The sequence below is a fragment of the Leptodactylus fuscus genome, chromosome 4 (assembly GCF_031893055.1).
Source record: "Leptodactylus fuscus isolate aLepFus1 chromosome 4, aLepFus1.hap2, whole genome shotgun sequence".
In the NCBI taxonomy this organism is placed as follows: domain Eukaryota; kingdom Metazoa; phylum Chordata; class Amphibia; order Anura; family Leptodactylidae; genus Leptodactylus; species Leptodactylus fuscus.
In genome coordinates, this window is record NC_134268.1 from 185,252,946 (window position 1) to 185,359,147 (window position 106,202).

General features: G+C 42.1%; 2 protein-coding genes across 2 annotated transcripts; both read left to right on the forward strand.

Moving 5' to 3' along the window:
- The first annotated feature begins 2,555 nt into the window (after nt 1-2,555).
- Nucleotides 2,556-75,040, forward strand: OXSR1 (oxidative stress responsive kinase 1). Its single transcript, XM_075271480.1, has 18 exons — nt 2,556-2,882; nt 40,690-40,802; nt 50,955-51,063; nt 51,727-51,868; nt 55,680-55,735; nt 57,288-57,397; nt 58,403-58,504; nt 58,769-58,902; nt 60,512-60,560; nt 63,779-63,844; nt 67,617-67,739; nt 67,902-67,937; nt 69,117-69,245; nt 69,343-69,425; nt 70,226-70,278; nt 71,497-71,565; nt 72,049-72,113; nt 74,438-75,040. Exons 1-18 carry the CDS (start codon nt 2,810-2,812, stop codon nt 74,510-74,512), a joined length of 1,587 nt encoding a protein of 528 aa, XP_075127581.1. The 5' UTR covers nt 2,556-2,809; the 3' UTR covers nt 74,513-75,040.
- Nucleotides 75,041-78,066: 3,026 nt separating this feature from the next.
- On the forward strand, nt 78,067-104,205 carry LOC142199916 (solute carrier family 22 member 13-like). The gene is given in 10 exon segments (XM_075269843.1): nt 78,067-78,458; nt 81,570-81,673; nt 85,021-85,175; nt 85,634-85,808; nt 89,239-89,359; nt 91,779-91,873; nt 97,909-98,123; nt 101,037-101,145; nt 103,129-103,338; nt 103,870-104,205. Coding segments are annotated over 10 exon segments (1,653 nt in total). The 5' UTR covers nt 78,067-78,083; the 3' UTR covers nt 103,964-104,205.
- The last annotated feature ends 1,997 nt before the right edge of the window (nt 104,206-106,202 follow it).

Genomic DNA, 106,202 nt, shown 5'->3' on the forward strand with positions numbered 1-106,202 from the left:
GTGGCATTTTTGCTTACCTAAGCCAGTCCAGGACAAGCTGTCCTGGACTGGCTTAGCGTCACCGAGCGGTGGATTGGGGAGGCCGCTGGAGCAGCGCTCAGGCAGAGAGCAGGTCCTCTTCCTGCCTGCTAACGCCCCTCTGCCACGCCCCCTTCGCTCCGCCCCTCCTCCCCGGGGGAGGGGGGCGGCGGCGGCTTTCTGTCGTCTGTCTCGGGCGGCGACAAAGGTAGGTTCACCCCTGACACAGTGATGTCACAGTACAGGGATAATACACACAGTGATGTCACAGTACAGGGATAATACACACAGTGATGTCACAGTACAGGCATAATATACACAGTGTTGTCACAGTACAGGGATAAACATAATCATGTCACAGTACAGAGATAATACACACAGTGATGTCACAGTACAGGGATAAACATAATGATGTCACAGTACAGGGATGATAACACAACTGTGGAAATTATCCCTGTACTGTGACGTCACTGTAAGAATTATCCCTGTTCTGTGACATCACTTTGTACATGATCAATATACGGTACTCTGTCTGTGAAAATGATCCCTGAACTGAGACATGACTGTGTTCATTATCTATTTATGGTAGCATGACTATATGAATTATCCCTCGAGCTTCATTCCTGGACTTACATCACTGTAAGAAATATTTCTGTTCATCACTGGGAGCCATATTCTTGGACTGTGACATCATTGTGTACATGCTCCATATACTGGTACACAACTGTAAGGATTATTTTTGTACAGTTACATCAGTATGTTTATTCTTCCTGTACTGTGACATCACCGTGACCCTTATTTATGAACCATGACATCATTGTGAGCCATATTTTTAGACTCTGGCATCATTGTAATAATGATCTATGTACTGTGACATCACTGTATACATTCTCCATATTCTGTAACACAACCATAAGTATTTCTGCAGCGTGATATCACTTTGTACATTATCCCTGTACTGTGACATCACTGTGTGTATTATTCATATATTATAACACCACTGAATTATCCCTGTATCATGACATCACTGTGTGTATTATTCATATATTATAACACCACTGAATTATCCCTGTATCATGACATCACTGTGAGAATTATCTCTGTATTGTGACATCACTGTGTCCATTACCACTGTTTGTTGGTGATACCACAATATTTTCAGCATCTCTCCCAACATTTTGGACTATCACATAGAGACCCTTGGCTTATCTATAGGCTTGAATAGTTTTTTAAAATAAAATATTAGCACAAGTGATATTTTAATATAGACATTTTAATGTCTAAATTGCACCAAAGTTTGACATATTATATAGATAGGTGTGTCATATAAAGCTAGGGATCAGACAGTTTCTGGATCAATAAGTTTATTAATGCACATCAATTTCCAATTTAAAAAAATGGACATTTAAGGAGGAAATAGGGACAGAGGGCCATAGGTCAGAAATAGGGACAGGGGGCCATAGGTCAGAAATAGGGACAGGGGGCCATAGGTCAGAAATAGGGACAGGGGGCCATAGGTCAGAAATAGGGACAGGGGGCCATAGGTCAGAAATAGGGACAGGGGGCCATAGGTCAGAAATAGGGACAGGGGGCCATAGGTCAGAAATAGGGACAGGGGGCCATAGGTCAGAAATAGGGACAGGGGGCCATAGGTCAGAAATAGGGACAGGGGGCCATAGGTCAGAAATAGGGACAGAGGGCCATAAGTCAGAAATAGGGACAGGGGGCCATAGGTCAGAAATAGGGACAGGGGGCCATAGGTCAGAAATAGGGACAGGGGGCCATAGGTCAGAAATAGGGACAGGGGGCCATAGGTCAGAAATAGGGACAGGGGGCCATAGGTCAGAAATAGGGACAGGGGGCCATAGGTCAGAAATAGGGACAGGGGGGCATAGGTCAGAAATAGGGACAGGGGGCCATAGGTCAGAAATAGGGACAGGGGGCCATAGGTCAGAAATAGGGACAGGGGGCCATAGGTCAGAAATAGGGACAGAGGGCCATAAGTCAGAAATAGGGACAGGGGGCCATAGGTCAGAAATAGGGACAGGGGGCCATAGGTCAGAAATAGGGACAGGGGGCCATAGGTCAGAAATAGGGACAGGGGGCCATAGGTCAGAAATAGGGACAGGGGGCCATAGGTCAGAAATAGGGACAGGGGGCCATAGGTCAGAAATAGGGACAGGGGGACATAGGTCAGAAATAGGGACAGGGGGCCATAGGTCAGAAATAGGGACAGGGGGCTATAGGTCAGAAATAGGGGTAGTCCCTCCAAAAGAAGGACACTTGGAAGGAATTGTTTTTTGTCCATACAGCCCATAATGTTTCTTAGACATGAATAGGAAGCCTCAGCAGACTTGTGTGTGTGAATGAAAGTGACCCCACTCCGTATCTGCTGCTCTGGTTGCCAGCTATGACCAGTCTCTCGCAGGCTAATGCTTTGTACGACTCTGCCTGAGAGTTGAGCGCCCAAACCCAAATAAGTCTGCCAGATCTGCCACACTTAAGATGGCGGCCTGGCCTGGACGCCGGCGCGTAGTGACGTCATGCGGCCCTGGGCACGGCAGGCCGGGCAGGGGAAAGGCAAAGTTTGGCAATGTGAGGAGTGCAGAAGAAGAAGTGAGAGTGTGACACCGGGGAGGGGGCGAGCACCGAGCGGCGACCTCCGGGAATCACCGACTGCAGTGCATCTCCCCAGGAGGACTCCTGGATTATCCTCCCTCTGTGTCCGCAGACAGAGCTGCTGAGCCCGGTAATCAGCTCGGAATAATCCCCCTCTACGGAGGCAAGAGTCATGACAGAGCCGGACCCCAGCGCCCTGCCATGGTCCATCAACCGGGATGACTATGAGCTGAAGGAGGTGATCGGTGAGTAGGGGGCAGCTGTGTGCTGGAGGGCTGTGTGTACAGGCGGCTGCATGGCCTGCTCATCCCTGCAGTCTGCCCCTTCTAGGTGCCCTGTACCCCCAATATGTCACTGACCCTGCCCTGACTACCATCACACTGATCTCATGTCGCCTCCATACAATCACATGACCTGGCTAATTCATTGCAGTGATTTGGAGCTGGCTGTCTCTGCTGCATCGTGCCCATGCCATTCACGGGCATTGATCGATACGACGTGTCAGGCTGGCACCTACGTGCCAGGATAGAGATCAGCCCCCAATGCTGGCTACATGTGTCCGATTAATCGTCACAAACACTTATAGGATTGATTGGAATGGTTGTAATCAATTGTTACATAGAGGGGATTGTTACAATGTATCCGTATATGTCATGTCTGGTGTATCACAGGGCACAGAGACACTGCTCACTGTATTGGGATCAACAGAGGAGTATATTTTAGGAGTTGTCAGACAGTTTAGTTGTCGGCGTCACTGGGTATGACGGACCTGTCAAAATATCTGCTTTTGTATATGTCTGTTTTGCCATAATACAAAGTAACAATGAATGAGACTCATTTATCATCAGATCTATCTATCATCTATCTATCTCCTATCTATTTATCCATCTATCCTCCTTAGGTATGTACTTTGTATATTGTCAGGATTTTGTAGGGCACCATACATACATGTAAGCCCCTTGTAGAATAGAGGGTCAGTCCTCTGGTCTCCAGATGAGTATGGAGGTCCAGCATAGTCACCTGCTGAATCCAGCGCTTGTTGCTAGGCTCAGCTTTAAAGCCACCTCTGGTTCACAGCACACGTACAGTTAAGATTGCTGCTGCCTTCCTTAATAATTTGTCTTGTGTGAGATTCTCAGGTCCCTCTTTATTCCATTCCTGTAAGATATCTCCCAGACTCTCAGACTAGTCTCCCGCATAAATTGCTCGGAGCAAACCAGTTCAGGCACTCTTGACTTATCCCTTAAAGAGCAAACTTTTGTTCCTACAAAAAGTATGTAGAAGAGGGGGGATGGGTTTGTCCATTGGTTAAATGCCCCAGGAGGTGTAAAGTAAGTAAAATGTTCAAAAGTGGTTGTTTGTGATTGTTATTTATCTGATCCATGGGGGGGACAAATGTTCAGCCCCCGCCCCCCATGGATCAGCTGTTTGTAGACCCTTCAGTCTGTGTTCTATACAATGTATTTAGCCAGAGGCATTTGGCGCTGGTGCTGCAGCTTAACTACCTTCATTAACTTGAATGGGAACAGAGGTGCAGTGATGGCTCCGCTATACTGAGCAAAGAGTTAACTGTATATTGCACAGACTGACCACTGTCACCCCCAGATGTTTCCCTCTACTCTCAGATGGAATGGCCCAGTGCAGGGAAGGGGTGTCTCAGACTACTAGAACAAAGTCTGTGTAGAAGTCGGTGGTCATTTTACAGAAAGTAAAGAATTTATATAAACTGTAAGTCAAAAGCTTGTAAGACTGACCGTGATCAACCCATTCAAACACTCACACACTTTGCTTGGCTGAGTGTGCATGTATTTTTAATGGGGAGAGAGATAACACGGATGTCAGACACCTCCAGACTCGTTAGGGTTGGCTGATGCTTGCCTAATGTGTATGACCGCTTTGCCACGCTGCTGGTGACTCCTCCATTTCTTTGTTGGTTGACTCAGTAACCTGAACCGGTTAAGTGCAGCCTTTGTGTGCCAGCTGGCACTGTGCAGTTACTGGTGAAGGTGTGTGCCGGCACAATGAGAAGAGCGCACCCATGTGGTGTTCTGTAGTCTAGCACTTCATCGAATGAGTCACGTGTAGGTGCTTATACAGCGTTACCTGCATGTGGATATGACTTTATTAGTCTACATTCAATAACTAGAGACTGGACTTCTCAGGTACTACTACTTCACATATATTGTATATACTATCACATATATAACGTATGTATGTTTGGAGTTGGCATACACCGGGCATTATTTGGGTACTGAGATACCCCACTGACCTTCTTATAGTCAATGGGTTCCCTTGAGATCTGTTATTGTTAATGACGCAGGTGTGAACGCGCCATACAACAGTTCTTTCCTATCTATAATATACGTGTCTGGGAGTCCAACCACTGGGACCCCAATTTCTACAACTGGGGTCTCTTAGACCCCCCCTGGCTGAATGGGGTATTAGTGTATATAGATGGCAGCTCCATTCACTTCTGTAGGATTAAAAGGTTTCTGTGGTCAGCTATCTCTGTCAGTTCCATGAAAGTGAATGGGGGATTGGAGCAGTAGTTTATTTTTGCCCTATTTATACTTATTACTAGAATTTTGCAGGGTCCTCAGGAGCAAGAATAGTCATTGCAGGGTCTTTCTGCTCTGGGTAAAGTCACTTTCACACAGTCAGTATTTGGTCAGTATTTTACATCAGTGTTTGTAAGCCAAAACAAGTAGCAGGATATAAACCGTAAAAGATTTGTGCCTCTTCAATATCCCACAACCAGTCCTAGCAGTCTGTGTCCGTTCTTTTTATTCCCCCCTGGGGATCGATTCAGTGCCCGTTATTTCAAATTAAAACCGCCAGATGAAAAAGTGTGAGATGAGTTTGTTGAAGACTCCAACGCAAATCGTTGGAGGGACCAGTCGTGAATAGAGGACTTTTCTCTCCAGCGGTCTGCATTATAGTCTATGAGGTCCGCGGGTAAACCTTGTTTTGGCGGTCCGGCCATGCAGTAAGCACCGTGTTCCAGTAAAAAGAACGATTATTAACTACAGTGAACTAAGCCACTAATGAGAGAAAGATTATTCTGAGTTAATTGCCTTATGTTTAATGTGCCACATCACCCTGACGGAAGGGGGGGGGGGGGTCTGTTGATTCGCGGCGTAGTGGATGTATTCATGGTATCATTTGTACAAGTGCCTGTGAGGCCTACTCACAAAATGTCTATGACCAGGTAAATGGGTGTTTTACGGAAATGACCTTTCTTACAGATCACAGGGTGACGCTGTGCGATGACATTGCGTCCCATCATTCTTCAGATTACTGCGGGCCCTGCTGCTGTTTTTATGTTTGATTGACAGGGCACCTAGTCTAGTAAACCCCTTTTGAGTCTTGGCTTCATGGACTAAAGATCCTCTTTATCCTGCGTTCTGTATGAGGTAAGACCTGGCTACACAGAGACCTTTTGTAGCGCAACTGAATGACTTTCTCTCATTATGCAACTGTATTCTAAAGGAATATATTGATCTGCGTATTACATTGTGGACTGAGTCAGTCAATCAACAGTTAAAATCATTCCGTTGCGTTGCACAAAGTCTGTGTAAGGTCTGAGGCTCTGTTCACACTAGCAGCGGTGATTGCAGTTTATAATGAATACTAGTAAATGTTAACAGATCCCATTGACTTTAAATAGCCCCACTGTGCTTTGAGTTTTGTCCTACTTGAAAATCTAACAGATGCCCCAATGGACTCCAATAAGTGTGAATACAGTCTAGCATAAATCCATATCCTGTCTGCTAAATGCTTTGGGATTGAAGGAATGAGATGTCATATCATGTGGATAAATTCATAATAGTTTGCCTCCCGTATTTATAAGATTCCTTCAGAATAATTGTGGTCAGAATAAAGTCTTGGTTTCGTCACACAGTGAATTTTGAAGACTATTTTGAGCCTTAAAATCCTCTCAAAAGTGGCCACGTGGAACCCGTAACAGAAACTCAAAGCTGGGCCAACGCTTTCTGGTGACGTTTGATACGTGTCATTAGAGGCAGAATATGGAAAGTTTTTGGAGAGGATTTTGATGTGGAGGACCATCTTAAACTCCTATATGTGAACGTACCGCTAGACACTTTCAAAGCCTATAGAGAAGGTCAGACTACCACTTCCCCCATATCCTTGGAGGAGAAGTAGTCTAAAGCTATGGCATCATCCATTGTTGGATTTAACTCTTTAGACCCTGTTGTTATATGGAATCTCTATATTGTGGGTCCTTTATTTGTGTCCGCCTTGTGTAATCTAGACTCTGTCACCTTAACTCCCCCTACCCCCTTCCCTGTCTCCATATCAATGTGATCTCAGTCCTGGGGATTGATTTACAAATAGCCTGGATTTGTTTGTAGGTGCCTCGCCCTTTCCACCCCTCATTGTTACGGATTTTATTAGTGAATTGTGCGAAACCTTACGACTTTTTCCCTGAAGAGGCAAATCTTTTATACAATGATAAAATGAAGTCTTCGATCTGATAGGAAGAGGTTAATTAGTCCCTGGAATTTCCTCATACGCTGCCCCCTGTGGTTAGTTTTCATATCCTATCTTCTTATATTCTCTATCACATAAAGAGATCCAGCAGCCTCACTATTGTCACCGCTGTCAGTCATGAGAAATGTTTTCTAAGATCTTTTTCTCATGGCCGCGACCGGGAAGCCGACAAGCTCATTAAGACTGAAGCTCCGGCATCGCGGCACCATGTATTATGTATAAGGTGGAGCAAGAAGGAAAATCTACAAAGTCTAGGAATTGTATTTCCAGTAATTGTCTTATATACAGTTCGTTTTATCAGACCGAGATATATCCGTCTTTGTTTACTATGCTGCAGCTACAGATGGTACATTGCTGCAGCATGGTAAACCGAGACCAGCAGGGAGCACTGGAGTTTTTGCACTGGAATTGCAGGGGATGTAGCACATAATAGTTGTATTACTGTTTTATCAAATTATTTCCCCCTTGGCTCTCTTATGCAGATAATCTCTTCAAAGAACATCTGAGATGCCTGGAATAAAGTGCATGCTATATACGCCGATACACATGTCCGATTAATATAATCAAAGTATTAGAGATGAGCGAGTACTGTTCGGATCAGCCGATCCGAACAGCACGCTCGCATTGAAATGAATGGACGTAGCCGGCACGCGGGGGGGTTAAGCGGCTGGCCGACGTCAAAGCGGAAGTACCAGGTGCATCCATTCATTTCTATGGAGCGTGCTGTTCGGATCGGCTGATCCGAACAGTACTCGCTCATCTCTACAAAGTATCATTGTAATAAAAATCAGAAGTAACGTAGATGTGTGAACTAGTCCATGAGACCCATAAGCCACTAAGACTAGACCAGTAAGGGTGTGTTCACATCTGCATAGGCCTGGGCTATTATAACCTAAATAAAAATTGTGGTTAATCGGGCATTTTATGATTAATGGTGATTATTTAGGTCACGTCCTTAGTAAACCGTGCCCCTTTTACAGTATGACTAAGTTTTGGGCAAATCTTCTTTCACCAGGCTCGCCTGGTTGTTTCATTCGGACCAAATGCTGCCAAACCAGAACTTCTCTAATACTTTGGGTCTCTATAATAAGCGGAGGCTCAAGGAGGTTGAGCAAACCGAAAAAAATTGTGTTCCCCATTTCTCCTGAGCTCTCTGGCAGGCAGAAGCGCTGAAGACAGCAGGGAGTCGTGCAAGACCCCGGGAAAGTTGAATAAAACAGTTTTTTATGTTTGCTCACCCTCCCTGGCCTTCCGTTTGTTATACTTTGGGGTCTGAACATACCCTAGAGCAGGGGTCCCCGACCACCAATCCGTGGACCAGAACTGGACCGTTTGGGTTTTTTGCCGTTCCGTGAGGTGTCGGGCTGGCCTCAGTCTTAGCTGGATACTTCTCACTAGGCCATGTTGCTATGGTAAGGTGTAAATAATTGGGTAGTGTGGCGTCCTGTAGATGCTAAGGATGCTCAGCTACCCAATAGTTTACACATTACCATAGCAATGTGGCCAAGTGCAAAGTATCCAGCATTGGTATCTAGCGATTTGCAATGTCCGCTCCAGCTTGCCCTGCAGAGCATTCCCGTCCACGTGGTGGTGCCTGCCTATAACCCAGCCCCCCTATCACCAAAGCCCTGCCACTGCCCCACCCCACCTTACCGGGCCATGGAAACCTGGTCTTGCTTGAAGCCGATCCCTGGTGCAAAAAAGGTTGGGGACCACTGCCCTAAAGTGTAATAATAGTAGTTACGGTTTGGACGTGTTCGATCTGAACGAAACTTCAAATATCGTAATAACCAATGTAATTTTGTTGATCAGCCATCTTGGTTGTTCGGTTATTTTTTTGATTAATCACCCAGCCCTATATCCGCATCATAAGATCAGAAAAATGGATTCAACAATAAAATGGATCAGTCTAATGACGAATAACAGTTGAATATCAACCCCATTGCCTTTAATGGGATCCAACAGGTACCTGTTATTTTCTCACTGCCATCTCCAGACAAAAAAACTGACTTGCTTTGTCATCCGCGATTTCCTATGGACTCTGCACCTGGTGGCCCAAGACGTGAACATAGACTAAACCTTGTTTGTCTCACTCTATACAGTAAATGTGTAATCGTAAGTAGATGATGGTCTGTGAATTATTCATGTCGTGTAGCTCAGGTCCGCTCCACCTCTAGGCTTCTGGATTTGTTTGCCTTAGGCCTGGTTCACATCTGTGTTCAGTATTCCATTTGGGGAGTTCGGTTGGGGACCCCTGGAACGGAATACTGTACAAATGAAAAAGCGGTGAGCAATGAAAGCACACGGACCCCATAGACTATAATGGGGTCCCTGTGTTTTCCGCACGGTGTCCGCATGAATCATGCAGAGAGAAAAGTACTTTGGGAACTACTTTTCTCTCGGCATGATTGGTGCAGACACTGTGCGGAAAACACACGGACCCCATTATAGTCTATGGGGTCCGTGTGCTTTCATTGCTCACCACTTTTTAATTTGTACGGTATTCCGTTCCGGGTGTGCCCAAGCGAACTCCCCGAACAGAATACTGAACACAGATGGTGGTCTATGGGGTCCATACGCTTTCATTGCTCACTGCTTTTTAATGCGTTCGGTCCCCTAGCGGACTCCCCAAACGGAATACTGAACACAGATGTGAACCAGGTCTTAATAAAATTCCTTTTATTGTGTAGAAGCCAAATTGGTTCACAAGTAAATATTTACAGCTGATTGTGCACAATCGTGTGCGGTCTTGTCATTAGTAACACAAGAATCTAGCATTGAATGTGTTCACGGAAACTCGCTGTGTATAGCGCGTTTTATACATTTTAAGAAGAGGGAAAAGCTTTGCTATGTTTTTTTTTTTTAATTATTATTTTTGAAAATTTGTTGCTAAAATTTGAATAGCTAACCATTTTCTTAATGCAAATAAGATGTTTATACAGTAAGTGTTTGGTGAGGGAGAAATGTGGCTTATATAATCTAGCAGCAGTTATGGTTTGGCTTCAGTGTAAAGCATGGGGGACGAAACAGTACCCTAAGCTTGTGATAGGAGTAGAATTTCAAACGTCCTCAGATTCTCTTTAGGCATTCGACTGCTGTCATTCACAGAAATAATTTCGAAAATAGCATTACACAATGGGTTTACTATAATGTTGTTGTGCAAGATTAGAAAGATAATTATGTGTTATATAGTGCCACACTTGTCCATGGATGTGTGTGGTATTGCAGTTCAGTTTTATTGATTTGGATAATGACGTAGTAGTAGCTACAACTCATGAGTGGCGGTGTTTATGGGAGATATCTAAGTTAGTCCAGAGCCCTGTATGGCGCCAAAGGTGAAAACGCCGTGGCAAAAACCGCTGCGTTTTACAGTCTCTGCAAATTAGATGGGATTCTAGCAAATCCCATCCACACGTTGCAGAAAAATACATACAGCGGATATGTTGCGATTTCCAAAACCGTTGCAGTTTTGGAAATTGCAGCATGTCAATTATACTTACAGAAAAGCGGTGCGGGAAAAACTGCGATGCACTGACACTGAAGTTTTTCCCACAGCACTTTTTTGCTCTGGCTCCCTATGTGGATCTTTAGCCTTAAAGGGGTTGGCTAGGGTTAGAAAATAATGCCTGCCGTCTTCCAAAAGCAGCACCACACCTGTCTATGGGTTGTGGTTGATGTTTTGCTGAGCTCCATTGAAGTGAAGGAAACTGAGTTGTAATACTACATTAATCCTGTGGATAGATGTGGCACTATTTTTGGACGGAAGTGACCATGTGATTGTAAGCACTATATATCATTGGTGGCGCTGGGGTATTGCAGTTCTACTCTTACTACTTGTATAGGAGCTACATCTGGCACCCGCAGGCATCTGAGTCAGCTGATTGGTGCAGGATCCGGGTGTCCGAACGTCAGGTATTGATGGTGGACAGGTCATTAGTATGCAAAACACTGCGAAAGGCCTGGAAAACCCCTTTAATGGAAATAAAATACCTGTTGAAACGAAGTTCCTTCCATGGCATAGGCTGATACAATATGATAAAGGATATTTACAGTATAAGAAGCCCATCAAACAAATCCCCATATTAAATCTTCCTTGGTCTGGGTAACTCTGACATTCTGAACATTATCGTAAAAACTCCCTTGAGTTATTCTGAGCACTATTCCTCCATCATTGTATCAGGCAGTAATCTCAGTTCACGTACGGATGACTCACACTAATATACTCTGTAAATGGAGTCTACGATCGGATCTGTCTGCGATACCATGTGCAACAATCAAAATCCTCCTCTCGTGTTTTCATTATTGCAGTGTGTTTGGGGTTATGTTGTGCACACAAGGCTTCTGTCCTGTTGTAGTTACAGTGTGTGGATTGTGTTAGACTAAGGGCCCCTTCACACGGAGTATACGCTGGCTGATTCTGAACGTGTCAACGTTCCGAATCAGCGACGTTTAAAACAGATCCCATTGCTTTCTATGGGAGCCGGCATACGTGCGCTCCCCATAGAAATGAATGGGCTGCTTTTTTCCATTCATTTCTATGGGGAGCGCACGTATGCCGGCTCCCATAGAAAGTAATAGGATCTGTTTTAAACACCGCTGATTCGGAACATTTACACGTTAAGAATCAGCCAGCGTATCCTCCGTGTGAAAGGGCCCTAAGCCCGTCCTTTGCTATTTGTAAATGCAGATCCCACATACTCACCCTGCTATACTCTCCAAAATCTGCTTAAGGCATCCCGGACCTTTCAAGTAACTATCGATTTTATGACCGCATTTGTGAGATTAATAAATATTGTAATATATGTTATTAACGGATTTTGGCTCCTTTTTGTGAAATCCTGCACTGATATCCACTTTGTCTGTGGTACGAATAGACAAGCTCTTGTATAGCATATTGAAGCTGAGGCTGGAAGGGGTCACTTCAGTAATTCTAAAATCCCATTATAAAAACGTTGGGCAGTTTTGGTGTCATATGAAGAATTTGATCTAACTCTTTCATATGACACCAGGATTACAGTTCTGTATTATTTCCAGAGACAGATCACCAGTTAATAAATGCATTCGGATTGTTCTAGTTATATTCAGCTGTAGCTGTTTCAAATCCAGACTGTATTTTCAGCTGGAAATAATACAGGTAGAATGACAATCTTGGTGTCGTAAGATACAAGAGTCCGCTAATCGTTATTCCTCCTAGTGGACAGCAGTCCACAAGCTTCAAGTGGCCAGAGGAAGAAATAAAGAAGTGCAAGAAAGGCGCCAAATATAATTAAAGTGGACCCTCTATACCCTCTAACTTAGGGCATGCTATGTACCATTAGAAAGCTGTTCTAACTTTAAATTTATCACATTTTTTCTTTTGTTTGCATACCTCTCATCGAAAATTTATTATTGCTGCCCATTGATATCAGCCCATCATCATCAATGGGTGGTGGAGCTCTGCTGTACCCTGTTCCCTATAGAAGGGAGCTAGGGAAATGCTGTACAACAGATGAGCTAACCTGACGTTCTACATTATTTTTAGGTCCCATTTTCTTATATGGGGGTTGCTGGAACAGCATAAAACACTGCTGCTTAACCGGCTTAAGGGCAATTCTCAGTAGTAATTTGCAGAAATGAGAATAACCCTTTAAACTCCTGCGGAGAAAATTTCCACAATTCTGTGAATGTTACAGTATCCACTGCTGCCACTTATATGCATGACTGCAGCCTATACCTACATCACTGCAGCGATGGACTCCAGTTGTATTGTGCCTATAGACACTGTCTATTCTCTTCCCCAACTTTCACTCACTCTGAAGTAGCAGCACTGTATAGGAAATCACTGACTAAAGCACTTGGTAGTGATATAGAAAACTTACTATTAGCTGCAGCACTCTCTGTGCCTGTATTTGTTGCTCTTTTTTTTTTTCCTCCTTTGGAACTCCTCTATGTTCCCCTTTATATATACCATACTTCTATGGGGTTCTTGTAAATTGAGACTTCAATGAGTTGATGGTACCTCTTGGGAAACCAAGATGAAATTCAGCAGAAACTTCAGAGTGAATGTCAGTATAGGGAGGCAAAAGAGGCATATATTTCTTTCATAAGATGAGACTGATCTAGTTGTATACACTGTTCACTTATGTAAAGTTTGTGGAATGTTAGTGATCTATCATTGGGAAAAGTCATTTTTAACTAACCACATCTTTGCATAGGCTTTAGAAAGCCTATTCCACACCTACCTTTAGTATGTAGATTGCCTCAGTGGTTTCTGAATAAGTCCATGCTAATTAGACTGGTGCACGATACCTCGTGCAACCCCTTTGCTATTGTTTCCTATGGGAGGCTGCTGCTGATGACTCAGCTTCCTGTTTGCACACACACATAGGAGATAATAGGAGAGACGAGTGCTGCAGGGAACTTCCTGTGCTGGCTGGAAGCTCAGCAGCATGTGAATAAAAACCGACTTATTCAGAAACCACTGAGGCAATCTACATACTAAAGGTAAGTGTGGAATAGACTTTCTAAAGGCAATGCGAGGATGTACTTAGCTAAAAATGACTTTTCCAGTGATAGAGTCCCCTTAAAGGTGTGTATAATATATATATATATATATATATATATATATATATATATATATATATATATAACAAAAGAAAAACCAATAACCTACTTTGTCATTTGAATGGTCAACAAAACGTCCTAGCTTTATTATCACTAGTGGAAGGTGAAAGTCAGTCTGATAAGGCCAATGTACTGCTAGATCAAGATAAGCAGGTTTCACACTAGCAGTAGCATAGGAAGCAGTTTTCAGGATTTGTTCACACCAAGATAATGGTCTCTGTTTGATTTATATACTGGGAAACCCTCCCAGCCTATACTTTTGATGGAAGCCTGCAATGTTTCTCACAGTATAGACCTATAGTGAGATATATTGCCATAGAATACCACTGAATATAATGTATAAATCGTGGTATAACATTTTCCTCTTTTTAATCGCTGCCTCCATTGCCAGGATATCAATGGTTTTTGTCAATAAGCAAATGAGCTCTTTGGGGCAATAGCCATGCCTTCATTGCTCCAAAGAGGTTAGTGGCCATGTCTTCATTGCTCCAAAGAGGTTAGTGGCCATGTCTTCATTGCTCCAAAGAGGTTAGTGGCCATGTCTTCATTGCTCCAAAGAGGTTAGTGGCCATGCCTTCATTGCTCCAATAAGGTAAGTGGCCACGCCTTCATTGCTCTAATAAGGTAAGTGGCCACGCCATCATTGCTCCAAAGAGGTAAGTGGCAACTCCTCTGTTGCTCCAATGAGCTCTTTTGCATAATGACAAAAACAGCAATATTACGGTAACGCAGCCAGTGATTCACTAAATCTTTTATTTTTTTTCCTCATATTTTATGCCAGAAGCAGCTATAAAATATATGATAAGTTCCCGCAATATATTTTCATAGTCTCGACATTCGGCATATTCTGCGGTTGAATTACATTTTCTCTAAAATGAAAAGTCGAAACACATTTAGTGTCATTTTTTTGTAATATTAAAGTCTCGGCAATGAATATTTTTCTATGTTCCTGTCTAGCCCCAGAATACATTTTTGGATGTTGTGTTGTAGCTGTCTTCATTGAAAGCGATGGACACCACGACCGGAGCCTGTGGATTCCGCTGTGTGTCAGGACGGTCTGTCAGGTGTCCGTGATGATGGATCCGACACTACAAGGCAACCTTTGTTGTAAAAGACACACAAGCCGCAACACAGCTGTGAACAGCCTTGAATATCTTTTTTTTTTTATTTTTTTTAGGGTTAGTTACATAGGGAGAAAATTTGCAGCAAATCCATGTTTATGTATCTAGGCCAATCTATAGCAAAAGTGCACCCAATACTTCCATGTACCAGGACACCTACAGCTGTAATCCACCATAAAAGTACCCTTGAAATCTATGTAAGGGCACATGGAGGCAGAGTATAGGTCTGTATAATCCTATGGGTGCCCTGTCCGGGATCTGTTATGCCTTGCAGCATGGAACTATAATCTAGAAGAATTTGTTCACTTGTATTTTTCATGAGTTAATAATTGTAATGGCAATAAAAAAAGTAAAAGTGAATATTCTGGGTCCTAGTAATGCCATGTAATGCTGCCTGCTCGGCCTTGCAGCCATTAATACACATTAAAATTACAGATAGATTGTATTAGCCGATGCATAATACATGAAAAGTGCATGGAAAAGACATTATACTATGCTACATAAACACATCTAAAGCGCCTCGGAGCTGTAAAGAAGTTCTCATTTCCTAGTCAGTATCAGCAAACATGCCTGAAGGGCCTATGAGCAGGATGAGAATCACTGTAATATGGGAGTTAGAGTCATATACCGTATATACTCGAGTATAAGCCGAGTTTTTCAGCACAGTTTTGGTGCTGAAAAGGTGCTCCTCGGCTTATACTAGAGTCATTACGGTAATTTTCTGCTAGCAGGCCAGGAACGCAGACCCCGTCCCCCGCACTGTTCCATCACACGCCGGGTGACGTGGTCACGTAAGCTCAGGCCCGCACCCGACGTGTCTGCTTCTTGGCGTGCTAGCAGAAGTACCGTAAGTACTTCTGCAGTTTGAAATGTACAGCATTGCAATGCTCCTGGCAGTAGCGTGGCGATGCTGTGGCCCTGGCACCCACCCTGGTGTCTGTATGCCGGGTCCGAATGCCTGGTCTGTAAGGGCTGATGTGTTCCGTCCGTAAGGAGTCCGCATGAGGACCCTCCTGGACGGAATACAAGCGCAACTGCAAGCGCTTTGCAGTTCAAGCGTACGGGCCCCAAAGACTATAATGGGTTCCATGGGCTTGCCGCATACTGACCGCACGAACAATTCAAGTAGGGGGAAAACCCTCCTCAGTCCACAAGCTCAGGAAAGGGGCAGACAGACAACCAAAACACCCCCTCCCCTTCCCCAGCATCTATTGCACCCAAAAATTCCGGCCTTTTTAATTTTTGAAATTTTCCAGTAGCTGCTGCATAGGGACTCTATAGCTCCGCCCCCGCAGTTGCCTGGTCCAATCGGAGCCCCCGTCGTGACGTCATCTCAGGTCCTTCAGCCTACACCGACCGTGAATTCGGTGCTCGCGGTCGGCAAACCAGGCAATATACGGGGATAGTGAGGCGCCTTATTCTTTTCCGGGTGGCATTATAGGTATGCGTGAAATTTCAGTGAAATCCATTTGGCTGTTGCGGCGCGATTGCGGAACAAACATCCAAACACACAAACTTTCACAGTTATAATATTAGTAAGGATAAAGAGATATATTACACACACACACACACACACACACACACATATTTTGGGTCCCTTCCTTTCCCATGTGCGGCAATGTTCTTTTACCAGGTATCGGTCACTGAATGGTTCTGTAAGTCATTCAATTAATTTGATTAATTTGCCATTTCATAGAATTATGGCTCTAGCTTTCACAAGAATCGTAAAATGACTTTTAGCCCTGCCCTGGAATCTGAGTCTGATATAATCCAGAGGCTTCTTTCCTGCCATTGCAAACTATGATGAATGGTTTCTTCATTGTAGTGAATAGTTGGGTGGTAGGACGAGGAGACACCTCTACCCTATGCTAGATGAACTTCTTTGGCCTCTTTAAGGAAAAACATGAACATCAAGAATCGACCAGAAACTTGGAAAAAATTGAAGCTTTAGGCAAAAAAATCGCCAGCCCTAAGTGAAGTAACAGAGGCACAAGCATTCACAAAGTATAGGATGTTACAGTCATCTGTTTCATCTGGCCTGTCTGTTCATTTGAATGACTTAAAGGAGTTGTCCAGGAATTTAAAGAGGACCTTTCATGTCCTCGGGCACATGCGGTTTTATATACTGCTAGACAGCCGACAGTGCACTGAATTCAACGCGGTAAGAAACGCCCCCTCACAGTGCAGAGCAACGGATAGACTGTCAGGGGGGCGTTCCCAGTTAGACTATCGGGAACACCCGTCTGACAGTGAAGAGTTACGGTAACGGCACCGATAGCTCTTCACCAGGGGCACATAACGGGAAAGCTGATAGTCCGCTGAATTCAGCACACCAGTCAGCTTTGTAGTGGTATATAAAACCACGTGTGCCCGAGGACATGGAAGGTCCTCTTTAAATGTACCTTGATTTTTCTGGCTGATCACTCAGGGTTCCAGCCTGGCTCTGACCACTAAGTCACGTGATTGGAATCAGCCCCCAATCCCTGGGCCAATCCACCCTCTCCCTCTTCTCCTGATCTCACAGGTGAGTTACCTGTACTAAGGGGGCTGGATTTAATATAGTCAACAACCCCCCCCCCCCCCATAGCACAGGTAAATTACTAGTAAGATCAGGAGAAGAGGGAGGGGGTGAAGTGAACTAGGCTTTGGAACCAGTCCAGAACCCCCGGTTCATTGATGAAGTATCCGGCAGATAAATCAAGGTAAATTAAGTCCTCAGAAAACCTCTGTAAGTCAGTTGCTGAGCTGCAATACTAAGCACAGTTGCTGTGCGATGTGTGACAGTTGTTTAGGTCTCAGCCAAAAGACCACTACTCTCAACCAAACACTTCAAACAGCTGATCCGTGGGGGTTCTGGGTGTCGGATCCAATTGGTCGGATCTTCAATTGATGGCCAATGCAAAGGAGAGATCATCACTCTTATAAGCCCAGGAAATCCCTTTAAGGCTAAGGTCCCACGGGCCGTAATCGCAGCACTAAAGCGCTGCGGAAAGAACCGCTGCGTGATCGCATTGCGGTTCTTTCCACAGCGCTTTGAAGAGAAAGTTCACAGAGTTTTCCTCTGCGGACTTTCTCTTCCCATTATATCTATGGGAAAGCTGTTTCCGTAGATATAATTGACATGCTGCGATTTGCAAAGCCGCAACGGCTTTGCAAATCGCAGCGTGTCCGCAGTGCGTTTTTTTCCGCAAAGTGGGCATGGGTTTCGCATGAATCCCATCCCCTTTGCTTGCACTGTAAAACAGTGCAATTTTTCCCACAACGTCTCTGCTGCGGATAAATCCCGTGGGGCCCCGGCCTAAGGGAGCCTTAACATTGAGTTTACACTCGCTCATTCTGAACGTAAAACTCGTTCAGAGTGAGCGGCTTAAAAACAGATCCCATTCAAGTCAATGTGATCTGTTTTTTACGCCGCTCACTCTGAACGAGTTTTACATTCAGAATGAGCGAGTGTAAACTCAATGTTAAGGCTCCCTAAGGCTAAGGCCCCATGGTGCGAAAATATTTTTCTGAGCCAAACGTCTTGGAGCTTTCTTTTAAATTTTCCATTCCTTTTCATCCGCTCTTGACTTTGGCTTTAAAAAATGTACCAAAATTTTGAACAAAAAAATGCTGTGTTTCCGCAACGTGAAGCCTCAGCCTAAGGGGATTTATCTGTAATTGGTAAATTAGCTGTAATCTAATGGAAGTATATTATCTATATAGTATAGATATAGATAATCTACAACTACTAGGTTACGAGTAATATTCCAGGTGATGGCGCCTCTTTGAGGTTTGAGTCATCTGATCATAGAATGTAGCACTTGTGAAGGCCAGTAGTGATGTGTAGCACCGCTGCACGGCCTAGTGTGGTTTGTCCTGACAGGGGGTGGGGGCAGTACACCTTTCAATGGTCCTTGTTCTCTCAGAATCCCTTGGCATACTTCCAGCTCAGCTCGCATGACACCGAGATCTCAGTAGAATATCAATAAGTCTCAGAATTCAATCCACTTTGGATGCCGAGAATCTCAGGAATTTCCTCGCTGTGGGGTTGGGCGGGGCTTCCTTTCTGTATATGAATTCAGGCTTTTCACTTGGGTTAGAGACCCAGCCTTAACCATTTTCATGCCATGGAAGGAAACACACCTTTACCTGTGCTTTACCTGGCTCTATTGACTGTAGAGACAAAAAAAGTTATACCATATATACTCGAGTATAAGCCGACCCAAATATAAGCCAAGACCCCTAATTTTACCACAAAAAACTGGGAAAACTTATTGACTCGAGTATAAGCCGAGGGAGGGGGGGGGATCCACCATTGCAGCTTAGTAACTCCATGGGGATCATAGTAATAGCCGTTAGCCCCATCATGTCCCTCACATTAACCCCCTGTGTGCCTCACATAAGAGTTACTGATATGTGGGACATATGGAAGTAATAATTAGGTATCTTCATCATTAACGTCCTTCATTAGTACCCTCATGTGTCTGGCATATTAGTAACCCTTATATGGGGCACACACGGGTTAATATGAGGGACATGATGGGGTTAACTGCTATTAATGTGAGGCACATGGAGTTACTGAAACTAAATGAATAACCCCAAATGCCTGACATTAATAGGCAGAGTAACTAAAGGAAGGTCCCTGTGTGTGTCACGTTACTGTAGCTTCCTCTTCTCCATACAACAGACATCTTCCATAAGACACAATGAATCCTGGCCACTCATCTGCAGGGTAGATGCTAAATCTTAGTGGGCTAAAGGACCTCTGATGACGTCATGACCATGTGATCGGACTCTGGTGTGGGCGGAGCTACTAGGGTTTAGACTCAACCTTATCTGCAGATGTTACATACCAGTGGCTACAGGACCTTTGATAACATCACAGTCACGTGACCTTATGACAAGCCAATCACAGAGCAGTAGCACTAAAGGACCTCCCCCCTTCCAGGTCCTTCCAGTTTTTGTGCTCCGTGGACCCTGACTCGTGTATAAGCCGAGGAGAGCTTTTACAGCATGAAAAATGTGCTGATAATGTCGGCTTATACTCGAGTATTGAATATAAAAATGGCGCGGTTTTGGAAATTGCAGCTAGCCAATTATATCTACAGAAACACTGGCGGCTTCCCCGTAGATATAATTGCAACAGAAAGTCCGCAGAGGAAAACTTTGCGAACTTTCTGTTTAAAGCGCTGAAAGAAGAACTACGATGCGTTCCCTCCACGGTTTTTCCCGCAGCGCTTCATAGCTGCGAATCATCCCCTGGGGGCTTAGTCTAAAGGTAAAAGCAGACTATTTAATTTCCCCCAACCTCTCTTTATTTTTTTTTATTTTTTTTTTGTATAAATTCATGGATTTATTGCAGATTTTTTTTTTTTTTTTTTTTTTAAATCTGCATCAGAACTGCACAGATGTGAACAACGTCATTTTCTTATGTTGTCGCCGCGACTTCAAGCAGCCGATCTTATATTATAATGGCAAAATTGTTGCCAAAATTTTTGCAACTGTCCGATTTATAAGAAAGTTGTTAATAGAAATCAAAGCGCTTTCTGCTGAAATAATCCTGTTTCATCAAACAGAACTAATTTTCAGTTTCCCACTAATCTGCTGTGTGTGAATATATCCCAGTGGCTCCCAGGTTACTGATTGATAGCCCTGTACATGAAGGCAGGATTGTGGCAGCGGTATTACTCACTATATTGGCTATTACTCATGTTTCCTAGAAATAGATGTCAGGGCTGACAGGATAGAGCTTGTTATAGTGTAACAGTAGAGGCTCATTTATTTTCTGTTTTGTTTTTTAATTTATTTTAATTTCAATGGGGATATTTTTTGAGGAGGCAGTGGTTGGTAAATTTCGGAGTCTCTTACATACTGTGCAAGGTTTTCGGCATGTCTTTCATGCACTGTACTTTTGACTTTCAGTAATACCTTCCATAATTGGAGGGACTTTGCATAATTCAGCTATAGGGACAGTAACGTTACTGCGGTGCTTGTAGCTGCGGGCAGCATAATGCTGTTACTTTCTGTCCGCTCAGCAGTCGTTTTTATTCCATCACATGTTCGACCCTTCTCCTCCTCCTCCTCCTCCTCCTTTCTTCTGTGTCCTTTCTCAAGCCTGTGTTCCCTAATGGAAAGTCAGTGGCACGTACAAGAAGTGATATGTAGCCATAGTGGCCCTAGGACTACAGACCTATTCAGCCTCCTGCTCCCTCCGTCTGTTGGTATCAGCACTCACATATGGGGTGTGTCAGATCCTCCCTTCCCGTGAATACAGTGACTGTGTATATTTTACTAGAAGACACATGGACAGCGGCCCCTTGTAAATAAAAAGTGATGTCTGTCTGTGTAGAAGAAAAACATATTCAACCGTTTTCACATCCAGTATTTTATATATTGTTAATGGTGGTTTAATTTTATATATTTTTTATTTAAAAACAATGTGGCCAGGTGTTATTTCTAAGTGTATAGTAAATACTGTCAGCATTTTTTGTATTACCGTTCTTTTCTTTGTGTCTACGTATGATTTTAAAAATTTTTTTTTTCATTTCTCAAGTTTTTTCAATAACGTGTGTATTTTTTTTTTTTTTTTTAACATGCGTTTTACAATGCCAATCAATGTACGTCATTGAATGAGCCCTAGAAATATTTTACTAGGTGATATTATTATTATTATTATAATTGTTTATTTATATAGCACCATTAATTCCATGGTGCTTTACATATTCATAAAACTTTTTCATTAAAGAGTCTAGGGTCGTGATGGTAAACCTATGGCAAGGGTACCAGAGGTGGCACTCAGAGCCCTCTCTTTGGGTACCCATTTGTGGAACAGATTATGCTGTGTGGGGGCCGCCATGCAGCAGATTATACTGTGTGGAGGCCACTGTGCAGCAGATTATACTGTGTGGAGGCCACTGTGCAGCAGATTATACTGTGTGGGGGCCACTGTGGAGCTGACTGTACTGTGTGGGGGGTCACTGTGCAGCAGATTATACTGTGTGGAGGCCACTGCAGAAGATTATACTGTGTGGAGGCCACTGTGCAGCAGATTATACTGTGTGGAGGCCACTGTGCAGCAGATTATACTGTGTGGAGGCCACTGTGCAGCAGATTATACTGTGTGGAGGCCACTGTGCAGCAGATTATATTGTGTGGAGGCCACTGTGCAGCACATTATACTGTGTGGGGGCCACTGTGCAGCAGATTATACTGTGTGGGGGCCACTGTGGAGCTGACTGTACTGTGTGGGGGTCACTGTGCAGCAGATTATACTGTGTGGAGGCCACTGTGCAGCAGATTATACTGTGTGGAGGCCACTGTGCAGCAGATTATATTGTGTGGAGGCCACTGTGCAGCAGATTATATTGTGTGGAGGCCACTGTGCAGCAGATTATATTGTGTGGAGGCCACTGTGCAGCACATTATACTGTGTGGGGGCCACTGTGCAGCAGATTATACTGTGTGGGGGCCACTGTGGAGCTGATTGTACTGTGTGGGGGTCGGTCACTGTGAAGCAGTTTGGACTGTGTTAGGGGGTCACAGTCCACACAGTATTAAGGTTAAATTCCCATGTTGGCACTTTGTGATAAATTAGTGGGTTTTGGGTTGCAGTTTGGGCACTCGGCTCTAAAAGGTTCTCCATCACTGGTCTAGGGAATAATTGTCTGACCACTGGGACAAGTCTCAAGAATAGTGGTCTTTGGTTTCCCATGTGTAAGCGCATACCACTCTATTTACATAGGGGACTTGGATACCTGTTCTTGTTGAACAATGGAGGGACCTGCAGCCAGAGCCCCAGTGATCAGACACTTGCTACCTAACTTACAACTAGGGGGTAATTCCTTGGAAAAGTACAGGGGGTGCAACACTCTGGTATGGGAAGACCATCACGTGCCTTCCTGCTACATTAACTGCATTCTTAGGACATTTTATTTGTCTTTTAGAGGGAATTTTTTTATTTTTTTGCCCAGGGTTGCCCAAGACTCTGGCAAACACTGGCTTATAGGGAACTAAAGATTGCACATGCCAATAGAATTTGGGACACTAAACAACCAGCATATTCCCAAATATCTCTTTACTAAGCCCCAGTATTTTTTTTTAAAACGTGTACACTTTTCTCCATTGATGTTGAAGCAATATACATTGGCTCCACTGTGTATGCGTTGAACGCCGGCTCAAACGCAGTGAAATCGACTATATTGTCCCAGCCTTATTGGAGAAATCTGGATGAATGACTTTATTTTCTTTACATACCCACTTGTAAGAAACCCTTCATCTGCCATGTGTTGAATATACTATACGCTCAGCGTGAGCTGTGTGTTCAGGCCGTGTATCTGGTCTGCATTGCAGCTGCTGTTCTCATTGATGACTGTGTAATAAATCATCCTCTCCTATGGCTGACTGTACACGATGGTGACTGTCACACGTAGACGTCAGAAGCGGCACATCTAGGTAATGTTCGTGACGCATACCCTTAGCAAGAAACCCAGCAATGGCACTTTGGATATGTTTTTTTCATTAGTCCTCCAGCACAATGAATAATTGAAGATGTTTAACAGCCCAGCGCTTCCTTGTATGAAGATTTTGTGGATTTTCTTGGTCTTCTGTTTGCTGATCTTTAAGATATGGACAGTGCGTTCATGTTTATAGATTATCTGTCCAAGAATTGGTAGTTCACAGATATAATGAACATGTTGAACAGGATGTGCCGTGACTCACACAGGCATCTTGTAAGTGTTACGTTTCACGCTTGTCTTCACTTGGATCAGGCAGGTAGTTTCATTTATTTAGCAGCTGCCTTACACTAGCACTTTAAGGGAGCCGCCACACTGTGCGGTTCGAGTCGTACTGCCGGTGCCCTCAATGACATTGATTGATCTAAGCTTGTTCTCGTTTTATTGCTTGCAAGGGATTTCTGGTTTACCTACAAACCCATGCAGCAAGGAACAGGTTAATTATTAATGGCGTTGAAAATATGGTGGCCTGACCCATGCGTTAAATCGGTACAGTACAGTAAAGCAGCGCCCTAATGACTTTGCTCAGTAATGGTCTGCCGGAGCTGCCCCTTTAAGGACCGTTTATATCAGGTTTTGGTCATTAGCGTTGGGGACTATTTTGGAGCAGAATACACCTTTATTACATTTGTCGTGAAATCCGAGTGCCTATTGTGTTGCACTATGATCCGTTCTGTTGCAGGATAGGGCCTTCTCTACAGCCATCGGATGCAACCCTTGGAAAGTCCTCAGTCTGTCCCAACCCCGTCCACCTTTCCATATGCATGCAAACTCAGTTCAGCGGTGAGTGCTTGTGTTTTTGTGGGGAACACGCCTGTGAGCAGCTCATCTCCTTTGAGAACGAAGGATCTGGCATTTGAAATTTTACCTGCCGATCCTTTTTTCTTTACCCATTGTCTGCCAAATGAACATCAGGTAGTCGGCTATAATATGACCAAGCTGTATGAGCAAATAAAGTTGGTACAGGAGAGGTGACCCCAACCACCTGCTTTCAGCCCCAACGTGCATTACGGCTTAGGGCTCGTTCACATCTGCGCCCCATCTCCGTTCATACAGGTCTCCGTTTCCTGCACAAAACAGAGACAGGAGACGGAAACCTGCAGGACTCTTTCATACCCATTCATTTGAATGGGCTTGAAAGATGTCCGGCCGTGAGCGCTGGTGAGTGTTTTATGCTCTCCGCCGCGAAACCGGGTTTTTTTTTAAACAGGCAGTCGGACATGCAGTACTCTGTGTTCGGTTTAAAAAAAACGGTTTCGCGGCGGAGAGCATAAAACTCTCACCAGCACTCACAGCCGGACCCGGTCTGACAGCTTTCCGTCTTCTGCATGCAGAAGACGGAAAGCTCAGAACGGAGTCCAGGCGCTACACTGAGGGCTGAGGTACGAATACTACAGATATCTCCATTTTTAACTGGAGGTATGGAGGTGCCCTATAAGTGCCTGATTAACTCTCTGTAAGATTCTATGGAACATATATGTATAAGGAAGGCCCTGTTGTATTGTGGAAATAGCACACTGCTACACCTCAATGATAGAGAACTTGAACAGTTTCATGAACACGTTTAGGTAAGGATTTGACAAGACTTGTTTTTATATTTCCTGATTTAGGCTACCCCTTGCAAGAATCGCAGAATGAAACTTTTGACACAAAGGCTGTCTTAGTACCATCTATATTGTCTTTTTTTTTTTTTTTTTTCTCTAACAGTATGTCTTTGAATTGTGGGAGGAAACCCACACAAACATGGAGAGAACAAACTCCTTGCAGGATTTGAACGCAGGACTCCAGCGCTGCAAGGCTGCAGTACTAACCACTGAGCCACCGTGCTGCCCGCATAACCACCAATGTCTGTGCCAACCTCACTAATAGCTAAATCACTGTGAATCCCTTTGTAGATGTGTGTGGAAGAATATGGCACATCTGTGTAATTCAAGTGCTTGTGGGGTGGTGTCAGAGCCTAGTATGGAGCCCGGGGATATCTTATCTTATACTTTTGGACTGATGTTACGTAATTTTAAATAACTTTTTTATATGAAGTCTCAACTGTTCTACATGGTCAGTTCTAGGGACCCTTGGACTGAAATGCATATCTGATGTTAGCTGTTAGAAATATGGTTCTTTGTCAAATCTTTCCCTTGTCAGTGCTTTCCTGTAGAATAAATCCTTGGAGGATCCAATCTCTCCTGGCACCTTGTTCTTTATAGGGACATATAATGGTCACATTCACAAGCTTGCGAACCTGGACTGGCCACAAAAGGAGCGCATTTGGGTTTGTGGCTCTGGGTTGGAGAACCCCATAAAGTGTGTGTATATATATATATATAGTAATTTATGTATTAGTACATAAGCAAGTTTGCAGGTTTTTACAAGCCCTATTAATGCTCTAGGTGTTAACTGGGATAATTTCTGACAGTATAATATTCAGCTGCAGTTTAGGAATGCATGTACAGACGATCATCTCTCCTGACATGACGGTTTTAGTAAATAAATGTATTTTCAATAAAATAACTTTTCTGGGGGTATTTTTTTCTCAGACTTGTACATTGTGCTGTTCCTCTCTTTTTCCTATGAATAAATTGAGAGCGTGCTGTTACCACTTATTTGGGGTGTCCCTGCACACTCTTATACTGCAAGCACTGTTTGGACAATGTCAGGCTGTGCAGGGACTCACTCCTTTGACAAGGAGAATGGTAACACCCACTTGTCAATTTTAAAAAAAATACATTTCCAGGAGGGATAACCGAGGGACAGTATAATTTAGAAGTGGTAACAGATATACTTTATATACTTTTTTTTACTAACTCTGTCCATAGAATTTAGAGATTGACCAGTTGTTGTTCTTTTATCCCCTGAGCAATATATGATGTACTATTACCTCATGGTGTCGCTAAGATGGTAGCTCAAAGGCAGTGCCTTCTCTATACCCAGTGGGTACTAGAGCTATTATAAAGCAGGTACCAGTCTCAATTTTTGCCTCTTTATGCCTCAGGGAATTGAGACTAAGGTACCTATATTGGACCTGATGGGCATCTCCTTCCCTCCTGAACATCTTCGGAGGGCGACGATTAGTTGTCATGGCAGATGGGGGCCTATTGAAGGCTCCTAGGCCTATCATTACTGGGCATAGTCAGCTTGTAATAGAAACGAATGGACTTCACTATATTGCAGGTTAGTAGTTTAGTACAATACATTGTATGGGTTTAAGTCCCCCAGAGGTTCTAAAAAAAACAAAAACAAAAAACAAATACATAGAAAAAAATATAAAAGTTGAAATCACCCTCCTTTCCCGAGATCACATATACAAATAAATTGAGAAAAATTAACATAAATAAATTAGGTATCCCCATGTCGGAAAATGCCCAAACTTTAAAAAATATAAAAATATTTATCCTATATGTTGAATAGCATAGCAGGAAATAAATTCAATCTGCGCAAATTGCCATTTTTTGTAACTTTACTTTCCCCAAAAAATTAAATAGTTATCAAAATGCCATACATTCACCAAAATATTCTAAATAAAAACGAACTTGCCCCTCTTTAAAAAAACAAAAAAAACCCAGCCCTTACACACCACTGTAAATGGAAGTTAAAAAAAAAAAATGCTGTTTTTATTGAAGCTTGTTGTTTTTTATTAGAAAAATTAAATAAAAACATCATAAAAATAGGTGATGGTAGCTTATCCATTTTTTTCAGTTTTGAATTTTTTGTAAAAATATTAAAAACAATACAAAAACTATTTACTTTTACGATTTGCGGTCACCATAATCGTACGATGTTCGTGCAGAATGTAGATAAGATATACTGTATTTTTCGGACTATAAGACGCACCGGACCATAAGACGCACTAAGGTTTTAGAGGAGGAAAATAGGGAAAAAAAAAATTTTAAGGAAAAAAAATTGGTGAAATATTTAATAACCTAATAATATAATATTTCACCAATGTAAATAGAACCGGGGGCTTTCGGACACAGGGATACCAAATGTGTATGTGTTTCACAGTAATGTTTTTGTTTTATATGTATTCTAGGGCTATGGGGGTGATTTGAACATATCTATCTATCTAATCTATCCTATCTATCTATCTATCTATCTATCTATCTATCTATCTATCTGTCTGTCTGTCTGTCTGTCTGTCTGTCTGTCTATCTATTCTATCTAATCTCATCCATGGATGGAAAGAGACACCCTGCAGTGAAGCTATGTAAGAAGAGAAAAAGGGGCGGGCCAGACGGGTGAAGGAGGTGTGGTTTTCTAAGCAAACTTGAAAACACACCTCTTTCACCTGTCTGGCTCGTCCCTCCTTCACTGCCTCTCAGATGTCGCTTCTGCAATGAAGCCACACAGGCAGGGAAATAGGGGCGGGCCAGACGGGTGAAGGAGGCGTGGTTTCAAGCTTGCCGAGAAAACCACGCCTCCTCCTCCCGTTTGGCCCGCTCCTCCTTCCCTGTCTGTGTGGTTTCATTGCCGGAGCCAGATCTGAGAGGCAGTGAAGGAGGGACGAGCCAGACGGGTGAAAGAGGCGTGGTTTTCTCGGCAAGCTTGAAACCACGCTTCCTTCACCTGTCTGGCCCGCCCTTACTTCCCTGCCTCTCATATCTCGCTCCTGCAAACACGCGACACAGACAGGGAAGGAGGGGCAGAGCAGGCAGGCACCGTGCTGCTCTCCTTTTGATTCACACAGACGGGACACAGACGCTGCACACGCTGCATTCGGACTATAAGACGCACACACATTTTCCTCCCATATTGGGAGGAAAAAAAGTGCGTCTTATAGTCCGAAAAATACGGTATATGATTCTGAATGGAAAGAAAAAAAGTTATGGCTTTTAGAAAGTGAGATGGTAAAAACTAAATGCAATATCTGAAAATTACTTCGTCTTTGTGTGTGTGTGTGTGTGTTTGTGTGTGGTAATTCTTTTTAAAACGTTTTGTGCTTGATAAGTGAATTGTTGTGGTCCTCTGAGGGACTTAATCCTTTTTCAGAAGTCACAATTGGACCTGTCCAACATCTGAAATGTTTCTATCTTAGACCCATTTTAGCCATTTTATTCCCATGTGTAGTAATCTTTCATTCAGGTGGCCATCAAGCATTGTGTTGTTATTGTAGATTTTGGCAATAGTCAGCTAAAAGTTTACAAAACAGAGTCCTCTTCCAGGATTTACAATTTGGCACAATACAGATGGTTGTACTGGAGCTTTCAGCTAAGTAGCTAAAATGTGCCCCGGATTTAGGAGATCTAAATATTTACTATCTTTGTTATTGAGCCATTCTATATCCATGTCATGTGAATCCGAGCTGTATACTATGTCATAGTACTGGGATTTGTCATTGTTTGCTGATCCGTAGGGGTCCTCCTAGTCAGATCCTTTATAGTGTTCCCTATACAACAGTGTTCCAGGCCATTCACTGTAAAGCAGGGCTGTGGAGTCGGACTCCGACTTTATCTTGAAGCAAGTCAACTCCAACTCCTTTTGTAAATGGCTGGATGATTAATTGAAGAATGCTTGCCTAGCCAATTCAGAACTGCTCTTCAGACCCCACAGTATAATAATATAAAGCAGAGAAGCAGTGGAGGTGATCAAACTTAAAAAAAAAAAAAAAAAAAAAAAGTGTTACTTACCTCTCCTGTGCGACTTCCCACTGTCTTTGGGTATTCTGACTGACGTGTAATTAGGCCTCAACGGGTCACGTGGTGTTGTGATGCTTAGACGCAAGTATGACCTAGATGTAACTGTGTAATCCACAGGCCTCAGCTGTCTCTGACATCTGTCAGAATACCTGAAGACAGCAAGTAGTCGTGCTGGAGCCCAGGAGAGGTGAATAACATAGTTGTTTGTTTTTTTTTGTTTTTTATGTTCACTCACCTCCCCTGGACCTCAACATAAGCCTGCTCTGAAAAGACCCCAGAGTATAATACCAGTTCGGGTTCTGCCATGTTACATCCGAACTAAACCTTTAGATGAATCTCGCGAGGTTTTCCCAACATTTTACTAATACTGTAAAAGGGGCGTGACCTAGATAACCACCATTAATTCTAATCAAAGGTAAAATGTCCAAATTTATCAAAATTTTGATTTAGGTCATAATCGCCTATCCCTAGCTGACAGCCATGGTCTCTCACAAACGGTAAAGATCCTCCAAATAACGAAAGATCTAGTGAAATAAATATGTAACAAACCATGCACCTAATTAATTATATAATATCAATAATTGTGTAATATAAGTAAAAATAATCATTTTATTTGAAGCTAGAGTCAATAACTCTAACCCCCCACCCTCCCACCACCACCCCTCCACAACCCTGTTCTAATACTACTATGTTCATTGGCTGTATACCAATAATTACAAGGGGTAGACGAAAGCAATGCCATTTAGTAGAGAACCCAAAGGGAATTTGGTCGTTGTTGCCCATATGGGCCAGAATGTCATGGCATATCTAATGATATTCCATACTGTCTTATATGTGATTATCCCTTGCCAAAATGTTGGCTCTTTTAAACAATAAATCAAAGAATAAAGTTTTTTCACAGACTAAAATATTAATCTTTGATTGTTGGAGGTAGACATTGAGGACCATCCACAGATCGACTGATCAAAGCAACAGAGATGGGCCGGCAAGCAGTGCTTACTTTTCCAAGCCATGTGAAGTCATAGTCATTAGACAAGTGGCCTGTTTACATCTCATTCCCAATCAAGTGACCGGGATTGACCTGCATTCAGTGACCTGAGAAGTTTATCCATTGATATCGATAGTGAAAATAGTGACTGTTTCAGACCTGTTGGATAACTGATACCCCTGGACCCCTACAGACCCCATTGTTGATTGTCATAATGTCTGTCGTTTTACTGAATTAGTGTGGTATGTTTAATTTTCATGCACTTTGCATTGGAAAATCCTAACAGACACTCTGACACAGGTGTGAACACAGACTAAAATACTGCTGATATCCTGTACTACATGGAAGATTTGTTCTTGAGCAGCAACACTACTAAATTGCTCCTTCATCATGTTCTAGGAGTTTCGTTACTGTGTGATGCATATCAGAAATAAAAACGTGTGTGCGCACGCAATTTGGCTCCCTGGCCCACTGTACACTACAATGAAGTTTTAGTAACAGGTTGTTGACCTTTTTGACCTGATTGCATATTTTTGACATCTCAACTAGAACCATGAACCATGTTTAGTGATATGTCCTGAATAAGGCTTTTTTTTAGATCTTCGTTGGCCATGATCTCAGCAGCCTTCACAAGGAGGAACACCCCTGTTGTGATACTCTCATACCTATTATATTCTAATACCTACAAAAGCAGGAGGAGGTTTCCTATCTGGAGACGGTACCCAATATTCGGCTACGTTGCTGGTTCTACTGTTTTATTCATCTCTCCACAAAAACACATGATAATTGTCCAGGTGCAGGGACTTGCGGGCATTGCTTAGAGGAGACCTTTTGGGACAGCTTTGTTCTCATATACTGAAACTAAGAATAAGAGCACAGCTGCTGCCGGGTGGCGGAGTGTCAAGGATGAGAGTCGGCATTCTGCTTGTGATTATAGTTTAGTAGTGCGGAGTATAAACTTCGATGACTTAATTGATGCCAGATGGCTCCTTGTAACCACAGTCTTATCTACACCACCTAGATACTGTACTAAGATATTATTCTATTGAGTGGCTTTTTGTGCAAGTACCTTTTATTGACTTTGTGTTATGTAGTTATTAGTTAACACTAAGTATCCTGTGATTCGCAATTCAATAAGTCAGTATCTACTAGACCAGTGATGGCGAACCTTTTAGAGACCGAGTGCCCAAACTGCAACCCAAAACTCACTAATTTACCAACAACATGGCAATTTAACCTTAATACTGTGTGGATTCACAATTACAGACTTGCAAAATACGGTCGTGTGAATGGGGATTTATAGAGCTTTCAATAATACAAATAACTTTGTACTGAATTTGGTATAACTTTGAACAATTAATGGTCACTATACAGATCTGTTTTATACTGACCATGCAATATTATTATGACCTGTAATAATATCACGTCTGCTATAAAACAGATACTGTGTGATATAATTAGTGAAGGGGCCCCCCACAGTCCAATCTGCTCCACAGTGGCCCCCACACAGTCCAATCTGCTCCACAGTGGCCCCCACACAGTCCAATCTGCTCCACAATGAACCCCACACAGTGCAATCTGCTCCACAGTGTTCCCCACACAGTACAATCTGTTCTACAATGGTCACCACACAGTATAATCTGCTGCAAAGTGGCCCCAACACAGTACAATTGGCTGCACAGTGGCCACCACACAGATGGGTTGTTGCACAGATGGGTGCCCAGAGTGAGGGCTCTGAGTGCCACCTCTGGCACCAGTGCCATAGGTTCGCCATCACGATACTAGACCATTCCAATGAATATATAAATTATAAAAAAAAATATGAACTGTATATGGTCCAAATAAATTGAATACATTTTATTTATTAAAAGATTAAAGTTAAAACAGTTATTATCGGAAATGCTGAAAAATCCAAACTGTGTGTATGTCAGCTTGACATGCAAGCTTCTACTGGCTAATATGGGTCATCTGATGGGATATTTAGAAAGGCCCTTAATGTGGAAGCCAGTGGTATTTGCTTTTGTGAATATTTTGCTGAGTGTTTATGGAAACCAGGGGTAAAACAAAAATTTCTGGTTTGCTATGAAAGTCTGATCTGAAACTGCATGTATGGTGTATGTCTGTGAGGCTAAGTATGCCCAACCTGCCAGCTTTGAGCTTCTATTCACTAATAATGGTCATCTGATGTGATATGGAAAAATCCAGTGGTGCCATATTGGCTTTTGTCAATTAAATAAAAAAAAAAATAAATGGTGCTTTTTGTCACTAGGTTCTTATGGAAATCTGGTCTAAAACAAAACAAAAAAGAAAAGAAAATAAAGGGCTGGATTCTTATGGAAAACTGGTATGAAACTGTGCGTATGTCAGTGAGGAGAAGAATAAAGGGCCAAAAGTTTCTATTGGTTGAAACAGATCATGTGATAACTGTGTGTATGTCAGTAAGGGTAAGAATGAAGGACCTGAGAGCTTCTATTGGCAAATGTGGGTCATGTTATGTGATAAGGAGGAAGAGTCTTGTTGAGGAAGCCAGAGGTGCCATGTTTGAGTTTGTGAATATGAGAACAGTAAGTCTTAGAGAGATGAAAGACGATGTAAAACCTTTGTAAGCACATCACTTATCTATCTGCCAGATTTAGTGCCGAGTAGGGTTGAGCGATCGTGTTTGGAAAAGATCGGATTCCGATCGGCGATCGAGAAAATTTCACGATCGCCATCGGAATTCCGAACACGATCTTTTTATGTGCATTGCTTAGCCTTCACACTGAGTATACGCTGTATGTTCAGTGTGAAGGCTCCGCTGCAGTTCCATAGGAATGAATGGAAGCAGCCGACACACAGCCTTAACCCCCTGCGCGCCGGCTGCCTTCATTCATTCGAATGGAAGGCTAAACTAAATCTCTAGCAGCTACTTACCTCTAGAGATGGCTGCTCCAGTGCCCTCCTTCTTCTTGCCTCGCTGCCCCGCCTCCCAGGTTAGTGTTTAAAGCACTAGGTAGGCGGGGCTTGTGGCTTAGTGTGGGCGGGTACAGGGCGGGGAGACGTGACATCTCCCCTCCCAGTACCCGCCCACACTCTCCTAACCCGCCCACACTCTCCTAACCTGGCAGGGAGGGGGCAGCGTGGAGCAGCAGCGAGGCGAAGAATGAAGGCACGGGGCGCAGGACCAGCCATCTCTGGAGGTAAGTGGACACCAGGGGGTAGAATTGCTTTTAAAATCCGATCTCTGATTAATAAAAAAATCCCATTGACTTGCATTGGGATCGGGTTCGAATGAAAAATGATCGGAAATCGGATTTTAAAATCGATCCTGAAAAGTCAAGATCGGCTCAACCCTAGTGCCGAGGACAGACAACCAACAAAATTTACTTTTCTAATGTGTAAGATATATACAGTTCCATGTCTATTGGGTCTGTATAGTATCTCTGTGCTGGTACACTATTATTATTATTATTATTATTATTATTATTATTATTATTATTTTTCAACCATTGCTTTGCCCATGTGTATATAGCCTATTAGAATTTTCAACATATGGAAGAATAATAGTTTTTTTTTAAAAAATTGTAATCTTCCAATGATATAATAGACCTTGTATAGCTGTCATTTTTTGTAGGATTTGAGACTATATAGAATTTGACTACAAGTCTACATGCACATATGTTATATAAAAGGATTTTCTGAATTTGCTTTTCGTTAGTTCTTATGGCTTCTGTTCAAGATAGTTAAAGATTTGGTTATATAGAGGATGTCAACGAATCCTGATAGAGTGCATTAACTTATACGAACAGGTTTTGGTTGCTTTTTTTTTTTTTTTTTTTTTGTATTTTTGACCGCATATATAGGGTAAGGACTAAGCAATTCCTTCTGTCAAGCACACCCGAACTGCTACAGAAAACATAAGTATTTTATTGTAAATAGGCTACAGTTGTAAGCGCTCTACTACTTTTTTTTTAAAACCTATCTTGTACAGTACATGCAGCCCCCATGTACTCTGTACATACTCTATGCATTGTAATGTTTGATTTTTTTTCTTTAATAAGGACATTTTACCACCTTCAACAAGTCCAGCTCTTTCCATCATTGAATAGCTGCTGCTCCACTGATTCCAGCACAGTTGGATTTTTTTTCTCTAACTCCCACAATTCCCGTGCAGTCAGTGCTGTTTGGTGCCTGATAGACTACCGTATTTAGGCTCTCTATTGTCAGGACGGCTGTGTCAGGCAGCAGCAGACAAGGGCTGTGATTCTGAGCTCTGACACTGGCTGCCTCTGATTGGAGCTCTGAATCACACCCCCTGCCTGACACCGCCCTTCTGACTTTACAGAGTTTACATAGTATATCAGGTACCAAAGCTAACTGCACTTGTTGCTTGGGAATGGTGAGGACTACAGAAAGACTCCCAACTGTGTCGGAATCAGTGGAGCAGCATCTATTAACAAATGCTAAGAACTTGATTTGGTGGAGTTGGTGAAAATTTATAGGGGCTACAAAATTACGTAAAGAATGAAAGAACTTACACGCGCCCCCTTCTTTACAGATGATCCCTCCTTTTATAGTTCTTCACTGCTTCCAGAGCAGCTAGTTACGTACAGCGCATGAGCAAGATTTTAATCGCGCTGTACATGACTAGCTGCTCTGAAGGAAGCAGTGAAGAGCTGTAGGATCATCCGTAAAGAAGGGGGCGGTGAGAACAGTGATAAGGCTTCTGGTGCTCCGTGCAGGGTAATCAGCATACCAAGAAAACTGGGCTAATTCAAAAATGGCAGCACAGATCGATGAATGAAAGGCTGATCAGTTGCTTTCAGCAGCCGCTATTTGGAGTCTGAAGTGGATAACTTTATTCTTCCTGTAAAGGCCGTACTGAGTTACTGTTGACCGGTTTCAGACCCCCACCCATCTGATGGGACATTAGTATCATATACCTGGAGAACCTCTTAAAACACAATTGCTTTCTTCTTCTCAGGAAATGACCTTAAGGGCTAGTTTACACGTGAACTGCCCGCGCGGGTTTTGACACCAAGAGAGATGCGGCAATCCGCGTCTCTCTCTGATCAAAACCCGCCTGCCACAACCATCGCGGTCGCGGCTTTCCCCTCCGCTGTCGGCTCAAATGAATGAGCCGACATAGGAGGGTGCTGCCCGGGGTGGAAGCTGAAGAAAGGGCATGTCGCTTCTTTTCTCCTCTATCAGCAGCCCGCCGCTAGCGGAGAAAAGAAGCCTGGTGGTCTGCATAGACCACCATTGTAAGGGGAGGTTTTTGACGTGAAATCCGCTGTCAAAAACCTCCCCTTTGCTCACGTATGAACGAGCCCTTAATTCTTTTGGTCACATGGCCATGCCGCTCAGTCACATCATTCATTTTAATGGGACTTCGATGTGGCATTGCCTTGCAACCAATGGATGTGAGGTCACTTGCTGAGAAGAAAGCAGCCATGTTTTCAAAGTCCTACACGTGCCCTTTAAGTTGGTTGTATTAGTAATACACAGAGATATCCTGATGGTCTAGTGTATATCTATATATCTAGATATGGTATAGTACATTATCTATCTATCTATCTATCTATCTATCTATCTATCTATCTATCTACTTAGATAAGATATTTCTTGGGCTGTCTGAAGAGTAAACATTACAAAGGTCCTAAACCCAGGTCACATTGTTGGGGTGGACATCTTGTGATAGGTTACATCATATAAACCCCTTCCATTGGCTGCAGTGCCCTAGTAAATAGAAGAACATGAGCACATGGCGTCTCTGTAACTATTCACACTGTGTTCCCACATGTCAGTCGGTGTGTGAGGCCTATAAAAAGGTGACGGTTTTATTACTGATGTATCTTTTTTGGAACAAAAGCCAGATCATAGTAAAATCGGAGTAATACTGGATGAAAGTGACATTGCGAGAAAATGTCAGATGTTGTGATGTATTCCGCCCGGACATAAGCCATGTCTAAGATTTGTGAAGTTTTCCCTTCAACTATTTTCCACAAACTACTGTAATTTTGTTGAAAGTAAAGTTCTATTTTTTGGGTTGTTACAGATTAAAAACTGGCCCTTATCTCTTGTATAACACATTGAGTCCTGGCCGGCAGACACGTCTCTTCTTATATAGATGACCCGGAATGCCCTGTGAAACTTATTTTTTTTTTTAACTAAAAAAACTATACTAAAATCTCTCAAAAAGAATTCCTCCCCTACATACCAGAATTTCTGTGTCAGATTTTCAGTCCCACCATATATTATGTTATATTGCAAACCATTGTCTTTGAGAAGACTCCTCACTGGAGGACAACGTTTCAATGTAATTTTGGGTGAATGTCCCAAAAAGTTTTTAATGTACTGGGTGCAACCGGACACGAGCTGGCTTCTCCCTGCTCCGCTTGGCTCAATTGACAGGTCTCTCCTTACACTCAAATAAGTAAAACCCGTGAATCTAGTCAAGGTGACCCCACCAATCATAAGAATAAAGGGGGCACAGAGGTCCTTCCATCCTCCCGGCAGTTCATCCAGCGACCACTGCCGCTCTTCACTTCAATAGGGCTGTGCTATAGTTTCCTCTGCTGTTATGGATATTATGGCAGCTGGAAGACATGCCCCTTGTAATGGAAAGGCCAACTCCCATCTCTGTAGAGCAGTGACAGAAAAGTGCTAGGTGTTTGTTTCGAACATATACTTTGGGGTCGGAACTAGTCCAGAAACTGAGACTCAGAACAGCCAGAGCCCAGGCTGGAAACTGGTAAAATGGAGTCCATGAAAAAAAAAATCCTCTAGGGTATGTTCACACGGCAGAAAATGGATTCCGTGTGTGAACATACAGCGTGGCTAGCCGCGACAGAATACCATTGCAGTGCACCAGAATCCTGTCGCGGCATTCTGCTCTGGATTAGGCCCAAATGAATGGGCCTAATCGGGAGGGAGTCTCGCGCTGCGGAAGCCACAGGAAGAAGGGGCATGTCGCTTTTTTTTTCTGCTACTAGGTAGTGGGAAAAAAGAAGCAAGTGGCTCCCATTGAAGTAAATTTGAGCCAATTTTGGCAGCAGATTTTGAGGCGGGTTCCGCATAAAAATCCGCTGCCCAAAAACTCTGTGTTAACGAGCCCTTAGGTTAAAGCCAAACGTTGCAGAAACGCAGGGGTTTTTTTGTTGCAGGTTTTGTTGCTTTTTTTTTTTTTTTTTTTTTGAGCCAAAGCCAAGAATAGCTACAGAAGGAGTGTGAAATATATAAGAAGTTCTTATACTTCTCCCTTCTGCTCAATCCACTCCTGGCTTTGGCTCAAAAAACCGCAGCAAAATCTGCAACATAAGCTGCACTTTCTCAACTTGGGGCCTCCGCCTTTAGCTGGCTTTATACTTAGACAGCAATTGACAAAATGTCTTCCAACAATCCACTCCAACTCTTCCATAAACATGTCAGATAGCTGTAGGAGAGGATGGGAGGATTGTACATCACATGACCATGGACTGATTTTTTTTTTTATACTCTCGGAGTAAGTAGACTGAAGTTCAGCAAGCAGAGATCTAAGAAACCGTGAGGAATTGATACAGAAAGTATATCGGAAAATTGACGAACTTTTCATTGTGCAAAGAATAACTTTTGTCTCTCAATATTGTTCTTAAAGTGGACGACCCCTTTAACCGTGGTTGCTCTTTCTGACTTTCTGCTGCTGTAACTGTTTAACTAGTTAGTGCCTGGAGACTCCTACAGCACATAAATGGCTTGTCTGGTGTATTGATTTGCGGTGTAAGAAATCAGACTAAGTGTCCTGTTATTCCTGATCCATCAATATTCTGATCTGAATCCTGACTATGTAGTTCGACTTAATATTCTTCATGTCTGACCAAGCAAAATTAATCTTGCGGTTCTTTGTGATCTATTTGTAAATCCTATCAATGGGTCTTAGTCTACGTGGGTCGCATACAAACACAGGATTGTTGACCGTGTGGGCCCTGATGGCTAGCTGCCCATCTCATGGGGCCCCATTTGTGATGTGAAATATCGGTATGAGTCTTGAACTATAATGTATCCTGCTCGAAAACCACTTTTCCTAACCAATGAATACAAATGAAAGAATCCTTATTTTGTATTGCATTCATTCAGATGTGACAAAAATGTTCCGAGGAAAATGACTTGTTAGTGCTGTGCATGTCATTACCTCAGCGCTCGCACGTCCCAGGCGTGTTCAGAAAGAACATGGAACGTAGCCACAAGACAGGAGTGTTCTGTTACAGCTCCTAAGCTATAAGGCGACTCTATGCCGGTGATGTGCTCACGTTAGCCAAACTGGGGCTCTGCCACATCCTTCAGGATTTCTGTAATGTACCATGGGATATTCTCCAGCATCATCCGGCCTGTCAACCCCTTACTGACCGGATCCTTGCAGAGCACGAGCAGCAGTCTCATTATATGGCTCCTTAGCTAACACCTATTGAAAGGCAACGTCTTTTCTGCTTCGTGTATACTCGCACGTCCAGGTCACCATGCTTTCTGCTCTGATTCTCGCAAGTTCGTGGCAGAACCACTATATAGGGCAGTGTATCCGTGTACCTGTGTGTATTTTAAGTGCTGCTTAGACTATATTCACATGACCAAACTGAACCCCTGTCACTGTGATAACCAGGGCTGTGCGGTGGGAGTCGGAAATACGTTATCAATTGGGATCAAATAACATCATTAATTATAATATATTACATGATGCAATTATTGGTATTGTAGAAACATGTAGATAGTTTTTTACTTTTAATTTTTGTAGAAATTCAATCACTGGCTTTTTTTCTCCATCTGGATTGGCCTCTGACTCTACAGCCCTGGCTATCTATCACTGCTGACTGCTGAGGGGGGTCATTTGTAAGAACAGACTTTAATACCCCTGTGTTACAAGGTGGAGCCAGTCCTATAAGCTTTTTGTACGCTCCTAACTATAGAACTGGCTGTTAGGTTTGGTTTGGCCGCGGTGAAAATGCAGTGGAAAAAAAAGCAGCATTTTCCAGTCATTGCAAGTCGGATGGGATTCTAATGAATTCAGTCCATGCTTTGCTGAAAAAATATGCGCAGCGGACTCGCTGCGATTTCCAAAACCTTTGTGGTTTTGGAAATCGCAGCTTGTCAATTATACCTACAGAACAGCCGGCGGGTTTCCTATAGGTATAATTGAAGAAGAAAGACTTTCGTAAAATGCACTGCGGGGAAAAACACGTTACGCTAAGCAAGGCCTTAGTCTTAAAGGGGGTTTCCCTTTTTCATTTATCCCCATTTCACAAGAATGGGGGCTCTGACTATTCCATGTGAATGGAATGGTGTTGCACATACATGACCACCGCTGTCCTGGAAGTCTGAAACTCCATAGTGAATCGAGCAGTGGTCAGACATTCATGTCTTTTCTGGATGTCCCAATGGTTGGATTCTTAGTGATCACACCCTTACCCCCTATCCTGAGTCTACCATAGGAAAATTCCTTTATACATTCATCTTTACTTACATTAGCACTTCTATTAATATAACCGTTTTCTAAGAATTGTGAAAATTTCAGCTGACTTTTACAAATAAAGAAATAAGTCTCAAGGATCTCCGCTAGAAGTCTTAGCTCGAGCACTTAATGTGCTATTAGAATACAGACCATTTGACTCGGCTGGTGGAGATTAAACTAGCCGGCATAGCCCAGAATAATAACTGGAGTTCATGCTAGTCATATGTGCGTCTATGGTAACAAACCAATTTTGACAAATTTCTTCAGCATACTTAAGATGCATTCTCTCGAATGGTCATAAGCTTTTCTGTTTATTTGGCCTGTACGTGTCAGGACTGCCTTGGATTGCAGCAGCTAAGATGTAGACTGGTAAAATCGGGGTGGTGGACGGATTCTACACAATGCTATATGCTTTGGAAAATGGTAGACTTCTCTTCTTAGTGGGGCAATTGATTGGGGGTCCTTCTTTATCAACTGCAGTGTGCCCGAAAATGGTGTGCCTTCTATCCTGTAGGCTACTTCAGATTCCTTTAGGAATTTGCATCCTGTTGTATCAATGGGAGGCAATGCAGGACAGGTGGAAAAAAAAAATGTTTGATTTTGTGGCAGATTCCACGGTTGTTTCAGATGCAGAAACCGCGGTTTGAGACTAAACCTGATCAACCCATTTAAGCTAATAGTGGCTAATCAGTGGTCGGTGCGGAGTGTGAACAGACTCTTAAAGGCATTGTCCAGTAATTGGAGGGGCCTGGGACAGGAGTGAGAGCAAAAGAAATAAAAATAATGTACCCAGTTCTCTATTGTTCGCTGTCAGTTCGCTTGCCATGCCTTGTTCGCCATAAGCTTTACGCCCCTTGTGACCCCCTAAGACCACTCAGTAGCCTCAGCTGCACAATACACAGGAGGATTGCTCCTTTGTATAAGAATTAACAAGGGAATCTTGGTTTGTTACTAAAGCGATTGGTTACATCCATTATTTATTTCCTCTTTTATTGACTGTGTACATAGCACATCAGATTTGGGTCATGCAAGAGAATGAGTGAAAGGAAGAAAAGTTGCGCGTGTTGTCCCTAGAAACCATACAGGCATGCCTTTACTCTCGCTAGATTGTCCTTCCATTTCTTATTGCTTGGTTTTATGATCTTATATATGCTGTATATTGTACATTTATGGTTTCTGCAGTCTTGACTCTATTACAACTTCTCTAAACTGTCCTAACACTTTGTTCTGTTCTGTTCTGCAGGTAGTGGGGCAACAGCGGTGGTCCAAGCTGCGTACTGTACTCCCAAAAAAGAGAAAGTGGCTATTAAGAGGATTAATCTAGAAAAATGTCAGACCAGCATGGATGAACTACTGGTAATGTGAATTAACCTTTCCTGCCTTGATGTCAGAAATAGGACAGATGCAGCCAGTGTACCCCATCAAAGCAAGTTATTACTTACTTGGAGAACCTGGGGGCAAGTTGGGGAGTCCATCTCCGCCTTTCCAATTGAAATGAATGAAGCCGGATGAGCGCTACCTGACCAAAAGTCCCCCATCCACCAGATTAGGGGTGGTCTGAGAGGTTCCACCCCACCCCAACCTACACATTATTCCCTTATCCTATGGATAGGAGATGACTTGCTTTGATGGGAAAAGCCTTTTAAAATGACTGTTCACTCAATGCCTTTAGTAGTCACTCATTTTTATTTTTTTAGATTTTTGGTATTGCATCTTTTCCTTAATTTTTTTTCTTCTACCATTGAAATAATATACACACCCTTATTCTTTCATGTCCTATAACCTATAAGCGTGTTATATACCTCTGCATAGCTGGCAGTGTACTGAGTTCAGTGCACTGTCAGTTTTGCTGGTATCTGCCCCGGTTGCAGTGATAACGGTGCCATTCGTTTCGGTACTAATATCTATACACAGAGGGCTGCCATTGAAGCCAAAACTAATGTCATCGGTATCTCTGCAACTGTGGCATAAATGGGCAAAACTGAATTCAACACACTGTCAGCTTTGCAGCAAAATATAGCACATACAATATTGGAAGAGATGAAAAGTCCTCCTTAAGCAGCCATACAAAAAAATTTTCTGGTGCTTTTTGGTTAGTTTCCTTATGAGTTCCAGCCCCCAGATAGCCACTTGTTTCGCAGACTGCTCTATGCACACTGTGCTTTGGTAGTCTGAGACCCTCCCACCTGCATTGGAATGATCCATTCAGGGGTACAAGAGGGGGGGGGGGGGGGGAGTGTGCACAGAGTAACCTGAGATGTTCATGGCCATTTTACAGTAGTGAGGAGCATCCTTTTAATTCCTTCTTCAAATATTTACCTCCAAGACCTCTGGGCATCTCCAGTCCATCCCAAAAGGCTCTGTGCCAGATATCTGCCATAGACGGAGCTTCCTCTCATCAGACATTACACACAGTTTGTCTGATTCTACTCTATATTCTGTATAAGTTGTAAATTCGTGTTCTTAGGCCTCTCTATCCTACAGGCATGTTTATGTTGTATTGTTACTATACTTACAATCAGGTGCAATTGTAAAGCACCGTATCATGTTAGTAAATCTGTAACTATTAAATTGTTCATTCAGAATCTTAAACCTTAAGGGCTAGTTTACACGGAGCAAGTTGGCAACGGATTTTGACACTGAATCCGCCTCAAAATCTGCTGCTCCCATTCACTTCAATGAGAGCCGCTCGCTTCTTTTTTCTGCTAGCTTTTAGCAGAAAAAAGAAGCGAGCTGCCCTATCTTGCACGGATTCCACAGCTGGATCGGCGGCGGCGCGAGGCTCTGGCCCATTCATTTAGGCCTAATTCATCGCGGAATGCCACGACGGTATGTGTACACGTAGGGCCCCATGTGAACCCCTAAACACAAATGTGAGTAAAATCCAATGCACCCAATCACATATCTGCACAACAAAGTCACTAACCAATGAGTGATGTCACACTACAGTTATAAGAAATACAGTGATGTCATAATGCTTAGGTAATAAACAGTGTTATATCTGCAAGGGTGGAATAACAGTGATGTCACCGTACATGGCTAGCAAACATACAAGTCATCAGAAAGGTTGCATGGAGTAATGTCACAATATCTTAGTAATACACACAAACAGCAATAGTAACCCTGGTGAGGTCACCTGCAGAGATGATAAATAGTGGAAATAAAAACAGAGATAATCATCAGCAGAAGAATAACTCGCAACAATCTCACCATGCAGGAATAATAAACACTGGAGTCGAGGGTTAATTCTGCACAGTGATGTCATAACATGAGAATAGTGTGCACTGGAGTGTAACAGAGCAGAGGAAATGTTACAGTCATATGGACACAGTGATGTCACCGCTAAATAGTAAAGGTCACAGAGATGGTACAATACAAAGATTATAAATAATAATGCACATCGTGATATCACAAAACAGATAAAATAAAGACAGTGATGTCACTGTACAGAAATAATGAGTACTATGCAACCCCTGCGGTAACACCCATGTGGCACAAATAGCTCTGTAGATATACCATATATACTCGAGTATAAACCGAATTTTTCAGCAGTTTTTGTGCTGAAAAAACCCCCCTTGGCGTATACTCGAGTCAGCAGAAAAAATAAATATATATATATATATATATTTTTTTTAAGGGGTGGGGGGGGGGGGGGGGTCTATGACCAGCCGCAATATCAATGTATAGCATCTCCCATAAAATAGTGGAAAAATAAATAAATTAAAAGTGCTAAATCCCTCTTTTCCTTAGAATACATATAAAAGTAGAAAATGACTGTGAAACACAAACACATTAGGTATCCCTGTGTCTGAAAGTGCCCGGTCTACTGAATATAGGGGATCTGCAGAGCTCCTGTTCTGTCGGGAAGGGGTTAATAGGAGCACTGCAGATACCCTATATTCAGCCAGACTGAATTCCAAGTGGGGGAAAAAAAAAACAGTCCTCAAGCTCAGGGAAGGGGCAGACAGACAACCAAAACACCCCCTCCCCTTTCCAACATCTACTGCACCCAAAAACTCCGACCATTTTAATTTTTGAAATTTTCCATTAGTTGCTGCATTTCCCCCCCTCGGCTTATACTCGAGTCAATAAGTTTTCCCAGTTTTTTGTGGTAAAATTAGGGGCCTCGGCTTATATTCGGGTCGGCTTATACTCTAGTATATACGGTAAACGGCTTTGGAAACACCAGAATGCCCAATGGTTTCCATTAAGTGTGAACAGAGCCTTATAGGTCATAATGGTAAGAACCAACAATGGTTGAAGAATCTTATTCCAGTAAAAAAAAAAAAAAAAATACATATAAAAAAATCCCCTTCATATAAACTTGAGCCTGTGTATAGTGTTATTGAATAAATTGAATAAATTATTATATCCATTTTCTATTCGCAACCTCAACAGACCCCTGGGGACAAAACTGACAGGAATAGGATCTATCCTGAGTTTTGTCCCCACGCAGACCAATGATTATACATGGTTGGATGTTTGGGGCCATAATAAAATAATAGGTTAGTGCTAGCAGCTAAAAACACAGCTAGCACAGTGACCATGCACATGATTGTGTGCATGGTGGCTTATTGTGATGTTATGTGCTCCCTGTGGAGTGCTGATCTCCCCTCTGGTGCACATATAAACAGGAGGTTGGACTATGAGTACCGGTCTATGGGATTAAGGCCCTATTACACCTGCATCAATAGTTTAACCTCCAGATAACACTGTGCATGAGAGGAAGTCCGTGCTCTGGAGTAGAGCACATAACTTCATAATAAAGCAGTCAATAAGTTATATAATAACATTACATTACATGCTGGTTCTTTATCACGTATGGAAGTAATTTTTTGTTATTTATTTACCGGAGTGCTTCTTTAACATACATTTTTGAGCCATTTATAATCGCATAGCGCCTCATTTCTCTTACATCTTTGTTTTACTAGTGTTTGACTTTGATGTTTTTTGTGTCTCTTGTATCTCTATGGCATTTGAATGATTGACCATAGTGTGTTGGTAATGTCGGATCTGGCTCGGGAGTCGCCAAGGCTAAGCTGCGATTCTTCTGGTTTTAGTAAGCCGAGACTGGTTTCCAACCACCAGATTAATTGGCTGCTTTGTACAGTGGCTGTAAAGCTTCCTGTGCAGGGCTTGTCAGGGAGGGGAGTTGCCTGTGCTTTTGTTTCAGACTCCTAGCTCTTACCGTCCGGCCTGCCGTCTACATCAAATGGATTGAAGCGAATGGAATGTGATGCTGTTTATTATTCATAGGCCTTGTGATTCACGCCCGGCAGTCACTGTTTACAACTGCACATCAAACAGCTGATTTTTCATTTTCATTGTGTGCGTTCTGTGTGTTCGGCTATGTGATTAACCTCCTCATGGCCTCCAGAACCAGCACATGCACACCTTCTACTCCTGCAGATCTACTTGTCTGGCTTCTATGGATTTGCAGAACCCTCACGGAGGCAGATGAGTTTACGGTATTGCATTCTTGTTAAAAAAAAAAAAATGCTGTGTGAACGCACAAACTACAGTAAAAAAAATGTCAATTTGTAACTGCAGCATAAGACCTATATGACCTGTGAGCCCCCCACCAGTAGGGATGTTCTGTCCGTAAGGTTTTATGAGTGTCTATCCTGTGATCCAGCTTCCTCCTACAATACTGAAGGATAGGTTAACTGGCAGGTTCATCAGGTTCTTAGTAAATCTGTTGTAGGTGTATCTTCATTCATCCGTGGGAACCTCAGTGTAACAGTCCTGTTTGTAGGTATTAATGTTCCCGAATATACCATTGTTCTTTATCTGTACAGCATTAAGAGATATATCTGACCATATAGTTCAAGTTTTACATGCTAGCACACAGTGTCTGCTGGGGTCAATACCTGGGACACTCACTGACTTCTAGAACATAGAGGTCTGCAGTCTCTTTTAGCTTAGAGCGTTCTGTATTCCTTTGCCATGTTGCTAGAAGTTCTCATTTACTCATATTATATTTTATTTTGTTCCCCCTCTTCTTTTTTGTCTATGATCTTGCAGGTGACACCAGCAGGGAAAAAGTAAAGGACTATTAGAACTTAGAAGGCCATAAGCTAATAGTAGCAGGGAGGAAGTAAAGGGCTAGCTGCCTAAACATGGAGGCCCAAAGACTTGTTTAGCCCAGAGAGTTCGGTATCCTTTTGCTGTGTTATTGGACGTGCCCATTTACTCTTATTATATTTTAGTTCCCCCTCTCCTCTCTCCTTCAGCAGCTGACACTAGCAGAGTAGAAGTAAAGGGTAGACTGGTAAAACATAGTAGCCCACAAACGTGTATAGCTGCCCTGTTCTTGGAAGTTCTCATTTACTTCTATTTTAGTTTAGTTTAGTTTCCCTCCCCTGTGCTCTTGCAGGTGACACCAGCAGGGAGGAAGTAAAGGGCTGTACAAACTTAATTCACCTAATACTAAAATAAATGCTGTATCCAAACACCAGAAAGTACATTAAAAAAAAAAAATCTAAATTAGAAACTTTACCCAAGGATAGGCATATCCTAAGCTGTTTTAAGTGAACCCCGGAGGTGCACTTTAAGCTACTTCTTGTTAATGTAAAAACATGTAATTATGATATGTGATCCAGACCTGTGCTGAGATGATTAATATTTAACCAGCACCTGTCACTTCCCTCCATAAAAAGCAACCACCAACGCTGCAGATTAATGCATTTGAGAATCGTCTCGCTATGTTTATTTTCTTTGAGTGCCTACAGACCTTATGTAGAAGTTTTTTGGCTTGTATCTATGCACTGCACAGGCATAATTTATTTTTTATTATGCTTAATAAACATATTGACGCCGGTGTTAAAGGGGTTGTGCCAAATATCGTTAAAAAATATCATAAAAAATTAACGTTTGCCATTTACATGCTGTTACATAGAGAGTGATTGCATCATGTACATCATACATGTGACCTCAGCAGCCAGTCACTGTACAACACTGCTGGCTGTAGCAGTCATACGTGACATAATCGCTGAAGTGACAACACTGAACAACCCCTTTATCAAGTATAATCTACAAGTATTTCAGTCACTTATGCAGACAAAAGAGTGTGGATGACTATAGCGCAGGTCCACGTTTGCAGCGTAATGCACATGGATTCTATGAGGAGATCCGATCCATTCCATTATGATGACTAGGATGATTGTAGAGCAGCTCCTGTCCTGCTCCATGTCATCAGAACAGAATAAATCGGAAGCCATCGTAGGCATGAATGCACAACAGGATGCAATTGCATGTCACTCCTGAGTCTCATCTGGGTGCATTCTGCTGCAAAGGGGGCCTCACATCGGAAGTGCACACGTTCTTAAACCCCATGCACATGATCAAGTGTGCATCCGATGTAGGGCAGAGTTTGCAGCAAGTTCATTCCGTTATGCATTCACGTCTAGGGGGGCTTTCTATTCATTTTGTTACGATGATAAGGAGCCAGGATAGGAACTGCTCTATAGGGAAGGACTTTTTTCCCCTGAAATAGGGCAATTGGCATGAGCCTCATGGGGTTTTTTGCTTTCCCCTGGATCAACACTGTAGGGGATTGTAGGGTTATAGGTTGGACTTGATGGACTGATGTCTTCATCCAATTTCTTCTACTATGTAACTATATAGTCATTGGAATGGATTGCAAGTCCCCATAGACGTGAATGCATAACAGAATGCACTGCCGCAAACTTGGCCCCACATTGGATGCACACTTGGCTTTATGCATGGGGTGTTAGGGATGACTCACATAACCGGACTCCACAGATGTATTAACAGCCAATAAATGGCCCCCATAGTCTTTTTAGACGACTGTTGTTGTAATAGTCCATGTGACCGATCAGAGGAAAAAAAATAGCACAAACTGTTTGTCGGCCCGAATCGGTAGATTCATCTCTGTGATGGATCCTTGAAAATGAACTGCCCTCACATGTACATTTAAGGCACTGTCATGTGAATGTAGGCTAAGGCTAGAGCTACATGGCAACACGTGTTGCGTGACAAAGTCATACAGAAGGCTAAAGCAGTTGTGTGACTTGTCTGTGACTGTGTTGCACAGCTTTTATACATCTATATAGGGGTAGACATACGGTCAAACAAGTTGCTTATGAAGTCTATAGTGAAAAAGTCACATGCGACTTGTCTCCTGCAACCAGAAACACAAGAGGTTTGGATTTTCTGCAAGCGTTACGTCTCAGCCGCATGATGTTGCATGTCACAACACAACACTACAGTGTAAGGGTGCATTCACACGATGTCTTTTGGCACGTAATGTGTCACGTAGACGCCGCAGGATCTTTTGCAGGCCGTATACGCTCCCATTGTTTTCAATGGGAGCCGGTACCGTATACGCGGCACTATTTTGCAGCCGTGATTTTGCAGCGGCCGCAAAATAGCGCTGCATATACGGTTCTGGCTCCCATTGAAAACAATGGGAGCGTATACGGCCCGCAAAAGATCCTGCGGTGTCTACGTGGCACATTACGTGCCAAAAGACATCGTGTGAATGCACCCTAATAGTGCATTGAAACTTTTGTTGCGTGAGGCTTGTGGCTGTATAACCTTAGCCTAACATACACCGTAAGTAAGTGTCAATTTATTTCTCTGTTAGTGGGATCTCCACTTCCTCTTGTTCTGGTATCTCTTGAGACTTGGAATCAGATTTAGAATATTGGAGAAAACCTCATTATGTAATTTAGTAGAAGAAAACATCAGCTGAATCGTGTTTCCCTGGCAATAATAGGCCATTGGTGTATACTAGCATCTAGCCTTAAGCCAGTTATGGGGAATGGTTTTCTTTGCCCGTGTCCTATTGTCAGGTAAAAGCCAGCTGCCTATTTTAGGAAAATTCCTCCGATGAGTAGTTTGATCTGTACAAGCTCCGCACATGCCAGGCAGCTTTCTGGCATTATTCAGCAATGTTCATCAACGCAGAACAGAGAAGAGGCATTAATCCCTCTAGTGATGGGCGCAGAGCAATGACACGATCCGGGCATCTATGTTATGTCCCCAAAATAACCTTTACATTACTGGGAGTCGCACGTAGCTGATCTTGTGCTTAAATAATATGTAAGGTTATAGCTCGTCTTTACTTATTGTCTTACAACAAATGGAACAAGTCATCACATTATCACAGTGGCGTACGCCATATGTACCGTATTCAGGCCGTAAACTATCCGCCATCCTCTATTGTTAGTAGAGGAAAGACGGAGAAAGTACTTTATGGGGACTTCACATGGCCGGTGACTGACAAAAGATGGGGCGTATGGGCCACAACATTATAACTCCGTGCATAGTAGACTTGTTATATTGAAAAGTATGTCCCCTTAATATGTTAATTAAGGGGACATACTTTAGGACGACGACCGCCATTGTACTGTCACCAGCTAATGGAAATATATCTGCAATGGCATTTGCCGACTTGTTTATTCGCCCTCCATAGTTTCTCATTGCCTAGTTTATATGGCACGCACGTGATTGTCCTTTTGCCGCCATTGTATATCTCTCTATTACCGTAAATTGATTTTGACTTGCACTTAAATATTAAGCTCGCCATATGCTTTAGATCTGCTGTATGCTTTTTCCTCTCAACCTTCTTGGTTTAGCTGAGTTTGCATGTATTTTCAATGATGAAAAGGGAATCGCTGCCAGATAGCTCGGCATAGGCTTATCTCTTATAGCAATAAAGAATTGAGCATATTGAGATTCAACATGCCCCGGCATATGCCAAGCGAATGTCATACACACCGGGAATTTGGCGGGTCCCACCTGTAATTAGTGGGCTTAGCCAGCCTAAGTCTTTGGCTATGTTCACACTTGGTAGACAATCCTCTCACTGTGATTTGCAGCCAGGATGACTCTGAGAAAGAAGGAAACATTCCTGGGGTGACAGAGAAAAGGCCTCCGAGAATGTGAATAAGTCCTATTTTGTGTATATACCGTAATTGTCTTTAGTGGGAAAAACCTGTTGAAGTCTGAAGAATACTGAGCGTGTATCCTGTGTATTAGGATTCAGGGGCACATTGCAAACTAGAACAATAATGGGCCCGAAGTGCACTGAGGGGGCAGACATTAAAGGGATGAGCTACCCATAGCAACCTATTACAGTGCAGCTTTCATTTTCTATTCGGCTCTTGAAAAATGAAAGCTGCATAGTGATTCGTTGGTGTGGACAACAGAGACTTATTTCCTTTCCATTTTTAAAAAAATCTGCCCCGGTGTATGATTTTTGCCTCGAGCTTTTGCGTCCAGTATCTTTCACATTGTAGCTACATTTCATATTGCAATGTTTGCATCCAGTCTGCAGCCCGGACATATATCTCATGGTTACGTATTGGCCTGCTGTCATTTTTATCACATGTCTATATTACATTATTGGAAAAAGAATAAGTGCCGTCTGCCTGCTGATCAATATCTGTAATCTCATTTACTCTCTGTTATACAAGTCGCATCACAAGTTGAAGTTATGTATTATCTCTTTTGGTAAGGCTCAAAATAGCACTTCAGTTAAAGGGGCTTTCTGGCCCTAAATACATTTTTTTCATATTGATGACCTATACACAGGATAGATCATCAGAATGTGATTTATTGGGGTCCGATACCTGAACCCCGCTCAGATCTGTTATTGCAGATGCTGCTAGTGGACAGGAGCGTGGACGCCACCGCTCCTATTTAAATAATAGGGGCATCACAACAGTCCCATCTACTACATGGTGGTGGTTCCTATTACTTTAATAGAAATTGTGTCACGCTCACTCTTCCTCTAGTAGCAGCTTTTGGCGTCCGGAGCCTTCTGGAATAGCTGATTTGTATGGGGTCTGCGTGTTGGAACCCTACAGATCACATACTGATGACCAATCCTATGGATAGGTCATCAGCTTGACATATCAGTTTGAGGCTATACATTAAAGGGAATGTGTTAATGAGGGCAATGGTTTTGTTCCAAAGAGTGAATTTGCACATTGAGAAAATCAGTGATATCTCAGCAACGGGTGATCCGAGCCTATCTATCTATGGGGCTAGGTTCTGGTGACAGACACCCTATAAGATGTCATCTTATCATCAAAGGCAGTGATGAAAGGCAAGTAAAGGTGACCCTATATTTTGGACGCATATGTTCTGAGCAGGAAGAATGGCAGTAAGTAGTTACCCATCCAAGCTGAAAAATTCTGCTGTGGAATCTGCTGCTAAATTTGCACCATTTGGGGGGAAAAAAAAAATTCTGCCTCCCATTCTTTTCATTGAGCACTATCTAGCCAAATATGACCGAAAGTCGAGAAATGACACTTATGTTTTTTTGTTTTTTTTTTAAATGAAATGAATCCACCTCAGGTTTAGCTCCTAATTCAGCAGTATGAACATAGCCTTAATTAGTAAAATATGTAGGGGACACATTCCCTTTAAGCTGATATTTTGTCTGTGTTAGCGCAATATGAGGATACTTTACATTCTTGAGCTTTTTATTTTAAGGCAGTAATTTCATATTTGCCTTTTGCTGTTATCCCTTTTCAGAAAGAAATCCAGGCAATGAGTCAGTGCCACCACCCCAACATCGTGTCTTACTACACCTCCTTTGTGGTTAAGGATGAGCTCTGGCTGGTGATGAAGCTGCTGAGTGGAGGTAAGTGATAGGACAGGTCATCAATATATGATTATCCCGGATGTTGGACCCCCACCAGTCAGCTGGTTGAATGCTGTGGTCTATTCATAGTGTATGGTGTGCAGTTCTTGGTATTCAAAGTAGGGGTTGTGTTTTATATCGTAGCTCAGACCCATTCACTTCAAATTCAGTGCAAAGTTGTTAGGTTTGTAAAGAACGGTCAAATAGAGGTAAATTAGTGGAATAATACTCTCTAGAGACATCCAGTGAAAAGCCAGGATTTACGGCATGACCCCTGGTGAGACAGTCGGTAGATCTCCATTGTAAACTGGTGGCAGAACTTTAGATCGTGATCTACTCCTGGATGTCAGATCAAGGTCCAGTAGATCTTGACTGTTTCCTGTTCGCCTCAGGATAGAAGTGAGTAAGCTGTATATGATAAGGTTCATTGGCACACCATTCTTGGATTAATGTGTAATTTGATAGTCACAGGCGTTATCTGCTGAATAAAGATTATTTCCTTTTAGATTAAGCAAAGCGTAAAGTGTTTTTAATTGGATTTATTTAAAGGGATTTTCCAGGCTAAATAATTGGTGAGGACCCATATCATAGAATAATGGCTGACTGAACAATTATAAGTATTGTGTTGTTGTGCTCTTACTACTGATTTTTTTTCCTGTATAGGATCCGTCTTGGACATCATCAAACATATTGTAGCAAAAGGAGAGCACAAGAATGGGGTATTGGATGAAGCAAGCATTGCCACCATGCTCAAAGAAGTTCTGGAAGGACTTGAATACCTACATAAAAATGGGCAGATCCACAGGTTGGTATCTTGGTATTCTGGGTGTATAGTTATTTAGGCCACTTTCTGTTATTGATATAAGAGTACTTATCCTTTTATATGGTCCCTTGCAGCACCCTTCACTATCTGAAAATCTTGTAATTTTCACATTTGCCATTGACTCTTCCTGTTCTGTAGAGATCACTTCTTAGCAGTTGTCACATTAACAACCCAGGTAGGATCACAATGACAGATGACACCTACGTGTAGATAATCCAGGATCTCCTGTTGACAATACTTGATGGTCACATCTCACCTTCTCCTCCCACCACTGTACAGATCACCTGTCTAGAATACTTTCCCATAGAAGTCTATGAACATTTACGGACTACTAGTTCCTATGTTCCATGTAGCAGCTGTAAAGCTATGTCTGACTGCTGTTAACTGCCTCTCAGGCAAGATGGCTGCCTCCATAAACTTGTACGGAAAATGTAATGAAAAAAACTAAATAATTGAGAAATAAAAACAAGTTACAAAAGAGAAAATATATGTTCCGTTTGCTTATTGTCTGGGTTTGCGAGAACACTCTTTCCTACGATAACATTCCATTACAGCAACATCCGACTTAGAACAGGTTGTCCCCCTTTAGTTTTGCAGACGGAACAGTATTTTGCAAAATCACCTCTTGTCTTCTCGTCTTCGATCTCGCTCTTTATTGTGACTGTGTACTATTTCAAGGAGTCATGGCTGGTAATTTTCTAGTCATCGCTATATGTACCCATCCTTGATGTTAATGTTACTTACATATGAATGTACATACACTTAATTCCCACCAACTCGAAAAAGAAAAAAAAAAGAAAATAGACTTGTTCTTGAGATGTAGCACAAAACGTGGGAAGTAATTACAGATCGTGTAGTCTTTCAAAGATTATTTGTGCACTTGGAAATGACTGTAGACACGAGCGCATCATTATGGTGACAATATATGGAAGACAACGCTGGTCAAATATATAGATCTATCCATGAGAAGTCTGAATGATACATTGTGCATGTGTCATCTGTCTGCTGTTCATCTCGATACTGTAATTTTGCCCATTCATGGTCCAATATTGTTGTGTAATCTTATACTTGATCCAGTATGATTATATGGCTTTACTCAGATCCATGACGTCTTTTGTTTGGTACGGTTGTACATGAAGAGCACCCAATTATTTAGCCCCGATTCACAACACATTCATGGCCCTCTTGGTGGATAAATAGGAATTTTAGGAGAATGTAACTGTATATATTTTTCTTTTTAGAAATATATATTAGCATTTCAGTAAAACATGCAAAATTGGTGTAAAACTTGTCTTTGTCAACTCTGTGGGCTGCATAGTGGCTCAGTGGCTAACCTTGTAGCACCAGGGTTCAAATCAAACACCACGTCCTGAGTTCAAATCCAACCAAGGGCAACATTTGCTGTTTGCGTGGGTTTCCTAGGGATAATCTGGTTTCCTCCCAGTACTGACAAGTAGAGATGAGCGAACACTGTTCGGATCAGCCAATCCGAACAGCACGCTCCCATAGAAATGAATGGAAGCACCTGGCACAGCGACCGGCCACCGGCAAAGTCAGCGTCACAGGTGCTTCCATTCATTTCTATGGGAGCGTGCTGTTCGGATCGGCTGATCCGAACAGTGTTCGCTCATCTCTACTAATAAGTAAATTGGCTTCCTATAAACCAATTGATCCTTGGGTATTAGGGGTGAGCACCTGTAATGCAGCCACTACCTCCCCTACTCTGCAACTACTCCCTGTGCTTTGAGTTTCCCTTGACTTGGCAGTCATTATGGGGTAACATGTGGGGTAACTTTTCCCTAGGCCAACTCATGTTGCGAGCAGTTTGGATTGGAATGGGTTTGTAGACACTCAATGATGTCACATTGTGACTGCTATATTACAATTCCCCAATGTTGCTACTGAAACAATAGCCTCTAAGTCACCTGTTGTCCTGAATACTGTGGGGGAAAAAAGGATTTTGTGGCTGAATATCGCCGTCCCTAACATCCTATCCCCCAGACAGTGGCGCTATACATTGTCTGTGATAGGTTTCAAAAATGTGAAACGCATACGTTTAGGATAGTGAGGAACAATAGCTGTCCCGGTATTGAGCATTTATGTAAAGTTTTGGGGTTTCCAAATTTGAGAACAGTCCTCTAGATTTTTTTAATATAACAAAAAAACCGCTCAAACCCCTTTAAATAAAGAAGAATGGAAACATACTTGATTGAAGGCTGCTGCGGATAAATCCCCGACTGGAGAGGATGCAAGTGCACGATGATGGAACCGAAGAAAATAAGATATCCAGCGCCAGAAAGATTTTTTAAAAATTAAAACTTCACTTTTACTTCATGAAAAATAAAATGATTACAAAAATGGATCCACTGAGTAATACAAAGATAGTAGCTTACGCGTTTCGGGGCTTCATAGTATGCCCCTTACTCATAGCCACAAAAATTCTAAATTTTTTTCCTGTATTACAAGCTGGTAACGTTATGCAGTAAAAATAGCAAAAAAAAATAAAAAATCTGATATTTTGTTGTTCAGGAAAAGCTCATCGTTGTTGATCACATGCTGCACATTGTAGAGCCCAGGCCAAGCAACCCTCTTATCTTTTTAGCTTCCTGCCACCCTTGGAACGTGACTACAGCCATTTCAAGAGATTTTGCAGCTCTTCGGTGCATTACTATTCCCGGCCATTTTTTGCAGCGTGACTTACTGGTCCAGTCTGATCTCTTGTAATATAACTAATGACTTTAAGAATGAATGGACTCTCACTAGTAACATGAGATGTGAATGTAGTGTAAACCGAGGCTTCATTCATCTTCACTTGCCATTGTACTCGACACACCTGAGCTTTGGGTTCATTCGGCGGCATGGGCGTGAGAAAGTTACAGTAATTACCTTATTACATGTATACAGTCAGTGTGTGGGCACAGAAAGCCTTTCATACTAAGTGTTTTTTTTTTTTTTGTTTTTTTTTTTAAATTGAAGACCATCCCTTATTTGACCAACAAAATACAAGTTTGCACATGGATATTGGTAATTAGAATATATATTAGGCCTATACTGTATGTACTGTAACCATTTTTCTTGTTACATGGAAAGTGTTGCAATTTATTTATTTTATTTTTTTTTGGAATATCAGGTTAAAGGGAGTCTATCATTAGAATCCTGTTTTAAGCTAAACCCACGTAGGAATAGATTTAAGAAAGGCTATTCTTCCCTTACCTTTAGATGTTTTCTTTGCGCCGCTGTTCCTTAGATATCCTGGTTTTCATCCATATGCTAATTATTGTTTTTGCAGCACTGGGGGCGTCCCGAGTGTTGCGAAAAAAACTATCCAGTGCTGCCTTCTTCTTGATCGCCAGCTCTGCCTCTTCTTTCCTGTCCGGCTACAGGAAAATGGCCGACATCGCATGTCCGTCGGCCATTTTCCTGTGGCCTCTCCTGCTCGGCCACAGGAAAATGGCCAATGGGCATGCGCAGTCAGCGCCTTTTGAAGACGACGTGAAAGGACAAGGAAGAAGAGGCGGAGGAGGCGATCAAAAAGAAGGCGACACTGGATAGTTTTCTCGCAACACTGGGGACGCCCCCAGGGCTGCGAGAAAACGAATTAGCATATGCACGAAAACCAGGATATCTAAGGAACGGCGGTATGGAGAAGACATCTAAAGGTAAGGGAAGAATAGCAGTTCTTAAGGCTATTCCGACATGGGTTTAGCTTAAAATAGGATTCTAATGATAAAATCCCTTTAAATTAGTTTAGCAAAACTTTATCTCAAAAAGTTTATTTTGTATTTGTCTATAGGGATGTTAAAGCCGGAAACATACTCTTGGGTGAAGATGGCTCTGTGCAAATAGCAGGTAATGTATTTCTGTATGTTGTTAAAAGGGATTCTGTCAGTCCAATATGTCCAATATGCCTTTCAGGCCAATAATTCTGCCAGGTAAAACCTGTAAGGCACCGTTCAAACGGGGAGCGGATTGGCGGATTTTGGTCCTCAGAGTGATGCAGGAAGCCCCCTCACAAGAGGGCCGAAATGCGCCTGCCACGACTTCCGACAGTCGTTGCTTCCTCCTCCGGAGTAGGCTCAAATGAATGGGCCTAGACTGGAGGGCGCTGCCGCGAGGTGGACGCTTGGGCTGACTCAGCTGCGGAATCCACCTGAAGAAAGGACAGCTCATTTTTCTTCCGTGAGCTGGTGGTCTACATAGACCTCCATTGTGAGGGGGTGGATTATGACGAGGATTCAGCACCATAATCTGCCCCCTCTTGCCCTGTGTGATCAGGGCCTAATAGGATACCTTTGTGGCCACCAACTGATGAAACAATGCAGAGATAATCCTCTTTCTATGGATTTGCAAGTGCACTGGGGGTGGAGCCTGATTTGCCAGAGTTGCCTACAGACATTTGTGATACAGACAGAAGTCAAAATTGTCGGAGCTTATTCAACTGTCAACTCTGGCAGATAAAGCCCCACCCCCAGTGCATTTTCAGGCTGATTTGCATAGAAATGAAAAGCTGATAATCCTCTACACACCTACATAATACACTGACTGTGCTGACTGTGGCATATTTAGCAGGCTGTCAGAACTGTTTAAATGCAAACTCGTTACACAGGCCGACATTCCCTGTTTTGCATTACTTGTTGTATCACTTCACATTATTATCATGGTAATATCCTACAACACTTCACTATCTGACCTAAATGGTTCATGCACTAAACCCAGACTGTATCTTACTGCCGTTTTTCTATAGCTTATTGTTCTCTATTTTATGCCCCATGATGATTTCCTCATTTTTTATGTCTTAAAGTGGTTGTTCAGTATTGAAAACTCATTTTTACTCTATTACAGAGTTCTGGGTAATACACACGTCTTAAGTTTGGCATCCTCATGTCTTTGTCAGAGTGGAGAGTGGCTGCAAACACTCTTTGGCACTGGAGGACCAGACCTGTTCTACATTAAACAGGCTTCCTAGTGATTTGAGTGGACATGATGCAATGCTTAGGCTCTCCTGTGATGGCGCTGCAGGGAAATTGAATCCATACCACCAAGTTTTCTCACATTCTACTCCCAGCAGGATAATTCACCAAACACCAAACAAGTATCAGTTTGCTTTTCCGTCCCACTTTCAGCTTTTTGGGGTGGGGAAGCCCGTGGCCCTCCGATTTACTGTAACTCACATCTTAAGACTGGCGTGAGTTGACTCTAGGCTCTTAATAATTCTGCCGCATCTTGCCTGGCATTGGAAACGCCAGTCTTAATAAATTCCTATTACTAAATTCTGGGGATAGATGAGGTTCCAGACAGTTGTCTGTCATTTTTGTTCATTGCTTACTGATCCTTGTCATCCTCTAATGATATATTTTGTGCACAGGAATCTAAATAAAACCCTCTGCCTCTGATTTTGCAGATTTTGGTGTAAGTGCATTTCTAGCCACGGGAGGTGACATCACCAGGAATAAAGTCAGAAAGACCTTTGTGGGCACACCTTGCTGGATGGCACCTGAGGTCATGGAGCAGGTATGACTGTTTGTTTTTTAGCATTATTATCTGTTCACGTAACATTTTGGCGATGTTCCACCTCAAAATCTGCTCCAAAGTCCGTCCTGTTGCATTGGGAGGCAGAGAACATCCTGCTCATCCCACGGATTCTGTGGCCGATTTAGCTGTAGGTTCTGTGGCACATGCCACGAGCAAGTAAACCTCAGTGTTTCGGAAGCTGATTGGTGAGTAAAATCATGGTGGAAAGTGAAGCTCTGCTTTGGCTGTCCTTGATGGGGATGCACAAGGCCAGAAAGTGGAGAGGAAGCTGAGGAGGAAGAGGACCTCAAATTCCTCTTTAGACTCGTGTGAATGGATCTGAGGGTACGTTCACATGTAGGAATTTGCCATGGATCTGGGGGTGTATTCTGCCCCCGAATCCGTTGCAAATTCTGCCTCCCATTGAAGACAATGGGAGGCAGCGATTATAGCAGGTGTGAAAAATCCGCGTCCTTCTCGATCTTGCGGAAGATTCTGCATATCGAGACTCCCTGCTGATCAGGCCTATTCATCCCGGTATAATCAGCAGCGGAAAGCACAACTTCTCATGTGTGAACAGGAATTCTATTTTAAGGAAACCAGATAGGTGCAGAACTATCAGACACTTAGATGTATATAAAGTTGTAAACTCTGCCCCCAACTCGGATTCACACGCTGTCGCCTACATGGGCAAGCTTTTAAAAGGCCAAGTGACTGGTGAGTGAGGTGTCTCAGGGATGAATAAGAGGTCTTAGTCATTGATCAAACAGCTAATCCCTGACTGTTCCAGGTGTCACACAACCACTGATCTAATATTGGTGACCTATCCTATGGTCCTAAATGTTAAGTCACAAGAAACCTCCCTTTAAAATACTTTGGAATTGACCACACCTGATATTCCCAAGCAACCTTGGCCAAGTCTTTGCCTGTAACATCTAAACATCTTGAAGGAGATGTGGCTGGCATCACCACTGAAGATCTTATCGGTCTGTTTTTGTCTTTCAGGTCAGAGGATATGATTTTAAGGCCGACATCTGGAGTTTTGGAATCACAGCTATAGAATTAGCTACAGGAGCAGCTCCATATCATAAATACCCTCCAATGAAGGTAGACCATTTACTACTTCTCTTTAGTAGTTTGATTTTTTTTCTTTTCTTTTATAACCCATTTTTTTATACAGCTTACATGGGGTTTGTTGTTTTTGTATAGCCGTAGATGTAATTTCACTTTCTTTGCCTTTGTTTGCCCTTTCCATTTTTCACCTATTTCTTGTAGTTTTTTCCATGCACGTCCATCTAGAAGTTTTTGTTATGGAATCCACACATTGGACATCCACATCCATACAAGTAAATTTGTACTTTGTGCTGACAGGTATTAATGTTGACGCTCCAAAATGATCCTCCAACACTAGAAACTGGTGTGCAGGATAAGGAGATGCTGAAGAAGTATGGAAAGTCCTTTAGGAAGATGATTTCTTCGTGCCTTCAAAAAGACCCAGAGAAAAGGTTAGTTCTTTAGCAGGAGGTTGATAAAGGAGTGTTTCCATCTTTGGCTAGGAACTTCAACTTCTGGGAACACCATTAAACCTTAGTATAAAGGGGCCACAGTGTTGGTTTAGCCCTGGGGCCCCTTCATTATTTTTCCTTGCTGAGCAGAGCTCTATAAGAGAACTGCAAACCTGCGTAAGTAAGTGGCTGGGAGGGAGCTCTGATGTGCTGGGATTATCAGGGTTATCGGGGTTATTGGGGTCCCATAGTTTGGACCCCTATTGATCATTAAGTATTGCTATATACAAAATGGGAATATCCCTTCAACCTTACTTGAAAGCCGGTCACATTTACTTAAGGCAGTGTTTGTGTGACAGTTTGTACAACGTCTATGTAGACCTAAGTCACCAAGCAGCTGTTGTGACTGTTAGGGTCTGTTCACACAGAGTTTTGGTAGCGGATTTTTATGTGGAATCCCCCTCGAAATCCGCTGCCAAAAATGGCTCCCATTGACTTCATTGGGAGCTGCTCGCTTCTTTTTTGTGCTAGCTAGTAGAGCTGCCCTATCTTGCTGTTGATTCCGCAGCTGACAGCCGCGGCGTCTGCGGCGCATGACTCTCTCCCAATTTAAGCCCATTTATTCGGGCCTAATCCGGAGCGGAATGCCGCGACAGGATGCAGGTGCACTGGCATTCAATCACGGCTAGCCGCATAGTATATTCACACACGGAATCCGTTTTCCGCTGTGTGAACATACCCTTAGCGTACAGTGTCACTAGGACAGCCACTCTTCCAGCTATCCAGTAGCGTAGTCCCTACATGGTGCCTGTATGTATGCATCCAGTATACATACAGCCTATATCCAAGTGCTTCTGTTTTGATGTGTATTTGTGTACGTGTACACTTGTATATCTGTGCGGCGTGTTAAGTTTTCTTTTTCTCTTTTTGCATCCACCCTTGTGAAGCTTGCACAAAAATAAATTGTTTGCACATCACACAAATATCAAGTCTGACTATATATAGAGAAGTTGAGTAACTAGCACATGAGTAGCACCAGATCGAAGTATAAGTTTGGGATGTGTGGTCCATGTCTTTTTCGTCTTTGATATTTTCAGTACTGTAACTAGTTTCCAATACGTTGCATGCCATTCTTCCTCCGGTCTCCCGATGGCATTAACCGTGCTTGAATTATTAAGCTCCGGTTTCTTAATAATTCAGTCGCACTCACCTACTTTAGAATGTTTCAGATATTCTAAAGTGAGTTATAGTAAACTTGTCTACACCGTACACCACGCATTTATGTGAAAAGTGGCGAATGGGCAAAGAAGGAACAAGGTGGCACATCTTCGATGTAAGAAAGGGCTTTTTGCCAAAGATGATCCACATTTACACCAGATAACTGCTGTAGATGGATTAGCAAATTCCCCCATTATATTTTCTTATTAAGAGTAATAAACCCCCCCCTTTTTTAATTTTATTTTTTTAACATATTGATATACAGTAAGAATATTTGACTCTACCCATAAATTTCTAACCTTATTCCCATTGACGGCTGACCCCGAGTCTCACATATAACACAGCAGAGCTGAGCTCCTATAAGAATACACCTTTTCTGTGCTTTTTCTAGGCCAACTGCAGCAGAACTTTTGAAGCACAAGTTCTTCCAGAAAGCAAAGGTACGTAACGTGTTTTATATAGAGGAATCATTTGTGGATCGTTCAGCTGTAAACCTATAATTACCCTGAACTGTGAACAGACTGAGATTTGCTTTTATTGCATCCAACCTGACAGCATCCTCATATCCATGAAAGATGATCTGCTTATTACAGCTATATTTAGGAATACAGAAATTCAGGCTCTTGTGAAATGTATGCTATTTGCTTTGAGGCAAGAAAATATATTACCAGTTTTGCCAAAATACATGTTTTGCTTAAATTTTTTTTTACATAATAGAATATATATATATATATATATATATATATATATATATATATATATATATATCACTACTTCCACTAACTCTAGTTTTCTTTGATTCTTTAATAAATGGCACTCCACTGATTCCAGCGCAGATGGGGTTATTTCTCTAGCCCACGCCATTCCCAAACAATCAATACTGATATTTTTGGTGATTTATGTGCTAACTAGACTTTCTAATGTCAAGTGTGTGTTGTCAGGCAAGAGTAGACCAGAGGACATGTGCGCCAATCCGAATCACACCCATCTCCTTGTCTGCTCTGACACCACCCACTTAGAGAGTCTAGTTAGCAAATCAGACACCAAAACTAACTGCACTGATTGCTCAGGAATGGCGGGGGCTAGAGAGAAAATCTAACTGTGCTGGAAGCAGTGGAGCGGCACCTATTAAGGGGGAAATGATCTTGAGTCAATGAAGGTGATGAAAGGTCCTCTTTAAAGAGGACGTGTCGCCAAGTATAAAATACAACGCCATACATCATTTGCTGTGCCCCTGATCAATTTTGCATTATATTTATTTATTAATATTAATCCAAACAATACGTTCCCTGGAATATTATATGTGCATTGGGTTACCGCCCACTTGGAAAATAAGAACTAATTTACATATGACCTTTCAGGGGCCTTATCTTTTGAGCAAGTGGACAGATGAAAAAAAAAATGCCAAATTGTTCAGGGGCACAGGGTCTTTTAGTATTTTTTACTTAGTGACCGGTCCTCTAAATGAAATGGTTTGCATTTCTAGATTGTGTGGGGTCTCTCACATGGACATTGCTACTTCAATGTATAAGGACCTTTCCATAGTGGTCCTAGTGGACAGAGGAAGTGACTATGATAGTAACATGATAGTGCAGGCTGGAGTGTGTGTGTATATTGTATATAGATGGGGGACTGAGTGACTAAAATACAATTAGTCTATTGCCTCCAAAATGCATATGGCTACAGCTTGTCCCAGGTTACAGTAGGAGGTGCTGTATTTGACCATGAAATGTTGCTCTAACATGTGAAATACCCACCAATCCACTATGGTATCTAACCCGCCACCTGATAATAGCTTACTTACCTCTAACTATTACAGACTAGCTTTTACCCGCGACTTCGTCTGCGGTGATTTGAGAATTGGGCGGACACAGACGTGTGAAACTGTAAAAATGCTTTAAAAAGTTTGGTGGGCTAGCAAATGTGATGTGATGTGATATATTGTGTATGTTGTGATACAGACAATGTGATGTGTTGTATTGTGTATGTCATGATACAGACAATGTGATGTGTTGTATTGTGTATGTCATGATACAGACAATGTGATGTGTTGTATTGTGTATGGCGTGATACAGACAATGTGATGTGTTGTATTGTGTGTGGCGTGATACAGACAATGTGATGTGTTGTATTGTGTATGGCGTGATACAGACAATGTAATGTGTTGTATTGTGTATGGCGTGATACACACAATGTAATGTGTTGTATTGTGTATGGCGTGATACAGACAATGTGATGTGTTGTATTGTGTATGGCGTGATACAGACAATGTGATGTGTTGTATTGTGTATGGCGTGATACAGACAATGTGATGTGTTGTATTGTGTATGGCGTGATACAGACAATGTAATGTGTTGTATTGTGTATGGCGTGATACAGACAATGTGATGTGTTGTATTGTGTATGGCGTGATACAGACAATGTGATGTGTTGTATTGTGTATGGCGTGATACAGACAATGTAATGTGTTGTATTGTGTATGGCGTGATACAGACAATGTGATGTGTTGTATTGTGTATGTCGTGATACAGACAATGTGATGTGTTGTATTGTGTATGTCGTGATACAGACAATGTGATGTGTTGTATTGTGTATGGCGTGATACAGACAATGTGATGTGTTGTATTGTGTATGGCGTGATACAGACAATGTGATGTGTTGTATTGTGTATGGCGTGATACAGACAATGTGATGTGTTGTATTGTGTATGGCGTGATACAGACAATGTGATGTGTTGTATTGTGTATGTCGTGATACAGACAATGCGATGTGTTGTATTGTGTATGTCGTGATACAGACAATGTGATGTGTTGTATTGTGTCAGACAATGTGATGTGTTGTATTGTGTATGTCGTGATACAGACAATGTGTTGTGTTGTATTGTGTCAGACAATGTGATGTGTTGTATTGTGTATGTCGTGATACAGACAATGTGATGTGTTGTATTGTGTCAGACAATGTGATGTGTTGTATTGTGTCAGACAATGTGATGTGTTGTATTGTGTATGTCGTGATACAGACAATGTGATGTGTTATATAGTGGAAAGCTATATGTAAATGTGAGTGAGTAGAGTGAGGGCAACTCCTGAGGTGACAGTAAGGAGTGTGCAGGCAGGTTGAGGCAGGAAATGCCAGGCAGTGTGTGTGAGTCTATAGCTGGGGCTAGGAGTCCTGCTTTTGTGAGTCTCCTGATAGGAAGCCATGTTGTTTAGTGCCACCAAAAGTAGCCTGTGACTTAATCCTAAGGGAAAACTATGTTTGTGGAAAATTGCACGCAAATCCGTCCAGGCGTTTTAGCGTGATTGAGGAACAAACATCCAAACTCACAAACATCCAAACACACAAATGTTCACACTTATAATATTAGTAGGATATCTGCAGGCTCAGATGAGCTGAGCATGCATGTGATTGGGGGTTTGGGTGAAATAGCTGTCAGAATAGTGTATGTAAAGCCTTACTAGAATGGGGTCTTTGTGTGCATTATTTTGCTTTATCTGTCTGACAAGCACCTACTTTACCATTATACTCTTCTGGTATTTTACTATTCCTGGCATGACATTACTGATTCTTCACTTACAATTGTCAGATTGTTCTCCCGGTATCTTGTATTCAGGAATGTGCTCGGTGACGGAAACCGATCCATTTTATCTTTCTACAGAACAAAGAATTCTTACAAGAGAGGTTGCTCCAGAAGGCCCCCAGCATTACAGAAAGAGCCAAAAAGGTGAGGGTTTTGTCTTGAAAATTGAAGCCTGTCCTTATACGATATTCTTTTTTCAGTTCAGTTATCACAGGGAGTCTTGCATTGTGGAATGGAAAGGATGCTCCACCGCTTTATGTAACGTTGACCATTGACTTTACAATTCTTCTTCAGATATATCTAAAAACACTTTCTGCAGGCTGCATATTTATCTGGACACATAGGGATAGGATTTCAGGAGGGAGGGGGAAAGAGGCTTATTACTATATACAATACAATATGTATATAGTAATAAGCCTCTTCCCCCTCCCTCCTGAAATCCTATCCCTGTATCCAGTTATACATAAATATGCAGCCTGCAGAAAGTGTTTTTAGATATATCTGAAGAAGAAGCCAGAGGAAGCTTCGAAACGTCATATTCTGTCATCATTATGAGTTGGCCATTAAAATAAAAAGGTATCACCTACTGAAGACTCTCAAGTTTTTTGTTTTTTTTATATATTATATTGGGTGAACATATCCTAAAGTTAACTCTTACGTTTGCCACAAAAATAATAAACACAATGATGTGACAGAACAGGAATAAGGGTTACACAAGGTTCACACTAACGTTCATCTCTCTGTCGTTCGGGTCCGCATCGGGATTCGGAGGCACAGAGCCCGTCTGCTAAAAAAAAAACAAAAAAAAACTGTTTCCTGTGGACCCCATAGAACCCTCTGTGTAGGTGTTTTCTCTCCATCAATTTTAGTCGGGATCTGCGGCAGAGACTCCAACACAAATGTGAACCTAGCCCTACAGTGATGTTTCCCATTCATTTCATTTGAGTCACCATACATGCAAACTTCCTGCAGGATCTAGATTTAGGGATGATCTATTGCATGGTTCACCACTGCTGGAATAATGGGTCCAGAGGCTGAAATACAACCTATCGCTAAGTTCTGATACATACTAGTGATATGCCAACACTTTATAAGATTAGAATATCCCTTTTATAGATATAATGTGACAAACATTTCCATTCTATAATAATCGATTATTAGGTGTTTTTGAAGCTTTTTATGTAATATTTAAATAAGAACGTTAATAAAAAGGAAAAGCATTAACTGTTTAATGACAAGCCCTTTCCAGCTAATATTACATCTCATTTTCATATGGCTAAGTAACTCAGAGCCATTTGTGATCCAGAGCGTTAATTTACTAGCCGCCTTGTTATGGCGCCCTGAGCTCAGTCATGTGATTTAATTCGCTGTCACCTAGTCCCATTAGTGAGGTATTTGTGCGAAAAATATTGTATTATTATTGTAAAATTTCATCTGTGTGAATTGATGACTCTTCTCTGCAGTCTCGGAAACCCTTTATTGCTGCTTTTTATTGGTTTATTATATCAGCCTGAAACCAGAACAGCGGAGAAGTCCCAATAGCCTGCAGACTATGCACTTCTGCTGGACGTGGGTTATAGATAGGAACATTTGCTCCAGTTTGACCACCAGGCTTCTTGTTATTGAGGCCACATTCAATGATTGAAATGAGCTTATATATGGCCACTGGTTCCCTCTATTGCCAGGGCTCAGTGCTCAGCACTGTTGTCTTGTGCATCATCCAGTTGTTGTATGTTCTCCCTATAACTGCACGAGTTGCCCCCGGATTTGTGCGCAGCCCCATGTGGTTATTATTGGATTGTTTCCACCTATTAAATCAGTATTTGCAATAGTATTGAATTAAGGAATTGTAGTGTATACATGTTCTTTATAATCTTTCTAAGGTTCACAAGTAAAAATCGTCTGGCTTATTTTGGTCCTGAAAAAAAATGCTTCCTAATTAGGAAGCGTTTTTTTGACCTTGAGGCATTTTTTGAAGCATTTTCTGGAGCAGTTTTTGGTAAAAACTGCTTCAGAAAACGCCAGGCGGTTTTCCCCTTCCCTGAAGTGAATGGACTGTAAAACAAACAAAAAAAAACAAAAACGCTAGGTGTTGTCAGTCGCTGTTTTTTGCAAAAAAAAAAACCTAGGTCATGTTGCTTCTTTTTTCTGCTTCCAGTCTCCATAGACCACCATTGTATGGAGGCCGATTTTGAGGCGAAATCTGCTGTCAAAATCTGCCTCATTGTCCCTGTGTGAACTAGCCCTAAGGCTTCATACACCTAATGCCTTATAACACATTGCCCTCAGTTTTATCTATGTACTCTGTGTAGTGTTGTACCTGAATGGGGCTGAATTTCAATTGAGCTGCAATACCATCACAGCACATTAATGACAATGGCGCCATAACTAAGGGGGCGTTCACACTACCGTCAGTGTCCGACAGGTAGTGTCCGCTCCCAGTGTCCGTTCAAAATCTGGCATGGACACTAGGAGCGGACACTAGCTGTGTCCGTGACACCTGTCATTTATTTAAATGGCGATCGGGTGCGTTCTTTTGCACTCCGTGCCCTTCCTTCACTGTCCGCTTGTAAAGATGTCCGATGTCTGGTTTTTCTGTCCGCTTGAAAAGTCGGACATCTTTACAAGCGGACAGTGAAGGACAGGAAGAAAGAACGCACCCGATCGCCATTTAAATAAATGACAAGTGTCACGGACACAGCTAGTGTCCGCTCCTAATGTCCGTGCCAGATTTTGAACAGACACTAGGAGCGGACACTACCTGTCGGACACTGACGGTAGTGTGAACGCCCCCTAAGAATTTAGTGTCAGAAAGTCTGACACTCTTTCGTATGACACAGCCTTTTCATCCCTGTGCTTAGTGTTTGTCCTATAACTGTGACCTTACTAAGGGTTTCCCTATAAAGGACTCCAAACATGTTCTACTTTTAAATTTAAAAATTCTACTGAACTTTTTTTTTTTTTTTTTTTAATAAAATTAATTATTTATTTATTCTGAAGTGGTCACCCATGAAAGAAAAAAAAAAAAAAAAAGTAAAATGTTAGTTTCTGTATTGACTATGAAAACATTCCTAATAGGCAAACACTTCATGTATAAAGGGGTGTTCCCATAATCAACATCTATGACCTATCCATGGAGTAGGTGATAAGTATGATCGCTTTACGGCCACTATTAGTCATTAGATTGAGGGTCCCAAACTCATTGTTCCTGCGTGACCGCAGTGAGATTGCTCTTGAAGCCGTGGTTGTGTGTTCACTTGACGCTCCATTTTAAGTATATGGGACTGATGGGAAAAAACCCTTCAGTGCTGTTCTACTGTAGGTATAGGAGGGGATCCCCGCAGTGGGACCCCAAGTCATTAGACATTGATCACAAATCCTGTGGGTATTTGAGGAAAAACCGTGACTTATTCCCTAAGGTTTCCTAGAGTCACCTGAGAGTCACATGTAGTAAAACATTTAGCATTGCTATCTTATAATAAGTAATAAGCGAGAATGCAGAATATTCTTAGGTCACTCATAAATCAGGGGTCCTCAAACTTTTTAAACAGTGGGCCGGATGCAGAGCAGGTCGCACAGACATCAGGAGCGGTGCCCTCCAATAGGTAAAGTGAAGTGCGCTCCATGGCCTGGCCCGAGCTCCCCAGGAGCTTCATTATAAATGCACGCCTGCCAGCATTGTCGGCGGGGCCAGACAGAAGTACTTGGCGGGCCGCAGTTTGAGGACCCCTGCTCATAAAGCCTATACAATGTGCGGTGATCAGACTATAAATGAGATTAATATCCTTTTATCTAAAGTTCTGAAACAATAGAACAGCGGTACAGTGTCAGATGAGGACAGCGCGTGGTTGTGCGCCAGCTGCACAGTCTCACTCTCTGGTGCCATTACAGTATAGTATGCCTCTTCTGTTGACAGGTTCGGAGAGTGCCAGGATCAAGTGGTCGACTTCACAAAACTGAAGATGGAGGATGGGAGTGGAGTGATGATGAGCTGGACGAGGAAAGCGAGGAGGGTAAAGCAGCTGTGTTACAACTTAGGGTAAGTTTTTACCATTTAATATATGTATATGTATAGGATCTGAGCAAGAAGTCAGCACTTATTCTTATGTTAGGTTGTTAGAACACAACCCTGTTCTCCAGATAATATCCTGAGATAATGTCCTACTCTAATCTTGTTCTTTTTTTCTTTTTTTTCCTTCAGTCTCCACGTGTGAAAGATTCTTTACCAAACTCTGAGGTGAGAGATTGTAGTGCGATACTGTTTTCTAATATTCAGCTTTCCAAGCACAGTACAAGTCACTTGCAGAAAAACCTTTCCCTTGACTCAAATCATTCCTGTTTTTTCTATTGCATGCTGTACACTGCATCTCTATGTGTATGGTGTACGGGTATGTGGGTCTACATGCTCTTACATAACACAGAGAATCTGAGACTGGAAGTGACATTTCAAACAGACCAAGCACTATAAAACCTATGTGTCATGAAAGATGAGTTTCTTACCTTGTATATGTCACCAGGATCACTGTCTTATTTGTAAAATTTCCAGAGATATCATCAGTTTAACATATTTAGGATTGGGATATTTTTGTGCAACTGCTCCCAATCCTGACTGTGTTTTTAATAGTTGATATCTCTGGACGTATTACAGGTATGTGATCTTGTAGACTTATAATCGCTGAGAATCTCTAATTTCATATGACACCAAACGCACGTTTCTATGTTTTATATTGCTCAGGGTACCACTGTTTAAATCGGGGCCAGCCCCAGGTTTTGGTTGGGGACTTGGGCAACAGAGACTCAGTGGACCTCCTGTCCAACATTGTAGTTACAAAGGGGTCAGAGTGGAAACTTTAGGACAGGGAATTGCAGATGGACGGCAGTAAGATTAGCATGGATGTTTTCTGCACTTGGCTGCGCATTGCGTCCCCTTGAGCTCAATGGGCCCCGGTATCTGCCCAGGTTTGTTGCGTGCTACCACTGGCCCTGGTTTGAAGGAACGTCCTCCCAGCCTGAATTTCTCTGTATTACACTAGAGCCCACCCCTCCAATCTAGTGCTAGCAGTTTACAGATTCCTGATCTCAATACAGAAACGATGGAAAACATAAAGAAGCACAGGATTTCACAGAGAGAAACCGAAATATTTTAATAAAGTCAATTACAAAATTAATTAGTGCCACAAATACTTCCAGAAAATCTAAATTTGTTCACGTTGAGTTATTGTGAATCTACTTTGGGTATCAGATTTGTGCCAGATAGGGGCAAGGAACGCCCAAAGGAACCCCAGGCTGCATAAAATGTAGGCACTTTATAGCACAATCTTTCTTGCTGGAATTGTCATAGTCCAAAAATTTTTGTAAATGAAGGATAATAAATGGATAAAAGATGAAATAACGTTAACCCTATGTTCTGTTTTAGATGTTTCCTGCAACAGAGCCAAGCTCCACTTATCTCCAGACTCCAGCACAGTCTACAGCCAATCTACCTCAGTCATCTGGCCAAGCTCCACCTTCACAAGTGTCTGTTCCTGTCCCATCATCTGGACAGGTGAGCGGCCATATACACGGAGCGTCGCTCTTACCTACCTGCCCTATATCGGTACACGGCAATGTGCATGGCATTGACTATCGGTATTCCTTCATAGGCCACCCCCGCAGCTCCTGCAGCTCCTGTGCCTCCTACACCTGAAGAAGTGAAAGCTGTTATCAGTTTAGTATTACGATTAAGGTAGTTATTTTTGGTCTTTTTTGGGGGACTTTCTTCTGTTTAGCACTTGGCTCCTGTATTGTATTATTTTGACATCTTGTTAAATATGGCCTGTGTTTTAATGTGATATTTTTTTGTCCAGAAGGAAAGGTGTTAGTTTTATACTTACAACATATGGTGTTGTATACAGTGTTTATGGAGTGACATATCCTACAGCCTCATCCTCTTCAGTTACAACAGTGACACCTGCAGGTTGAATGCTGCAGTTCATGATACACAGAACATGAAGCAGGGAAGCAAAAGCTTTAGCTATACATGTTGTACTATTGATTTTTCCAAAATAATTGAAGATTTTGGAGAGAAATGTTCTAAAAGAAATGTCATGTAAGTGCTCATAGGGACACAATAAATAACAAATCCAAAAATCCAGGTAGACCGTGCTCCTAGAAGTTTGCTGCTAATGTCTAACAATTCTATATCTCTTTATGTATGGTAGTTAAGCTTATTTTTGTGCAAATGAGTGCTGCACCTCTCCAGGCGAGATAGGGATGCAATACATGTATCAGAGTCTACATCCTTTTATATAATAAGTCGGTTAATATATCAGAGCTTGGTTTTACTAACACAGAGCTCCAAATCTCCTCTATATACATAGATTTCATGGGGTTTCCCAGCAGTTAATTATATATTTAATAGGGCTTAGAATTGAGGTGCTAACCTAAAATTTGGGTTGCCTGCAGCCACCTCTATAGAGAGCTTACTGCATATATTGAACTAAATAACTGTGTTCACTTTTCAATTTATTTCTTTTTCTTCCTTAGAAATACAAAGAAAGAACTCAATGATATCCGGTTTGAGTTTACTCCTGGAAGAGGTTAGTTTGTATATTCCAATATTAAGTCAATTCTGATAGTTGTGTAGTAGCTAAGGATCCTGGTCTTGCTGGAAGTAAGGGGAATGACCATTAAAGTAGAACTATCAAATCAAATCTATGAAAATATATATATATATATATATATATATATATATATATAATGTGTGTTATATACTTTATTATCCTATTTTACTTTCTTTTGGTAGAAATCCGCCTCTAAAGTTCTCCCTATAAAGTGCCAGATATGCTACAAAGATTGTAATTCTTGTTATAAAGAAAATACAGTTGTGAGTGAGATTTTTATATGCGGCCTGAACTGCTGAATATTAAAGATCACATTCCTGACTGTCTCAGAATTTTAGCTTTCATATGACACCAGAACCACTGTACAATTGGCATTGTGTATGGGACTATCCCTGGCAATGCTTAGAGCATTGCTGAGCAGAACTTAGAGCAGGTTTTCAACTAAACCAAACACCCCGTACACAATAGTTTAAAAAAAAAATGACGCAAACTCTTTAAATAAGCACCTCAGCAATGTGTTCCTCCATCCTAAATAATTGTGCTTATATCTGTCCCTGTAAAGGAGGAGAACAGCATGGAGCGGCGGAGTATTTATCTGATAGCTTTCACCTCACTGACTCAACTCCATATCACGTTATTGACTTTGGAGCCTACAAATTCGCTGGCACCTCCTCTGTCTCTTCCCCAAGTTCTGGCCATTTTCCATCAAGTGGAGTTTACAATAGGACATCGACCTTTTACTATTATAAATGCTGCTGCTTATTCGGGGAAGAGGCCAGTCTATGTCCAGCCTAAATTCCCGCTTTCTTCAGCAGAAGCTGTACTGTATTCTACTGGTTATGTATGACTAATAGAGTCTCACTAGGATGAAATGCACAGATCAGACATTTTGAACACCAGACGGTGATATTACAAGCAGAAGATTGCAATATTTTCTTTAAATTTTATTTTAATAACAGTACTTTACAAAGTTATTCTAAAAATGCCCATTCAGATTACTTATTGCTATTTGTATTGATGGCACAACCCCTTTAAGAAACTGGATACTGTTGTACCAAATCCTGCCATATCTATGAGGGATGTGCTTTAAGAAGATAACACTATGTTTTATAGTTTCATGATCATATTCTGAATTTTTGGTCTCATTTGTTATATTTTACAGCGACCATGACCTAAACCAACTTTATATTCCAGATACAGCCGATGGTGTTTCCCAAGAGCTTGTCTCCGCTGGTCTTGTAGATGGAAGAGACTTAGTAATAGGTAATTGTTCAGGCTATTAAAGGCAATTTCTGGGAAATCCAATGAAACCTTACAAACATATTTTGTATGACGTAAAGCAGGTTCAATATCTCTGTGGGGGGGGGGGTGTTACCTTCTTTTCACCCTTCTCCCAATCCCTTGCCACGTCAAGGAGTTCAGGGCATGTCTTATTTGACTGAATTGAACATGTCAATGTGCAGCCTGAGATTTCTCTGCATCTGTTCTCTGTGAATCCCAGGGGCCCCTCGGAGGAGAAATAAAAAAATGTAATAATTTGTCTGCATTAGACACTTTCACATCTCACGTTTTTTTCATAGAAGTTACATAAGGAACTTACCCAGAATTGTGTAGCAGGAAATGTTGACCACTGCATGTGGCAAAACTGCAAAAAAACCACGTGTATTTTGTTTTTCTCTGTTTGTGGCGCGGGTTTGTGTCTGGTCTTCTTGTATTGTAATGTCATTGAACTATTCTCTCTTTTAGTTGCAGCTAATTTACAGAAGATTGTGGAAGAGCCACAGACTAATAGATCAGTCACCTTCAAGTTGGTACGTGCCGCTACACCCTGTGTATTCTGCATATCATCTGTTCAGTAGACAGTATTTTCTATGACTTGGCAACATGTATTTCATTTTGTGACTTTCTCACAGCCTTAAAGGGGTGGTGCAGCTTTAAATGGGAGAAACATCAAACTGAGCAATACCTTACCAATAACCTACCTTTCGGGTCTCCTGCTTGTCTCTATATCAGGGATCAGCAACCTTCGGCACTCCAGCTGCTGGGAAACTGAAATTCCCATCATGCTCCATTCACTTCCATAGGAGTTCCAAGAACAGCAGAGCAAGTATGCATGCTGGGATTGTAGTTTTACAAAAGCTTGAGTGCTGAAGGTTGTCAACCCCTGACCTATATCATGGCCTCCAGCAGTGGCATTTCAACACAGATATGTGGCCACTGCAACCGGTCATTGGCAATGACGGCCATAGACAATAGCTGTAACTTTACAAACTACGACCTGTAAAACATTAAAGGGGCTCTAGTTAAAAATGACTTTTCCCAGTGATAATCACATCCTTGCATAGGCTTTAGAAAGTCTATTCCACACCTACCTTTAGTATGTAGATTACCTCAGCAGTTTCTTAATAAGTCCGTTTTTATTCATATGCTAATGAGCTTCCAGCCAGCACAGGAAGTTCCCAGCAGCACTCGTCTGTCCTATTATCTCATATGTGTGTGAGGCAAAAAGGAAGCTGAGGCATCATCCGCAGCAGCCTCCCATAGGAAACAATATGAGAGGAGTGCACGATGTATCTTGCACCAGTCTAATTAGCATATGAATAAAAACAGACTTATTCAGAAACCACTGAGGCAATCTACATACTAAAGGTAGGTGTGGAATAGGCTTTCTAAAGCCTATGCAAGGATGTGATTAGTTAAAAATAACTTTTCCCAGTGATAGAGCCACTTTAAGGATTTTTCATTAAAAATTCACATTATAAGGCTGAGGCCCCACATTGCAGAAATGCAGCTTTTTTTGTTGTGGTTTTTTTAAGCCAAAAGCATGAATGGCTACAAAAGGAATGAGAAATATATAAGAATTTCTTATACTTCTGCCTTTTGTTCAATCCACTTCTGGCTTTGGCTCAAAAAAACGCAGCAAAATCTGCAACAAAAAAAGCTGTGTTTCCGCAACATTGGGCCTTAGGGAAGGGCTAGGGAACCTTGGCTCTCCAGCTGTTGCAAAACTACAACTCCCAGCATGCATACTTGCTCTGCTGTTCTTGGAACTCCCATGGAAGTGAATGGAGCATGTTGGGAGTTGTAATTTCACAGCAGCTGGAGAGCCGAAGGTTCCCTACCCCTGCCTTAAGGTGTTTTGTTTTTTTGTTTTTTTGGGGTTTTTTTGAAAAACGCCACTGGATTTATTAGTGTTGAGCCAAAGCCAGAAGTGGATCCAGTAAGGAGAAGTACCGTAGATGTCCTCCCTTTCCCATTTGTCAAAAAAATTCATTGAAAAAGATTGTGTGTGTCAAACCATCCAGATTAGTTTTTTTTCCCCTTTTCCCATAGACTTCCAGGTTAATCTGTGAACATTCAACACACTTTCATTTAACTTTTCCTTTTGTCACATATAAAACATGTTATTCGGTCTCCATTGTCTCATCTTGGGAGAAATGTAGTTCTGCCGTCAAAGGAAACTTTCTCCAGTCTCTAAAGGGGGGGGGGTTCTTACAAAGAAAACCACCAAATCGTAGGATTTTCACCAAATATCATAGGGGGTCGGGCGTTACTCACTTTTCACATTTGGTCACCTTTCTGTGGCAGTAACCTACAACACCTTGCTTGTTTCAAGATATTGGCAAAGACTTCTGTCCCTGACCCCACCAAAGTGTTAAAGGGGTTTTCCAAGAGTTAAATATTGATGACCTATTCAACACCCAGGACCCCCACTGTGTAGCTGTTTATGTTATGTTCAGTGAACATTGCTTCAGAATCACAGGCCAGTGATGCCACAGTCTCTTCAAACAGTAGAGCAGTAAGGCAGCACGGTGGCTCAGTGGTTAGCAATGTGGCCTTGCAGCGCTGGGGTCCTGGGTTCAAATCTGCAAGGAGTTTGTATGTTCTCCCCGTGTTTGTGTGGGTTTCCTCCCACACTCCAAAGACATACTGATAGGGGATTTAAAAACAAAACAAAAAAAACAGTAGATAAGTGAGATCCAGGGTGTCAGAGCCCTACCGATCAGATATTGACCTGTCCTAATGATAGGATATCAATATGTTACTCTCGCTAAACCTTTACTTTACTACTACCGGTATGGCTAATATAAATAATGATCACAATGGTCTTACATCTCGCGTTTTCTCTTTGCAGGCCTCTGGGGTGGATCCTTCTGACATTCCAGACGATGGGAAGCTCGTAGGATTTGCACAGCTCAGTATTAGCTAAGCTGCTGTTTTCTGAGCTGCTTCTTAATAAAACCTACATCTTCATCATCATCTTTCTAATGCTTCTCTCGGCCTACAGAACCACTACTGCCAAAGAATCAAACTCTGGCTTGTTTCGGAGCTGTAACAACATGTATTACTTTTACTCTTGTCTAACAAATGTCTCTAAACTTCGTGTCATGACATACACACTGAGAGGTCAGAGCTTTGTAACCGACAGCGATCAAAAGTGTTTCTGCACATGATTAATTTGGATTTCTTTTTATCTTCATGTGAAAGTGCTAGTTGCCTTTTTTTAGTGGGGAGGGGGCTGCCGGCAGAACGTGTTGGTGGTCCCTTTGTCACTATAGGGGTCACTGCACCTCTCATACCTGTTTGTTACTGTTGCCTTATTTGAGAATACTACTGAGTATGGAACTTTGGGTTTCTACCACTCCTAAACACTCAAGGCAAAGAGAAATTAATTTGGGGATCTGATTTTTATTGGCTTTAATTTAAAGTGAACAGAAAAGAGTCTAAATAAAAACAAAAGTAATAATTTGTGTTCCTGCGTTTGATTTCTTACTAATCAAATTAGGTCAAATGTGAATATGGTCATCGGTCAGGTTCATACGGAACATATGGTAATGGTAAGTTTTCTCAATACCAGGCACAACTTAGTGGCAGCTATAGAGTAAAGCAAGAAAGGCAAAGCGTTTTTTTTTTTGGACTCATATACAATAGAGATGAGCGAACACTGTTCGGATCAGCCGATCCGAACAGCACGCACCCATAGAAATGAATGGAAGCACCAGTGACGCTGACTTTGCCGGCGGCCGGCCGGCGTCACAGGTGCTTCCATTCATTTCTATTGGTGCCTGCTGTTTGCTCATCTCTAATATACAACCCCTTTATAGGGTTTGGAAGATGCCTAGGTTCCTTTACTAGCTGTTGGCATTTCCTAAAGAGACTCTGTGATGATTTCTTTTTACATATTGTGTTATTTCAAACCCCATTCCTTCCATAGAAATTGATATCTACTCGGTGTCTTTCCTTATCCTTGACCTTCTTTAATATGTTATATAATCGTAGTGTGACCTCCATTTTCTAGCATAGGTTTTTGTGCAGAGAACCAACATGTGACTTCAGATTTATCAAAGGCCCAACCTCTGTTCTTCCGCCCAAGTTCTTCTATCAAAGTGCCTCCTTGCTCCTCCTCTTCCTCTCACATAATCTGCTTCCTATAGCCCACCTTTGACACATTCTTCCCATAGTTCTTGCATCTTTCACAGTCTGGTCACCATGCCCCATTATTTTTACCCAATTTTGTTATGAGCAGTTGTTGCAGCTTCCAGGACCTTTGGTGACTCCAACCTCAGAGCCCTGGAAGGTTTCTTTTTATACACAGTCCAGTCATATTAATGTGAGCTCCGCCTAATTTTGATATCAACGTTAAATAACCAATCGCAGAAGGCACGTGTCCTCAGCCATCTGGGTGCACTCATCATTGTGGAAGGCACACGGGATCAACACAAGTATGCATCTATCCTTGCGGACCATGTTCACTCCTACATGCGAAATGTTTATCCTCAGGATGATGGCATCTACCAGCAGGACAATGCGACGTGTCATAAAGCTCACAGTGTACGTGAGTGGTTTGAGGAGCACAAGGATGAGTTTACCGCACTCCCTTGGCTAGCAAATTCCCCAGACTTGAACCCAATCAAGAATCTGTGGGACCACCTCGATCGGGTTGTTGATGCTCAACCGCGTAACCTAGCGCAGCTGGCCACAGCACTGGAGTCTGCATGGCTCAACATCACAGTAACATCATCACAGCATCCCCTCTCTTCCTGCACGTCTCGCAGCAGTCCGCTCTGCCAAAGATGGTTATTCTGGATTTTGACAGGTGGTCACATTAATGTGACTGGACTGTTTATCAGTTCTGTAGTGTTTTGCAGGTACTAGACTTTGGTGACAATGTCAGCAATAACATGGTTTGAATCTACTCTAATGATTGCCTTGCAAAGCAAAAATATATATATATATATATATTGCTATGGTTCAAAAACTCTGTGCCCATTGATAAACTATAGGCTGCTACTTATATAGATCTATACTGTGTCTACGGACAGTCTAATATCAGCAGTTTGGAGCCACTGACTACCTGCAAAGAATATCTTTTCCCAGAGGCGTCGATGTTGTCAGCATTATGATTACAGTTGTAGTCAACATTATTGGCACCCCTGGTGGCTTTGATGCTTAAGACGATTGAAATGGTCGGACAGCCAGGGAAGGTGTTAAGTAAAAAAAAAAAAAAAAAAAAAACCCATACTCTCCTGTATATGGTCCACCACCAGTGGCCATTCCATCTTGTGATGGGGTCATGTTGCCAAAAGCCATGACCGCTGACACCAATCTGTGCTCTCATTTGTTATAAGTTCACATGCCCTGGTGATTTTGACCTGATAACATGCCCAGAAGTTGACACGGTTGTCCTCGGATCTACAGAAAAAGGTGGTTGAACTGTATAACACAGGAAAGGGATACAAAAAGATCTCCAAAGAATTGGTAATGCCAAATGGAAACCCGGGGGCTCTATAAAGGCCAAACCACGCTCAGGTAGACTCGTGTCTCATTCACTGAGTGAAAGTTTTACAACCTCTGCTGTAACTGTGCAAGAAAGTTGTTGACCATGAATATTTGTTAAGTGTGAACTGCACCGATCAATAGGTCAGAGAGATAGAGGCTCCTGTAAATCAATTACTAGAATAATTATACAAGAGACATACAACACAAAATTCTCCTTGTTATTAGTGTGTATGGTGTTCTATTCCGTAGCAACCAGAGGTGTAACTAAAGTCTTGTGGGCCCCGGTTTCATCTTTTGTCTGGGCCCCCTACCTCATCCTTACAATGAATTCTTGAGACGGGTGCTAAGGAGTTTGATCCACCTTAGTGTGGTTAGGGTAATCTCCTTGGCTTATGGGGCAGATGGAAGCTGCAATCTCAATACTGATGCCAGTGCTTATGGGCCCCCTAAGGCTCCTGGGCCCCGTTGCCTCTGATTGGAGGTCTGAATCACACCCCTTGCCTGACACCACCCTTCTGAGCTGGGATATCACATCAGACCCCAAAACTAGATAAGTAATTCCAACTGCACCAGAATCACTGAAGAGTTTTGAAGTAAGGATGGAAAGAGCTCAAGTTGGTGGAGATGATGACAGGTCCACTTTAAAGGGGATGTCCAACCAATAAAACTATGTAACAAGGGGACAGAATGGTATAAAAATTAAGGAAAAATCAACTTTTTCTTTTTCTGACACTTCCCAGTTCCCCTGCTGGTCTCTACTTCTTTGGCCGGCTCGACACACAGGTGGTTCTGCTCTCAACATACACAATACAAGCATAATAAAGTAAGTGTTCTGAATAACTCCAGGCTAAATTCCCATAAATGACAAAGCGGTGCATAAAAGTGAACCAAAGTCTCAATGTGAGACTTTGGCTTATTTGAGGTAGCACATTGACAAGGATTAACTATTAATTTCTGTCTGCATGACTAGAGCATTTCACACAACCTTGAAACTGGAGACAATGACGGACTTTGGGGAAATCCTAAAACATGTTGGAGAATTTGGTCGCTTTCAGAAATGTTTGGTCTTCATGTTGTGTTTCCTTAGTTTTTTCAATGCCTTCCATATGTTTGGACAGGTGTTTATGGGAATCTCTGTGCCTCACCACTGCAATACCAGCTGGATCCTAGAGAAAAACCCAAATCTTACTGAGGATGTGCAGCTAAATTTAACCATTCCACGTAATGTACATGGAGACTACGAGCAATGCCTTATGTACAGTCCAGTGGATTGGGATATAGAATCGATAAAGAGGTATGGACTAAACCGCACACAAGACTGTCAGGATGGTTGGGTGTACGACACATCACAGCAGAAGTCAACACTGGTCATTGAGGTCTGTACATGTTTCATCACCAAAAATCTCTCAAATTTAAATTCTATTGATCTAAAGTTACCAGCAATGCAGATGATGCAATGCAACACCAGCCAGATATATCTGTAATAATGAGAATATATAACATAACATATTTGTAGCTGGAGGTTACTAATTCCAAGTCCTTTCTTAACCTGGAGTTACTATGATCCCCTGTATATTTTATACTTACAAGTTCCAAGTATCTTAGCGATTATTATAGCTGGAAGCAATCAATATAGGAATAACAATATGAAAACAGTCTGTTTGTTGCAATATAGTAAATACATGCTATATACTTGTACTGCATGACAATATAACTACAAGTCAGAGCGGGTTCACACCTGCGCCCCAGTCTCCGCTTTGTTGGTTTCCGACTTCTGCTCAAGAAACTGGACAGAAGATGGAAACCCGGCAGTCAGTGTTTGCCCGTGAGCTTCTTCTCGCCTCAACAGCAAAACTGTTTTTTTCATGTCCGTCTTTGTGTCCGGTTAAAAAAAAAGTGTTTCACCGCGGAGAGGCACAAGACACTCACAGGCGGACACTTTGCAAACCCATTCTAGTGAATGGGTTTGAAAAGTGACTGCCGGTTTCCATCTCCTGTCCAGTTTCTTGGGCAGAAGACGGAAACCTGCAAAGCGGAGACCGGGCGCAGGTGTGAACCCACCCTCAATGGATATATTGGCATTGTACTATATTATATATTGCCACTACATACAGTCCTATGAAAAAGTTTGGGCACCCCTATTAATCTTAATCATTTTTAGTTCTAAATATTTTGGTGTTTATAACAGCCATTTCAGTTTGATATATCTAATAACTGATGGACACAGTAATATTTCAGGATTGAAATGAGGTTTATTGTACTAACAGAAAATGTGCAATATGCATTAAACCAAAATTTGACCGGTGCAAAAGTATGGGCACCTCAACAGAAAAGTGACATTAATATTTAGTAGATCCTCCTTTTGCAAAGATAACAGCCTCTAGTCGCTTCCTGTAGCTTTTAATCAGTTCCTGGATCCTGGATAAAGGTATTTTGGACAAACAATTCAAGTTCAGTTAAGTTAGATGGTCGCCGAGCATGGACAGCCCGCTTCAAATCATCCCACAGATGTTCAATGATATTCAGGTCTGGGGACTGGGATGGCCATTCCAGAACATTGTAATTGTTCCTCTGCATGAATGCCTGAGGATTTGGAGCGGTGTTTTGGATCATTGTCTTGCTGAAATATCCATCCCCGGTGTAACTTCAACTTCGTCACTGATTCTTGAACATTATTCTCAAGAATCTGCTGATACTGAGTGGAATCCATGCGACTCTCAACTTTAACAAGATTCCTGATGCCGGCATTGGCCACACAGCCCCAAAGCATGATGGAACCTCCACCAAATTTTACAGTGGGTAGCATGTGTTTTTCTTGGAATGCTGTTTCTTTTTGGACGCCATGCATAACGCCTTTTTTTTTATAACCAAACAACTCAATTTTTGTTTCCAAAATGAAGCTGCCTTGTCCAAATGTGCTTTTTCATACCTCAGGCAACTCTATTTGTGGCGTACGTGCAGAAACGGCTTCTTTCTCATCACTCTCCCATACAGCTTCTATTTGTGCAAAGTGCGCTGTATAGTTGACCGATGCACAGTGACACCATCTGCAGCAAGATGATGCTGCAGCTCTTTGGAGGTGGTCTGTGGATTGTCCTTGACTCTTCTCACCATTCTTCTTCTCTGCCTTTCTGATATTTTTCTTGGCCTGCCACTTCTGGGCTTAACAAGAACTGTCCCTGTGGTCTTCCATTTCCTTACTATGTTCCTCACAGTGGAAACTGACAGGTTAAATCTCTGAGACAACTTTTTGTATCCTTCCCCTGAACAACTATGTTGAACAATCTTTGTTTTCAGATCATTTGAGAGTTGTTTTGAGTAGCCCATGATGCCACTCTTCAGAGGAGATTCAAATAGGAGATCAACTTGCAATTGGCCACCTTAAATACCTTTTCTTATGATTGGATACATCTGGCTATGAAGTTCAAAGCTCACTGAGGTTACAAAACCAATTTTGTGCTTCAGTAAGTCAGTAAAAAGTAGTTAGGGGAATTCAAATCAATAAAATGATAAGGGTGCCCATACTTTTGCACCGGTCAAATTTTGGTTTAATGCATATTGCACATTTTCTGTTAGTACAATAAACCTCATTTCAATCCTGAAATATTACTGTGTCCATCAGTTATTAGATATATCAAACTGAAATGGCTGTTGCAAACACCAAAATATTTAGAACAAAAAATGATTAAGATTAATAGGGGTGCCCAAACTTTTTCATAGGACTGTACAGGATAATATTACCATTTACATAATTTGTAACACTCAACAGAACACGACATGACATCTAATATTCCTAATAATTCTAGTTGCAGTTACATTATTGATTATACATTATGGAATTAAAGAGATTCCTTATTTATTGCATTTTTATGATCCTCAGCATCTGGGCATAGTTCTATATAATACATATTGATTGTATATTATACATATTGCCTGGCCACTGTTATTGTGCTAATATCCAGTTATTACCTCATTCTGTCTGTTTCTGATCTGTCCCATAATGACTCATCACAGTATGAGGTTGCCAGCTAGAGACAGTACTATCTCAGCCTGCTGGCGGTCATTGCAATTATCTTTCTCTATATATTCTCCAATATATGAAGTCATGGAGGCTGTATTGTGATGTCCTACATTATAACTATGTGACAGAAGTCGTATATAACCAGCAGTAGCTAGCAATAGCAGTTTGTGCCCTCCCCCCCAATGGGGAGCTTATGTAGGTTGGGGGTTACCTTGAGATCACACGACCCAACTATAGAGAAGGATCATATGATTTTTCACATAGAAGGAAATAACTTACTAAGGTAATACTAACTGGGGAGTTACTACATAATGAAAGAAAAAAAATACTGGAGTGTTATATCCATTTATATCAGCATGGTTATGTCAGAAAAGATTGATTTATGTACAGGTTTGTGATCAACCATATGTAAAATGTACCGTATAACGTATGCTCCGTATAATATGTGTATTTTTTAATAATACAGTACAACCTGGTGTGTCAAAGGAAAGAGCAGACGGACATTTCCCAGGCCATTTACATGCTGGGACTCCTTATTGGATCCATTATTTTTGGTCCCTTAGGAGACAGGTAAGCATTAGCAGTATAGCCGGTATACACTGAGCCGACATTTCTACACCACATATAAATCTACTAGGTTGTGACTGAGTGTCATCATAGGAAACCTGTTATCGGATTAACCCCTTTACTTCCTGACATTGTAATGATACTGTAATAGCTAAACTACCTGGTACAGTACATTTAGTAGAATTGAGAGTCATGTACTGTATATAGTATACAAAGGTTGGTCCTGTCCTAAATGAGTCCATTTGGACTCTCCAAAGTTTCATGTTACCACTTTTTTGTATGAATAAATTGACAACTTTACAGTATGTTACAGTCTGACACTGTTCACACAATGCCACCAATCTGTGTAGGGACACATCCTATTGGTTTATATATTTCCATGAGCAATAACAGAGGAATGCCATAAAGCAAACTGCCCAGAACTGTTATATTGAGGAGAATACAAGTAGTTATAAAACCAGCCTATCAAGAGGTTTATATGTCTCTTTATATGGACAGAATGGTATTCCTTGTAAAATAGATGAATTAATATTACCTAGTTTTTGAGATCTAAGCATGAACTATATATTACTAATGTACTAATATAGTAATGACACAGTATGAACAATATATAATATTGAAAACAGCAAAAACCTGCAGGCATATTGCTGGTTTTATATATATATATATATATATATATATATATATATATATATATATATATATATATATATCCTATCTACCTTCCTTTATAATAGAAAACAGGCTGTAACATTCTCTCTAGCAACCCTCTGTTACTAGGGAAAGTCCATACACATTTGCATTGTGCATATGCAGAGCTGAGGCATTTACCAAAGGTGGGTGGTCATTTAAATTGTGCTGCTCGCTTAATCCACCTCACCCCCCGTTCTTCATCGGCAGCTCCCCTCTGCCAATCCCTTCACTGGGTACCCGTTGCCCAGTGAATTGAGTTCAAGTTACTAACACTGACATACAAAGCCATCCACAACCTGTCCCCTCCATATATCTCTAGCCTAATCTCCCGCTACCTGCCCAGACGTAACCTCAGATCCTCCAATGACCTCCTACTCCGCTCTGCCCTCATCCGCTCCTCACACAACCGTCTCCAAGATTTCTCCCGTGCATCCCCCATACTCTGGAACTCCTTACCAAGACACATAAGACTGAGCCCCACAATCACAGGCTTCAAGAAGGCCCTGAAGACTCACCTATTCAGGAAGGCCTACAACCTCCAATAACACTGTCAACACAGCACCATCTGTACAGTCTCCCCCTCACTTTCTGTCTCTACCCTCCTTCCCTCATAGATTGTAAGCCCTCGCGGGCAGGGCCCTCTACCCCACTGTGCCAGTCAGTCATTGTTAGTATTATATCTACCTGTATATTCTGTGTACTGTATGTAACCCCCAAATGTAAAGCACCATGGAATTAATATAATAATGTACAGCACCATGGAATTAATATAATAACGTTCAGCACCATGGAATTAATGGTGCTATATAAATAAATAATAATAATAGGGCCATACGGTGGCTCAGTAGTTAGCACTGTAGCCTTGCAGCACTGGAGTCCTGGTGTTCAAATCCCATCAAGGGCAAAAAACCATCTGCAAGGAGTTTGTATGTTCTTCCTGTGTTTGCATCGATTTCCATCCCATATTCCAAAGACATACTGATAGGGAAAAATGTACATTGTGAGCTCTATGTGGGGCGCACAATCTACATAAAAAAAAACAAAAACAATAATAATAATAACAAATGGTCGATGCAAATGGCATTCAGTATATCAAATTTTACTGGACAAACCTCCCAATCAAAACATTTTTTTTCCACAGATTAAAAAAATCTAAATCCACAGTTACAAATTATTCTGCACAACAGAGTTTCTAAACATTTTATAGGTTGTAAAAAACCCGAAAATGGTCATTTGTTGAATTTACAGCATTTAAGAGGTTAAATTTACTGAAATCAAAAGTTATTTCAATCAAAAACATCTTAAGTGGCCAAGTTACAAGTTAACATTTTTTCATATCACTTTCACAATTCTTGCAACCTTTGAACTTGAGAGTTTTTGGTTGGTTTCTGCTTGAATTTTGTTGCAGGATATCAGAAGAGCCTCCCTGAGCTGCTGTTTGGATGTGAACTGCCTCCCATTCTCTTACAATGTGCTTGAGGATACTACAAAGGAAGGTTCTCACTAGGGTTGTGGTCAGGGGAAGATGGTGGCCACAACATGAGTTTCTCTACTTTTATGCCCATAGCAGCCATTGACTCAGAGATTGTCTTTGCTGCGTGAGATGTTGCATTGTCGTGCATGATTTTACTACAGAAGGCACGGTTCATCGTTTTGTACCATGGACAAAAACATAATCAGGGACCCTAAAGGGGCCTACCAGCTTTCTCCCCATGATTCCAGGCCAAAATATGACTCCTCCCGCCTTGATGACATTGCAGCCTCGTTGGGTCATGGTGGCCATCTATCAACCATCCACTACTCCATCCATCTGGACCATCCAGGATTGCAAGGCACACATCAGTAAACAAGATTGTTTCAAAGTTAGTCTTCATGTATGTCTGGGACAACTGCAACCAACCAACTGCTTTGGTACATTATATAGTACTTCAGTCTTAGCAGTATATGAAAGCTGAGAATCTTATCTTTCTTGTGATACTATTTTTCTAGGTGGTATAAAACCAGAGATAAAGCCATTTGAGTAGACTATTTTTCCCCTGTTTGGTAAATGCTTCAGCTCTACATACTGCAGTTGCAGTGCTTAGTTACAGCATTGCTAATGGGTAACTTTACTGCCTGTTTTCTATTAAAAGGAAGTTAGATAGGTTAATAACCACATAACTCTTGACACAATAGCAAAGAAATAAAATAGAAATTACACTTTAAAGTAGCAGGCCCACAACTGGTTCATTAGAAAGCTACACCATATAAAATGTAGTGAAGATAATCTTGTTACTAGTGACTGTATTTGTGAGAAGGGAGCAGATTTAGCAGATATAAGGCCACTGCCAAGACTATTATGTGTACTATAATTTATGTCTTTTTAACAGGCCAGTGAATATTTTTTTTGCAGCAGAGATTCATCACTTTTATAGAATTGCTTTGGTTTGAGATCAATATAGAGTAAATAATTCCATTATAAGGGAGTAGAAATCCTAATTTTCATTTACCTAAGAGCTCCTATTACAAGTGAGGGCTCCCTGGGGCCTGGTCAGGGGCTATAGATCATCTGTAATACACAGACATAAATCTCTGCTATAATACAACTCCAGCCCCTCTGTATGTGAATGAAGAAGTACAATTAACATTTTACAGATATTTATTGCTGTGTTTTCAAGGATTGGGAGGCGTCCTGTTATATTATTGTCAATGTTATTGATGTTCTCGTTCGGCATCGGAGCGGCATTTGTTACAGATTTTTACGTCTATACAGCGCTGAGATGTGTTGTGGGAATCGCTATGTCAGGGGTCCTGATTAATAATCTCGTATTAGGTAAAATACTTTACTTTCTTATGTTTTATGATATCTGACCAATTAAATTTTAGAAAGGTTCGCTCTAATGGGACTCGTGATTTGCTGATCTAATCTTTTTTCTTTATCATTATCTGTGTTCCATAGTATTGTACAAGATTTATATACAGTATATACATCCATGCCAGGTCTTGACCTCTAGGGGGTTCACAATCTAATTTCCCTATTTAATGCAAGGAAGCCAAGTTAAGGGTTTGTCTCATCAGGGCACACGAGCAGCAATTTGAGTAACAAACACAGATGGAAGTGAGAAGATCACAAATAATACACAGGCCTTTTATAAGGGAGGACGTATTTATTACATCATATTTCTTACATAATTTGTGCAAAAGCATAAAAGTACTAATTTTGTGAAATATTTTCTTTATCAGTTTACAGACATGTAAGCAAAGAAACTTAATATGATTATTATTTTACAGTTGCAGAGTGGGTAGGATCTTCTCAGCGGGCCTACGCTACCATCACTGGCCATGTCTGCTTTGCAGTGGGACAGATGGCTCTGGCCGGGATTGGTTATGGTATTAGGAACTGGAGGTTGCTACAGATTGCTTGTTCTGCACCCACAGGATTGTTAATCTTCTATATCTGGTAGGTGTTACAGAATCTCATATTAGGTCTATGCTCATAAGACCTCACAGCTAGAGATGAGCGAACCTCTCAAGAATTGCTATCTATTAAACATAGTGTAGAACACTGTCAGGACTCCTAGGAACCTATCTATAAAACATAGTGTATTACACTGTCAGGGCTCCTAGGAACCTATCTATAAAACATAGTATATTACACTGTCAGGGCTCCTAGGAACCTATCTATAAAACATAGTGTATAACACTGTCAGGGCTCCTAGGAACCTATCTATAAAACATAGTGTATAACACTGTCAGGGCTCCTAGGAACCTATCTATAAAACATAGTGTATTACACTGTCAGGGCTCCTAGAAACCTATCTATAAAACATAGTGTATTACACTGTCAGGGCTCCTAGGAACCTATCTATAAAACATAGTGTATTACACTGTCAGGGCTCCTAGGAACCTATCTATAAAACATAGTGTATAACACTGTCAGGGCTCCTAGGAACCTATCTATAAAACATAGTGTAGAATACTGTCAGGGCTCCTAGGAACCTATCTATAACACATAGTGTATAACATTGCCAGGGTTCCTAGGAACCTATCTATAAAACATAGTGTATAACACTGTCAGGGCTCCTAGGAACCTATCTATAAAACATAGTGTATAACACTGTCAGGGCTCCTAGGAACCTATCTATAAAACATAGTGTATAACACTGTCAGGGCTCTTAGGAACCTGTCTATAAAACATAGTGTATAACACCGCCAGAGCTCCTAGGAACCCATCTATAAAACATAGTGTATAACACTGTCAGGGCTCTTAGGAACCTATCTATAACACATAGTGTATAACACTGTCAGGGATCCTAGGAATCTATCTATAAAATATAGTGTAGAATACTCTCAGGGCTCCAAGCAACTTAACTATCCAATTTCTAGTTCTCTAAGGCAAACAGCTGAAGTTACTCTTCAGACCCCAGAATATAATTGGTGGTGGCAAAAGGGGTAAAAATAAATAAATAAATAAAGAATATATTAATATTTTGTCACCTCCCCTGGGCCTATCTCTATTACACTCTGGGGTCTGAAGAAACCCCAGAGAATAATGGGGCCATTTATCTGAAGGGAATCACCGTTTGCTTGGTTTTGTTAAAAACTGTACGATTTGAAATATTCGGGTCGAATCCGGTTTGTGACTAAGTAGTTTGCCCGTCTCTACTCATAGCATAAGAATCACTTTGTGTAATGCTGATGTCAGGCACATACTCCTGACTTCTCCTTCCTATGGAGCGAAGTCCAAGTAGTAACTAAGCTATAGCAGCAATTTAACAGTTACAGACTAGAGATGAGTGAACAGCGTTTGATCGAGTACATGTTCGATCGAATATCAGGCTGTTTGAGATGTTCGATTCCAGTCGAACACCAGGTGGCAAACTCGCTAAAAATTTGATTCCCCTCCCACCATCCCTGGCACTTTTTTTATACCAATATCTTCAAATATAGAAAGAAAGAAAGAAAGAAAGAAAGAAAGGGGGGCACTCACCACTCAGACGAATTTTTCTTAAAACAACATCCTTTATTAGGTAACAGCGTTAAAACCATCCTTTTGGAAGGGAGAAAATGCACATATAGGCGTGTAGAGGCCTCTACACGCCTATATGTGCATTTTCTCCCTTCCAAAAGGATGGTTTTAACGCTGTTACCTAATAAAGGACGTTGTTTTAAGAAAAATTCGTCTGAGTGGTGAGTGCCCCCCTTTCTTTCTTTCTATATTTGAAGATATCTTCTTGCTGCAATGGGACGTTGAGCACCACCCTTGAATATTTTCAATAACATATGGTTGTCCATTTGACCGGCTAGGTGAAAAAGAACTATTTAATAATTGTTTATAAACAGAAAAAATGGACTTGTCTCTTTAAAGTTGTAGCAGTGCCATCTGTTTTCTCTACACAATTTTTTTGTACCAATAACTGCGTAGGGGAGGTGGGACAGGAACTACAACAATGGAGGCATCGAAAAAAAATCAGAAAAAGTAATTGGCTGGGTAAATCAGGTGACCTCCAATTTATACGAACAGTGGATTTAATATCCGGTTCATATGAGACTGTGAACTATGTGACTGTGAGACAGGGATAGATGTACTGGCAGGGTTAGCTAGGGATTACCTTTATTTAGGTGGAAATGTTACTCACCCAGCTCTTTGGGGCTCTATCTGGTTGGGATCCCTGTCAGCTTGCGATATGCGCAAGCTGACTTTTTCCCATAGGAATGCATTGACCAGTGTGGATTGGCCGAATGCCATACAGAGTACAGTATTCGGCCAATCAACGCTGGTTCTGCCGGAGGCTCGTCTGCGAGGAGGCAGAGTCTAAGATCGGACCAGAATGACGACTGCTGTGGACCGATCTTTGACTCCGCCTCCTCCAGCAGAACCGACATTGATTGACCAAATGCTGTACTCTGTATGGCATTCGGCCAATCAACGCTGGTCAATGCATTCCTATGCTGAGATGTAGCAGTGCTGGCCATGCGCTCAGCACTGCTACACCGGAGATGCAGCAGGGATGAGTGTGCAGCAGGGTTCAGCACATCTCTAATGCAGCAGAGCTGAGTGTGCAGCAGGGTTCAGCACACACTCAGCTCTGCTACATCTCTGATGCAGCAGAGCTGAGTGTGCAGCAGGGTTCAGCACACACTCAGCTCTGCTACATCTCTGATGCAGCAGGGCTGTGTGTGCAGCAGGGTTCAGCGCACACAGCTCTGCTACATCTCTGATGCAGCAGAGCTGAGTGTGCAGCAGGGTTCAGCGCATCTCTGATGCAGCAGAGCTGAGTGTGCAGCAGGGTTCAGCGCATCTCTGATGCAGGAGAGCTGAGTGTGCAGCAGGGTTCACATCTCCGGTGTAGCCGTGCTGGCCGTTCGCTCAGTTCGGCTCCATCTCCGGTGTAGCCAAGCTGAGTGCACGGCCAGCACTGCTACATCTCGGCATAGGAATGCATTAACCAGCGTTGATTGGCCGAATGCCATACAGAGTACAGCATTCGGCCAATCAACGTTGGTTCTGGGGTGGTTCCTGGGGTGTCATAGTGGACTTGGTGACTCTCCTGAGTCAAATAGTGGTTTCCCCCTAAATGAGTATTTATTCCCCATAGACTATAATGGGGTTCGATGTTCGATCAAACAGTTGAGTATTGAGCGGCTACTCGAATCGAACTTCGAACATTTCACTGTTCGCTCATCTCTATTACAGACAGACATCATTTAGTCACATAGTCACCCAGGCTGGATAAAATGCACAGTCCCCTCTTTTCTTTATGTAACTCTTGACACTTGACATTAGTTGGATGCAATGCCAGATCTATAGCGAAATCATCAATTCTTAAAACATAAACTGGAGATCTACGTGAAATATACTTATTTTCATCGATGTAATATGTCTTTTCTTACAGCACTCTTCCAGAATCACCAAGATGGCTTTTGACAAAGGGAAAAAATGAGAAAGCAAAAAAACTTCTTCAAAAAGCAGCATCATTTAATAGACAGAATATACCAGAGGAGTTACTAACGGAGGTAACAAACCCAATTAACAATGGAACAAGTGATTTCTATGAGGTCTGCGTATCTCCCAAAATAAATAACTATAGAACATATCTGTATTTTTTTTTCAGACTGTTTTTTTTCTGTCCGCCAAAAAAACCTGTGACTACATTCATTCATGGTTATTGTTTTAAAAATGGCCACATGACAGATGCTTTTTACTGTTCTGTAAAGAAGCCCTTATTGCCTGCAGGAGTCTTAAAAAGAGTCCACCACCTCCCCATGTATATTCAACTGCTATCACCATATTACAGTGATAACCCATATACCCCTGTTATGTATGTAACTTCTGTAGATTTGAATGTCTTATGCAGATGAGGCAGTTGGTGCACTGGAAAGAAGGCACTGCACCTGCTGCTCAAGTAGGGTGGGTGATGTCATAGCAGTGGGAGGATCAATTCTCATTACAGGGGATGGTGCAAGATGGAAATGGTAGGGCTCTGTGTGGTAAGAGCAGTGCTCCAGCTGAAGGCCAGCCCCCAGTGCACCAACTGCCCCAATCATATAAGGCTTGAAAGTTGTGGTTCTCCAAATCTGCAAAAGGTCAAAGGTATGTTATTTATCACTGTAATGTGCACAGCTGTAGATGTTTGAGGGAGGTGGTTGACTCCCCTTTAGACTGGGGCCGTACTGGACATACAAGCTGCAAAACTTCCATCAGTGTTTCCTTGCAAAAGTTGACTAACAGTGCAGGTTACATTGCATTACAGGTTATAATTGCAGCATGTGAATGAGGTTTGTTGCTTCTTATCATTTACCTGGAACTTTTGGGGATAAGGATTGGACAGCAGACTGAAATGCTGAAGATTTTCTGCATTAAAAAAATCAGCAGATGGAATTCACCAACAGATCGAGCTCACTACATGGTACATTCTACACTGCAGGGACTGTAAATGCAATGTTTTTGCTCTTTCTCCCCAGCCTAAGGCTGAGGCCCCACGTTGCGGAATGATACCTTTTTTTGTTGCAGATTTTGATGTGGTTTTTTGAGCCAAAGCCAAGAGTGGATTGAGCAGAAGGGAGAAGTATAAGAACTTCCTATATATTCCCATTCCTTTTGTAGCCATTGATAGGGACATCAATGGATCCCTCCGTATGTTGTAGAGGTCCTAATTAGAGATTAGATCGCAGGCCTGCAGAAGACACACGCACACAGCTGATGGTGTACCAAGTGAATTCTAATTTTATTGTAAGAAAAAGGTAGTTTAAATACATTACAGACAAAGAGCTGGCTTGGCTATTCTAATTAGTATACCATGATTGGTCATAGAGATATAAGATAAGCCTGGCACATGACTATTGGCTGAGGCTCATTATAATCTGCATCTCATTATAACTTTCCACACTGGGATGGACTTTCCCATGAAACAAAGAAGGATTCAAAATACTTATGTGTGAGCTAACATCCCAGACTGTCTATATGTATATATCATGGCAAAAGAGATAAGATGACATGTTCCAACTTAATTAACAATAAGCTACATAGATTCTGTCTATACACACTCTAAGTGACCTTCATATACCATAAAATATGACAAAGTGCCCAGATACCATAAGATTAATACTTTTGTTGGTTATGTGTCCATACATCATGTAAAGGAGGTAAGAGATATACAAAGTCAGCTGCATCTTCTCAAAATGAGGCCCTTGAGAGTTAAGGATTAGCAACCTATGCATTAACGTTCATTATCACATTCCTTAAAGTCTAACAAAGTGCCTCCTTGACTTAAGCAGAAAAATACATACTTATGTGAAAGAGTACAAGATGGCTGCCAAAATACAAAGATGGAGGACTTAACTCTTACACCATTCTTTGCTTTGGCTCAAAAAAACGCAAACAAATCTGCAACAAAATAATCTGTGTTTCCAGCCCATGGGGCCCCGGCCTTAGGCTAAGGTTTTGGAAATCGCAGCGTAAGCGCACTGCAGTTTTAAATGGAAAGTGGGCATGGGATTCACATGAATCCCATCCACTTTGCAGTTATTGTAAAACACTGCAAATTGCGGCATTTCCGGCCCTTCGGGCCCGGCCGTAAAGTGGATATTACAGAGCCTAAATGTGTTTAAGGCTAAGGCCCCACATTGTGGAAACGCAGCCTTTTTTTTTTTGCAGATTTTCTTGCGTCTTTATGAGCCAAAGCCAGGACAAGTTTAAGCAGAAAATAGAAGGATATGAACTTTCTCTATATTTCTGATTCCTCTTGTAGCCATTCTTGGCTCCAAAAAACGCAACAAAATCTGCAATAAAAAAGCTGCGTTTCCGTAACATGGGGCCTCAGCCTAAAGTAAAAATTGGTGGAGATCCAACCTATAGAAACATGATGAAAGTCTAATAAAAAATCTATCATTGTAGAATTTTTTCAGAATCCTAATCCTGATATTTATCTCTCAGTTACAGGAAGAAAAGCAGACTAAATCTGGGACTATGCTCGATCTGTTCAAGATTCCCAGTTTAAGAAAAGTAACACTTGTCATGAGTTTTGTATGGTAAGTTCCAAGACAATGCAACCAATGTACTCACGTACAGATTATAATGTTTTGTCCCTGCCTTGAGTAGTTCCTCACAGAGCCCTTTGTTTCATGGACATTGAGAGCAAATGTACACATGGAAGGCTAAGGTTGTGCCTTCCGCCTCCGACCCTGAACTACCCCCCCCCCCCCCCCCGAAGACCCCAGCCAACTGACCGACCCCACCCCCCCCGCATTCCTGCACACACTGTTATGCCCCATAGTAGCCCCTGGTCTGAAAAGACCCCTGAGTATGATGATAGCGGTGTTTGTGTGGTTCGCGGGCCTGTGGCCTCACTTATTGATCCCCCTTGTGATCACAGCTGCCTCCGCAGAAAGGGAAGCGCCGCCGGCCGTGAGCAGGAGCGAGGATTGGTAAGTAAGTAGGGCCCATTACCTGCTGAAGTTATTCTAGCAGGTAATGGCCTATTAAAAAAAAAACCCATCAAGAGCTCACTGGGTCCCCTAATGTCCCGGGCCCTGTGGCAGCTGCTACTCCGATGTTACACCCTGGTAACTGGTAACTGTCACGGAGCGAAGGTATACGTCTTCCTCCGGATGGTCTTTTGAATCAACAGGGACGCAAGAGGTCGGGAGACAACAGCAATTTATTGTAATCCACAAAGTTAGTAGCCGGCGGCGGTCACATCAACCGTAACAACAATAAGTCCACAGAAGTCACAATCCAATGATAACTTTGGTTCCTTGGTCCTGTAACTAAATCCTGGCTCTCTACAGAGCTGTGCACAGGCCGGCTAACACATACTAACTGCTAGCTATATCTATATACTAAACTGTTACACCTATATCTGTGGGTGGGAAGGGCTGAGTCACAGATCCTTCCCCCCTCACCTATACCAAGGAGAGCAGACTCCCTGTCTACTATGGACAATGCACCATCCAACATCTTCTTGGAGACACTGATCAGATTATCTCCACCCATTGTCCTCACTAGTTAGAGGTATTTGCATACAATGTGCTAACACACTAGACCCTAATCAGCCAACTACACATTGATGTATATAACAGGTTAGAGAATACATTCCACATGAAATATATATTACACATTGCCTATAGTATAGACTCTAACCATCCCGTGACAGTAACATTAACTGAAAGGGTTATGTTATTGCAAGAAAACTGTTACTGTGTCTCTCCAAAGTACAATAACCCACAGAGGTATTTCAGTTTTAATTGTATTCGTCTATAGACAGCGCCGCACCTCCCATGAGGTGACCTGAAGTGACCACTTCAGGCAACGCTATGCCGGGGCTCCGGGGGGGGCGGCATTTTTGCTGTCCTAAGCCAGTCCAGGACAGCATGTCACACATTGCCCATCTCTAGTTATACTGTATGTATTCTGCTCCTCAATTAACCAGTTTACTGGACAATTAGCTGAATGTCAGGGATCGCATGACCTATGTGGGGTCACATGTCCGACGCCATATTTAGTACTATCTAATTATTTTGCCAATGTATTTCACAGGACCAAATATGGATCATAGCTTTTTTTTTTTTTTTTGCGAAGGACTACGGTACTATAAGCATATTGTATATACATGTATATTAGATATATTAATATGAAGTGACTAGGATCAGGGGATAATCATACTCATTAGGGAGAGTGTGTACCTACACAGGTGTACGGAGACTTACAAGCCATTTCTGCTCCGCTAGGGATTATGGGCAGTGCCGCACCTCCCATGAGGCGACCTGAAGCGAGCACTTCAGGCGGCACTATGCCAGGGCCTCAGGGAGGGTGGCATTTTTGCTAACCTAAGCCAGTCCAGGACAAGCTGTCCTGGACTGGCTTATCACCGAGCGGTGGTTTGGGGAGGCCACTGGAGCAGCGCTGCTCCAGCAGCCTCCCCTCACGCTAAGGCAGAGAGCAGGCAGTCTCCGGGCCTACTCTCTGCCGGCGAACGGGGCTAAGCCCCACCCCTTCACTTGGCCACGCCCCCGATCCACCGGCCACGCCGCCGATCCACCCGGCCACGGCTCCCGGCGGGGGGGGGGGGGGGGGCGCGGCTTTCTGCAGTTAGCTCGGGCGGCGAAAGGGGAAGGTTCACCCCTGATTATGGGTAAAAAATATGCAGCTATGGACAGTGCTGTTTTGATCTGTTGGATCTCCTCAGCATAGCGTAGGGATACTAGTTTGGCAGAGTGAGAGACTATAGACCAGGATCAAGGGATAATCATACACATTAGGGAGAGTGTGCACCTACACAGGCAAAAATGGCTTGTAAGTCTCCGTAGGTGCACACTCTCCCTAATGAGTATGATTATCCCCTGACCCTGGTCTATAGTCTCTCACTCTGCCAAACTAGTATCCTTACACTATGCTGAGGAGATCCAACAGATTGAAACAGCGCTGTCCATAGCTGGGAATCTGTTCCTTTTAGAATAGAAATACTTGTTTGGCAATAATCCCCGCATTATGTTATTAGGCTTACTAAACAAGTCATACATGATGTTAAGGGGGCTGCCCCTAGAGGGCGGCATACAGAGGCACTGTTCTCCTAATTACATCCTGGAGAACAGATTTGCATATTTTTTACCTATGAGGTGACTAGTAACTGTATGATATCCTGTTCTGTGCACAAATGAACTTAGTCAGGAAAAACAGTTAACTCTACCAAGGGGTTGTCTGTCAATGACAAACCCTGACAAAATACCCTATTATAGGGGGACGTAACCCCATCATGGGCCAGAACAAAGATTTGCTATGTCAGATAGGAGTCATCTCTTGTATAACTTGTTTGGCAATTCACTTTGACTGGCATGTAATATTAGATTCCTATGTAGCAAAGACAACACAGCCGATCTCTTCTATTTATAAAGGTTATTGGACAGATTTATAACAACTTCCCATAATACAATCTGTCTTTATCAGGTTTCTTTTTTTTAAAGAGCAGTAAAAGTAATGAAATCTTCCCTGCGATCGGTTGCTATAAATCTCCCATTGTGTTTGCAGCCATTTTGTATTACTCTGGTGCATCTATAAAATAACTTTGTAAGTCTTAGCTTAAAATCTTTCATTTTTTGTCTACCATTTCCTAGTCATAGCCCTGAATCTCCATAATTTGGCATAGGAGCTGTAAACACTAAACGGTGGGAGGTTTTTCATCAAGCCTATTTGCAACATTGTTTCTTTTTCTATTTTCCATGCACGCAGTAAATGGATTCATTACATACAATACTTTTTGCAAGCAGCACTTTTTTCTCAGAATTTTTTATGCAGAAACCACACGGACCCCATTATAGTCGACGGGGTCTGCCAGTTTTCTAAGCTAACCGCTTTTTTATGCAGATAGGTTTCAGGTCAGGGGCTCCCCAAAAGGATTCCCCGAATGGAAATCCAAATGCAGATGTGAACCGGGCCCTAGGTCATTCATCAACACACAGTTTTAGAGAAGAAATCATAATAAGGTAGCAGTACATATATATCGCCAGGTACTGGTAGTTCACCATAACCATAGTACACCTTATTCAAGGAAATGGTGCACCTATTGGACTATCTAAAAGAATAATGGTGTTCAGCATATGGTCCCCTACAATGCGCTGGTTTGATATAAAATGTCTTGGTGACAGACTCCCTTTAAAAGGAGGTGTCTAACTTGATGTGAACAGGGGCTACATTGCTACTAATCTCCTATATATAGAATCAGTGAATCCTATTAGACGCTATCTGTGTGGATCAAGGGTGAAGGTCGAGGTTGTCTAGCCGTTGTTTTGTGCACCTTAATTTCCCTACCTGGCATCGTCTTCCTCAAAGGAAGGATTAGTTGCAAACATACAATGATAGTAGACATTCCTATTATTGCCATATCATGGCAATCTGCAACATATTAGGAGATATAGAGTGGCATAAACAATATAGGAGAATAAACTGATAAAATTAAGGCATGTCCTCATGGACTGGTGTTTTAGTATTCCAAACCTACATACTAAATGGTAAGCCCATCTGCCGTAGGGTTACCAAGAGATGGGTATGATGTACTCATCTGATTCATATTGGTGCTCCCACTCAGTGGCGTAACTAGGAATGGCAGGGCCCCGTGGCGAACTTTTGACATGCCCCCCCCCAACTGATGCTGAAGACCTCGACCGACCCCCTGCTACGCATTCCTGCGCGCTCTATTATGCCCAATAGTGGCCCCTTCACACAGTATTATCCCCCATAGTGGCCCCTGCACACAGTATTATCCCCCATAGTGGCCCCTGCACACAGTATTATGCCCCATAGTGGCCCCTGCACACAGTATTATCCCCAATAGTGGCCCCTGAACACAGTATTATCCCCCATAGTGACCCCTGCACACAGTATTATCCCCCATAGTGACCCCTGCACACAGTATTATGCCCCATAGTGGCCCCCGCACACAGTATTATGCCCCATAGTGGCCCCTGCACACAGTATTATGCTTCATAGTGGCCCCTGCACACAGTATTATGCCCCATAGTGGCCCCTGCACACAGTATTATGCTTCATAGTGGCCCCCGCACACAGTATTATGCCCCATAGTGGCCCCTGCACACAGCATTATGCCCCATAGTCGCCCCTGCACACAGTATTATGTCTCACTATGGACATCCATAAACAATTATTATACTCTGGGGTCTTTTTAGACTCCAGAGTATAATAATCGGAGATCCAGGGGGAGAAAAACATAAAAAAAAAAACTGTTACTCACCCATCTCCCATCTCCTACGCTGTCGGCCTCCGAAGTAGTCGATCTTCAATGACGTCAGACGTCACATGACCCGGGACGCAGGCCGGGGTTATGAGACATCAGACAACTAGGCCGAAGTCTACACAGATCGTGGAGAGGTAAGTAACTGTGTTTGTTATGTTTCTTACCTCTCCTGGTCCGCCAATCATTATACTCGGCGGTCCGAAAAGACCCCCGAGTATAATGATAGCAGCGGTAGCGGCTGTCGCCTGGCCCCTAATGTCCCGGGCCCTGTGGCAGCTGCCTCTGCTGCTATGGCGGTAGTTACGCCACTGCTCCCACTATAGCTGCATAGATATAGGTGCTTGACAGCCACTTACTTTCCCCTCCCCATGTCAATATACGTCTAGCCTTGATTGACAGGATAAGGTATGGAGTGCCAAGTGGACGCCACTCTTCTGGCATCAGTCTTGCTCCACCTTTACTATGACATGCCAGAAAGAAACTTCAGTAGCGACATGCATGAGCTTCATTGAATTCATTAATTCTGCATTTGTATTGATGGATAACACATTGCCTGGATCCTGTCTTGGCTGTGCCGGGGTGACTTCTTGAGTGTGAACTCTGGTTACGAATTACTTTCCTAGGTCAATCATCAACACACACTATTGGGAAGAAGAACACATAATAGGATAGCAGTAAATATAGGAAACTAGGTCTAGGTTCACTTTAACCCAAATAAGTGGTTAAAACTTAAAAGTTTCCACTATGGGCACAAACACGCTAACAGGAGTCATTGGGACCAGTCATGGAGAGTGGGATCACCAGATATCAGAATTATTCATACAACGCAAATATTAGGCTAATTATCACAAAAACTGACCAGTGTTAGGGCCCGTTCACACGGAGTTTTGGCAAAATACAAGTGTAAAAAATACATGTGTAAAAATAAGACTCCCATTGACTTCATTGAGATCAAAGCAGTCCAATGATTCACCTCCTCTTAAAGTCTGTCAACTGGGAAAAAATGTCTTTTAGTGCATTGCACAGGCATGTTTAGTAATAAATGATCTGTCACCAAGAGGTACACTACCCAAAAGTAGCCTCTGATAGCTTTTTTTTTTGGTGTTTTTTTGTTTTTAGTTTTATTTTGTAAAAATGACAAATGCTGCTATCTAATGAGATATCCTTCTACAAAGTCTGATGTGCTCCAAGTATCTCTCAGTTGGAAACTATATTCTGGATCCTATGTCCTGTAACAACATTCTTTGTTATAATAAAAATACTGCCAATTTTTGTTTCCACATTGAGTTTTATTCTTAGTTTTTGATCTGTTTGCAGGTTTGTGAATAGTCTGGTGTATTATGGTCTAAGTCTAAATGTTGGTAGCTTCGGGCTGGACATATATCTCACACAGCTAATATTTGGAGCAGTGGAAATTCCAGCTCGCCTTGGATCCATGTTTATAGTGCAAATTATTGGACGGAAATTAAGTCAATCCCTCTGCCTTTTATTGGGAGGAATTGTATGTCTTGTCATTACTGCCATACCAAAAAGTAAGGAATTGCATAATTATCTTACATCAGGTTTTAATTTGTTTGTTGTCAGCCTTGTCTCTAACGTCAGCCATTCCCTCTTTGGTCCCTCTCAGTCTTAAGGACCTCATGCAGTATAGTGCCCACTTACTGGTCCCACACAATATAATGCTCCACTGTGTACCTCACACAGTGCAATGCCCCACAATGGCCTCCTGTATTGCAAATTGATAATTTCTGCTTCTTCATGCTTCTTCCCCTACAGTTAGTTTCAGTACTGTTTTAGTAGTCTTACAGAAAGTACAAGTGCATACCTCCCAACCGTTCCGATTTCCGCGGGACATTCACGATTTCGGTGACGTGTCGCATGGTCCCGGTTGGAGGGAGGTATGTCCCGATTTCAACTCAGAGTTGAACACATACTCGGCTAAAGCAAGGAGCTGTCACAGCTCAGCTCCTTGCTTCACCGCTGCACGCCGGCTACTGGCTGTGTAGACGCGATGTGATGACGTCACATCGCGTCTACAACTGTGTGCAAGAGAGAGAGGCGTGCAGAGAGCGGCGAGGGAGCGAAGGAGAAGGTAAATGTAATGTGTACACTGAGGTGGAACGTGAAACTGGGAGCAGATGAAGGAGAGGACGGCATGACACTGGGGGCAGAGATGGAGAGGACATGAATCTGGGGGCAGAGATGGAGGGGACATGAATCTGGGGGCAGAGATAGAGGGACATGAATCTGGGGGCAGACATGGAGAGGACATGAAACTTGGGCAGAGATGGAGGGGGGACATGAAACTGGGGGCAGATGAAGGGTGTATATGAAACTGGGGGAGAGAGAGGGGTGACATACCCTGTTTCCCTGAAAATAAGACACCCCCCCTTCACCTTCTGGATCACATACAACCGGCAGTCATGCCGGCGCTCCGCTAAGGAAGCATCAGCATGACTGCCGATTGTTCCCCGCTCCAGCCGCTGCATAAAACATCCCCCGAAAATAAGAAAGGTCATATATTTCGTTAGATAATTTAATATAAGAAACTGTCTTATTTTCGGGGAAACAGGGTATAATTTACGGGTGACTGTAGGAGGATTATACTGTGTGCGGGCACATGAAAGATTAATGAGAATGGGCGGAGTCAACACAAAAGTGGGCGGGGCTAAATTTGCAGCGCCGCACATTTTGTCCCTCTTTCGGTTCTTCAAAAGTTGGGAGGTATGCAAGTGCATGATGTCACATTCCAAACCAGTCACCCCAAAACAAATAAAAATAGTATTACTCACCTAGCCTTGTTACCTTAGAGCAGATCTCTCCAGTCTTGACTTGGGGGCAGTAGACATGATGATGTAATCAGATTGTAGTCGTCTACGCCAAGTCGGGACAGCAGGGATGGCTAGGTGAATGGTGGAGCAGGAAGCTGATGTTCTCAGGGGACAAACAGAGTTGAAGTTGAGATAGCTAGATCACCGCCCAGGACAGCAGAACAAACCTGACCCCAAGATATGGAGCCACAAGATGGGTGGTTTTATCTGTGAATCCCCCCCCCCTTACATATACCCCGTGATATGTATTTTTGTTACATGTGGCAGAATCCTAGACTAAAGGTATCCTTATTAACACATAAAATTTAAAATGAGCAAACCTTGTAGGATCTGTGTTGTGAATGTTTGAGAGTTTTGTCTGCCAGTTATGTTACTAGAAGTGTTATTATTGTACTCCGGGGTCTCTATAGATGCCAGAGTATAATAATTGGTAGCTCAAGAGATATGCTGAGAAGTAATGAGCCGTCATACTCACCTTCTCGCAGCTCTTGCCTTGCCCTCTTTGGTCATCTTTCCCTGGCATCTTCTGTCCTTTTGGGTGACATAAGCAACCCTAGGTCACTGCTGAGACCTGTGATTGGACCTCCATGATCGCGTGGAGTGCACTGATGTCATGATGCTTTGACGCTCCACCCCATATAACCACTGGAGCCCAATCACATGTCTCAGCATGACGTCACTGAGGAGTCTGCAAGATACCGGAAAGATGACCGGACCCCAGTATTACTATTATTATATTTCCACACCTCCCCTGAGCTTCTGATTATTTTGTTCTGGGGTCTGAAGCAACCCCAGGGATTAATTATGATTCATGGGTGGAAAACCCCCTAAATCTCATTTTTTTGGAAAAAATTGTAACAAATTTGGATCATTATGTACCAATTCCCTCATATCTACAGAAAAAGTCAATTTCTGCTGATTTTGCTGATAGTGTCTGACTACAGTATCTTATATGACCCTCCCTTGTCATGGTGGATGAAGCTAAAATTTGGCAATTGGGTTATAACATGCCCGATTCTTTCTTCTCCCAGAACAGGGGTCAGCAATTGTCGACACTCCAGCTGCTGTGAAACTACAACTCCCAAGATGCTCCATTCACTTCCATATGAATTCCAAGAACAGCAGAGCAAGTATGCATGCTGGGAGTTGTAGTTTTACAACCGAAGGTTGTCTAGCCCTGTCCTAGAAGTTAGGCCCTGTTCCCACAGAGTAACGCGCCGCTCATTTAGACACGTATACACGTGTCAGAGCTAGGCGCTTCAAAACAGATCCCATTGACTTTAATGGGTGCAGGCTTACGCACGCTACACATTCAAATCAATGGATTATAAAGCCTCCCATTGATTTGAATGTGTAGCGTGCGTAAGCCTGCCCCCATTGAAGTCAATGGGATCTGCTTTGAAGCGCCTCGCTCTGACACGGGTATACGTGTCTAAATGAGCAGCGCGTTACTCCGTGGGAACAGGGCCTTAAACCAGAAGATAAGCCAGGGGAGCCTGGCAGCGCCTTAGTATCAGTACTGCTATCTTCTCAATTTATTTTATGATACGATGCTTTAATACACTGAATACCCTAATGATCAATAATGTATTACTCTCTTTTTTTCTTTCCAAGCATTACCTGTTGTCATCACTGTACTTGCAGTTATTGGAAAATTTGCCATTGCAGCCTCTTTTTCCATTTGTTACATTTATGCTGCAGAGTTATTCCCCACAGTCATCAGGTGAGTGCCTTACAAAAAACCATAGGTCTGCAAAGAGCATGCACAGTAACACGTGGAGTCCTCACTATATCCTGATGTATACTGCCCCCATGTGGCACCACATCTGAAGTTATGAAGGTTAAGGCCTAAAGCACCTGGTACAGAGAATACCGGTATGTGGTTGCATGTGGACTGCTACACAGTTTCATAATAGCTGTATATTAGTCCAGATTTATTAAGACTGACACCAACTAGGAATTGGGGTAGATTTTAGATATTATCTACACCAGAATCAACTTTCCTATGCCTGAAAGTGCCACACACGGTGCAGTATGGTAGCTCAGTGGTTAGCACTAGGCCTTGCAGCCCTAGAGTCCTAGGTTTAAAGGGGTATTCCCATGACGCTTGTTCACTAACCTGCAGGCTGTTGTGCTCTCTTCACTTCCTGCTCTTCTCGGCACATAGGTGGGCAGTGTTTCACTTGCACGGGATTGGTTGTAAATGAATTACTACAGTGTGAAGCTGATGTAGCAGAGCTGGATTTGAGTCAGTTTGCATTACATACAGAGGTAACAGACTCCCTATCTCAGCTCTTATCAGCCAAATTCAATTAAACCGACTGATAAGAGCTCAGAAATCCCGGAGCTCTCTGAGAAGCTCCGCTACTTAAAAGACACAAACAGCTCAGAGCTGCTCCCAGCCCCTCCCCCCCCTCTGAGAGCAGGCAGCTACATCACTTGGCAAATGAGCAGATAATCCCAAGCGCCATAGAAATGCAGCGTAAACAATGAAGTGAATAAATTAAGATAGCGGCCAAACAAAGCAGTTTTGATAAAGCAATGTATTTAGGAAAAGTCTTAAATCCACATAAACTAGCAGTATAGATAGGATCCTTGTGATGGGACAACCCCTTTAAATCCAACCATGGAGTTTGTATGTTCTCCCTGTATTTGCGTGGGTCTCCTCCCACACTCCAATGTAGATTGTACCATGGAACACGTTGGTGCTATACAAGTAAGTAATATAAATAAATACATATATACATTGGTAAATTATTCCCTGACTTAATCTGAAGAAAAATGATTGGAATATATCAAAAAACAAAAGGATTAGTATGAAGATCTTATCCCTGCAAACTTAAAGGCGAGCTGTCACCAGTGTCATCTTTATCCGAATCCATTCAGCCATTCCAAAGATATAAGCCCTTTTAGTGTTGAAGCAAATTAAGATATACTAGCCAAGTGGGCTAGTGATTTCTCTGCGGGCTGGATCTCTGTGTGCTGTTTGCCATGCAGAATTACCGGCCATGAGCCTAGCACACTCTAATTTGCATGAACAATGAAAGGGCTTATATCTTTGGAATGGCTGAACGAATTTGGATAAACAAAACACCAAAATGCTTAAGGGGGAAGCGCCTATTAAATAAGTCTACTTTTCAGACTTGATGAAAGGTCCTATTTAAGAAGGTTAACAGGTTTAAAAGATTATGGCCATTTTTGGCCATTATGTATAAGATATAATTTATTGATCCCTGCGTACTCTGGTCTTATGCGTCCCGAATACTCACAGCCTCTTCTTTCCATTCCTCCTCACTCAGACAAGCAAGGATGAGGGAGGCTTCATCTTTGGTGCTTTACTGTATTACTACCTGATATACAGTATGTATATAATATTATTGATGTCTGTATACCTGATCCCATGTTTCTTGGTGCTAGAATTTATTGTTTAAAATGTTTACATAGCATTCTGTTGAGTCAGCATTTTTTACATTTACAAGTGTAAGGTATTTTCTCCCCCTATCAGTATGTCTTTGGAGTGTGGGAAGAAATCCACACAAACACGGGGAGAACATACAAACTCTTTGCAGATGTTGTCCTTGGCCAGATTTGAATCCAGGGCTCCAGTACTGCTAATCACTGAGCCACCCAGTATAAAGTATTTATGAATGACTAAACAATTTTATTGTTTTATTATATTTCACTTTGAGATTCTATCTGTTTCCAGGCAGAATGGAGTGGGACTTTGCTCTATGACAGCCCGCGTCGCTGGGATAATCTCACCACTTATTAGTCTTCTGGATCGGTACCATCCAGCTATACCAATGGCCATTTTTGGCAGTGGCCCTGTCATTGGAGGTCTCCTCTGCTACTTATTACCAGAAACACGAAACAAAGACCTTCAAGACCATACTCATGAGGCCAATGGCATTACAAGGTAAATCTGCTTCCAATCTGTAGGTTGCCCTGTGACTCCTCCACAAATGTTGATGGAAGGAATTGTATTGCGATGCCTAGTGTGCATCAATTCGAACATTACTTGACTGTTTTGTGGGGTCGCAGCACATTAGGAGTTGCAGTACGGCTCTATTCACTGACATTAGTGAAGGAGTCGCAGGTGATCTTTGGTTGTACAATGGGAAGCAAGGCCAAAGTCACTGTGTAACCTTAGCCTTCAGTCAGTAGAGTCATAGGGGGGCCATTGTTGTCTGTCACACAGAGGACCCAAGCTGCTATCAATTTCATTGTTGTGCTCCTATAATGAAGCAGAAACATGGAATGGACCAAGGAAGATGTGAGCAGAGTTTAAGATATACAGTATTTTCATATGAATGTGTTTACTCTACTTTCTATAATGGTAGCTTTCCTGGGAAAGAAAGAAAACCATTTCACTCTACTATTTGCCCGTAGTGTGGCCACAAAAAGCCATTTGAACTTGAAAGTCTGAAAAGTCATTTTTATTTTTCAGATCTCATAGCCTTCCAAAAGAAAAGCTCATGAATGGAAACCACGAAGAACAAGAAGTGGATCCTTCAGGAGAGAAAAAACAAACTCGCTTATAAACATATTTCATTGCCAAATTTTGGATGGTTTACTTGAAGAACGGAATCCAAGTCTTGATTTCGTTGTTATCGCGATAATGCAGCAATGTCGTGATCCTGTATGGATTCACTTAGAAAGACCTCTAAGATTCCAAATAATGGACCAGACTTCACCATTTCCAAGTACATGGAGAATCAGCAAATTCGTCTGCACCTGAGAACTCCATAGGTTTACTGTGTTAGAGAGCACATAGACTGTTCAATGGCCAGAATCTAATAAAATCTGTAGACTTTTTTTTTTTTTTTTGTAGAGTATTCCCTTGTCAGTTTCATGTTGAAAATTTATTGGCTCTAACTTACAGTCCTATGAAAAAGTTTGGGCACCCCTATTAATCTTAATCATTTTTAGTTCTAAATATTTTGGTGTTTGCAACAGCCATTTCAGTTTGATATATCTAATAACTGATGGACACAGTAATATTTCAGGATTGAAATGAGGTTTATTGTACTAACAGAAAATGCGCAATATGCATTAAACCAAAATTTGACCGGTGCAAAAGTATGGGCACCCTTATCATTTTATTGATTTGAATACTCCTAACTACTTTTTACTGACTTACTGAAGCACAAAATTGGTTTTGTAACCTCAGTGAGCTTTGAACTTCATAGCCAGGTGTATCCAATCATGAGAAAAGGTATTTAAGGTGGCCAATTGCAAGTTGTTCTACTATTTGAATCTCCTCTGAAGAGTGGCATCATGGGCTACTCAAAACAACTCTCAAATGATCTGAAAACAAAGATTGTTCAACATAGTTGTTCAGGGGAAGCATACAAAAAGCTGTCTCAGAGATTTAACCTGTCAGTTTCCACTGTGAGGAACATAGTAAGGAAATGGAAGACCACAGGGACAGTTCTTGTTAAGCCCAGAAGTGGCAGGCCAAGAAAAATATCAGAAAGACAGAGAAGAAGAATGGTGAGAACAGTCAAGGACAATCCACAGACCACCTCCAAAGAGCTGCAGCATCATCTTGCTGCAGATGGTGTCACTGTGCATCGGTCAACTATACAGCGCACTTTGCACAAATAGAAGCTGTATGGGAGAGTGATGAGAAAGAAGCCGTTTCTGTACGTACGCCACAAATAGAGTTGCCTGAGGTATGAAAAAGCACATTTGGACAAGGCAGCTTCATTTTGGAAACAAAAATTGAGTTGTTTGGTTATGAAAAAAAGGCGTTATGCATGGCGTCCAAAAAGAAACAGCATTCCAAGAAAAACACATGCTACCCACTGTAAAATTTGGTGGAGGTTCCATCATGCTTTGGGGCTGTGTGGCCAATGCCGGCATCGGGAATCTTGTTAAAGTTGAGGGTCGCATGGATTCCACTCAGTATCAGCAGATTCTTGAGAATAATGTTCAAGAATCAGTGACGAAGTTGAAGTTACGCCGGGGATGGATATTTCAGCAAGACAATGATCCAAAACACCGCTCCAAATCCACAGGCATTCATGCAGAGGAACAATTACAATGTTCTGGAATGGCCATCCCAGTCCCCAGACCTGAATATCATTGAACATCTGTGGGATGATTTGAAGCGGGCTGTCCATGCTCGGCGATCATCTAACTTAACTGAACTTGAATTGTTTGTCCAAAATACCTTTATCCAGGATCCAGGAACTGATTAAAAGCTACAGGAAGCGACTAGAGGCTGTTATCTTTGCAAAAGGAGGATCTACTAAATATTAATGTCACTTTTCTGTTGAGGTGCCCATACTTTTGCACCGGTCAAATTTTGGTTTAATGCATATTGCGCATTTTCTGTTAGTACAATAAACCTCATTTCAATCCTGAAATATTTCTGTGTCCATCAGTTATTAGATATATCAAACTGAAATGGCTGTTGCAAATACCAAAATATTTAGAACTAAAAATGATTAAGATTAATAGGGGTGCTCAAACTTTTTCATAGGACTGTAAGGGGAGACGAAAATGGATAACATTGACCGACTCCACCAACTCAGATCCTCAGTTCTTTTAGATTCGCCATTGAAAGTCTAGACCAGTGATGGCGAACCTTTTTGAGACAGAATGCCCAAACTGCAACCCATAACCCAATACATTATCGTGGTTTGCCAACACGGCAATTTAACCTTAAAACTCTGTGGATCCACAATTGCGGACCCACAAATTACAGTCATGTGAATGGGGCTTTATAGAGCTTGTACTGAAAGGTGAAGGTCTCTGCATTTGGTACTTTGGAAT

Bases quoted from the DNA above. Each gene is read 5' to 3' on its own strand.
- OXSR1 (XM_075271480.1), top strand. From the start codon at position 2,810: ATGACAGAGCCGGACCCCAGCGCCCTGCCATGGTCCATCAACCGGGAT. The intron at 67,740-67,901 runs GTAAGTTTTTAC...TTTTTCCTTCAG, and splicing joins CAGCTGTGTTACAACTTAGG to TCTCCACGTGTGAAAGATTC. The intron at 70,279-71,496 runs GTTAGTTTGTAT...TTTATATTCCAG, and splicing joins TGAGTTTACTCCTGGAAGAG to ATACAGCCGATGGTGTTTCC.